Raw genomic sequence first — 121,896 nt, forward strand, 5'->3', positions numbered from 1 at the left:
TAATATACCTGTTATTGATTTAAAATATTAATTCTTAAACAACTATTTTGTCCAGGACAATAAACAATTTGATAAAGTTTCCCAATAAACAATAATAATAATAATATAAGTGGTATAACAAAGAATACTATCCGAGTTAATACTATATTAACAAGTTCAAAACAGATTGTTTACTTTCAAGTATAATAAATGAAAAGTAAACATTGGAAATTGAAAATTAGTCGATAGATCAACAGAGAGGAACTATACAATAAATTGTATCATTTCATAAAACTATACGTTTGAGTTGTTGTGAATGTGTGACATTTATTGAACATACCTAATTAAGTATGCGTGATTGATACATTATATTATATTTAAATAAATTAAACTTAACATAATTTCATTTAGTTTAGAGCAAATTGATTTCAATATCATATTGTCTGAAGAAAAAGTAACCTTCAGGAATATCGACAGTGATTAATTACCACTGACGAAATAATAACTTCCATGCGTCAACACCTTCTAATATAAATATATTTAGAATTTAATTTTGAACTCATTATCCCTGCTATTTAGGCTGCGTTGACCTGCAGATAACTTTTAAAAAGTCATTGAGTTCGGAAGAGTACCTATACCTATTGTATACAGCGTTACATGGTAGAGAAATCATTTAAAACGTGTAATAAATAATAACATGCATCTATACGCCATGGTTACTGATTTTTACATATTATATACAGAGGTTGGGTGTAATAGTTTTGCTATCCTAACGTAGCAATTTAGGGCATAATATATATGTTTACATCGCAATACCCGTTATAGTCCTTCCGGCGACTATGCATTTACATATATTTCAATATAATATTATGAATGATTTACTATGGCGCACTATTCGGGTATTCCCATCAACGTGAAGGTTTCGGGAATTTTGATAAGAAACGTTTGCATTTTGTATGGAAATGCAAAAAAGAAAACAGTTGCAGGTTGCTGTCATACTTATTAAACGTGAACGTTACACCAAGGTTTGTCATCTCTGTTTCTCATCATCACTCTACACAACATGGCAATGGCATATTAATACGGTTTGTGATATCACCGAAGATATCTGCCGTTAATTATTGGAAAGTGATTAGAGAGCTAAGACTGTCAATTCACGTTGATTCTTTCAACAGTAGCTATTATTATTTTATACACCTCGAAAATTAATAACATTTTTGAAACTATTTTTTTCTATACAATTTGAAGTCATTACTTAACAAAACAATGTATTTGAAAAAAAAATTTTTTTTTCATTGAACCTAATTTCTAAAATTGGTTAATTTTTTAATTTCATAATAATTGTAAGCAGAATATTTTTTAGACAAAATTTAACTTCTAACTTGTAGTTAATTATTTATAACTATAGGACTCAAATTTCAATGCAAAGTGCATTTTTTTGTTGTTGTTTAGAACAATGTACCTATTACAATTTCAAAGTTAATATTTATAATTTGATTCTATATTACACTAGAATATCTGTATACTAGTATAGTAGTATATACTATATATACTAGTTTAAAGTATTATCTCATAAAATGTTTTTAGGGTTAATGCAATGATTATAATTTAACAGACATAAAATAATTGTTCATATAATTTAACATAATTTAATCTAATCGTAGCTTTATATTTTTTAGTAATCAATTGTTTGCAATAAATAATGTAGCCCCAAGGTGATGTTGTTTACCGACAAAAACCATCGTCGATGAGTCATTTTCAATTTTTTGTCATAATTTGTTTAATTTAAAATTATGAAACTTGAAATATAAAAACATGTACTTATTGAATTGGTTATATTATGTAATAAGATCTAAATTAAAAAGGTTAATTAAGGTTTTAAGGTATTTTTAAGGGCATTGTTATGGTGAAACGTCATTTTTGACCATTTTGTATAGAGTATTTTTTTATAGTTATCAGGGAATTAGCTTATGTCATTAGCACACATATTGGATAAGCTTTATGAGAAATAAAGTAGATTAAAGTATATTATATAATAATAATAAATTACTTCCGTTGTATTAATTTACATAACATATACATTTTTCTTTGATATTAAAAATTAACTTATAAATATTACAAAGAAAAATGATTAGAATGATAGAATTTGTTTAGAAAAAAATACCTTAGTAAGTTCGACTGGAAACAGTTTTAAACTATTATTATTACTAGTCGATATCGTGTATAGAGGGTGACTATTTTATATATAAACATGTAACAAAAAATTATGAAACATTTTTAGATATGGAAAATATAAGAAAAAAGGGAAGATAGGGCATTTGATTTTAAAATAAATTATTACAAAAACTCATTCCATCAAAAAACATTGATGATTTAGGTGCAAAAAAATACAATTCAATGCCATTATATATATAAAAAAACTCATATACTCTTCAATTACTGAAAATCTCAAAATAATATGTATAAAAAACAAATTAACTTAAGGTTATTTTCACTAATAATTTAAATGTAGGGAAATAGTATATATTTATGAAGAATGGTTTAATATAAAAGAGTTTGAAAATTTAACATTATTAATTTTCGTGTATTATTTTATCTTGTTATTTTATGCTATTCTATTTAAATTAAGTTGTAATATTTATTAGTATGTATTCTAATTTTATAAACTATAATGTAATGTAGTAATAACTCTCTACTACCATCACAAGCATTGCGTTTAATGGAAGTAGATATTTTATTGTAAACATTTTAATATATTATGTAAATTATTTTATTTATGTATTACAACTCAATTTTTTAAAAAAAAAGTTATATTATGTACATAGTATATAATAATATCATATTAATACAAATTCCTATTATAAATCTCACAAGGTGATCTTGTCGACTCTATATCAACAAGAATTTTGTCAATAGTGATTTTTTTTTTTTGTGAGTAGATACGTTTAGAAAAAATAAAATGTATAAAGTCATTCAATAAGAAATTATTTTAAGTCTCTAAGTCCCTCCAAAATTGAAAAGCTTTATTACTTTAATATATTAAAAAAACTTAAAAACTATAATAAATAGACATTAAATCAAAAAATTTAGATAATGCCTAGGCGACATAATATTCAAACTTATGGTTTAGGAAGAAATATATTTTTAACAAGTTAAAAATAATGCATTTTTCTACAAATTCTATATTCTATTAGTTACATCTAATTAATAATCACTCATTAAAAATGTGATTATTATATTTAAATATATATTTTATATAATTATGTAAAAAATTCCCAAAAATATGTTAAAATTCTGCTTCGGAATATGAACTAAAAAACATATTGGTATTATTGTTGTCATTCAAAAAAGTAATAAGGACCAATAAAACACAATCTTTATCGAAGATAAATTTGTATCAATTAAAAAATTGATAACGCGAGCTGGTTTTTCGAATATATCTCGACCACTTACACGTTCCACGTGCGGTTATAATAAATGTACAGTGTATTGATATTATTTAATAATAATATGATATGATATATTATTATAGGGATGGACGGACGGTTGACTGCGGAGACCTTGCCGGTGTGACGCGCTCTTTAACCGCGCGGGCCGACGTGCGCCAAGCGTTTATGCCACGCTACGTCTACGTGGTCTCAACAAACGCAGCACGCAGATTCTCGGTATGCACGCCAGGGGCCGCCCGCGTCCGCGCCGCTTAGCCGTCGTCACACGAACAGCACCGCGACCCTCGACCGCTTCCCCGCCAAAACCGACGACGAGACGACCGCCCGGGCGTGACGTCACGCATCGGACAGCTGCTGCTGCTGCTGTAGGTATATTGCACATCGCGAGCACTATAAACGTACCTACACGAGCATAACTTAATAGTTCATCAATTTCGTTCCAGCCGCTTATCGGTGCGGTCGTCTGTCGTTATCGCGCCTTTTCCCCGCTCAACGCTATTGCTTATTAAAGTTAAATAACTGTTCCGTTCATTGATATTCTCTAAATTTTTTTTTCTACTTTTCGTTTCGATAAAACGAACACGTTTGTTTCGTTATTATTTTCATATTCACACACACGCGTGCACTCAATCCGACGTCGACGTTTCGGCAAAACCGGCGTCGTTATACTGTCCAATAACATCCGTCGTACCGGCGGACGGTGGTAATATTATCTCAGGACCGACGAGTCCGATCCATCTCATTCGCCGCCCGCCAGGCCGCAGTATACGACACGTGCACGTTTGATGTTCGACAGCAAGCGGCTCGTGTCTAACGTACGTCCGTTCGTCCGGCGGATGAACATCTTCAAGACTAAGAATTTCGTCATCGCCGTGGCCGTCCGCTTGTACAAAGTGGTCGCCGGCAAAATGGGTGTTAACGGTGCCGACAAACAGGTAACAACGATAACAGCGATAATGATAACGATAATAACGATGACTACGACAACGATAATTGATAATGATTGACGTGTTGCCGTGTTGGTACGGCAGTCGCGTTAGGGTAGAGGGGTCTACTTTGAGCGCTGAGGCGAATTTTGAGAACCTCCGGCCCTAAGCAGCGCGCCGGCGCGACCGGTGCCGTATTGTCCTGGACTCCAGCTCCATATCCGGAGTGTCACCACGTCGCTCGCGTTTTCCTTTCCGTGTTCGGATTTATGTTGCATTTTTTTTTGCCCCTTACCGGCGTCGTTAGGTTAGATTTAAATCATTCGTCCGACCTATAGGCGATAATTTTTAATTATTATACGAGACATTAATGAAAAAATTACATTTACAGAGCGTTCCTCGACGATAAAAAAAAATCGAAAATTTTCCGTAACGGTGGTAGACGATTGCGCGTGAAAGTTACGGTAGATACGTTATTATGCGAGGCGGTGACCTATATTTTCGGTTGATAGCCTCGCGGAAGTCGAAATATCTATCTATTGATTTTGTACGATGCATATTAATATATTATTTTCTAAGTTATAACTTAAAATATACTTGTAACGAGTAAAAACTCTATTATTATTGTTCGGAACAATTGGAAAACTCGAGTCTTCATCGGTCAAGGCAAGTTTAATTGAAACGTCGATAAAATATTCATTTGGTATTCGTCATCATTCATCATTCATCGGTAATGTGTCATCGGTTTTATCGTTTGAAATATATTTTTATTAACTATAAATAATTAATGAATAATATTAATGTGAAACCCGCATCGTGTCTGTTCTGCGCAGCGAGAAACGACCAGTGTTATGAGTGCTTTCAGTAGGGTTAATATTAGATGGGTGATGGGTTAGTATTTATAGCTCTTTTCATTTCGAATAAGAATAAATTAAGCTCCTACCTATGATGTACTTAATTGAAAGCGTCAACAAATTGTATCAATCAATTTTTGGTTGCTATATTTTTTCAAAATTCTGTACAGTTATGGTGATTATCTAAGATGGTACTTTATTAATTGCTACCTAGTATTGTAATGAATATAATAATGTTATATGTTAAATAGAGATCATTAAGAAAATACCTACTTTTGATAAAAATGTTCCCTATTATAAAACTAGTTTTTTTACTGTATATTTGTTATTTTGTTTATATAATAAATTGGTAATTTAAAAATCGGATTTTGAATTGATCAAGTATATGATGGTAATTAAAACGGTTTGGAACAGGATTATGAACAGTTAATATACATGAACAACATTAGCTTAAAATTTAAGAGATTAATTTCAAAGTAAAAAGCAAAGAAAAAACAGATATTCTTATTTTTTTCAACACAACACAAATAGGTCAAAATATAAAAAGTGATATTTTTATTTATTATTTTTTATTTTTACCCAGATGTGTAATGTATTTAATTAAAAAATATTTGTAAAATTATTGTTATGTATATTTTATTAGTAATTAGAGTATCTATTATGTAATATTAAAGTACACAAAATTAGGAAGATTGTTGGCACGCCCTTTTGTATATAAATGATATATATAGGTAGTACATCTAAACGTCTGGCAAAGTGGCAAACCCTTCAAATTGTTAAACAGTAAATACTGATCGCAAGGCCGTTGTACTTTGAATTACTATTACCTAGGTCAACATAAAATGAATAGATGACGTACTTCCTTGTGAATTAGTTGTTTGGAAAATTGTTATTCGTTTTAAAATAATTTTTAACTTTTTATATTTATTGTAAAATTTCAATGTGCTACCAACATAAAAACTATTCATAATGTAGTCTGTTTTTGCATGCTGAACGTCTACATTATATACGTCGTAAACATATAATTAACATATTTATTTTTCTAAGTAAACAAATATATTTCATTAATTTGACACATATACAAGTTTGAGGCCATCGTATTCATTTGTCATCTCGGTTTATACGCATAACAGACAATATTATGTTCAGAAGAATTGTATTCTGTTATTTTTAGTGCTAGAGGAAATTGACCTATTATACAATTTAAATTTAATCATATTATCCAGAATCTTATTTGATTTTGAAGCAAGTTATGAGCATTTTAAAATGTACAAAATATTTATAATTTCTTATTATAGATACCTAATACTAATAATACTGTTATTATTCTTTATTAGATGTTCCCGGTGTTTAATACGTTATACGTGTATAACTAAGTATAAATTTTTCAAATATTGATTCAAACAGTGATAAAATATTAATTATTGTTAAACATAGATATATTAAAAACTATTTCGATTCGTTTTTTTATTACATGATAGCGACAGAAATTTGATTTAATATGCTAATAAAACTTATTTTTAATATTTTAATTGTATATTTTTACTCGCAAGTCGCAGGTTATGCAAAAAGCTAATTTTTTCTAATGTCCATCTCTAATTTACCTTAACGATAATTACTTAGGGAAGTAACTGTTATAATAGTTAAACCAAGGTATAATATTTAGCTGAAATATTGTTTAAAACGTTATTGTAAAATAATATGTGTATTGTTTAATATTAATTTGTGTAAATAGCTGTAAAAAGTATAAAATACTCGCTTGTTTATTATTTTACGCATTTGAGCAAAGTAAAGAAAAAACGTTTATAGTAATCAACGAATGTTTTTCTTAATCACAGAAAACCTCTGAAGTTCTTTTACTTTGGTCGTAAATAATTAATATTGCCTGATATTACACAATTTTGTTCAATTCTCTATAATTGAATAATTTTATCAAAATGAAATACATCATGCTATAAAAATAAAAATTCTATAGTATAAAATTTGACATTTATTAATTGCATATTTACATATTATTATCATACATATATTAATACGTTAAGATTCAAATAACTAAAAAAAATAATAAACAATGAATTGAATAATGTAATGTACCTGTACCTGTGTTAAAAAAAATTATTTAAAATAATCTGAAACGATAAAAATATATCGATTAATATATATAAATAGTAATGTACGTTTATTTTTACCTAACCAATTTTTGCATACTTATTCCTCGAAACTTGGAAAGAAAACTATATTTTTTGAATTAAGGTAGATAGATACACTAACACTATAAGACACCGTTAAATGCCATATTTTATGTTTGTTATTTTTTTACCGGGTAAAATCGGCTTATACAACTAGTAATGTACTAAATATTAAATACTCAAATTAAAAGTAATCATTGAATGAATTAAAATTTAAAAAAGGGATAAGTAGGAAACCGCTCTGATGTACAGTAAGTTATAAGTGTACCTCGTAATGGAAGAGTAAGTCAGTACTAAGTCACTGTAATGTATTATTGTGTATGTGTTAAATTTGAATTCAATGATAAACCATTGCACATGAAAAAAGATTTGAGCGAAGATTGAAGTTGAAAAGTTTCAACTTTTTTAGTACCCACAATTTTTAAATTATAACAAAATAACTAAAATTTTTATTCTTTGTTTAAAATCTATTTTTGTCCTGATTTGAATTTAAAGTTTTTATTAAAAAATATTTTAAACATTTTTAAAAATATCGATATAAACATTTTATGAACACTTAAAGTACCTACTAAGATTATTCTTAAGAAAAGTACTAGTATTTTTTTACTATTGACCCCCAAAAATACTAACTAGATCTAATTTGTTATTAGAAACACCACCCCTAAAAAATATTTTCTTCGAAATATCAGTGACAAGGTTTATACTGTTTTTAAACATTTTCTTTATTGTTCGCACTTTTCGAGGCAGTAAAATTAAATATTTTCATTCAATACGGTAATATAAAAATAGATTAAAAATTGAATACAAATTAATTGCTTATGATAAATATTTTTCATCAATAAAATTAATTATTCAAAATAATGAGCGTATTATGCATAAGGCATAACATGATAATAATTATTATTTCTCGAAAATTAAAATTAAATCGGGTATTAATTTGTGCGTAGTATTCCTTGGGACAACAACAAATAATTTTAAATTCTATTTTCATGTTTTCTTTTAAGTTTTTACTATGATATTAAAATAAGTAACTATAAAATGTTTTATTTGTTACTTAGTGAACACACTGTAAAATAGCCTTTGAACTATTTTTCTTATCTTAGTTTCTACCTATGAATCACGTTCTGCATAATTTATTTGATTGAAAAATTATACTTAACTTATTTAATCAAATAATTGGATAAATTAATATTCTTTTATATACTTAAAACATTTAATCTGATCAAACACATATTTATATGTATCTACCTGTTGACCGTTATACCATTCTTTCTCAATAATATAATATATTATGTATGTTGTATGTGTATTTATTATTTTTTAAATATTAAATATTAATTACATAATGTGATATTTTGTTTAGGGTCTTGCACAATACAACGATATGTTTGAAATGGCGACCAGACTTTGCAGGAGTTACTTACCTGGATCTTGGAAGAAGATTACAATTAAGGACATATGCGTAAAGCGAATTAGGTAACTATTTTCGTCAATCTTAAGTATTAGGTTTGGCATTCATACAATATAATTTCTTTGGCTAAAATTAAATCAATACTAGATACTTATAGTTTTATTTTTAAAACTGCAGAATGTGAACCACTTCTATAAAAATCAAAACGAAAAACATGATTAAGTTAGTAAGCTAGTGTATGATAAACGGTATTACATAGTAATATATTTATATACTGTATACGATAGATTGAAAAAATATAAAATACATATTTTCTGTTGAAATAAAAAAAATCGGTAATAAAAATTTAATAATTATATTTCTTAGAAAAATAATACTAGCTGGATTCTATGAATTTGCTGGCTGTTTATAGTAATTCAATTTATTTAAATACAAATATATTAATATACCTATATTATATTAACTAGCGTATATTTAAATGTATTAGTCTTTTCTATTTTCTTCTAATTTGATGAATTATTCATTGTAATATAAAATATAATATATAGATAGGTAATCAATAAATACATAGATGAGGTTTCTTCTGTATTTATTTTTTAGAAATGAGTCTTTTTCAATATTTCTTGAATATAACGATGATATTATTTATTTATTTATTTAAAGTTGTTAAAGTGTTTAAACAAATTGATTATTCTTTTAGACTTTTAAAATTTTTACTCAGTATACTCGAGCAAGCTAATGTATAATAAACAATTCATTCTCTTGCCAGACGCAGTTATGATTCATACTAATTTTCTGCTTTTATTAGCAATTTTATGTATTTTTATGCTAATATATATTTCGTTCGAAAGGCGAAATAATAATATATAATAATGATATATTGTTGAATACAATAACGTTCATTATTACGTAAATATTTGGTTTAAATAATGTAGTCATAATATTTTGTGAAGTTCGTCGTATAATATTTTATAATAGTAGTACAAACCAAAATCGTTGCTTAGTGACTGGGAGAGGGAAGGGCTGCACTGCTGCAGGTTAATGCGGCGCAGTATTATTAACCGGTGGCGGTGGAATTTTACGAGGTTTCATTCTTCAGTCACGTGTTAGTATATTATATATAATATAAAAATATATATATACATATAATATTGATTCACAGGAGACGACGGTTTGTCTGAGACGCAATAAAAGAAGACGTGTGTGTTTCGGAGTCAACCACGTATACGCATATTTGGCGTATTAAAGCTATTAGGCGTCAGGTGAAAAACAAATATGCATTGGCATATATTATACAATTTAAATATATATCTTTTGGTGTCAAAAAGAAAAAGAAAAGCGATACATTATAAAATATAAATTATTATTGCCTAACAAGCCATACTTATAATATGTTTGCAATGTTTGCATATAAAATGGTACATGTCGACATTTTATTAGGTACATTTTTTTTCACATATGCAAGTTATTGTATTATATAATAAAGTCACGTTTACGTGGCTTACATTAGGTGATCACTTCGGATGAATCATTCACAGCAAACAAAAGTTCAACATCGACACTGCCTAACTTCGATCGATCATCGTTCAATACGAATTAGAGCTTTTGATGTTTTCGTGTTACCACTGTTTATTTTTCATTTGCTCTGGGTGATTCATCTTAAATAATCATCAAAAATAAATCATGTAAACGAGGCTTACTGAGTTATTTCTTCTATAATTTAAATCCGATATCATAATATTATTGATTATTGATTAACAATAATAGTATGGACTCGTAAATACGATAAACCAGAAGTCAATTGTGATTATAAAATATTCGCTGATGAGATTACTGTGATATTATTCTGCTACTTCAGTACAATTTTTAAAATTGATTCACGTGAACTTGCACTGAAGCCCGACGATATTCATGTACAATGTATACGTATGATTTGAATTTTTTATATATTACATCTAAGTTATATCTATTTTAAAAAATTTAAATAAATTATTTTTAATTTATTTTACACACAATACACAATTAATTATATAAACAAAAGCAACATTAGTTATGTGACAAAATAGCAATACAACAAAATGTAAAGTAAAATAATATGAGTATATTTTATCTTGATTTTTAAGTTGTATAATTAATTTTTTTTACACTTTGTTTGTATTCCTAAACTATTCTTGGATATCTGCTATTTTTTCAGAAAGCCAAAATTTTTTAATGTGTAGTATCTACATAATAATTAAATTTGGAATTTTAACATCCTGCTTAAAGCAGGCTGCTTCTTGTTCCATGGGTTAGACCTGTATATTTTACGCAATTAATGATTATGTAAGGAAAATCGTTTAAAAAACATATTATTACAATATTATATAGCAAATTTCGAACGTGTCCACCTTTAAATATCCATAATATTTATAATATTTAAATTTTTATTTTAAAAATTAACTCTACCTTAATAGTATATATAAGTTAATAGCTATGTATAAAAAAATCATCAATTTTAATTTTGCTTTCAACAATAGTCTGTGTATTCTAAATTTTAATGTTTTCTAACGTTTTGTAAAGTATATAATTGTATGCAAAGATGTAACAAAGAGTTTTTGTTTTTGCAGTGGTGGTTTAAGTAATTGGCTGTATCGGGTGACATTACTTAAAGGTAATGCCGAACCTCGGGATGTATTGATGAGGTTATACGGACAAACGCACGGTGAGAATGCTATTGAAAATATAATCACAGAGTCTGTGATATTCACATTGCTGTCGGAGCGTGGTTTAGGGCCTAAGTTGCATGGAATATTCCCTGGAGGCCGTCTCGAAGAATACATTCCGGTAAGCTCGTTCACCTTCAGTAATGCATTTTGTAGTCATCATTATTGTGATTTTGTATAATTGAACTAGTTAATTTAATTTGATGTGAATAAATTATTTAGTTTGCCATAAAAAAAAAATAATAATGCCAATTAAACATATAAATAAGTAACAGCCAGGTTTATATTTTTACAAATATTAAAGCCGTTTTGTTTTACCTTTAAACTGCATAACATTCTCTTGATGTTTAAATTGTAAGTGCCCAATCTAGCAAATGTGTATAAAACATAAATAATATACATACAATCAAATACGTGAATATTTTTAATGGACATTAAATATTATTATTTTAAATTTTTACTTATAAATTATCAGAATTCCTGTTGTAAAGGTTACGTCTTTCAGTCTTTGTAAGGACTTAATATACCCAACTCCCTTTATACAAAGACCAACTTAATAGATTTACGCGTAACTTGTGCCTGTAATAATAAATTTGTAAATTAAATAATTGAATACCAATAAAACTGTTTAATATTTTTTATTTCAAAAACATGATAAATAAAATTTCTTTTAATAGTATTTTTTATTATTTTCATATGAATCAATTTTGTTGACTACGGTTTATGCTAATTTTTGTTAATCTTAGATGTAGATAAATTTAAATGTATTTATAACAATATAGTACGAATGGTTTATTACTGAAAATGTCAAAAACGAAATTCCATTATAATTGTTTTATCTATGCACACATGTATTTATTTTACACCAACACCGTTATTTTGTTTCAATCAAATTTATCAATTTTATAATATAATACAACTCATTTTTTGAAATGGCTATTAATTAATTAATTTAGAAAACAAAAAGCTTTGTAAAGTTGATTTAATATATTTTGCTATCTATGTGATTAAAATAATTTATATATATATATACACACTCCTTAATAACCTAACCTTTGAATCATCTAATGTTACTGAATACTGAGATAAATTTTAAGTGATAGTTATTTTTTTTTTTTGTGGCTCCTTGCCATTTGGCTATAGATATAAATAAAATATTTCATTCAATGTAGGCTATTTAAAAATTTAGGCCCACTGCTGTCATTATACCGGTACTCGTCCTTGGGTTTTAAATGAAAAAAAAAATGCAAATATACCTATATATATATATATCAACATGCTTGAATGACGTTGACATAACATATTCTAACAGCTTTTGGATAATATGTTGATATTGTTCTAAAAGTCGAGCATAAATTTCAGACTCGTGGGTCAAGTCCAACAGTATACAAATTATGATGATAGTCATAGCTGATCAGTAAGTTAAGCTTTGAGTACATTAAGCACTTGATAGGAAAGTTTCGAGACATTAATTATATTGTATAAGATATGTTTTATTCACATTTAATGTATTTTTGTCCTAGATTTAGAACAAGTACACAAATAAATAAAACGTCCAATATTTAATTCAGAAGTCAACTATTGTTTAAAACAACATTCGTTTGGAATAAATTTATTATATTAAGTAAATTATATATATTGTGTGTCTATGAAATCTTACAGGCTCGATCATTGAAATCTGAAGAGTTAAGCGATCCAAAATTAAGCCTTATGATTGCAGAAAAAATGGCTGAATTACATCAGCTTAACATTCCAATCAATAAAGACTCAACGTGGTTATGGGACACCATGGACAGATGGTTACAACAGCCAATTAAAGATGTTAACTGGTCACGAGACAACATAGAACTTGATCAGATACTATCCACAAATCTCTGCGATGAAACCCGCTGGCTTAAGTATGAATATAATCCATGTTTTATTTAACTTTAATCATATGTTAAAAATATCTGAATCATGGTTATTTTTTAATTATAGAAAACATTTGTCAAAGTTGAAGTCACCTGTTGTATTTTGCCACAATGATCTTCAAGAGGGTAATATTTTAATGAAGGAAAATGAACCTGGCTGTCGATCATTGTGCCTAATTGATTATGAATATTGTGCATACAATTATCGTGGTTTTGATATTGCTAACCACTTTGTAGAATGGACTTATGATTACACAAATCCCATGTATCCACATTACTCAGTCAACCGAGAATTGTTTCCAACAAAAGACCAACAAGTAAATAGTGATTTATGAATATTAATTTATGAACCAACTTTTATTTAATTACTATTGATTATTTTAGATTGAGTTCTTGAAGCGGTATTCTCAATGTATGGAAAATGAAGAATCCATAGAATTGATACTCAATGAAGTAAATCACTTTATTTTGGCATCACATTTATTCTGGGGTGTATGGAGCATTGTCAATAGTCGAATGTCAAAAATTACTTTTGGATACAGGGTAAATATTTTTCTTTTAATTTTCCCTATTATGAATGAATAGATTTATTTTATTATTTATAACCATTTAAAATTGCATGAGCTTTGATTAATAGTTCTTTGTTATTTTTAATCAAAAGCTGAGTTTATTATTTTAAATTATTTCTTAAGAAAATATCAGCATAATATATGTTTTATCTATCCAACCCACATGCAATATTGATAAAACACTTTTAGATAAAATTGTTTTTTTTTATTATTATGTAATCTTAGAATGAAATTCTGTATAAATATTATAGATATTATTATTTTTAAAAGTTTAATATATTGGTTTTATATTTTGTTATTTTTTGATTTAATATTTGACTATAAAAATAAAAAAACATTTTGTAAATTGATAAAAAGTGATTTTACTTTAAGATAATAATTCCAAAAATTAAAAACAATGATTTTACATGTATGTGTTTAATCTATATTGTACATGGGTTAAAAAGAGAAAACAAAAAGTATGCTGCATTCTCTTAACATTTTACCATAATACATATTTTTTTTATTTTTTTTAGGAATACGCAATAGAACGGCTCAAATCATATTTTAAGCTTAAAGAAAGTTTAATAAATAATAAATAGTATGTAACACAGAAATACTTTGAGTACTTATAAAAGGAATAGGTTAATTGTAGACCAATATGTTTCAATATTCTGGGGAAGACTGATTTATATTTCAAAAGTTTGGTCCTTAATTTAATTAGTCTGATTATTTTGTCATTTTCACATACATAATTTTTATTTAAGTGTTCTTAAACTTATATTGTGAGCTTCTTTTATACATCTATGTTGTATTAAAAATTATAACAAGAGTTTTAATTTTTGACTAATAATAAAGACCAGTATTTATTGTTATTCATATTGTTCAACATTTGTAAAATTAATGAAAACCAATTTTTCTTTATTCTGGTGCTAAGTACTCATACTCTGATAATTATTATGAATTTGTGAAGTTACAAATTTTATTATATAAAAAAACTGAATTATAAATTGTGCAATAATAATTATTATATCAAGAACATGTGATTATTGTACTTAAACATATTTAAATATTATAACTATGAAATCCATCCTGTACTTTTTATATATTGCTATTGTGTGTCCTATTAGCTGTTATTATGTGTAATTGAAATGTGATTTACTATTTTTTTTTAACTTAAAGGCTTTTTATTGTGTATTTATGTCTATTTATGTCTTTAGGAGTTTTTGGTTTTATTTTGTTTAGATACATTATCCTGTAGTATTTATTTATTAGTAGCCATACATTTTGATGGTTTATTGCCTTAATTATTAAAGAGAGAGAACCAAATATTATGTTATTTTTAAGAAATAATGAATAGCTTTGTAAATTATTATTAAAGAATATTAAATTTGATTAAACTTATTTATAAAAAAGTACAAAAAAATTTATATAATATATATTTATACACACACATTATATAGTATAAACACATACATATCAACATTTTAAATGTTTTATTTTGTAATTTAATCTTATGTAAAATTATTGAATTTCTGCTAAATAAATCTATTTATCTGATATTTTACTGTTTGCACCTGGTTAAGCAAATTTACGTATTTATTAATCAAATTATTATTTTTTTTTGCACAAAAGTAGATTCATTAATGTACAAGTTTATATTAAAATATGACATTTGTCGTCATTAATTTTTCTAACACACATTTTTCAATGGTTGCACCATTTCTCATCAAATCACATCAAATAACTTATAATAAAATATAAAATTTGAATATGTTTTAATCGATAACTAAATAATAAAACTCAATTATATTTTGTTAACAAAATAAGATGTTTGTTGGGTTTGCACATATTTTTTTATAATTACATTATTATTATTATTATTATTATTATTATTATATATACCCCATCATAATTTATACAAAATCAAAAATATCTTTGTCATGTACTGAATTACATATTACATAATATGAATAGCTTACAATTTGGGTTATTGGGCAGATATTAATTTTTATTCTCCTCATTTTATTTGTTCCTCATTTAATATTACTATTTATTATAATCAATCATACTTTTTTATTCTATGGTTTCTCTGTGGTTGAACTAAACTTAGCTGGCTTACTATTATTCTACCTTCAACACATTTATTATGTTTTAATCTTTTTTGTTATAAGTACTTATAATTTTTTTTTTATTATATAATATTTGTGTTTAAATTTAAGTTTTAATTAAAAACTCTTGTATGATTTAAATACTGTTGTTATAATTTATTTGTAATCATAATTTAATGCTGTGTATTCCAATAAATTCTCGAATCCAAAATTATCCAAAAAAGCAGTTTATATTTATAATCTGTACTATAAACTGTTATATACTATAATAGCTAAAAGTTATATTCTATTTAATATTTAAAACATAAATCTTACAAAATACGTGTAATTTACATGTATATTGTTTTGTTATTGAAGTTAAAAATGTAATATTTTGTATTAACTTTTTTGTGGTTAAGCATTAATATTAATATGGACACATTTATTGATTAACATAAGATTGAAATGAAATTATAATACTTTTGAATTAATTATACATCCATTGACATTTATAGTTATAGTCTCATCTGTAGTTAGAAATTTAAAAAATAACTTCTTTTTTTTATCTAAGTTTTTGAAAATTTAAAATGAGTTTCCTCACTAGTACTTCATATTGAGATCATAAAATCTAGAAAATACATATATACCGAACAGATATTTTTTATGGACATTTAAAATTCCAATTTGTACGATCTACAAAATTACTTATTTAAACGATAAATAACGATAATATTTTAATTATTTTGTTAAAAAAATAAACATTATTTGTGGGAACTTAAACTTTTATGTCTTTTATAATATTATGAATTTTACTATACATAATATGCAAAATTGTTTTTGATATTATCTACCTATTTTTACTCGTTTACGTAATGAACAAAATGGTATTATTAAACTTTGAATTATACAAGTTGATATAATATGATGTAAATATATATTATTATAGCAATTAAATACTAAAAGTAAAATAATTTAATAGCTATATCAAAAATACATATTGTGATATATTTAGTCATATATAGCCTAACAGACCGTTTCTGTTCAGAACTGTTTTTCACACACAATGATGTATTATATCAGGGGCGGTATTGGGTCACTTCCCCGTCACCACTTTTTTTGCAAATTTAGAAATATAAACACTCAATAAAGTTAATAATTACCGCAAACTTTCTAAAATTTCATATATTAAAATAAAATAAGTTATGTATTGTTACATACAAATAAAAGAAAACGGAGGAAATTTGAAGTTTTACTGTAGTACATTTGTGATAATAATATAGTACAGGTATATTTTTTGAATTTATTTTGAAATCTGAAATATAACATACTATCTATATTCAAAAAATTTTTAGCAATAGTGCAATACTTTCCTGAAAATATGGTAAAAAAAATTAATGGGTGATCGAGTAGCCATACATAAATGCCTCACCAAAAAAAAATTTGACTTGGTATCGTCCCCTTCGTCCCAATAAAAAATATCTGGCGGCACCATTCCTTTGTACATTCATTATTGTAATTTACAAATGTTATCATTATTTGTTTGATGAAACGCTGATGCCTATTTTATGATGATTACGTATAGGGTGACATTTGAAAGTTGAAGGTAAGATTGTACAGTTATGTTCATAATCCATATGTCACCTATACCTATTTTAATGACAGGTTCTCAGAAGGTATAGACAATATTATTCAATATTAAAAAAAAACGATTTTTCCACACTTGTCATCTGTTGTCATATATTATGATACATGCATGTCGGGTGATCAAATTTTTTTTTTGGGGGGGGAGGAGGGCTGTAGCCCTTCTAGAAGTAGGCATGTACCAACTAGTGGGGTAAATAGAACTCTTACTTTAGATAATAGCAATATTATTATAGTGTACCTATCTAGATTCTAGGTATTTAGTTATGAATAAGTATTAAGTTAAATAATAACTTATGCATCAAAGGGTCGTTCTTACAATTTCCCCTAAAGTGGTGATTAGCGCTACTCGGTGAAATTAATTTAATTTGTGTGGTGTAATAACAAAATATAGAAATTCTTTAGGAGGATGTCACATCCACATGTGTTTAGTGTTGTCTTCGTCTTATACGCGTAGGACATAGACAAAATACGTTTACGCAGTCTGAGTAAGACTCGTTCAATTTTGGTTCTAGGGTAAATAGGTATACCTATTGGCTATTATAAAATTTAAAAAAATAACAATATTTTGGAGGACAAGACGATGAGTTTCATCCATCATTCCCAATATAATATTCGTTATATAATTTAGAAATATCGAACATTTTAAAATGTTTTAATAACCTTTAACTTTTCAAAATTTTAATTTTTTTAAAAATCTCATCGTCTTGCCCTCCAAAATATTGTCATCTTTTAATTTTATAATAGGTATATTTACTCTAGAACCAAAATTGAGCGAGTTCTACCAGACTGCGTAAACGCGTTTTGTCTATGTCGTACCTACGTGTGTAAAACGGAGACAACAAGCGTTTGCGACGTCCTTTTAATAAATATTTAAAATAAACACAATTTAACCTGAACGACATAATATTGACAAACGAAAATCACACATAATTGTATGATATTATAAGAAATATAATGGATAAAGTGGCATAAAATATGAACAATTATTTTTACCGACATAATTTTTTTGATCAACGACAATAATTATTAATTTTAAATACCGTAAAATTTTTTGTTTTGAATATTTTTAAAATTTAAATGGCCCAAAATTATTTGGGGGCTGATCCCACTAAGCCCCTCTAAATGCGCCTATGGATACAAGTTTAAATGTGATATTAGTTTCTAAAATTCAAGTTTTCAATTAGTTGATCTTCAAATTGCCTACCGCAAACTCCTTTTTAAAATCGTTCATACTGTTCTATGAGTTTATACTAGTATATTATGTACGTATGTTGGTATGTATTGCGCCACAATAACAAAACATATTATTGTAATATTAATTATTAGTTTATATGACTAACCGCGAAAGTCTGGTTTTTAATGAATTTTTTTGTACACTTTCAATAAGTAACCTATAAATCGATTACGATGATTGGTCATCTTTTAGATATGGGTGATTACTTGTTATTTCTAAGTACTTACCTATGACTGTTAGGCGGAGCCTTGAAGAGTATACATTATGCAGATATCGAATATTTAAATGTATAAATCTGTAATAATCCTATTATAAATCATACTAATGTTTAATACTTTAAATGGTCAATTTTAAGTGATTTTTTTCATCTTTTGTAGTAGGTAGGTAATGATATTTATATATATATTTCAGTATTTTGATATAGATAAATATATATGTCATATAGCCAGTAATAACTAATAGATACTACTGACTATGTAATATGTAATTATAATTTATATTATACAGGTTGTAATACTCTCCAGTTATTATTAATTTTTTTATTACTCGTTCAGGTATTCAAATAATCAGATGTAGCGTAATTTATTTTTATGAAATAAATATATTCAATTTTTGCGAACAGCACAACGTCACGCTGTAACAGGTGCAGCAATTAATCTCTACCACCAACTTTAGGTAACAATAATAACGTCACCATGTCGGTTGACATTATTTTAATTTCAATTCCATGAAATTGCTGGTTTTTAATACCTAGGTAATAAAAATTAATCTATTTTAATTGACCATCACCAGAGGTTTGGACTATTTAAATTGTTTAAAGTATAAAATATTAAATGGATATACTTTTAGTATAATCATTAATCGTATATATAATCATATTAGTATGTATGTTGTATGTAAGACAATTATAAATATTTATACATTGTATACAGTTATTGACTTTTGTGTTTCCTTTCTCCAGATCTAACTGGGGTAAGAATTTGGTTATTGTTAAGTTTGAATAGTATAAATTAGGAGAAGAAAATCTTCGAAAAAAATATGACAAAAAGCTGAAATAGCACATCTTTTTTTATTTTTAACAAAAATATAAAATCACTTTTGAGTTTTGGGTCATTCGATAGAAACTGTTCGAAATTAATTGATTATTATTTTGATACCTAATTTGGTATAATATACGTTCTATGATTCTCTTACGTTTGATTGTTTAAATTACATAATTAATAACCTAAATACTTTTAGACTTAGAGAAAATTCAGAAATCCAAATATAGTAGGAATAGCAAGGAATACTTTTATAGTTTATTAGTATTCAAATTAGATTTCCTATTTCAATATAACTTAATACAAATTATTATGTTGTAAATCATAAATTATCATAGTTAATTATTTGAATTAGATGTATTTACGTGTTTAAGAACCAATTAGGTACATTTATAATAACTTGACAATGTTTCAATAAGTAATTTATTACGCATTGTATATAATGTATAAATGTATAGAATAAAATTAAAAATGCAAAATTAACAACTAATTTACAAATATTTAAACATTAGTTTAAATTTTAAATTTTCTCGAAGAAAAGTATCATTTTTAAATATTAAAAAAAAATATTTTTAAAGAAATTATAATATTTTAGTAGGTATCTATCTATTTTAAATACTTTATTAAGAATGTGAGAATATGATTTTTGATAAGTATTCAAGTATTTATTCCAAAAACTTTAAGTACCTTTATTTTAAATCTTAATGTATTTTACCTAATTTTGAATATATGATTTTACGTAGATACATTATTAGTTTATTATCTACATGGCTACATATTTATCTGTGTGTGGTAAAATGACAAACGCATAGTCATAAATTTACCATGTTAGAAGGGGGTGGGGCTAAAATTAAAACATATCATTTATTATATAAAAATTTCAAAATTATTTATTTAACGGTGTATAATAATACATAACTTTTTATCGTTGTCATCTTCTTTTTGTTGTGTCCGAAAACGGTAAATGCCGAGGCATTAACTGAAGTTGGTCCTGAAATGGACCGTTTTGAGGAGCTATATGGCAATTTTAGCACCGGTGTTGGCAGAATTAGTTAGCTGTGAGAATACATCATTAATAGGGGCACCACGTGAAAGTTTCTGCCACGCCCTCATCGTTGTTGTATAGCTCAATCATTTTAATTTTATTACAAATTTACAATACAAAATTCATACATGAAGTTTAAATGTTCACATCACACATATCTATCGGATATTTTGATTAAGAATTACGTTTTAAATTTTATAATTTTCTTTAATAAATAACCTTAGATTTCTTCAAAAACTTTTAAAAAATGTAAGGGGGCAAAGCCCTCTAAACCCCCCCAATTTACGCCTATGAACAAATGTAGTCATACAAATTATCAGCGCCTTGTCCATTATTATAATACATTTTTAGTATATGCCTCATATCTCGTACTCTCGTGTCTCGTGACTCGTGAGTGTATTAAACATGTTACATATATCGGATATAAATGATGTATAATAATAATATAATAATATAATATATATAATTACATTTATAATAATATCACAATTTAATAATAATAAAAATAAGTAATTATATACCGTAGTGCTAATAGTTCATCCAAATGCTTATACACAGTATAAATAAAATAGTTTTATATAATAGTGGTGTCATAAATTAAGATATATCTAATATATATAATTCATGAATGGTGTAAAAATTGTTCGGGAACGACTGACGTATAGTTAAAGAGTCGTTATCAAGCGATCCATAAACTATAATAACTACGTCGGTAACATTTTGAACAGTCTTATAGATAGTACCGCAACCACGGTAACTACAGGCTGTTATCTTTTCCGTACTTTTTCGCTCATGTTTTTCTGATTACGAATTAAGTAATATTTGTTATTTTATTTGTTTTTAAAGTTGCTTGTTCGTCGGTTGTTTTTGTTTTTGTGTTAGATTTTCAACGGCAAATTCTTAATTTATCTACATTGAGTCACATCGAACATTTAGAATTAGTTTACGTTCCGTCGATCTTCGCCATTGTCGGACAAAACAAAGACACAGCGGGCGTGTATGGCTTTAGCCGCCGTACAGACGTCTCCGACTATAGGGACTTCGCAACAGAATTCGGTGAGTTCCTTAAATCATACGAGTATACGATTTAATTCAATATTCTAGATATAACAAGGTAAATGATAGATATTATTTGTAAGAAGCCATTACGAACGAATGTAGTTTTTTATGTTTTGACTTAACTAGGTAAACTAAAGTTACGAAAATTAATTCTAATTTCATGTATCTGACGATTTTTTTTGCGTAAGTTTTGAATTATTCATTGATCTAAAAGAATATTAAAATTCTTGTAAATGAGTGTTTAATGAATTTACTATCTTGCAGAGCACCTATCTATTTTAATATTTTATTTAAAAAATGATTACCTATAAGATTTTATCTATGTTATATAAAATACAATTTAATTATTTCAACTGATAAACAAAAATTAATATCATCAATTATATTTACTACTTTTATAATAATATAGTATTTTAATCAACACTAATAGTAATTGTAAATATAGATTAATGGAGAAAATATTATTGTTTTTGCTAATTCAGTAAATATGATATTATTCGTTATTACATTTTTCTATTAACTATGTGTTACCTAGTAAAAAGATTTTATTCTAATATTATTGTACTTGGTTATAGATTTTATATTTAAGTATTTTTATATAATTTTTTCAAGCATCATATTTTAATTCTGATTTATAATAATTTCTGTTATGACCTTTATTAAAGCTTCAATAGTTATCATAAAAACAACATTTGAATCAGTAAATAATAAGTTGGAGGGACAAAAAAGTACTTCTATAGTGTATTTCTGTTGACTAATTTAGAAAAATGGTTAGGGGACACATGAAATGTCTTTAAAAAGTTATCAAGTTTCAATTAATTTAAAAACTATACAAAAGTGTTAACTAAGTATTAACCTATCTAGTATAAAAAGATTCATATATTTTGATTCATAAAATGTGATTATTATTTGTTATGTAAATACACTTTACAGTTTGTCGAATAAAAAAAAAATTAAATGAGAATTTATAGTGTAACAGGTTATAGGTATGTAAACAAAGTTGACCTAGAATAATTAAATAACTAGAATTCATTCAGTGTAACTGATTTGGTGTTTATTTTGTTGTAATTACATGTTAATTATCAGTATATGTTTTGTTTTAAATATTCAAAAGATAATTGTAATATTAATATAATGTAGTAATATACATCTAGATATGTATTCCAACTACTGAAGTACTTATACATTTTAGACAATGGGTAAATATATTTATTTTCGGTTATAAGGTTAAATTTGGTTATAATTTAAGTATTTATTATACTTGTATATTCGATTTTTTTTGTTTTTGTCATACATTTTCCTCAAACTAGTAATTTAAATAAAACTTAATATTATTTAATACAAAATATGACATATATATGTTGTTATTTATTACATATTACATAATTATTAAAACATAGCATCATAAGATAAAGATTTTGTTAGTGTGTCTGTGATGAGTTAACTTTAGATCTCAACTGATAACTCATAATTACAAACTATTTATTATTGCATGAAAATGTAAACATTATTTAAATTCATCAAAATACTGATTTAATAAGTAGTTTTATGGTTTGTCATATATAAGTAAGAGGTGGATGTTTATGTTTATATCCTTTTTTAGGATAAATGTTTAAAAATAATTTTTTCATAAATAGGTGATAAGATTAGATTTGACCACACATTTTGCCATTCTCCCTGAAATTAAAAAGTTTTATGCAGTATATGTTATTGCTGGCGAGTCTTCTTTGGAGCCTTCTTTCATTCTATTAATACAAGACACAAATATATTTAGTATTTACTCTATAATGTTATATCATTGTAACTAAAGTTAAGACTTGTGTTAGTGTAATAATGTTGATACCGTATTGTCTTTAAATACCTAATTCAGAATGAGCATTTATGTATAAAGTACCTTTATAACATAACATATTTATTCCTTACTTATAATGCCAGATCTCTAAAAAACTGGAATTTATTGTTTGATATGTAAATTTATATCATTCTGTGAAACAATAAAATGTTAATGTTCTATTAAGAATTAAATCAGGTACTATGTGTTATACTTAGTTAGATAAAAAAAATATATTTACTCTTGGGGATGTGGGTAATATAATTGTAACATTTTCATAACACGAGTACCTAGTAACTAATTAATTTATAACTTACTATTTTGAGGTATAAATCTTTAAGAATTAGTCTGTTTAAAATTTAAATTAAAGTTTAAAACCTAATTATTTTGTTAAATATAGGAAAACAAATGATTTATTAGTCATTGACCTTATATTCACTTAAGATATTGTCTTAAACTCATTATATTTTGTATTTAAAAAAGTGGTAAATGATAGGCTTATACTAGTATATATGCTTACTGCTTAGTGTTAACTATGTAATTTGTGGTTAAATCTAAACAAGTCATGAACTTAAAAGCTTTTAAAATTTTATTAAAGTTTATAACATTTTTATTAAGCTCAAATATGATTTCGTTGTTTCTTTCTTTCTTTGAATCTCACGCAAATGTATTTACCCAACAAGAAATTATAGTCTGATTAACTCATTTTATTCTAAACATTCATATTTGGTTATCTATTGTTGTGACTCGTATGAACATGAGTTATTTATTGTTTCATTACTTATATTAAAAGTTCAAAACTTTTTTTATGAATACTTTAAATAGGTATTATTTTGTTCGTAGGTACTTATTTTTGATGTCAATATAATTTTGAATCGTTTTTAGTTTTATATAATATTTCGTTTTATATAATAAGATTATTGTGTTGTATTTTATTTTACAACAACATTAAAACTAATAAACATGATTTTGATTATCTAACTTTATTTTGAATATGTAGTCATTATCTTATTTTTATTTTATGCGTAAGATTCAGTAGCTATTATTGTTCATAGTAAATACGTTTCAAGCGTATCCATTGTTGTCCGTGTTATATTCTTTAAAATACGATACCTACTTTACAATTTCACTTGACTCACAACAATGATTATTCGTTATTATTGTTATTTTTTCTTTGTTTTATTAAAAAAATCGATTCATTTGTTAGTTCTTTGTTTCCCCCCAGGCGTCAATATGGGTAATTTTCCGGATTAAAATCACGTGGTGATAATCGCGACGGCCGTTAAAAATAATGGAGACCTGAGACGTGAACATATTATTTTTATTATATTATAATAATAAACTGCGCGTTAACGCTTATAGGCTTCTCGACTAAATTAAATAACAAAAAAATCTAAAATTAATCCTAAACGATGAATTATAAATTCGATAAAACCTCCAAGGAAAAACATATAATGTTATTGAGGTGTCACTATCGAACTCAGCGATAAATCGAAAAATCGTCTCGATTTCCGCGTAGCGCGCACCGTGTGGTGACGACAAAGCATGATTCCCTGTGGTGGTGGTGTTTGCGGCGGCGGCCTCGTCCAGCTGAACTCGCAGGTCCGCAGCGTGTCGTTGCCGGTGCGTCAGTCAGTCGTCTGCGTGACTGCCGTTGCGTTTGGGTTGTGTGCGCTCATTAATCCACAATCGCCTTGACACGTGTGGTTGCGGCGTGCGCACGAGTGTAATTAATCATGTGCGGATTTGACCGTTTTTCGAATAATTGTTAACCGTAAACGTATTTAACTTATTGTGTAGTAGTCGTATTCCGAATCGAATTTCTCGAAGAAATTAATCCGTTCGCCGCGATGAACCCGTCGTCGTACCGAGTGTCCATCGCGGATGGCCTCTTTTAGTCTGTGTGTTGAGTTCGCGATCATACGGCGCGTTGTTACCATACTATTTCACGTATCGTACTTACGAGTAGCTGTGGCTGTTGTCGTACTGCGCTTAGCGTTAGTTTCGGGGTGCGTGCCATTCGCAGTGCTATGATGTTGTACGTCTTGCCGCCACCGGCGGCTGCTGGGCCACCGTCACCGTGGTCCACGATTCTGTGCGACGATGGGCGACCTTCGTCGGTACGTAGCAGTGATAGTGGCCAGCAAGAACCGGCGTTGGCCAACGGTGGCCGGTTGACGTACAAACGGAACGCTAGCAACAACAGGCGGGTTAAAGCGTGGCTAAACGCCGTCCAAAAGAATAACCGTCCGCCGCCACCTAGGAAACCTTCGGTGGACGCTGCGGGTCCTGAGGTACGTTCGAAATGTTAGATGGTTTGCCTGCTACCCCCGTTGGGGAGTGGGGATCGCACAAGATTTTATGTCTGACACCATACTTGTTTAATATAATATATGTATTATAGATGGATTAGAGCTCGCATGTTTTAAGTCACAAATAAATATATTTATTCAGAAACATCAAGCAAAGACTTAAATTGCTTTTTAATATATATTATAAATAATATAATTAAAAAAATATATATTGAAAAGTACTTAGAGGCATCTTTGGATACGACTCATTTGCACAGTTCCGATCGCAATGGTGTTCTATCGTTTTATTACATTCATTATTAAAATTATTTTATATTATACACAAATAATATATATGGCCAACACTACCTGTACAGGCGTACAGATACTCTTTCCGATGACATCATTATTTTTTTATCATAAAGTGTGGCTTCTTGATACCGATTTAAAACGAACTTCCATAACTGTTTTACTATACAATGTTTATGTTGTTTTGCCCGTTTCAGTTTTGATTGTATCTTAATTTATATGCATGTGTTTGTATAGCTATTTATTTTTTTTATAATTTAGAGAATAGAAACATATAATATGTGTTTATGTTTTCGTATAATTAAAAAAGAAGGTTGACACATGGTTTGGAATCTCGTTGTCTTTGTAATATAAATGCGAAGACATTTGAATAATTAACGGTTTTTTTTTAGTAAACTATTTATTCCTAAATATTCTAATGGTAAACAATTTACATCGTGGTTCTTATTTTGATGCAACATTAGCAATTTTAATTTTGCTATAATTATGAATTTACATGTTTTCTTCTATATTGTTAAAAACTTTAAAATTTAGTATGTTTGATTTTTAATAGTATTTAAAAACGACTTTAATAATTTAGTAAACTGCCACATTCCAGGGTTATTGTTTACTTCCAAATTATCAGATATCGTACCCGTGATAGTCGTACGATATTTTGATTATTTCACAGTATTATTATTGTACAAACTAAATGTTGCTCATACACAGACTTTCAGTGCATAGATTAAGTGTAACTATGTAAAATTAAAAATTATTAACACTAATTACTATCGTCTACGTTATAATATAAGAGTTGTAATTTCCAAAGCATAGAAATGGTATTCTAAATTCATATTACTCTTCGTTTATGATCAATACATTCTCTTATATTATGAATTTATGCACATATATATTATAATATAAAGTATGCTGTTTGAAGAATTTTGTACTGTCAAGTAAGATTAAATAATAAATTATTCAAGGTTGGTTGATATATTATAATAAATATGAATATGTCGAAATCATATTTGTATTATAAAATAGATCCTGTGTATATAAACAATTTTAATACTTAAAGTTTAATCATCTAGTACCTATACTTTAAGCGAAATAAAATGTATAGATAATATAGGGATGTTTAGTATTATAGGTAAATATTTATTTATGTTTACAATTATGTTACTTCATATAAAATTATCAGCAATTATCAATTGGAATTATAAAAACGTTGTTTATAATTTTTAATGGTTCAAAAAATAATCTAGGTAATTAATATTTTTAAAGATTCACTTTTTTTTTTTAATTTAAGAATATATAATAACTTTTATTGTCAATTGTTTTTCAATATAGTTGGATGGAGTGAAGCGTATCCTTCCTATCCCCTAGTTCGATTTAATTTATTATTGCTACATCTTCTTCTAAACTTCTGGACCAATCTTCATGATACTTCAAATCTATATTATTTATTATCTGAAGGGTACATGGATTTTTGTCTACAAACACACCTATATAGTTATTAATTATTGTACTTAAAATTAAGAACAGTTTAAATGTTGGATTGGTATTCGCAGAACCTAGGTTAGTTAGATTATATCGACTTTTATTCTATTTAAATGTTTACAGTTATAATAATTTTCGTATATTTTTCTATGTTGCTCGATCATTGATAGAATTTCTTATTTGTGTTTTACCAATTTTTTGTATTTACTATATGTCTATGTAGTATACTTACGAATGATGAGCGTGATACTCAGCTAGTTTTATCAGTTAAGTAGTTTCATGTTTACTCATCGTAAAAATATGTTATTCAATTTATATTGTATTTCTATAGGCATCAACCCTACATGGCTACATACTCTATTATAGGATAGTTGATTGGCCATTTTAACTTTAATCCTTTATTAAGATTTCTTGTACATGAATCAATTTTCATGATTAGGCTAAGTCTTTTTTAATATTATTTTTTTTTGTATACCTATAGGTAGCTGGTATATTGTTTGAAAATCGTGACGCAACTTTTTACTTTAAATTTAACCATATATATCACTATGACACTTATTCTTGACCATATAGTTTTTAAATTTTTTATTTATTGTTTCTATAATTTATGAAATACAATTATGTATATTTTTTAATTCTATCTATAATGGAGAGAGAAAGTAATTTCCTTTATAATTTTTTATACATGAAGAACATTGTCGCAAAATATTTGTTTATTATTTCGTGTATATTAATCGTGAAAATATTATGCGAAAACTCAAACACTTTCCCTGTTTATGAAAATGATCCCTTTATAGTGTAACTTATAACTGCTTAAATAGAGCGAACAAACTTGTTTTCGTAACATGATACATCACACATCATGGTCTACATAATAACTCTTATACTTTTAGTAATTGGTTGCTTAATAACGTTCGTAATCTACTGCTATGCTGAAGAGACTACTAAAAACTATTAATACAAATATTTTATGATTAGGGCTCGGATTTATATGTAAATACATATTTTTACTGTGACTTGATAAATTAATTTAAGTGAGTGATAAATTCGTTTCCAGGGATTTCCAATGAAATGAACTATATTTTATTTTACATGTTTTATATATTTTTCAAAAATTCCATTTTTTCCTACATATTTTGACAATTTGTTCATTTACGGTTTTTTTAATAATTATTCATTAAATACGATTGTATTTTTCAATACAAACAACTCCCCAAATTTCCAAAAGTACGACATAGTAACAAAATAATACCAATTATTGAACTTAATCTACGGTAGATATAACTTACTCCTTCAGACATAGTCAAAATGCAATACAGTCCAATAACATCAGTAGAAGCCGAAAGATCATTTAGTCAGTATAAGGCAATTTTATGACCAAATCGAAGATCTTTTTAATTTCAAAATTTCAAAATGGCTGTTATCATAAATTGTAATCAAGATAATTAAAATTTTTATTTTTTTTATTTCTATTGTATAATTTGTAACACCTTTTAGATTCTGAACGGAGTGATGAATGTATTGATTTTGCAATGATGTGTGTACTTTTTTTTTTTATTCTTTTTTTTTGTGTCTGTCATCACGTTTTTTAAAATAATTTTATTATTTAAAATATAATTTGTTTCATAAGAAACTCATATGGATATGTTAAATAATTAAATATTAATAATTAAATCATATTAGTAAAATACATATTTTGATTTTTTTAGCACATGATTATGTACATATTTTGCTAACGTAAATACATATTTTGGTTTCATAAATACATATAAATCCGACCCCTATTTATGATAATAATTCTGATTGTTATGTAGGTAGTGGTGTCTAAATTAGTTTTTTAATAGCTATGGTATCGTAGTACAATACAATATATTGTCACTTGCATAGGTGTAACTAGAGTTCTATTTCTGGATAGGCTAAATTGTTATCAGTAACCCGTGGGGGCTTTATCCCACTAGTATTAATTATTAACACTAAAATATAAAACTGGGTGGGTTAAGCCAATTCAAACCGGCCCCCCCTAGTTGTACCTATGGTCACTTAAAAATTATTTTTTAAATTAAGCATTCTATACAGTATACACCGTTAATATTCTTGATATTAAATTTAATAATTTAGTAATATTAATTTAAATTATCTTTGGTCTCGTTCTAAAACTTGTATAATATGTATTCTTTTGTTGTAATATATATGTTAAGAAAAAATTTTGACAAAATTATGTATTTAAAAATATCTTAAAGAAATACGACACATTTAATTAATTTAATAGTGTGTTATTTTTATTTCTTGTACCAAGATTAATAATAATTAATTAATAATTTGATAGAATCCTCTAGTATTAATTTTTTAAATAATTTCAATATTTATTATTCATAAAAAAGCTTATTGTGTGGAATTGAATTAAGTAAATAAATAAAAACCTATTATCAATTTTGTTTTAATAAGACAGGTGTGTTTATGTCGTTTATGAAGATAAACTATCTTTCTGACATAAACATTTTAATTTAAAAATATATTGAGTTTATAGAATTATTGGTGACTATAGATAAAAAAAACCTTTTCGTCTTCCGTGACCTATAAAATATATTTATATTTTATAATGTAGTTAATTCATCTCGAATTTTCTATTTATTATTACTAACCATCCAACAGATGATATAAGAACGTGTCCTGTCTAACTTTTATAAATCAAACGTGAATTGTGTAGTATGTATTTGTATTTTCTATAATCAATTTCTATGCCATCTGCATTTTATTTATTTGTAATCGGTACTCTATTATTTTAATTTGACTTTATTTAATAATTTATGAACAATATACCTAAATAGTGTGCATAGATTTTATATTTAAATAAAGTACATGATTATTCTTTACTTGTTTATCGGATAAAATAGTTACATTTGGCAAACATTCATACTGAGTAAAAATTGTTTAGAATGACGCAACAACAAATTTAAGTAGGTATATAATTTATATATTGGTAAACTGTGTTAAATAAATAATTACGATTAATGTTAGCTTAAAATTAATTTGTAAATGAATACAGGAAAACAGGTTTCTTGAAAAGAGAGTCAAAAACCATTTGTGACGAGAATGTTTTATTTTACTTATTCATGAGTACCTATACATAAATAGGTGACGTAAAAAATTGTATGTTGTTATTTTAATCTTTTTCTAAAATATCTATGTGTCAATTATTCTTTTTTTATTTTAATCATATTATATGTATAGTTATGCATATAATAATTTTATTTTTTTGTTTAAGCTTTACTGAGTATTAATTTATTTTTTTTAAATGATAAAAAATGTAAATCGAGTTATGTATTGTAAAACATAATATTATGCTCTTTGTATATTCTGGACTTGTTTCTAATTATTATGTATAGTTTATATATATTGTGCTAAAATACGTAACAAACTGAGTAACGCACACTGCATTGTAATCGAATAATACTTGACGTGCTTGTATTTATTAATAAAAATGATAGTTACGCCTTACTCCCTACGCGTATTGCATTATTTTACCTATAGGTACCTATTTATTTATTTATTAAATAATTGTGTATATATTTTTTTTAATTTATGAGATTGCTATACTGATAATTTATATTATCTTAAGAGGACGTTATACCCGCATGTGTTGTCTCTGTCTTATTAATGTAGAATGTAGATCATAACAAATTTGCGTTCAGCAGAACACATTTTGTGATGTTAGCTTTAATATTAGAGTAAATTTACTTATTATCAAATTTAAAGGTAAGAATATTGCATAGAAAATGTCATATTCTTTTATTAATATTATCATTTTAAAGTGAGTTATAGCTATGTAAAATATTACAACTTTAAAATATTCATAGACACATGCGGGTATTATGTCCTTTTAATGATATAAAATAAACATTTAAAATGTATACATTGTTCTTATTTCTTAAAGCGTAAAACTATATTCTTAGTTGTCACCCATGATGCTTTTAATCCTCAAATAGTACGGCTGTCTAATAGTATGTATTATGTATATAGTACCTATAACAAAACTAAACCGATTTTACACGGGTTCTTGTCCAAACACCGGCAAATAAATTATGTTTCGAGAGCATTTATTGCTCGTTTTTATTCTTTACAAAACGCCTTATTATATACTTAAAAAACTAAAAGTATACTGTATGCATAAAAGTTTCATGGCCCATGACGATAAGGATTTAATCAATTTGCATGTCATACTTAGACAAATGATTTTAATAGTTTTGTTTTACAATTATAGAGGTATAAGATCATCAAAATTATTAAAGATGTGTTTTCATCTAATTAAATTGAATGATACAAATATTATATTGAATCAAATTAATATGTTAATGGTGTTCGAGTATTATTATAAGATAATATTGATAATATATAATATAATCTGTAAAACAAACTATTGAATAACATCTATAATGCCGATGAACAATAAATTTTTTAACTATTCATATTTTAAATCCTGATTGGAATAGTGGAGCTATTTGTTTTATAGTATAACTATTAACTATGTATTATTTTATATGCGTTATTTATTTTATTGAGACAGTAAAACAATATATTTACCTATAGGTTATAAGAAGTTATATTTATAAGTTAGACCTTAAACAGTTTAAACCCTTATTAGATAATTGTACTTTGTAAAAGTTGATTTTTTTTTAATCAGAAGCATGACTGGTTTTGGATCTAAACTTTCAAAAATATTTTTTAAATGCCACGATTTATTGTAGTTTTTTTGAACTCATTTAATAATAATAAAATAATGGCTTGCTACATCGAGGTTATAGCTTAACGAAGTCACTAATCAGCAACTAAGTTCCCCATCATTTCATTGAGCATTTACGTGAATATAAAATTATTTTATTTTAAACGTTGACTATATATTATGAAATGAACGGTTTAACTACAATTATTATATTATAATTTTCTTACAAAATTTGTGATCACTTCAATTGAATCTATATTATACTATTCTAAAATAATGAATAATAATAACATTACTAGGGATAGGATTTCTATGCAGTAAAAAAAAGTAAAATATGCAAAAACAATTTTTTTTAATATTAGTTAATATTATTACATGCTATTATTAGATTATGTTGTTATGACCGGTGATTAAATCGAAGATTTATATTGGCTAAAACTGCTTTCCACATTACACGATGTTGTTGGAGCATATTTAAATGACGTGATTTATCCCTGATTTTAAGTAATATTAACATCTTTTTCTTCCGTTTTATAATCACCGTTTATAATGTTAAACATTTTTAGAAATGTTTTGAATTCCTTATTCTTCTTTAGTATTAAGTTCATTTTAGTTTAAATAGGTAGTAATATTTACGATAGTTTGATAAATAAACCAATAATTATAGACGTTTATTCAATAAATACCATTTAAAATTAACAAGATTCTCAACAATTTATATAATATATGCAACTATGTACATAATGTTTAAAATATGCAAAAAAAAAGTGTACTATTTAATCAAGAATAACCTAACTGGTGGACATATCTGACAACCAATTAATTTGGACTTAAGGAAAAAAACATGCAAATGCATTGAAATCCTAGCCTTAAACATTACCTATATAAATATATATTCTATGCTGTATATGTATATATTCAGCTACGTCGCTATCAATACGATAGAAAAATAAGCCAGTCCTGCTACGATGATCTGAAAACAAAGGGATAAGATATTTTTGGCAAGCGTTTGCAATTGAATACTAAGGGATTGGCGTTTTTCATATAGCGCTGCCATAGAAGATATGCTGCGAAAGAACGAACAAGATTGACGCGTCTCGTTTTGCGTAATATTTCAATCCTTGTGTTATAATAAATCTTAAGCAGTTGTAGTATTATGAACTGTGTTGCAACTAAGTTGGAAAGTTCAAAGAGTTTAGTTTTTCGTTTTTTGACCGCTGGTGTTCAAATATTAGGAGCTATCAGACCTGGATTTTTTGACTACAGGATAGTGTGCTAGTTAAGGTTGTACAAGGCAACGATCCAAGGAAGGTCAGAAAAAACATGTAAAACAGCAAGTGACTCAAGTCTTGAACAGCAAATACTCTGCATGGCAAAACGAGATTTTGATTAGGTTATAATATTATATTATATTTCGAGAAGAAATATGTTGTGGGTGATCGTTTTATTCTCAAATATTTAAATAAACGAGAGAATAAAATGTTTACAAAATATAACATGTATTTGCTTTACTATATTTATTGAGCCGTATATATTTTAATTTATAACTTCAGCTGACCAACGATTCTTAATCGAAAGATCTGACGACGCGACATAAATCATAATATTACGCGTCGTCATGGGAACCACCATAAGTGACTAGGACCTGGTTATATACATAATATTTAACTATTTAAGTTATTTTTCTATTTCTTATTTTTTTATAATCGATTATAAAATTATCATATTTTTATAGTTTTTATTCTCTAAGCCGCTAAGGTAGTATATTATATTTTTATTTTTAAATTTAATTTTCCATGTTTATCAAATTTAAGTAATTTTATTATAAATTAGAATAAATTTAAAATTGATTCTGAGTTTAATAAACAGTTTAATTCTTGTCGTATACCTTTTTAGTCAAACCTAGCTTATAATACTTTGAATACTTTGATGTGCGAAAAAAATATTTATTTTATAAACGAAAGTAGAAATTTAATTATACATCATAATGATATGTTCTTAAACGAATAATAATTGTACATTAGTATATTATTACTATGTAGTTACAAATAACTATTTTTGACTTTGTATTTTGACAATTCTATTCGCGCAGTTAAAATAGTTTTTACTTTTTATCTTATTGAAGTAATAAGAATTTAAAATAATTTAGTTATATTTCAACTGTGATTTGATTACAAAAAATTAATCTAATTTAATATTTTTATATCTGTTATATAATTTAAATTTATTATCCGACTCTTGATTAAAATAATTATTTAAATTAATTTTTTTATTATTTTTATATTATAATATAGTTATTGAAAAAAATAGTTGTTATGAAATTAACAGTATACTTCAAAAAGTAGATTACTTTAATTTGTTGTCATTTATTCAAAATAAATTTTAAATCCGTTCTTGACAACCGTTCCAATTCTTTAACTTTTTGTCTATATATAACTGCTCCTAACATGCATTCTCAAATCATTGTTTTCCGCTTTCAGACAAATGATTTCCCGTCCGCACAATTGTCGGTCAATATTTCGTTGAATAATTTTTGTTTCTCTGCCTACATTATACATTTTTCTAGGCGTCTATTTATATTGTTGTATTGAACAAATATACATCTGAATTCTGATTGACTGAATCTGAGAAAACGATAGCGCGATGATTTCGTTCAAGTATATGTATAGATATATAACTGGACAATATTTTTTATTACCTTTTTTCTTCTCTTCAATTTTGACGTATATAGTAAAATTTACGAAGGAATATAATTATTAATTATTATTTATTTTTTATCTATTAATAATAGGTGAACGACTTAAAAGAATAAAGCGTGTAAATGCATCTGACGTATCTTTTATTTGTAGGTAGATTTTATATACACTGCATCAAAATTCATACAACACTAAAAATAAAAACAAAAAAACTTATCATTGTATGTCATTTCATATATTATTGTTCCCACGTAAATTAATAGTTATTTTCTTTTATGCATATTTTATATTGAAGACTGCAGCACTGGTTGGTTCGACGTAGCGGGGCCGTGTCTTATACGATGAGTCGCGAATAACAATATTTTATATTGTATTCTATTTAGTGCGGTATATATTATATTTCATCTAATCCGTCTGTCATCATTGTGCTGTAAACGTTTCGCAGACCTAGTTTTAAAAGTAAAATATAAATTATGTTCGTCAGTGAACAAAGAACAAAAAAAAATCCACGATTAAAAAATACGCACCGGCCGATATCACTTCGTATGTATATAATAAAATGTTGTGTAAATAACATTGTGTTTGTAGGTACTATTACCACTGATATCATATCATTCAGTCGTATCGTTGTCGTGTGGAGGGCGGACGACTTCAGATCATTATTTCCGCATGCTCGCCGCTGTAGTATATAGTGATTTAGGTAGAATGAACCTATATACAATATTAGGTACAGGCCGTGTATATTAAATGACAGCCAGGCGACCCACATCCGCGCGGACAACTGTCCGTTATTGTGTTTCGTATTCGTTTTTTGTAGGTGCGATGCACTAGTGGCTTCTGCGGTAGTTGTCAATTTGTTATTGTCTGTCGGTCGGATACTCGGATTTCTGTAATTCGCTGTTGGTAACGATGATGTATAATAATGTGATATTATCCTTACGTGTTTTATAGGTACAGCTACAGTATTATTCTGTGGTACGGCTATGATGCGTATTTTACATTAATACATATAATATAACCCGATACTAATATAATACGTAATAATGTCTTACGCATCGACGACGACAAACGTGTTTGTATAATATTTTTTATGTATAGTATATTATACACTATACACACATATATAATATATTATGGTACTGGTATAGTTGTAGTTCTGCGGCAGACATAACTCATAGTTACGTGAAGACCACTATATATTTTTTTATTCTTATAAACAGAAAAATAACGTTCATATAAACGCAACAAATTATCGTCCGATGATCATATTTCAATATAATGTATATTTTATTATACTTTTTTTAGTGGTGCAAAAAATTGTGAATTAAGTTTTATTTTTATTTTTTTTTAAATTCTTGATCGTATTATTATTATTCAATTGATCTATTTTCTTAATTTTTGGGATATAATATTCATTTATTATTATTATTAATTTTTATATTTTCTTGTGTTTATAATATTGAAACTGTGTCGATCTATATTTTTATTGTAGATATTGCAGTGTACATATCTCGGTTGCCATGTAAAAATATACGGTTTATTTAAAATGTTTAATTCAAAATGAACAAATAAAAATATAATACTCTTTTATTCTGATTTTTTAAATATTTTCAATTATATAGTATTTTGTAGTGTTTTCAGTTGGTGATCTTGTTTGCAATTGTAAATTATTATTATTATTATTATTATTTATTATTTAAATATTGTCATCGTTTCTTGATTACATTGAAGTCATGTTTATACATTTTAATTTAAACGGTAAACTGCATAGTAGTGCTAAATTCGTATAGACTATAGGTTAACTTAGATTCCAAACTATTAATTTGTTGAGGTTAATAAATATAATATATATAACATAGTTTATACATTATATTTATATATTCGTGTATGAAGTATGAACATTTTTCAAGATAGACGCCGTAGTTATTTGGAATGCCTTAACTGAACTCTGTCATAATTTTTATAAATTGTGCAGTTCTTTCATTAATGTGTAGTATAATGTATAATTTTATGTATTTTTATTTAATATTCTTTATGACTTTTAGCGTTCTGGTATTTATATTTACAGCGAGAACGAAAGTGCAATAGAATTAAACTACTGCATTTTATACTGTTTCAGTATTAACCTATGTATGGGTTTTACGCACTATTTTTAACTTAATAATTTATTGAACTCTTTAAAAAATAACTATATGATGGTATGTTAATTCGTTTTATATAAATACATATTCGTAATCATCGATTTTTTTTCACCATCGATGTCGATTTTATTTATTTTAATCTATACTATCGTGCCGCATCGCCCCTCGAACGGTATTGCCATTTTAAGACATGCCGCCGACGTACGCGCGACTGGGATTGTGTTTTTTCGGTCGTCTACGTATTTCATTCACACTGTATGTATACCAGCTACGATGCCCAGTTCAAATTTGTATATATATATATATATTTGCACTACGTACATAGGTACACATATCGGGTATTTGAACTTGAAGGTCTTTGAACGATATTTTTCGCTTTGTTCGCCAATTACCGATTTGTTCTATTGGTGTAATACGTTTTTCTACATTCGTTCCATATAACAATATTATTATTACAACATTGAATCAAGTCGATTAAAAACTAGCGTTCGGCAATTACATCGTTATCTAGACGAACAAAACGTCTCAAAGACGACACGTCAACATTATATTTTTAAAGCCAATTATTGTTTTTAGTATAAATCGATACTTAGCTTTTTTTGTGTTTTGATTATACTTTCAGAATATTTTTGTAGTAAATTCAAAAATGCCTCGTTAAAAAAAAAAAATATTCATAGTGTTTTTATTAATTTGATTAGTATGTAGATATCTATAATTATAATACTGGATTATAGGTAGTTACCTATATTAAAGATTGAACTTTATAGTATAATTTTAGATTTTTATAAACGCAAGACGTAATTTGGGTTAAGCGGAACCAATTTTGTCTTAAACGAAAATGTATTATTGTATTTTTGTAAGACAGAAATAACACATGCACGTGTGACATCAATGTATTGTTTTTGATACTTAATTTTATGAATTTTCAACTATATAAAAATGATGCTTGCATTTAAAATTTATATTTTATCAATATACTCTCAATCCCGTTCTCGATCATTCATAATTTGCTTATAGTAATACAGTGCAACTGTGCTAGTTGTTTTTGGTTATACACATTATATTATGCTGTATACGTCCTTTAGTTATGTGTCATTAATTATATTTATAAATACAAACTTAAATCGTAACTCATAGGGGCGTATACTAATTCCATGACGTCGTTTCGCAAATAGTTGCTGATATAGATATAGATGTTCGTACCACCTTGTGTCAGCGGTACGGCGGTCGACAGGGTTTCAAATAATATATTAATCGTATAATTCTGTTGTTCTGTGTAAGAGTAAAATAAAAAATACTGTAAATTAATATATTTGTAAATCACACAATATGTTGTATTTTGTAAAGTTCTTGCGTCATTCGTGTTTAACAGTCGTTATAAAAAAAACGTAAAAGACACCTTTTACAAGGTCAATGTTATAATACGCAATATTTTTCTATTATTTAATTCGTAAATGTTCAATTCAAAACGGCGCACTGTTCGCTTCCGCGCGTTACACATTGACTGGATCGATTTGCCGTTTTGCGCGTAGTTGTGATTTATTCTCCTACCTATAATTAATACAGCTATATAGTCCATACATCAATACATCACACAATATACCACAGCAATACTTGCTGCAGTGCAACACGCATATGTCTCCATAATAGTAATTATTACCGTCACAACAGCGATAATAATATCAAATACAATAACCGTCAATTATAACTCGTGTGTCTGTGTTTACAATATTATGTGAACTCATCTCGCATTGGGCTCAGTGTGCTGCTGCAGCTTTGCAACGAGTTAACCACCACAACAACAGTCATCAACGATAATAATAGTAATTGTTTTATACACATAGTGTGTCGAACACGAAAAACGCATCAGCAGCACCGGTACACCACACTGTATACGTAGTGTATATACACACCTAAATATTATATTATATGTTATAATAGATGTGTTGCATTACTCCGTATTTTTAATATAAATAAAGTATATCTATATCTGCATTCTGCACCACCGCGCGACGTCGGCAGTGCATAATAATATATAATATATTATAATATTATATTTTAAACGTGTACAGCTATTGTATTGTAGATTTTGCAACCGTATAGTTTTATGGCCTCAAGCTCGCACACGTAATATACAGCATTGGGTTCGCGCATTATATTTTTCATGAATATAAATACCTACGGGAGTAAGCGATTTTTTTTATGCGAATCGATCGGTATCTTCAGATTTTCTGGGTATATAAGTATTTTTTTTTTTTGTAACCACTTTTTGCATATAATATACCTACTGTATTTTATTGTGAAGTTTTTTTTAATGTTAAACTTGCAAACCTGAAAACTTCTCACTTTTAGTGATTGTTAAACAAAGACTTATTAATTAAATAAAGGAGTAATTTTAATTTTAAATTTTCAAAGAAAATATATTTGGGGCCATTTATTTATTGCAATAACGCAAATAAAAATGTAGGCAAAGTTAAAATATAGTAATATTTATTAAATATTTATATTTCTTATTTCTTATTTATATTATTTGTTTTAACAAAAAAACATATTTAGTCAAATTTAAAAAAATTGTTGAACTAAAAATTGTCATGTGTATAACATTTCTATACTAGTTATTTTTAAAGCTGTAACTTTAATAGATGGGATTACAGAAGGTAGATTGGTCAATCGTGACCAGAAAATCCTTTTAGATATTCCCTTATACTCCTTATACAGTGTCGCAGGGACTGTTACTTTATTGTACATAAGTATCATCATTATCATCGTAGGCTATATACCCTATAGCTGTGTAATGTGTATATTATGAAAATTTCAAAATACTATTTAAACTAAACAAACTTGAAAATATGTATGTTGAATGTCAATTATGTGATAGCTTTAATAAGTAGTGTGTTATGATAAAATACAATTTGATAAACTGTTATTGACATATTATTGAATAAAAGTAAAAGCACACACACACACACACACACGTTCACTAACTCTTACACCTATACGGGCTATATTTTTTATAATGTGAATAACACTAAACAACTTATAGAGATCACGGGTCAGCTGTGGCACGTACCAACGTAGTGTGTATGGCTTAATTTTGTCTACTCAATTTTAACCTTTTTTTTTGCCTCTCCATGACCTAGAATTGAGAAAATTGTTTCGAAATCGTTTAAATGACTATAATTTCATTTTTTTCTTTATTTATTATTGTTATTATTTTATTATCTTTGGTAGTGTATATTAAATACAACCCTATCCATTATAACCGTGTTTTGTCGCGGTCGTGCAAACCGGGGTCGTGACAGTGAAAGTGTCTGTGGAACACAATCGTTTGTTATTATTGTATGAACGTGAATCTTCTACCCACCAAATTAAATTTGCAGATTTACCTATGTTCAATTGTAGGCCACGATGTCATGTGCCTAATCTGTTATCATATTTTTAACACTGTTACCATCTCAGCTGAATTTTGTTGTGAAAAATCTTATAAATCCTATATAATTATGAAAAATTTATGTTACTTGTAAATTCAAGTTTAAAAATATTACGAAAAAATATTTTATTTTATAAAAAATGTAGTAGTTTGAGTCATGAGCGTGGCATTAATTTCAGACATGTTTTCATTTGTCTTATGATCTTGTTATTGTTTTGCCCGGTTTTCGTAAGTTTTTGCAACTTTTTTTGTTTTTTTATTAAGTTGTTTCTATTTTTTTCTTTTTTTTATACATTTAATAGCCTTTAATCCGCTTTAATCATTAGATACAATCTGTAGGTATACAAAAGTAAACAATGATTTAAATGTAAAACTTCAAATAACATTATGAGTGGTATAATACTACTTTTAGGACTTAAAAAACTTTTATTATATTATTACAATTATTACTTATTATTACTTAAGCTTTCACTATATTATACTTGTGATGAGTCATTTATTTTGAATAATTTTTTTTTAAAGTAGAGAACCCATTATGCGTTAAACTGATTTTTATAAGTCATAACTGTTTATGAAACTGAAGTGTGTTGAAATTGTGGTAATGAGTTTTTCTATTATCATAAAAAAAAATAAACAATTAATATTTTAAATGCATTTGTAAGTAATAATTTTATAGTTAAATAATAATAATTTAAATTCATTTAAAACAAAATCTTATCATATCCTTTAATTACATATTTTATTGGAATATTAAAAATATAATATAAATTTAATTAATTTAGAAGAAATGAGGACATTACAACTAGAAGTATCAATGAACATAGTATATACTATATAATTTTAAGTGTTCAGTAGAAAGATTATACTATTATAATGTATTTTTATTTTAATGACAGGAAATATAAGTCGTTATTGTCAAACAATAAAATAATACTATCTTATTTGTAATTAGTAATTACTAATTAACGTCTTTGTATTTACTATACGAGATACTATATTATATTGTATTGTTCAAAATAAATAATAATTATCAACTATGATTTTTCTGATGAAATGACTCGCATTCTTGTGTTTAAGACATCATAATATTATGTTTAATTTTTTTAAATTATAGTTTTAATTAAAACTGTTTATTATGTATTTATATATATTTATTATAACGTGTATTGCGTACATATATAAAAGTGCATCATATCGGCGGAAAGTGATATTGTAACCACAAACTGTTTGTAGTTAATATCTCTTTTGTTAACTGATACAAATACATTTGCAGTATATAGTATTGTGGATTGCTCGAAAGCCTGACAGTAATACCAATAATGAAAATAAACTTCATAAAAAATTATTTAGGCTTATGTATTGCGGTTAGTTGCTTAGATACGGTGCATTACAATTTCCAGCGCTCAGTAATGATAATTATTATATTGAACGATGGAGTCAGGCTGTGTACTGTTATATACAATTGTTTGCAGTACATTGAACTTGGCCCATACATCACACGAGGGAACTATAAAAATAAAATAAATCTGTTTTTTTTCCACTCCCGTGTTAAATATAGCTGCTACTGTACTGTACAGTTAATCATTTTTCGTTAAAAAAAATTGGATTCAATAAAATTGTTCTAGTTAATTATACACTACAATTTTGTACAACTTTATCGTATTCAATCTGACCTTGAAATAAAGTCGAATGTAATGTACAATAACGAAAACAACAGTTTCAAATAACGGGCAATCATTTAACTACATTAATTATTACTTCTTCACGTTTTCTTGTAAAACTTGTTTTAAAAGTATAGGTCAACTGTTATAATTAATATTTTTTAGTATTTGCTATTCTTTACAATATAAATATATTATAATACAATATAAATGATTAACTTAATAACGTTTATATAAATTTGTATGATTTAATTCATTAAATATAAAGCTCATGAGTTTTAATTGTCTAATGAATTTTTATTTATTGATTGTTGTAGGATTCGGGAGCCGGCAGTTCGTTGGACGAAGATGAGCCGATTAAAACCAATCGCAGGTAAGAAAAAAAATTGTATAAGATAGATCTATAACACGTTGATAACTGCGTGCAAAATACGTATCCTTATGCTTTTGCATATAATAATATGTGTCTGAGTGGAACTTTGCCAAAACGGTTAGCCGACAAATGTCCATAATGCGACCTACGGTTATAAAACCTCTATAGCGTGTGCGCGTGTGTGTGATAAGTATTTGCTACTGTTTCATCGATTTTCTAAACAACTCAAGGATACTGTAGCCTACGCCTAGCACCAAAAATAAATCTAAGACTTTCACCCAAAATTGTTGTTACCGCGTTGCCTTTATTGTAGCAAACAAATTTAGAACGGAACTAATTGCAACGGTTTTTTATTTTCCTGACAATAGTGCTCTTTACTTGAAAGACCTTGAGTGTGTTATAACTAAATATATATGTACTATGTAACAGATTATATTTGTCGGAACTTACATGATCTAGTCGTAATATAACTATAAGTACTTGTGGGTATATAAAATACAGATCATTAATACGTATCTGTACATTTTTCTTCAATTTGTTATTTTGTCATATTATAGTTGTAAAAGTAGTACTTACATTTTCATTGAATTTATCTAATCGTCTTATATAAAAACCTAAAATTTCTGTATATCTGGTACAGTAGTACTATTTATAATTTATTTAGTTATATCAACACTATAAAAAAAAATGCAATAATTCAAACCAAGTTTTTACAATTATCCGCTTCAAACGTATAATTATTATGTCATTTGTTTGTTTTTGTTGATGTTATTATGATAGTTATATTGACAGTACCTGTTCTTTGGATGTATTTAGGAGTTGTATATAGTAATTGTTTTTTTTTTTTTGGATTGTGTCTGCGTTTGTCATGAACTTTTTAAAACATACATAATACACATGATGTTTAAAGATATGTAATGTGTTGAAATGAATCTGCACGTGACTATATTAATACTAATAAATTGTTGAATATTATGATTAAAAAATGTATTGAATATTTCAAAAAAAAAAATACATAAGCATCATTTAAAAAAAAAATGGGCATGGGTAATGAAAGTCAACTATTTTAACATTTTATAAAAATAGTTACATAATACGGAATTTTTATACATGAATTTTCGTTTTACATATTTACATATATATATTAGTTAGATTACCTTACTGCAATTGGCGATTTATAGCTTTTAATCTTGATTTTAAATTTATAAGGGTTAAGCTAAGTTAGGAGTATAATGGTTGTGATAATACCATAGTTACATAACATTACAATATTATATTTTGTATTGGTAATTAAATTATTTTGATTTTATCATATTCTCGGGATTAAAATAATTAATTTACTCGATATTGGCGGATATAATGCAAAAGAAAAAATATCTAAAAATCTGTATTACGAAACATCAAGTGATCGAATTCAAAGCGATAATATTTCTATTTTACCTATATATTTGGTAACCATTTCTTTTAGGTTCTGATTTAATTTTTTACCATTTTAAATTACATAATTTATCTTATATTCTTAATTATATTCGTAATATTCTAATTTTGACGAACACATATTTTATATCTATACGTATATATAATATATTAATATAATTTAAAGCTAAATAATTTTTAAAATATCATATTATATCGTAAAGTATATACTATTTTGTTAGTCATATTTTGAATAAAAAATACTGAAAAACACTTTATTATGTTGATTTTGAAGAACGAACTCATTAGTTATTTATTTCACAAATCGTTGCCGCAAAATAATAATGATTTTCCATTCAATAATAATTTATTTTGACATAATATATCTGCTAATAATGACCTTGTGGCTTATGCACATTAAAACAGGTATCGACCTATAATAATGTTAATAAAAGTGTTATACCTATTCGTTATTATTCATTAGCATATTTTCCTTTTAAATCGGTAGGTATTATCTAGTACGATACTCCGAGATGACGCTAATTCGTAAACGGTTCGTTTGAAGCGACGTCCTTGGTCGTTCCAAGGTCTAATATCGTTTAGGTCTAAAGAGCAATAACGAAGGCGGTAGAACAGTGGGTACTTGATCAGGACTACCGAATTCAATAAATTTTAATTTATTGTAAAACCGTATCGGTCACTGTGTTTCTATGCAAAAAACATTATACATTTATACATAAATAAATATATTAACCTATACCTGTATGTAAATATGTTCATGCATACGAAAATGCGCACTCAATACTATGCTATGCGTGTACTTACTATCTAGAATTGTTAGCTTGAGTTTAATCGTTATGTAATATTTTTACATTGGTATTTGTTATTATTATTATTATTAGTGTTTTTTTACCGGGAATAAAGATACTCGAGAGTCGAGAACATCCGGAGAAATCTGCGTGTCTTAGTCTTGATAATGCTCATATACATTAATGTAATAATGTATATCGTGACAACGATTTATTAAGTATACTTATAAGTTATAGAAATATTATGTCATTTTTAATCGATTGCTCATCATCATGTTTAATATATTAAGCAGCAGCATTTAGAAAATGACCGAAATTAAAAAGTACCCAATACTTATATTTTCAACACTTAAATATTAAAATATTTTATTATAGCGTATTATTTAAGTTATACCTACCAATTAAATTTCGAAAAGATTATACAAATTATCGACTCTTATATTATAAGAAAAACCAATTGAAATATTAACTTTACTACAAGCTTTATTTAAAAAATTTTACACACGATCACGAATATAATATAAATTAAAATTTATATAAAATTTATACATAATTTTCATTAAGATATGTATCAATTTTAATGAATATTCTATAATACTATTTATTATTTCCTAACTTAATTTGTACATCTATTAAATAACATAATTTTAGCCGTATCAATTTTCATGATATAATAATATTTGTTGTGTAGGTTTTTGCCTTGGAACCATACAAATTCTCCAATAATAGGTTGTCACCGTCATTCTTATTATACTATCGTTAAATTTATAAATTTCAGTCAAATTTTTTTTATATATAATTAATCATAAATGATAATGTATGTATGTCAGATAGATAATTGATGAGTTTAGGTTAAAAGAGAAGTTATACATAAACAGTAGAAAATAACCAGTTGTGTTAATACGGAAGGTAACAGTATTCTGATATACATTATATGGCTAAAGACTTTTTTTTTAGATAGATTGTTTTAAAGGAGAGAAATTAGAGATTTAATACTACTGCAGCTAAAAAAATCTTCCTTAGTTTAAAAGGAAATTTTTCTAATTTAATTCACTCTGTCGAATGATTATAATATAAAAATCGATCTTTTGTAATAATCCTTATATTTTATATGTAATATAATATGCGTATTTTTAGTACCTTGTTATTTATCAGTACTAACAGGTTATAATTATTTTTTATTTCCACAAATTATGATGTTATATTGATTTTTAAGTAATAAATTTCAATATTTTCAAATTTGAAGGTTCATAATTATAAAAGGATGTTTTACCTGTATGTTTTGTCTCCGTTTTACAAACGTACAATATACGTAATAAAAACAGTTTCACACTGGTAAGGACCACTCAGTCTGTAGCCCAAATTAAATACATTTTTACACTAAAATGTAATTTTTGACTTTGTAACATAATCGTTTTTATTTTTTCGATATCAGAGTTATAAAAATAGTATTCAGGTTTGAAAAAGACAAAAATAATAGATTTTGAAACGATAAGAATTTTTCGCATTAGTGATATCAAAAAATTAAAAACTATGTAGTACAGCCAATGTTTTCTTTTTCATAGTATGAAAATCGGGTTGTTTAATTTGGACTACAACCCTAATGGTTCTTGCTTGTGTAAAACGGTTTTCACTATGTTATACGTCTGTAAGACGAGATAATACAGCGTGTAATGCATCATCTTAATGACTATTGTTAAAAGATATTTATACACGAATAGACTTGTGATTTATTAAGTTTGATTTCATATTTCAATACTTGTAACAAATTTGTTTTTTTATTTAAACAATACCACTTGCGCGTATTAAGTCATGTGACTTCTTGAATAAACAGTTTAAATTACTGCACCTACAGGTTCTTTTAATTTATTATTACAGACAAGAAACGTTATCTTAGATTGTGTAACCGACAATAATAATTGCTATATAAAAACAGTAGTTGACCAATTCGCCATTTTAATAATTAACTTTATGATCAATGCCTTTCTTAAATTTGTTAATACTACTGTATATAATATCTACACTTACTATTAGCTTTCGTAATATTTTTAACTAAATAATATTAGTGTAAAAATGCTTTGTTTTTATTAAAGTTTATAAGATAAATATACCTACAATTTAATCCGTATAAAACAAAATCAATGTCCTTGTTTTGGATTTCTAATTATTATTTTAACTTATAGATTACCGGTATTGATCAATTTGATGGTTGTGGAGTCGTGGAGTAATGTTCTATTCGTTTGTTTATGTGACAAATGTTTTTTTTATTGCTCTTTCACTATATTTTATAAAGCAGTAAACGCTTTGGGTAAAATGAAAAAATAAATGACAAGTCTGCCCTAGTTTTGATTTGGTTATATTTCCGTCGTTTAGCTACACGTCAATGAGCTTGATCAATCGGGTCAAACCTCTATCAATGATTTCTCAACACCACTACCTAATGTATAGTTCTATATAGCTATTTTAGATATAAGTAGACAAGTATTTATTTTTACCATTTTTTGCCGTAATACTAAAAACAGTCACGGTGTATTTCATTCATTTACACTTTGGTTGCGGTGAATCCGGTGGGTTATTTTTTGTGTTTGATCGTTCAATGATTACTTTCTATCGGAAAAATACATAGAATTTCATTTTCTGCGGCCTAAACCCCGTGGTAGCAATTATTCAACGGAAAATCATTCATATAGTTGTAGGCGTTCGTCGCCAATAAGACTTTCACGTTCCAGGGTTGATCAACAACAATAGCCAATGATAATTGACGAATTTCACTGTATTTTTATTCCCATTCATACAACTGCATGGTTTCTATCAATAGATATTTTTCGTTTTGCATTTCTCTATCTGTCTTTGTTAAACGCTCGGGATAGCTGATGTCGATTTCCATGGTTGCGCAATTGACGAAAGCAAAATCATCATTCACCAATAAAGTCCTTCCGTTGCTATTTTATATATGAATATAATAGGGCTATATCTATATCTTATTTCACCAGTCATTTCATATATCAAAGCGGAAAGTCGCATTCGTTTTGCCTTTTAAAATAGTTGTCAACAAAAAAATCATTTTAAACCCTGCATCTTTATCCATACAAGCCAATTCACCGATTAACAAAAAGTTTTGAAATTTTAAATAATATATATAATATATATCTGTCAACTGTCGACTATTGTGATAATTTATAATTGACAAATGGCGATCCTTTATTTTTGAAAAAACTAAATATTCGTAAATAATAATCAATAACTACAAATAGTTTCTAATAATTATTTACAATTTCTGTCTTCATCAGTTGTTATTGAATAAATGTTTTAAAATTACATTATCATAAGCTTACAATAAATCACCAATGCTATATTAGTATATTTTGGTGTTTGTTATAACTTGTATAATATACGTGCTTCTTCTTCTTTCATAAAACACGAAATGTCGAAATCTACTATTAATTGATATAACAATCACATTTAAGTTTAGGAAATATATACTGAACACTATATATAATGTATATTATTATAAGAACTCTAGTACGCTACACCTGCATGTGTTGTCTCCGACTTATACATGTAAAATAGGTACAGGAAAAACTGTTTTGCCTGGGATAGAACCACTCAGGCTATAGTGATAGTTAAGACTCCAAATTTATATACAATATAGTTGTGATTAATATCTGTGAAGTATCGTTTTTATTTTTTAATATCACTTATACCATAAAAAAGTTCTTATTGTTTCAAAATCTATTATTTTTGAATTTGAATAACTTTTTTATATTTCCGATATCGAAAAAATAATGATATTTTACAGTTAAAGTTCTTCTTTTTAAGTGGTTTTTAGTTTTTAGTTTCAACTGTAGCTTTCCCCGGTTCTTTCCCGCACAAAACAGTTTTTGCTATTTTCTACATTTGTAAGACGAACTCTTAAATTTATGAGAAATAATTAATTCGTATAATACTATAAGATCATTTTTCTTTGATTTTAGTATTATATTTTATTCAATAAACATCATGACATTCTATAAATTTATTAAATTTAAACATATTTTTTTTACCTACAATCTTCATATATTTTGAGTTACAATAATAATCTTACATTTTTATGGATGGTATATCTTTTAAATTTACAAATTATATTTTGGTAATACCATAATAACATTTATTTTATATAATTTATAATTGAGTTAATCGGTGATCGGTGTTTTACGCATTGGAACAATTCATATCCACACGCCGATAAAATACACACAAAAAAAAAAGGTCAGGTTACAGGTAGCTGGAAACCCTCGGGTCGTCGTGCCGTACCGTATTCCCGTTATCGGCCGACTGCTATTGTTATTATTATATGAATGTAGATATACAAATTACATGTAAAAATTTATTTTCACCAATTTCAACCCTTTAAAATTAAAATTTTGAAAATCGGGCGACCTGGCATCACTCAGACAGGTATTTGGAACAACTCTGTGAAAAAAAATTGGAAAAAAGTTAAATGGCGTCGTCACAAAATTGGTACATAAAAATGGCCTGTTCTTTTATATATATAAGGATATATATTGTACATATAATTTATCATTATAATTTCTTTAGTTTTCTAAAAAAAAAAAAAAAATAGAATTTTATTTGTATACCTACCTACATTATTATTATTATGCTTAGGCATGGTATTTTTATAACATGCTATAGATTACTTTTTCATTTATTTATTTTCATTGTATATCTTGAAACATGAAACTATAATTTAATATTTATTATAATTCATAATTGTTATTGCATATGGGTATGGTTTATGTAAAGCATTGCATTTACAAACATATAGATAAAACTATATATATATTTAATAGGTTAAGTATAGTAATAGTTATTTAACTTAAATAATTATAATTATTATGTATATACTTATTTATATTTGATTTAAAAAAAAATACATAATAAACTGTTTATTATTTAAAAAAATTAATTAAATATAATTATAATCAAAAAATCAATCTAAAGTACTTGGTTTACCCAAAAATAGTAAAGATTTTACCGGCATGCAATTAAATAAAAATATCTTTACCGTTATTTTACTGGTTTTCGGTATTTTATCGAAATCTACTAAAATGTTCAAAAAATAATTTCTGCTATACTGCTGTATTGTCCGTATTCAATTTTAAATAATATCTCTAAAATATAAAACTGTGAAAATTATGAATTGTATAATTTATGTCAATATAAAATCTGAGTATTCCTCGGTGCAGTGCATCGAGTGCACACACAATTTCAAAAATATCGTTAATCTGGATCATGTTGTTACTGTATAATTATCTAATTTTTTTGCTCTGATATGCGATGGCGAGATTATAGTTAATACTACACTTGTATTACAGGTACGAGTAGAGGTATATCATTAATATTTACAAGAATAACTCAAGCGAGATAAACAAAGACGACGATGAGGTCATATTATTAAAATTTAAAGTATATTTCCTGCTGTTCACAATAACGACATTACTATAACATAGTTATTGTCAGTCAGATGAAACTCATGTGCTGCGGCTTCTATGTTACTACCGAAATAAAGCAGTGACATAACTTGCGCGTGCGCATACACACATGTACATAATATTATATTTTTGTATACTACATACATAAAAGATTCGTCCGTAAATTCGATAATTAGGGAAAACTTCCAGTTGCGCAATATGACCTATTGTATATTCGTCCGGACACCATGCGGTTGACGCCTGCGACAAAAATTTCTCTTTTCTGCTGAAGAATAAATATTAATATATATTTATACTGTACTGATTGTGCCTATTCCATTTTCTTCGCGAACATGCAGTGTATTTCGGCCTTCGTTATACTGCCAGAGTTCCTGTTTTTCAATATTGTTATTATTCCTTTTTTTTTTAATAAATATTATTTAATTTATGTTCCATATAAGTTATTTTGTACTCGATCGTGAAAAAAGATATATTTCACACACATGTAGCGTGATAGAACATTATTTTTTATAATTATTTTCTACCAAATTCGTCGTGGTATTATAATAACAGTACATATAATGCATAATATTTTTTTTCATTAATAATAAACTTAAACCTTTTTATCTTGTATACGCTTTAAGTTCGCTAAGTTTTTCCCTTATTAGTCATTGTGTACATCACTACTATAAGTCTCCCATTCATCAAATCTAATGCTTTGAAGAATAACTTCATTTATCGTCAGTTACTCATAACAATGGGCCTCTTAGGTTAATTATTATTATGCTCATTGTTTTTATTTCAATCTAAGTCCATTGACCTACGTCCATAGAGTCCATAGTCGTCTATATTATACTATACAGCGTGATTCACCAAGTAGCCTCGTCCCCATTTTTCTTTTAATAACAAATTTATATAAATTCTAAATTTTGTAATTTTTAAAAATACTTAATTTTTGAGATTTTTTTGTATTACTAGAGTTTCATATAGTGAAACACACTGTATCTGTTTAAAATGAGAACCCCTCTTTACATTGCAGTAAATTACTTACGGATAATTTTTCTAAAAGGTTTGATCTATCTATAGGATTTCTATCTAATTCAAAATTGAACAAGGCGTTTTTTAGATGCTTATACTTATTAGGATAAAAATCCTTAAACATTATTTCACAAATATATTAAATAGATGTATTATAAGAACTAGTGCTTATTTTACTTGGACTATTTTTATAAATTATAAATGTTTATAGATTAATTTTGATTACTAAAATTTTTAAATCACCATAGTTATCATATGTTCCTTAACTCCCATTATGCTGGATCCTTAGTACACAACATTAAATAATTCAAAAACTAATTGTTTGAATTTTGATTTTGATACGTTAAAATTATCCGTTAAATAATTAAGTGTATGTGAAATAAGAGGTTCTTATTCGAGAAACAAGACGTTGGTATCTATACAGAACACTAAGTAGTATAAAAATTTTGATAATTTTAAAATATGATATATTTGTATATTTAAAAATTCAGATTTTTTGAATAATTTGATTACATTTTTGAAGAAGAAAAAGTGAACATGCATGCTTGGTGAATCACTGTATATTATCGTACCTAACGTTCTTTGCACATGAATGAGTATACAATATAATAATAATAATAATTATAGTATTATGACCTTTCACAGTTTATTAGTTGTAGATATAAAAATAAAATACATTTATTAGTTTATTTTAATTTCTTATTAATTTTAATAAAACACAATAAATAATTAGACTTTGTAACTATATTTATAAATATTAAGTTTTATGTTAGTCATTCTAAAAAAAAGTGAAGTCTTTTGTAGGATAAATTATTATTTACTTTAAAAAAATAAATATATATACAAATTTTGATAAAAATGTAAAATTATAGTCATAATTATTATTTATTGTCTCTTATTTTAAAATACAATTTGTTCTTTGGTTTAAACTTTGTTATACTTAAGAAAAAATACCTAATATTATATACTTTTGTACTTATAAAATTATTACCTATAGTAAGTACTTATCATATAAGCTAAAAAAATTTTAAAAATTTATAATTATAAAAATAAGGGTATAATAGTTTTAAAACTATTTATAAAAATTATAGTTATTATTTTATATCTGTTTATATAATTTAAAAAAATACATATAGACAGTAATTATCGGAAATGCTCAATAACATTATAATATTGTATAAATTATAGGAGTACAGTGGTGAATATTAATAAAAAATTATATGCGTGCGTATAAATGACGTCAAGCTAACAAGTTTTTAATTAATACCCTATTCAAAGCACATTATAACGTCAATTTCTTTTGATATCGTCTGATTAGACTATATGAAAACTACACGCGAGAAAGCTGAATACCCCCAGGGTTGAATAAACAAAGTATATTGTAAAGTAGTAATGGTAGTATTTGACATCTTATAACCTTCCGATTGTAATCTTAAGTGTATGTCCGTACTTGTATCTGAAACGTGTTTAGATGTTATCCTATATCTATATGTACAATATCGTAGTTCTAAAAATATATGAGAAAATATTAAAAGTAAAATATGTATTATTATTATTATTATTATTATTATATGTTTATAAAAGAACATCGTCATCATCCTGAAAATTGCCAACTGCGTTATTACACTGTTTTCGTACAAATCTAGTTTTATACTTATTTTGTAAACTTTATATTCTTGAAGGACAATCGTAACTGTTTAGTACGTGAATTTCTATGTCAAAAAGAAATCGCGAAATTAGGATAATGAAACTAAATAATGTATGTATTATAATTGTTTTTTTACACCTTATTTTTGGCATTACTAATTCTTCGTATATTGGAAATCATTGTTAACCGCTTGAGTAAACTAGGGAAATTTAATAAATATAACACTGTGCTGAAATAAGTACTTTTCTTTTTACTAAAAACAATGTCATAGTTCTATGAGTGCCAACAAAAAAAATAAAATTTTTGCAATCGATACATAAGATAAAATTACTCAAATCATAACTGTTAATATCGTCACTTTAATGTGGCCGTGAGACAATGAATTTGAATGTAATTAATACATTCAAAATTTTTTGTTTAATAAATGAATCACTGTTATATTTACAAGAAACTAGATATAAGTTTTATTTTGTAATATTAAAAGTGCGGTAAAGTCAATAATAGTTGTAAGTTAATTAATAATTTCGTCAGGTGGATCGTATTTGGCGATTCATAAATTTTAAAAATAGCAATAATAATAAATTATGTAACCGTTTCAATTTTCCCATAAATAAAATATTTATTCATTATATAATTATTGTATGTAAACATATTCTTTAGAAATGGTTTTTTACAGCAGCTGTTTAAAACTAGTTTTAACACTATAAAATCATCACTGCGTGTTGGTTTTTGATTCTTATTGAATTAATAATGCTGGTTGATAATATAATTATGTAGACGTAAGTAAGACTGATGGTTTTATCTCTAATAAATATAAATCTGACAATGTTAAATAATATTTATTTCATTAAATGCCCTATTATTATATAAGATTAAAGTTTCAATGATTTTATACCTATCACGCTTTTATTGGTACTTTTTTATATTCCATCCGTTGTATATTTTAAAACGCTTTGATTTTTTATCGGTTATTATTTTGTGTATTTATATTAGAATAAATAATACATTTGTATAATTTTTACTATTAGTGTTGTATAATATGCAATTCTATTTGAATATTTTATTTGCGTTGATGTGAGACTAGGTATATTTTATGATTCTAAGAACTGTTCTTTCTAAAATTTAAATCAATATAGTTATATGTATAATGTATTAGATAGGTAAGTTTAAATATATTATCATTAATATACAACATTTATATTTAACTTGTGTAACTTAAATTATACTTATTATTATTAAATTTAATTTGATGATCAAATTTAAAGACCTTGGCCATGATCCAGGCGTTCTTACTGAAGACTATTAATTTCAATATATCTTGTTTTTCTTACAACAAAATCTAATTTATGATGAATTTTTATAAATCTAAAAAACCCTACATTAATGCGTCAAATGTATATAATAAATATTTCTACTTTTCGGCTCGTATTTTCGATTCTTTCTCACTAAAATATGATCGAAGTATTTGTTCTACTAATTATGTGCTTTTTTCAATACTATTAATAGTAATATAATTATTATTAACTTATAAGATTTGAATTAAATGATAGATATTACAATTGTTTATACATTGTACTGTATTATTAAAAGGCTTTTGAGTTCGTTTTAGGCAATACCATAGTATTTTATTTTATTTTTTTATGAAGATTGCGTTGTTGAAATTGTTTTATGGTTTTGTCATTTAACATTTTGCAAATTAACGGCGCTCAATAAAAATGTGTTCAAACAGATGTTTTGAATTTTTCAAATAATTCACTAGAGTCAAACTTATTTAAACAAGTGTAAACGGTTGTCTGTTAGTACCCCTTTAAATATAAGTTATAAATTGTAATATGTATTCGATTTTTCCTGTTTAATTTTTAACAATTAATATTATTTAAATGAATTTTCCTTTCTAGATATCTAGTTTTTATTTTATGTAGTTAGTACCGGTATCTATACAATTCTTACTCTGTTATATCATGTTCAACCGAGCTCTCTAACCTTAACCTATAAAGTAATAATGCCAACACCTTGGTTCGTCAATTAATAAAATTGACATTTTACTATCTAATAAGTCATAGACGTCTTTTCCATGTTTATATCCACCTAGATATATTATGTATACAATTGAGCAATTTCCAAAAAATAAAAGTAAAATTGGCAACATTCAAAAGCGTTTATCCCTCGTAAACTTAATCGTAATTGAACCGTTTTTTAGTCCAGAAATATTAAGAGGACGTTATATCCGCATATGTTGTCTCTGTCTTACTCTAATATAGATTTTTAATTAAAGCTTTAATATTAGAGTAAATTTACCTATCATCAAATTTAAGGTGAGTTATGAATATTTTAAAGTTGTAATATTTACATAGCTATAACTCGCACTTTAAAATCATAATATCAATAAAAGCATATAAAATTTTCTAGATAATATTCTTACCTTTAAATTTAATAATAGCCAAATTTACTCTAATATTAAAGCTAACATCACAAAATGTGTTCTGCTGAACGCAAAAATGCTATTATCTACGCATTAGTGAGACAGAGACAACGTATAACTATAACGTCCTCTTAAAAACGCTTATTCTTATTGACTGTGTCATATACTTTGTTTAGGGACGATAAAGAATACATATAAATATATTAAACGTATAACAACAAAAATATGTATGGAATTTTGAAATAAAATATTGTATACTCATCTACTGCAGCTTCTCTTGTGGTTCAACTATTCTTATTTTTATTACATAACTAATCTTAAATATAATAAATAACATTAGTTTCCGTTATTTATGCGCATAACTTATGACTTGTGATTATATTGATATAGTTTATGAAACTAGCTATAACGAAACGCGTACAGTAATATAATAATATTGCATTAATACATTTATCGAAATTAGCATTTGATCCGCTTCAGCAATGTTTCCATTCAGTTAGAAATTGACGCTAATCGCATTTTTCGATTCGGCTGTTTCTGGTATTTATGTAATTTGTATTGTTTTGATTCGCGCGGGCTTAACGCGGAAAAAAGTGTGTAATAGTAATACTATATTATATGGCCGTTGCAATCGTATATAATATGTAGCATTGTAGCATATAGACTTTAGCTGTAAGTAGCAGGAAAATATTATTCGACAGTCTTTGGATTATACAGGCTGATTCTTTTATCATAAAACATTCATTATTTCAAAAAGTATTCATGTTTTTGAAAACAATTTTTTACATAGTTTCAAATTGTGTAAAAAAAAACGTTGTTATTAAAAAATTATGTTTTTAAATATTTTTCATCCTTATATTTTTTTAAGTTTTTTACTTTTTTGAATGACATCATAGTGTTTTAATTTCATATTCCAAAGCAGAATAATTTTCTGAGTATTTTGATACATAAAAATCGAATTTAGGGCGAGTAGTTAATGGGTTATACGTATTTAAAGTTTAGACAGGCGGAATAGTGGACAAACATTTTGCGGTGTAACCCCGTATCACTCCACTTCGCTTGTCTAAACTTTAAATACGTATAACTCATAAACTACTCGCCCTAAATTCGATTTTTATGTATCAAAATACTCAAAGTTATTCTGCTTTGGAATATGAAATTAAAACTTTATGTTGTCATTCAAAAAAGTAAAAACTTAAAAAAATATTAGGATAAAAAATATTAAAAATTTAATTTTTGAAATAATGAGTGTTTTATGACAAATGAATCACTCTGTATATTGTGTGTGTGTGTGTTTATACTGTTTATAGAGTCCTTCGGTTTTCGATCATGCTTTTTTTCCACCATTACCCTGCAACTGGGCATCGGTGTTAGTGTATTATAATAATATAGGTATACTTTTTATACATAAAATACATCAATACGCATATAACAGCTCGCAACCGTCGAATTTGCTGTTGTATATTTACACACACACACACACACACATATATATAATATATATATATATATATATATATTTACAACCGGTTTACCTACCAATCGGGTAGAAACGAGTTGTGCTGCCGGGTTAAGGCCTCGCTGTAGCAGCCGATGTTTTCTTGCAAATATGCACCATGGCATTAATAATAATAATAATAATAATAACAACATTACCAATATACGAGTATGTGTTCGGAATTGGTTCGCTTTTCAGACCGTTCCCCGTTATGTTGTTTACTGCAATTTATATTATACATTTATGTTCGAACGTAGGTGTGTTGTAGTTTAGGTCCTGCGCCGAGTATACTAAAAATAAGAATACAAGAAAAATTGGACATCGTGCCAGCCGATGTTATAACACGTCCACCGTTGCGGTGATCGTTGCTAGTCCAATTTTTTTAACTGAGTAACATTTTAACTCTAAACGCCTATTTTTTGGGTATCGGTAGTTTATATATTTTTTAAATTGTTAACAAAAAAAAAGTTTAAGTAGGAGACTGTTGAACCAGTTGACTATGTGTTTTGAAAGCAATTTAAATTCGAATCTGCAGTTAAGCTGAATTGCTCCGTAAACGGACTATGGAAAAAATACAATTTATGTAGAAATTTGAATCCTTATGTTGGTGTTAAGATAGCAAAACCATAAGCGGAAATTTGGTGAAATTACTGGGAGAGCTGAGCAATATATGCTCATTAAACCTAGATAATGCTAAGACCTGTACTTTAAACATTTGGGGGGGGGGCTTAAACCCCTCATGCGGCTCAAGCCACCCCCCACCGCCTATGGTGACAACCCATTTAAAAGTTACTATTGTAATATATAGTTAATATTTTACAGTTTCCAGTTCTCTTAACCATTTACTCGTATGATAGTAAACGACCAACATAAGTTAAGTAGATAGTTATTAAAAATAAATTAATTTGTTACTGTTATTATTGACATTAGTATGTAGTACTCTATATTCTGTATACAATAGTAAGAATTCCTAGCTATTTGTAATAAAAATTATATCATAAAAATTTCAAAAATATGTATACAATTATGTATTACTCATTTATTAACTTCGCACACTCGTATATTATGTGTACTTTCCTATATCTGTTCAATTTACGATATTTATTTATAATTCATAGACATTTTTAGTTTTCAGATACTATACATTATGATATTGAAAAAATGTGTTGAACAAAATGTTATATTGTAGTGCAGTACGTCGCACCATAATAATGGATAGACTTGTGTAACTTACGAGTGCCACCTGCTGTGTCTATGATGTGTATATAAAATATTCAATATATCAAGCACAACAGGAAATACTTGAATACACAACGGGCATTCATGAAAAATATATATTACACATATAAAAGGGGGTTGATGTATAAAAGAGATTTCCTGGGAGTCGGACGATAGGTATACCTAGTTATTTATTTTATTAACTAACCCGTTTGCTTTTTTTTTTTAATAACTGCATATAATGACGAGCCTAGTTTTTATTTTGGACGAGATAGCTTAAGATCATATTTATTTTCCTTTCTTTTTCTCTCTATCTCTCTCTCCCCTCCTCTTTTTCCTTTATTTTTTTTATTAAAGTTAATGATTTTATGAAAAAAATTTGTTATTTTAACTCAAAATGTTAAAATATATATATTATAACAAATTCTAAATATTTTTAATTATACATTCATAATAATCATGAACTGCTTAAAAGGTAGAAAGCTTACTGAATTATTATACTATTGCTATTGGCATGTCTTAACTTTATTTTTTCATTATTTAAAATAATTCAGCGTCTATATTACATTATTTTACATTTGTTTTTTCCTTATTTTTATTACGTGGTAGTAAAATAATAAAAATATCGTAGTTTTTTTTATCTATAATTAATTCTTTAGCGTGAATAATTTAAAATTGTATAAAAATATAATAATAATAAAAAGAAAACTCGACTACTTTATTTCTCAATTTAATTATATTTAATACAGTTATGTCAATTTTCGGTGTATAAATTTAAAAAAATTAGGATAAATATTATATGATCATAAATAATTAGTTGCAGCGTTGTATTCGTAATGCGTAATTTATTATTTATAACATTTTGATGTTTTAAAATAGTAAAAGTCAGGAACGAAAACGATATAATTATAATTTGTTTAATAATCTATCAATTTGTACCATAACGATTGTGCAAAAAAAAAAAAAGATAATAGTTCTTTTATAATTTATTTCTGTATGTCGAAATCACCCGCGCCATAAATATAATATTATAATATAGTTTTCGTATAATTATGACAATCATCGTAATATTTAAAGAAAATGTAATAATGTATAGTGTATGTATTCGCTCTACACGTGATGCGTAACACGCGCCTGCCACGTGGAATAATAACTATATCTATTAGGTACTTGTCAGGATAATATCCTATATTATTTTTCTCTGTTACGTAGAAAATTACTAAGATTACGTCGCATTTATATTTTTTGACTGTGTAATGTTTACCAATATAGCTACCGTTCTGCCGCTTTCTTCACGTTGCGTGTGTGTCATTCACCAATAATCGTCCAATTGTATATTATGTTTTATAAAGTAAATCTTATGCGATAATGTATTATTGCTCACACGCACCATCTTTCCTTCTCGGTCACCACATTCACTTACAACCGTACGAAAAAAAATTGATTTGCGGTAACTATCGGTTGGCAATCCGCTAATATTATCTGGTGTACCGTTACGTAAAAAGGGATCGAGATTTTTGTAAAAATTATTTAGAACTAACAAACTTTGTATAGTGGTTGGGGGTTTAGTACAATCAATATATACCTTGCCGCTGTAGTAATAGCAGCTATAATACATAATATATTAGTATGTGTAACACGATAGGAACTGCACGCATGGCCTGACGACCGACACGATGATGAGGAATTCTGTGCGGATCGAATTTCTTGTATTATGACGATCGCTGCAATTCGTGATTTATACCCAGTGCCTTCGTGTGGTAGGTACCCACATCGACCACATTATTATCATTATACGTCTGTATACACGTATATATATATATATAATATACAATCGTTTCTTCATCAATCACACACGCACACACTCACATACACACATACTAACACACATCCCCCTCGAAAAAAAAAACAATAACATGATATACCTACAACTGCTGTGCCTACCTATATAGATGATGTTGAGTGTATTATTATGATTCTCTACAGACAACACGTTATAATAATATTCTGTAGCGTGTACCTATTGACGAGATTCTACTGAGAAGGTACGATCCGTGACGTTTATTGGACAATAATAATTTGTACACGGGATCTACGATGCACGCCGATCATTTTGTTTTTCTATGAATATCCAACGAAATATAATAATAAATAATAAGTTTAGTATAATGTTTATGTACACGTTGTACACATATATGACATGTATTTAATGTTATGCGTTTATGTATATTATGTGTGCATTATAGTATAATAGTCACCTAACTAATTCGTCCGTCTTAACTATGTCCCGCAGGCTTAGCGAGTGTTATTTCGCCAACAAGGGTTCAGCGGCGGTGCTGTGTTCGCTCACGTCACACCAGCAACAGCAACAGCAACCACAGCAACAGCCTCGCCGTAAAAGACACCATCATCACTCACTGCACCCGCACAGACACCAGTCGCTGTCCGCCCCGGCGTCTAGTCGGCTGTCCTCGGGCGAAGACGAGATGCAGACCCGCGCCAATGACATACAGGCACATCTACAGTCCATGTTCCACATACTCAGGCCCGACGACAGTCTGAACATGGTAAGTTAATACGGATCCGTGACTGTTTGAGTACCTATAGGTATTTATTATTGTTACCATATGTTATTTAAAAAAACGCAAAGAACGTTAAAATATAATACTGGTAGATCTATAAACTTCGAATTGTTAATGTGGAAAATGTATTTTACTTAATTTAGATAATGATTGTAGTGTATAGCTAAATTAAGTTAGTGACGTTTATTAATAATTAGTTGGTTATATCAAATATTTTTTAAATTATAGGTACTTCAAAAAAGTGTTGGTTATTCTTTTTTTATTATCCCGCTGTTTCCAAATTTTGTACAGAATATACAAAAAAATGATTGTAGATGGGAATCCATATCACCATATCACTACCCCTGCAATTACGCCTTTAAAATGAAATATCCTTAATTATAATGCATTGTTGTATTATATATAATATAACTATATATTGAAAAGCGTCACCCACAAAATCATATAGTATAACAACACATATTGTGTCATGTAGATTGTATAATTATCCTGTTAGGCAATGCATTCAGTAAAGCACATTAATTTATCCTACTATATAATTACACTGGACTGAAATCCTTTTACTTCACGATTTTAAACTCGTGTGTAACCTTCACAAGGAGACTGACGATCGTGGTTTATTTTCTTAAGCGCGCAGTTAACGATTTTAAATGCAACTAACGTATGCCGCTTATATTTTCTACATCCACACGTTCGGACTTGGTGTATGTATGAAAAAAATTACGCATTCCTCATGTTATATTATATATTTTGAAATTATATGATATGTCATTTAAATAACTTGGTTTCCAATAAAAAAGTATTTTTGTTAATGCTAACATTGTATCATACTGTGTTTTCGATGAATTGGAAGATAAGCTACATATTTTATTTTTTAATAAAAAACTAATTAATAATTATACCGCAAACATTTTTCAAAACTGCTTACAAACCTAATTCAAAGTGTTACATATTTTAAAATGAAAATAAATAATTATTTCAATTGTTAAATAAAAAAAAAAAATCATAATTTAAATATAATATATATTTAGGTCGTTTTAGTAATACTTTACAATTGTCGAAAATCTAATTGATAGTCGTACAGATGTCGTACTGGCAAGTCGATTTTTTATATGCATAAAGTTTTTTTTTTTGTTATTAAACTTTTTATGTAGGTGCATTTAAATTAATTATACGAAAAATTAATGCAATAAAAAAATGCAATTTAGTATAATATACACTTAAATATATAATGACTTGCAACGACGAGGGTCAACATTTTTATACTCCTAGAGTAACATAAATAACAAGTAATCAATCATAGATTTTTTTTTTATATTTGTCAAACTCCCTTGAATTTATATACACAGCGTATTAAGTAATTCGTTTATAATTTTAACCTAAATCAATATTATAATTTATAATAGTTACACTATCCCTGCAAAACGTCTTTAAAATACCTGTATTTTATGTTATTTTTTCAAAAACACCAATAAAAAATTCATTAAGAGGCTTCCTCGCATAGCAGCTTATTATCTCTTAACACATAAATGTTTAGCTAATAGCTTATTATAGCGACTGTTTGCTGGAAGCAATCATTAATGTAGGGGTCAAAATCGTATTATCAAATATCAAGGTCATATTCAACTAACTTGTCTGTCCCGGATAATTGGTTGATTTTTCACTGTTTGCACGTAATTGTATGCGTATATGTATTGCGCTCTGTAGGCCAAGGTGATTTTGGTTTTTCATGCAAACGTGTCATTATTGTTGTTGAAGGTCTAGATAAGAATAGTAACCACGATCGATGAAAAACAATGGATTTAATATACCACAATAATTATTGTTAAAGCATAAAGTTCAAATTAACAAACAAATTCTCAAATCGTGGATAATCGACTTTTAGACCAAAACTAATTTGTGGATGACGTTATATTATATCTCATTCAAAGAAAGTTTAAGGTCTTCTGGTTTAAGACGTAAGGCGATATTATTAACGTAACGCCTACCCATCAGATAATATCAGTGATGACATAAAGCTCTTTGATTTTTATCGTTGATAGTTAAACAATTTATGAAACATTTGAAGGGTGTGCCCACGTAGATTTCTAATGGGGCACAATCGATACCTCTCAAACAGATATATTATTATATAGTGGGGTTGACACATATACGAAACAATCGAATTCACGGATGCAAGACCGTGGTTGTTTTAAAAACAAACAAAAATATTACCATATATTTAGAGTAGGAAATTCAGCGGTCGAATTTCATGTGTATTTACAATACATTTGTTGTGTATTATCAAATCGGTGACAATCATCCTAAGAATCTGATCAACTAACTAGACTTATAATATGTATATGAACATAAAACTTCACACGACTCAATATTTTTTATGTAAAAACTCTATGAAATAGTGATTATGTTCAGAAAATCTCCTAGTATCTATAAATATATTATGTCTTTGTAACATTATATCTATTCTATTGTTTAATTAGTTGATGTAATGAGATCTAAATTTATAGTCATTGTCTAGTTACTAGTGTATAAAACAAACAATTTAATTTATTTATTAAGGACGAAAACACTATTACTAATATATATACCGTGTAAAATTAAAAAGCAATATTGACCTTCATTTTATTTTATTTTTCCTATGGTTTAAAAGATCTATTTACCAGTTATTATATACGATCTGAGTCCAAGTTTTCATATTTTAAAAATAAAAAAACTTCTTTGCAGCTATAATTCTGTAAGTGTGTATAAACTAAGATTATCATTTGGAAATTAAAATCATTTTACGGATTAAGATTAAAAAATATAAAATATCGAATATGGTACAATAATTTAAAAAATAAATAATTATGCACTTTGTGCTAAATTATTTTCTAAAATACTTATCTGAAAATCTTACACAGTAGAAGGTCAATATTCAATAATTCGAAATTATTATGTAAACGTAATATAAAATGTAATTAATAATGTAATACGTATATGCAATAAATATAATTAAAAACTATAATAGTTTAATTAGTTCTAATCTATTAAAATAATAATTTTATTGATTACATTTTTCCATTATATTTTTATGATTGTATTTCAATTTATTTTTACGGATAATATTACTGCTCTATTTTTTTTACATTTGTGTAAATATAATTTATTTATTACAATAATAATAATTGATAATCGGTGCATTTTACAAAATTAAACATATACTGATAACCTCAAATAATTTCTAGTTTCTAAACCTGTAGAAACTTGATTTAAAACTAATAAGAATGTATAAAATATTGTTGCTCCTCAAGAGATGGTAGTTATGGGACATGGGCATATTATTTTTGACGGACGCTATTTACTTGTCAATTTAAAAATATCTCCTTAATGGTGTTATAATAGCCTAATCACCCAAGTATCCGAATAGCGTGCATGTTGATCCGAAGGGAAAATTAGACTTATCGACGACCGATTTCGCTTGGTTGATTGCGCGTTTTCACCTCTTAACGCCAATAGCCTCGAGGGATCCGCCGGGACATGTTATTTATTGTTCGTCACTATTTGCATCCGGTATAATATTATACTTTATACATATATACTATTATAACATTTATAACGTTAATAGTGTTGATAACCTAAGCCAGTAGATGTTTAGAAAGATATTTTTAAGTGTCAACTATAAGAGTTATAACTCACTTGACCATTTATCTATCCATCAAGTCCATTTAACACATCATACTTTAGTAACAAAAATACAAGTTTTATTTACACGCACCAAATTGTACTGTAATAAAAATTCTTGAAGAGATCAATTATCACTGTAAAAAATAATATCTCAATAAATATATCGAATATCGAATAATGTATTCGAAAAAATAATTTTCATATAACCTATATTTTTTAATAATTTTATTTTAAATGTAACTTAATCTTTTTTTATAAGTATTAATTGCAGGTGTGCAGATGTTTTTATTTTCATAATATTTAGAAATATTTATGATTAACTATATATACTTACCTATTACATACCTATTGCATATTGTTTGTTTTATCGTTATTTTTAGTTTTTTAATTAAAAGCATGGTCATGTTTTTCGGCAGATAAATGTTTTTAAACATACTTTAATTTTAAAATAAAATTGTAGCTATTATATATTATGAACTCAAAAATGTTTTTATATAAAAACATAATTTCATGTTAAATATCATGTTTGGAATTAATAACTACAATAAGTTATCAACATGAATTGTTAATAAGATTTAAATAAATAAAAAAAACTTTAATAAGAATTAATGAACTAATAACATTATTTTTTTATAAGCAACCCCAATGATTTTAAACTTGTTAAACACTAAAAGAAACCACAAATAATGTAATACTTAACTGTTATATATTTTTTTTCAGGCAGTAAAGCTGGAAAGTGTACATTCCGGCCGTACCAGATATTTAGTAGTAGTTTCTTGTATAAATGGAAATTGTCAAGAAGAATCCTGTCTTTTGGGTCTTGACTGTAACCAAAGTACTACTATTGGGCTGGTGCTTAGACTTCTGGCGGATACCACGATCACGTTGGACGGAGATGGGTAAATAAATATATATTAAGCAATACACGGCTACTATTAGATATACTGTGTATTTAAAATTTGTATACGATATCGTTTTTATTTTGTCGTAACTTATAGATTGAAACAAGAAAAGTTAATTTTTTCAAATTTTTTCTTAAATAAAAATACTAATTAAGATAGTATAAACATTTTTTATTTAAAAATTCATATATTTTAATAACCAATCATGAATTTTTTTTAAACATAAGATATAACTTTGTATTTTTGTATATATTATAGGATATATATATGTATAAATTATACCTATAGCTACTTATGTTATATTTTAACGTTAAACTTTTTAAAAAGGTTTTTTATATAAAAACTTAAAGTTGTTGTCAACGCTAAAAAAATATTTTATTAGTTTTTTCTATACTATTATGTTATTAAATTTCATAATGTTCTCAATTATACATTTTTTAATATGCCTGATAGATTCCACTCAAGATATTTTAAATTACAATTATCGGATTGCATTTAGGTTTCGTTATGATAGTTATTTTATGGATAAACAGAATACTTATTATCTACTTATATAATCTACAAACGATAAAAATATTATCGAATACATTTTTACTATTAATTTGCATAGTAAATTAGGAAACATTAAAATTCTTAGTTGGTAAATAATATGCATTTTAAATAATAAATAATGTAAAATTATAATGTCCATACTGCAATCAGTTTAGGTTAAGTTTTAAATATTTTTATCTGTATAATAATTAATGATAACAACTTATACTTATTTAATCATTTTAGCACTTACTTGAATAAAAATTATCTCATAGTTATGTAATTCGTTAATTTTCATTTAAATTGTCAAATATTGACTTGGTAATATTTTTAATAATTTCCTTACTTAATTTGTTTTAAATTTTAACAATGTGCATAATGTAGGCGCGATTGTATGAGTATAATATTATTTAAAAAAATATACTATACTATTAATATCTTCAATTTTATCTATATTAATTTTTTACTTTACTCATTTAGTGTTATTATATTATTTTTATTATTTAATTTAGTATGACAATATAGTTCATATTTTATGAGACCTATTGTAAAGTTCCTTTTCTTTACATAGTAATTTTTATTTTGGTTTTATTGGTGAATGGTGGCTTTTGCCAGTGGACTTCCCTGAGTAAAGCTCCATTATCAGTTTCCAGCTATATACATCTCGGTTTCTATACTGTACAAAAGAAAAATAATAATTTATACATTTTTTTATTACTTGCATCTCAATATTTAACGATGTTGCTCATAATCGACAACAATAGTGTTCTCGAATAACTTTCTTTTATTTCTTCGTCAGCTAAATGACATTTGTTTTATTTTTCAGAGGATTTAGCGTTAGCGTATGCAGCCGCCAACATATTTTTAAACCCGTCTCGGTACAAGCCATGTGGTAAGTTAACGTGTTTTATAAAATTATACCTACCTATAATTGTATGAAAATTGTTTAAGAAAATATTTTTATATTTCTTTTCGTTTATAATACCATTCTACCATCAACTTTTTAAATACTTACTAAAAATAATTATTACTAAAAAGTATATATCTGTTATAATACGTATACAGGATGAATGTGTTATAAAATATTAAAATGTTTATTATTAGTGCATGAAACCAAACCATGATTAAAATAATTTTAAGATAAATAGCATTAATAAATAATTTAAAATAAATTCGTATTTACTACTACAATAATAACTTATAAGTAATATTACTTATTAGTATATAACCTTGTTGTGGTCAATAGTTTCACAAGACGTATAACGCAGCGGACCGATAAGACTATAATACGTTATGTTATCACATAACGAGATACACAATTTTCGTATATTTTATAATACGCAAATACTTATATAGTTATATATCTTAAAATTACGATTTTCGACACATTTAATATTATGTTACTATGCTAGCTAGTCCCTAAAACTACGTTTCGCTCGACGTACCACTGCGCAGTTAATGGAGAAGCTCTAAGGCGGCGGCGGCGCAGCGTGACACGGTTCCCAAATGGAATTATTATGTAATTCAGCCGTGAGACCAGTTTTATATTATTTTGCAATTATCATTTTGATAACAAAATGGAAAACAACTTCGGTACACATGTTTCACCTGTAATAGATTAATGTAAGAAAAACAATCAAACAAAACTGCATTTTTGGAAGCCAGTTGATTCATACTTAAACGTCTTTAATTCTTGTTTGGTTACGTAGTGTGATTTAAATTATTGATACTGTATCGTTGATTATAAATACCAATTTATTATCAATATAGTATATGCCTATTTATGATTCATTAATAATTCATTATCAGTTGACAAAATATAACTATTACATTTATTCATAAATTACTATAAGTACTTACTAAATATATTTTAGATTTGAACGAAGTGAGGAATGTATTAATTTTACAATGATGTATGTTTTTTTTTTGTGTGTCTATCGTCACGATTTGGAGTAGAAATAATGGTTTTTGACTTCAGCCCCTCTTTGAAAAGGAAAATTCATCTAGTTGGTACTTTTGGGGGGGGGGGGGGGGGGTAAAAAGAAAAAAATGTCCAGTCATTTTCATAAGCGTTGGAAAAAACCCTAAAAAGATGACGGGAAAACAGAAATTTTTACACATAATCAATTTTTTTATTTTGCTGTAACTCAAAAACAAATCATTGTAAATACTTGAAATTTTCACCAAATGTTTATATTAGCGTTATCTATTTACAATTAAATTTTCAAAATATTTTAACTTTTTTAAAGCTATTTATAGACTATTGAAATTTTTGATTTTTCTAAGTTTTTTTTTTGAAATGCCTATAAAAAAAATATGGCTTTCCAAAAAATCTTTAAAATTTAATACAAGGTTTATTATAAGTTGTAATTATCGTAGTAAAAAAAAAAAATCAAAAATCGTTAGTCACAATTTTTGTTTATAAGCATTAAAAGTTCAAATATTTACAAAATATGTCAAAATCACTAAAATTTGCAAGGAATTTTGAAGTTAAAAATTTATAAAATGTTTGTAATTTATATCTAAGGTTAAAAATCCCAGCCCAAGGTTCTCAATAACTTTTTATGCAAATAACTGTAAAAAAAAGAATTCTAGTGTCGATGTAGAAAAATTTTATGAGCGTATGAAATTTAATTTTTTACGAAATCTCGTAAAATAACGATATATCACAATTTAAATATAGATAATTATATAATATAGCCTACTAATTATCCTAGACTGATAAATCATCTCCATTCAGAATCATTTTTTGTATACATGATACCTGCCATTGCATTCAAATTTAACACATCCATTATAGTGACCTACTCTCCTTCTCTACTATACAGCAGAGTGATATCTACTTGCCCACCTTTTTTTGGTCTGTCATCGTCTTTTAAAACGGTAAAAAACTTTTGATTTTAATATATTTCCTGATATAAAAGCGACGAAATTAGTTGGTAGGTACTCTAGGAAGTCAAAATAAAAAATCGCAGTACTTTCAAAATACAAAGGACCTAAATAGAAAAAATGAAAATTTCTACATAAAACTAATTTTCGACAAAATCAATTTTCTTATTTTGGGATTAATTTAAAAATAATAATAACCATAGATACATTTTTACGAAATGTTTACACAAGCATTAGCATTTTCTTTACATTGCATAATTTTCAAAATATATTGACTCTTTGAATTATTTATGGCCGTCGTGAGAATTTTTTATTTTTTTAAAGATTTGTTCAATAATTATAGATAAAAAAATTTAGTTTGGTCATAAAGTTTCCTGTGTGCATAAATGTGATTTTAACATGTCAGAAATTGTATTTCTAAGTCTCAAATGTAACATCACATAACTACTACTATGTGATTTCCAATAGATTTTATAAAATAACAAATTTAAAAAAATTTATATTGTAATAACAAATAGAAATTAGTATTTGACTGCCTATATAGGTGTTATTATATGTAATTAAAAAATTTAATACACGGGGAATCATGAGTTGTTATTAAAACTATATAAAAATATTAAAGGTTTATATGCCTGATTTTCTTTATTACCATGTTTGAAGTTAAAATATTAACAAAAATCACGAAAACTAATTGCAAAAAAATGTTGTAGTTAAAAATGTATTAAATGTTAAATGTTAATAGCTTAAGTTTGAATTTGGCCATTATAGTTTTTCATATGTATATTAATATATCATTGAATTCAAATTTAACAACACATTAATTATATAGTGGGTGGGTCACTCGATACCTAATATTAAAGTAGTTCTCACTTGTCTTGTTGTCCACTTTTATGTACTTAAAGTTAAACTGTCTATGCACAAAATGCAATTTATAAATTACAAAGATATCCTTAAAAATCTATTATTTTTGGAAAACGCTAAATACCGTTTTTCTTTAGCTATTAATTCATAACAAATTCAATTTTACTTTTTGAATTTTTTACTGGATTCTATGAATATAAATAACTATATACATTATACATGCAATGTATTCCAGGGGAAGTGACGGGCCGACGTCATATGAAAATATACCTAAAATAATGAAGAAATACCCTTTAAAGAAGGTCTAACTTTTTATTTTTTAAGTTATGAGCATTTCAATTTTTATTTAATTTTAAACTATAAATTATGAAATATCCTCTAAGCAAATAAATATTCTTAAAATTAACCACTCTGCTTTGATATGTTACAGCATATCAATAAGTATTATTGATGTTTTGAAAAACACACTTTTATTTTAATGTATATTATAAAGAGGAGTTACATGTCAAATGAATAATAATTTTCTTACGTGCTTATCAATTTCTTTATTTTCTTTTTGTGTAATAACTCTAACACACTCAACACTAAAACGTTTTTTTTTTCTCAAGCTATTAGAAGTAGATTATTACACCGCAACATAAAATATAAGTAAACAAAATAATGAGGTATCTGTTGCTCTGTTGCAATACCATAGATTTAAAAACATAATAGTAGTTGCTATCATTTTGTTATGCCAGTAAATGAGTTTATTTACCACGTATATAAGCTGTGTATGGTGTATCGTTTGTTAATAGCATCATAATTACATTTTTTACTGTAGAAGAAATTACAAATATTGCTGACAATTTTATATACCAATTGTATTATCAAATACCATATCATTTTTACATTTTGTGTTTTTATCGAGCAGAAATACAAACAAAAAATGTACTGTCGTAAAATTATCCTCAAAAAGTTTAAATAAAATTGTATATTTTGTTTGTTATAATATGTGTGAATTATTGTTAAATTTTTGTTTTTAAAGAATTCTTGGAATCTTGAATCAAATTTGTTTTGCTTTAATTTACAAACAAAATGGACAGTTTTATCATAATATTATGTGTATAGATAATAGATATGGTATAATTCAACAATTAGGTTTAATAACTATCAACATCGTCCATATTATATTATATGTATATGTATTTTATTATTCGAGTCTTCACAGACATTTATCACGGACAATCCTATAAAATTAAAAAAAAGTATATTATCATTTACTACATTGTACTACTAAAGTATTATATTTTTTCAATTTGTTTTTTTGTTCTTAACGCTGTGCAACAATATTCTAATATTATGTTCAGTAATTAAATTAATTAATTCTACCTTACACAGGTAAAAATACAATTTAGTTTCCGACTATTGTGTTTTTAAGTTTTAAGAAAAATAATTTTTGCTTGCTAAAATATATAATAATAAGAAAAAAAGTAATTTACCAAATAAGGTCAGATAATATATTAACAGTTTTATACAACCTAACCTAACCTGTAAATTTGAATAAATTTACAAGTTTGTTTGTTAAAGATAGAACGAAGTAAAAATTACGAAACCTAAAAGTTATTTATTCCGATTTTCCTATGTGCCTATATACATAAATTATCGATGCAATTTTATGCATTATGCATAATATGCAAAACATTAGTAGCATTTAGATTAGTAATACTTAAAAAGTGTATATACATTACACACTTGTCAGCTTTGTTTTACTTATTTATTTCTCTGTAGGTTCATATAATTTTCCTGTTGATATAACTTTTTTTTTTTAAACGTCTTTACAACAATACACATATCATCTTAAATAATGCAGCGTAGATGTACTTGTAGCCTGCAAATCATATAATAGTCTTTGGAAAAGATTCATTCATTTAATCAAAAAAATTTGTCATGAAACATTACCCTTTCCAATGTTATAGAATTAGACTACATGTATAATAATATACTAGCTATAGTAATAATAAATAACCAATGTGTTACGTGTATCGATTTGAAATTGTTTTACTCGAGTTTAACGAACTTTTTATGTTCAACAATAAGAATAACTACGTTCTATAGGTCATCTACACTTCCCTGTTATTCCATGTATCATTTAGGTAATTTTCATCTGGGTATTTGATAGTGGATTTGCAAAAGAACAGAGAAAAAAATTATAAACCTCATCCATCAAACGATTTGTGTAGAATAAATAATTTTAGCTGCATAAAACCGACAAAACAGTCGTTATACCTTATATGGTATGTTACATACGTGATTCCATCTCTTTAATATAATACTGATAGTAATAAAAGTAGTACTATTAGTAGTAATAGTAATAATAATAATAACATCAGTAATAATGGTGAAGAGTGTTATCTCGATCGAGTGCAGTAGTTTGGGGATACCTGAATTTAATCCATTTATGGACGTCAGCACGTCGCGCGTCGAAGGTACACCTCAATCATAATATGTAGTATGAATATTATAGGCACGTCCTCCGGTTGGCTGTCTTGATTGACAAGTGATGATTAAATATAATTTTTTTTTCTAGATTATTTGCTGGAAATGTAATAATTAGATTTAGGCATATCGTATGTATAATATTTATGTTGTATATTTATTAATTTATTAATTAATTCTTGTAATAATCATTGAGATCAATATTTAGTAATATATATCTTGAGATTTTTTTTTTTTTATTAAAAATAACCTGATTAATCAAAACAGGTATCTAATTAAAACGAAAATATAAGTACACCTATAGAAGTTAAATTTTGAATTTCTCCGGTCGTACATTATCCGCATATAATCGAAATTCAGATTAACTACAGGTGGTGTCTATCATAGGGATAATGACGATCTCTGCTTATAATGCAGAATAGGTATTATAAAAGCCAGCCAAACTATCAAGTGTACAATAGATTGCACGTCGTGCAAAAATTAAACTTATAAATTGTATAATATATTATTGTTTGATAAGATCGCGGCTATACAGAGATTTTATGTATGGTGATGTCTAATATAATAAAATAATATATTAATTATGATTATAAACTTACAATATGTACATGACGTATCAGTGTATCACGTATTTTATCTCTAAACTAGCAATTTAAATCTTATACTTGATTGTTTCACAAAAACATGTATTTTACATATGTCAAGTATTGACAATATTAAATCTCATTAAGTGTTATCTTCGACCCAAAGTCTGACATTAAAATATCACCACGTCATTATTTGATAAAATATAAGTAAGGATTTAAAAAATAAAAATAAAGATTTAATGTAATCTCTATTTATTTTTTCAATAAGTCATCTGCACATTAGGTGATGTTTTTTATAAATAAACATATATATAAACGACACAAGAATTTTAAAGGTTCATAAACCTATAAACGTGTTCGAGTATTATTTGCATATTTATTTTTGTCCCAATGTTTATTATTTTCATAAATATACACATATAATGAATAATTCGTATTTGAATCTCAAAAGTAATGAAATTGTTATAGCTAGAACGGACGTAATCTATCTATTATATTATTAAAACGTGAGGCGATTTCTTATGACAGTTATATCTGAAGTTCTACCGGGCCGATTTTCACGATTTTTTTTTTAAACGCAAGTATTTGGTGTTTAAATGAGCCATCTAAGTCCGAAAATGTATCAATTTAATAGTTTTTGGAACTATTTAGTTTCCCCTGTAGTTACGTATAGCAGCCTGCGTTGCCTGCCGTGTGCACACACACACATGTTTATAACCCCCACTACTCTAGCGGCTACTGCAGTACTGTTGCGTCATCGTCGGCGGCGGCGACGACTGTACTATGTGGGTACTATCTATACCAGGGGTGTCCAACCTTTTGTTAAGACTGGGCCACATCATATAGGTAGAAGTTGTCGAGGGCCACATTCTTTTTTTTTAATAATAATACATTCAAATTTAATGATTAAATTATATTTTATAATACAACAATACATTTTTTTATAATTTTACAATAGTGAATAATAAGCAAAAATATTTTTACAAGTATTAATATTTAATGATAAGTACACAGAAAAATATATTTATTTATAATAAAAAAAAAGTTTTGGTTTAAAAAAGTTATTTAATGGGAAATTTGAAATTGCTTTTTTTGTGAAAGTAATGAATCAATATCTGGATCGATTGAAGTTGCGGCAATCCTTAAACAGCTTTCAAGGTGCTTGTCTAGTATAGTGCACCGATTCTTACTCTTTGTGTTTTTCATTCTTGAAAACAATTGTTCGCAAATGTAGGTACTGCCGAAAAGCGAGAACATGAATAAGGCATGGTCATGAAGGACTGGATATGTTTCTTTGGGTAGATATAATTTATAAAAATCTAATAAAGATGACTGATTGAATTTTTCTTTGAGTTGAATATCTGATTGCAGCTCAATGCATTCCATTAGAAATTTAGTTTCCACAACTGTAATATCAACCGAAAATGATGTTGCAAAAATAGCAAAGAGTTGAATATTCTTACGAAAATCTTGAAAACTGGTTTCAAATTCATTAACTAAAATTAAATTCAAAGAAGCATATTTCTCGCTATTCTTGGGGTTGTATTTGCCCAACACAGCGAAATACATAAAATGCCGCAACGGTAAAAACACGGACGTGTGCATCGGCTCTTACAATTTGTTTGATGTTTTATAATTTTATATTCTTAAAATAAATTTGTTCTCGTAATATTAATATATTATATACAATTAATTCATGGTTTTTAAACTGAAGTGAGGGCCGCATCAAAATCTACCGCAGGCTGCGGGTGTCCACCCCTGATCTATCCCCTTCCCACTACTCCTACATAATATCATAGACCTTATATAAGGTCTATTGCATAATAATATACTACTACGTTATCGTTATTTTCGATTCCGTCAAAAAAAATCGTAAAAATCGACCCGGTAGAACTTTAGATATAACTGTCATAAGAAATCTCCTCACGTTTTAATAATATAATAGATTATTTACATGTAACTATATTTATATTTAACTATTAATTTTATTATTTACAAAATGGAATATCAATTAACTCCCATATTAGGCAATGGAAATTGTTTATTTCGTTCCTTAGCATTTGCAATATTCGGTACACAAGAAAATCTTCGACAAATTCGATCTAGAGTCGTTAACTTCGTAATAAATAATTGGGAAATGTATAAAGAATTCATTATTGGTGATCCTTCGTATAGATTAACTATTTATAATTATAACGATTACGAAAATTTAATGAGCACTGATGGTAAATAGCCTATTTAACCAGCCTGGTCACGTTGAACTTGAAAGCATTAGTCGTCGTTATCCAGATTATATATTTCGTGTGTATAGATCTAATGATCTTACTGAGTTTGTTGATTATAGTTCAGGTGTTACAATGTGTAATTTATTTTTTTCTGGCCCTGTTGACGCAGGACATTATTGTGTTTTAGTTTTTGGTAATAATACAAATATTAAAAATGAATTTATTCTACCAAAAAAAAAATAAATGCAAACGCTAAAAGGAAGCGTAGTACTCATTCTTTAACTGGGAGACGTGAAAGAAAAAACTGCAATGAGAATAATTTAAATCAAAATCAGAGTGCATTTCAATTAGGTTATATATGCGCTTTATCTCATAATATATCTCATGTTACTTCCTATGATTTGGGTAATTTATCATTTAAATGCGAGCATTGGTTATTCTTTAAACTTCGAATTCTATAATATTAATAAACATATTCATAGACATTTTCATTAGAGCATTTTTATAAGTTATATTTATATACATATATACATAAATAAAAATATTCTACTATCCTATTTTTTTTTTTTTTTTTTACTATAACCCGGCAGTAACGGGTCATTCAGCTATCTTATTGAAACAATGAAAAATGTTAATCAAATAGCATAAACAGTAGCGTCGATTACTGGGTTCCTATTATTATAATACATACATAAATACAATCTGGCGGGAGCAAGATCATCGAAAATATATCGAAATAAAAATGTAAGATTCTAGTGAAGGCAACAAACTTCGTAAGCACGCAACTAATCAAAACTAAATTAACAATTTATATACGGAAATAGCGATTTAGTGTATTATATATATTATATGCGTAGGTATACGAAATATGCGATCGCAAAACAATATTATATTAGGTATCTGCTGTCGCGTCTAATTTTTGCAGTGCACGATCTCTTCCACTATTTCTCCTCTCCTGCACCACGTCCACGGATCGCAATATTTCGGATTTCGATCATCCTTCGTCGTTAGAAAGTCGTCGTGACTGTTCGAGATGGGATTCTACGAGCGTTTATCGTGACCGGACGTCCACTGTGCGTATATTCAGTATACACACATGCATTCGCACGAATAGGATCTATTATAATATTATGCGTATTGCGCTTATCGTTGGTATATTACGAAATAATTCGTCGAGCCCATCTATCAGTCTTCGCTAGCGTACTGTATTCGCGGCCTTGTTTGCATTGATCTCCGCGCTCTCGAACTGCTCGCTCCGAGAGAGGTTAATCTCGTGCGTGCACTACAATATTATATATAATTTAATATTATACACTATATCATAATATTATACGAGTCTTGTACCATCGATCTATACCTCCGTATCACAATGTCACAGTTTCCAACTCGTCTAGGTACTAAAACAGACCGATTTTCTACGATTTTATTACCATATACGGCCATCTACAGCTAGAACATATATGTTGTTATTTATTTACTATCCGTGCGCTTACAATACAGTACCAACAGATTTAGTAAAATAAAGTAACGTTTTTAATGGAACTTCATTCCCAGTTCTAAACACCACTAGAGCCCTAAATACGTTACAATTGTTGTTGACCGTCATCGCTATTAAACTTAAACGTAATAATATATTATTAAATTTGGAACGACGGGCGGAGCGTGGATACGACGCTAGTATAGTAAGCGAGTTTCATCGGTCGCCGATGTAGCACACCGCGCAGCGAACCAGTTGTGGCGCGCGCACGCTTGTTGTGTTCTTTTTATCGCGATATTATAGTCGTCGGCGGGTATACCGTTAACCGGTTCGGTGTGTCGGCCGTCGCTCGTTATTGTATACGTCATTTTGTCCTATCTTTTACCTACAATAATATAACAGTGCATAATGTGCATAATATTATACATTTTATACGTATATATTATAAATTGTGTGCTATCCAAATGAAAACGCCACGGATTCGTACATAGGTATAGAGGTACTTATATTAATTATCAGGCCCTGACCTCTGCATCGTCAGTGAGCTTCTCCGTTGGCAGCATCGTCGACAACGACTCTCGTCTCCCGCCTAACATTTAACGCGTTGACGAGAAGATCGGTCTTGCCGATACAGAGACACATAATTGGAGACCTACTAATCGCTGCTGGTGCCAAAAGCCAATTCTCAAAGTTCGTCAAACCCTCGTGACATATCCCAATCTCTATATAAAAAAAAAAATCACTCCTTCGCCTCTCTCTGCCCTTCCATAATTCGTATTCCCATCTCTGTTCATAGGTGTGTACTAACTGTATAATATACTAAATTAAGAACGCGTTAAAATTAGCCGAGGAGGACTGATTAATATGTATATCATCGGTATCCCACCCGCGCCTCCTCGTTGCCTGTACTTAAATGGGCCTTTGGCACCGATTTTTATACTCTCTGAAAAGGTCGGTTACCGTTTGTTTTCAACACTATCAGTAACCCGACCACTCTATTATTTCTAGGTTCGCCCTTGCTTTGCCTCTCCCTCCACACCACCTCTTCAGATTTCTAAATCTGCACCAGTGTTCGACCACTTGAAATAGTTGGATTGTTATTATTTTTATTGATATTATGTCGTCTGAAATACGCGTTCGTCAACAAAAACATTGAGGTCGCCGGCTCAAAATCAGACCATTTTTAAAAATATATATTTTCTGCGGTCACTAATCGTTTTAAATAAAACATTTAAACGCTGAGTACTACAAACGACGCAACTATAATGTATAACATTATTTTATAACCATATAATTTACTACGAAGCTTGTAATTGTCACGCATTAAAGCAAATAAGCGAAATATTTATCACTGCAAGACGACATCTCATATTATATTACGGTCCTTAAGTTATTTATATTATACCCCAATATTTTACATTTTTGTATAATATACGCGTTAATATCTCGGTCTTACACAATACGATTTTACTATGTTGAATATATTACATCATTAGTATACCTTTACCCTTTGTACTACTCAATATGTAATGTATTCCATACCTACATTATATATGTATATTGCGCGCCTACGCAATACATCCGTGATCATAATTTTTTTAAGTTCAAAGTATCATCTGTAGTTGTCTCGGTAAAAATAAATATGATGTTTTCGCTTAATTTAATACTCTATAGTTAATGCATATCTTTATGAGTATTATTTACAATAAATAGTTTCCTATTGTTGCTCTTATTTTACGTTTTTAATATTTTTTCATTTAAAATACGCAGGACTTGCTTCTGCAGTTATTATTGTTTGCTGTCAACATCCTTCGTTTTCACTGCAACCGTGAATCAGCTGTAGGCTTTGCATTTAATAGGCCTAATTCACTCGACCCAGTTTCGTTGAAATATCAACATGATGTTCAATGCACAAAAAACTTAACTTAACCATTGTATTCTCAACAAATATTCATATTTGAATTATTGCTTAAGTTTATTTTTCCAATATAATACTGCACTGCAGTATAATGTACAGCAGTAGTCGTGTGTAAATGAAATTGAAAAAAATATATATATATATCTTCTAAACCAATTGTGAGTCCGGTATCGTGTAGGATCTGGAAAAGCCCTTTTCATCGAGACCCCCACCATTAAAATGCGATTAAAGTGGCGCCTGTTTTGCGGGCTTATACATACATATACAACCCCTATATACAATAGCTCGCCCTTCATAAACTTCACCCCTTCTCAGTGTAATGACTGGATCGTGTACGGATTTTACGAGTACATTGGCTTTTTCCAATTGCTTATTATGTAGAACCACGCGCCCCCTGTTATAATTGAAACGCAACTATATATACAGTATAGACTGTAGGTACATATATAAATTTATGTTTAATGTATATAGAGTGATATTTTTAACAAAGACCAATTGTTAAGAGTATATATGATCAACTTTTTTTAAATATTGAATAATACACAATTCTAACATTTGATTATACTATCCACAGATTATTCGTAAGTGAAATCATAACAACACTATTACATACAATTTCGATTTAAGATGAGATTATAGATCTAGAATACAAAGAATGTTAAGATCACATTCAGTTTTAAAAAAAGTCAATATATTTTGGAATTACGATAATTACTATTGATAGTATCATGCTGTTTATAGCGTATATTATAACCATGCGGGGTGCGACGAGGACGTAATTTGTCATAGACTTAAAACGAAATATATATATATATATATTAACAACAACCATTGCGAGCTGCGACGACAATATATACAATTCGTTCTTGGCGTCGTATTATATTATTACTTATTACTATATTATTATATTCTTCTTATGTAAGCATTCCCAATTTTCTGAACGCGACACTGACACAATAAGAAAATGTAGTTTATACTTACCCGGTTTTCTCTTCCTTTACGATTATTACGGGATTCCATTTAGATTTCCATTGTCGGCGTTTCACGTCCGAACGACTGGCCGTGAACGCAAAAAACTTTCAGATAACAAATAATAAAAATAAATATATATAACGTACGCGCTTTAAGAACTCTAGTATTGTATAATAAATAATAACATGATGTATATAATGTATAATATATTGATCGAACCATGCGCTATTCGTCACGCGCTTAGAGCCGATAGAATTTAATTTTAACAATCGCCAGACGCCAGGACACATTATTTATTAATGTTACGGGATGTATACGTAAGTAAATATATAATATTCATTTTTGAATTGCCATGTGTCCAACCACCGTCGACGGATCATTTAACTGTTTGTTATAAAGCCATCCTGTTTTCAAAAGAAAAACAAAGACTTTAATATTTACACACCTATGTAAACTATATTGTTCATGCTCAATCGTTTTTATTGTTTTAACTTCTTGGTTTTTAAATTGCCTTTTTTAGCTATTACTTGGAATATATTCAAAATATTGATTCGGTAAAAAAATGCGTTATAATTTCTCATCGTATATACACACACTGCGGAACTGCAAAATGATTTGACGCGTTATTGCTGCGTTTTAAATTTAAAAGAAAGTTGTCATGACTGAAACATATTTTAAATCCCGTAAATCATTTAACGGTTATACCGTAGCAAAATCATACGACCAGAACGACGAATATCCAATGTAATTATATGTATATCTATACTCTTCGACTGCAGGTGTAAACTAACTGTTCGTTCGTTTTTTTTTTTCGATTGAGATTTATTTTTTTTTTTGTTTCCGTAATATTCTAATCTGTGTCAAATCCTTCATCTAATGTCGTACGCAAGGCTAGTTGGCCTTTATTATACCTACAAAACGTTAAAAATGCATATTTATACGTGTTACGTAGCCTATGTTGTAAATTTTTTTTACTACTACAACAAGATATAATGCATAGTGAACACAATATTATAAAACAACATGAATTACGTCGTGTTATACATCCAGAATAATTCATTTAATTGACCACTAGTTTTCAATTCGATTATTATGACAACCAATATTTTGTTAGATTTTAATTGAGTGTAATGGCATGGGGTACAAACTTTACAACCCCGAAAGTTGTTATCCACTACTCCGTTCTCTTTTCTATCGCGGTAAGATAAAAAATAAATGTTTTGTAAAAGGACATATTATTATAATAAATACTCGAAACCATATAAAAACATTTATTTAAAAAACACTAAAAAATACTTGAAAAATGAATGTAGATATAGATTAATGAATATTATCCTTCGTAAATACATTCATTGTATAGGCTATACATATCTATACAGGTATCAATATTATACATTCGACGACCGTCTCAAACTCTCAACACTAATATACGCGCGCAAACTGTCCGAACCTGTTCGAGTCTAAATTCAATGCACCATAATGCACGCGTGCAGCATCTACAGCTCATGCATTAATCATTTTACATGTCGGCGTATATTACGCTGCAATTGTACTCGCCGTTGTTTCCTTCGAGACGTCTGCCAAGTACGCGCATAATATATTTTTCTCGGAATAAAAAAAAAATGCAATCGCACTATTATATTTTAACTTACACGAGACCATATGTATTGCTTATATAGACAAGCTTATCTCTCAGCAATGGCGCGAGGAAAATAAAATGACGTGCTCTCGGGCAAACAATATCATATAAAAATAATGTACGAGCGCGCTCTCGCGTTTATGGCCACTAGCCAATTCGGAAAGAAACGTTCGTCGGCTTTCTCTGCACCCGCACAAGTCTGTTATTATTTGATTTTTTGGCCTTACGCACAATCTGCAACACAAACAATAAACAAGTGTCTGGTCCTCCTGTGGTACATTACATATTATATTATACCTGCGACGAGAAAGAAAGCTGGTTTATTTATTTAAATTTTTAACGGTTGATGAATCGTAGTGCTCTTTTTTGTTTTATTTTTATTTTTTTTTTGTCTTCGATGATTTATGATATGTTGACGATTTCGTTGTTATTCAAACTATATGCACAGGTGTACTGGCACCATATAGCTGACAGTAATGTGTGTGTGACGGCTTTTATTCTTCGATAGACGCCGAAGACAATAGTTGCAAAAAAAAACGATTGTGGGCTTCGGCAAACTAAACACTTTCATGTATACTCTCTTCGATTGTACTATTATATCTGGTTGCTATATAAAAGAAAGCACTAACCATATAATATGTTAAATATGAAGTCCTTATATTGCGGCGTGTCACGATATACAGGATGATTCTTTTATCAAATAACACTCATTATTTCAAAAAGTATTAATGTTTTTTAAAATATTTTTTATCCTTATAATTTTTTAAGTTTTTTACTTTTTTGAATGACATCATAGTGTTTTAATTTCATATTCCAAAGCAGAATAATTTTCTAAGTATTTTGATACATAAAATTCGAATTTAGGGTGAGTAGTTTATGAGTTATACTTATTTAAAGTTTGACAGGCAGAGTAGTGGACAAACATTTTGCGGTGTAACCCCGTATCACTCCACTTCGCTTGTCTAAACTTTAAATACGTATAACCTATTAACTACTCGCCCTAAATTCGATTTTTATGTATCAAAATACTCAAAAAAATATTCTGCTTTGAAATATGAAATTAAAAATCTATGTTGTCATTCAAAAAAGTAAAAAACTTAAAAATTATAAGGATAAAAATATTTAAAAATATAATTTTTTAATAAAAACGTTGTTTTTTTTAACAATTTGAAACTATGTAAAAAAAATATTTTCAAAAACATTAATACTTTTTGAAATAATGAGTGTTATTTGATAAAAGAATCATCCTGTATATAATCATTTTATTTAGGACAAAACTTATAAAATAATTATATTCATTTATAAGTGTATATGTGTATTCAAGACTCGAGCACCGAGAACAAAACTCTCAAAATGAAAAACTATTAAATCTTGAGAAACGGCCAAATATTATTGAAACGTTTGCACTTATAGCAGTCGTTTTGAAACTGTCAAAACGCGAACTCGATTGTTATTGTTGTTGTTATTGATTAAATATGTTATATAGGTGTATAATGTATACCGTGCCTCAAGTCCTTAACAATTATTTATTTGTTGTGTACAAACTCTTAAACGTTTTCAAAATTCTAGTACGTTTTCCTGATTGACATATTATAAAATAAATAATTGTTAAATATTTATTATTTGTTATATAATAAATGTTACCCTATATATATATATATATATATTACTATTATTATATTACATTTAAAAAAGAAACTATTATAGAGTATAGACCCGATTTTAAATTTTATTGTTGTCACGTATTCAGTTAGAAATTAAACAATTTTTTTTTTTGGTGGGGTTGTTAATTTTTTACTTAAAATATATGTTTTTTTTTTTATATTAATTAATCCGCGTCAACAAAAGCCAATGGATGGTTTTTATTCATTTGTTGAGGGGAGGAACGGTAGTAGATTAAAACAAGCTTTTTGTATGTGTGGCAAGGATTTGTCACTAAAATCCTGGGTGGTCACCCATCCGGGAGCTAGTAACACCGGGCCGATACGTAGACTCAGAGCGTTTCCGCAGTTGAGTGTACGATCGCACCACACCAAGTCATAAAATATATGTTTTATTAGCAATATTGTTAATAGATTTCAATTCTTAGAAACATAATTAATTCATATTAATTAACATTTAATTGTATCCTTAGGTCGGCTCTCCAATCTTTACATCGGGTAAGCGCTCAAGCCCGCGAACACAACTTTTTCGAAGGTGGCCTTACCCACGATTGGATAACGCATTACGAAAAACAAATCTCCTCCGACCAGTCATGTCTGAACGAATGGAACGCTATGGATTCAATCGAGTCGCGTCGTCCTCCATCACCTGATTCACTGAGGACGAAGTAAGTCCAATCGTCTAAACAATAATAACTATAATGCTAATCGTATAATTGCATAAACTTGTATTTATCACCCGCATTTTTCATCCGTGGTTACTTATAGACCCAGCGAACGCGAAGAAACTGAACGCGTAATACGCAGTGCCCTGAAAGAAATCATGATGAGCGTAGATTTGGACGAAGTGACGTCCAAGTTCATCAGGGGCCGTTTGGAGGAAACGCTAGACATGGACCTAGGCGAATACAAACCGTTCATCGACCAAGAGATGCTCACCGTGTTGGGCCAGATGGATGCGGCCACGCAAATATTCCCTCACGTTTACCTTGGTTCCGAGTGGAATGCATCGAACCTCGACGAACTCAACCGAAACGGGTATATAAGCACAGTACTAATAAACACAATGCACATAACTTATTATGCTATGATATTGAATCACATACATGGATAATATATCGTTTGTATATATATATAATATATATTTTCCTATATTGGGAGTAAGTCACGTGTTCAACTACCGTCTGTTCGAATAAAAAATGTTCAAAGACCGCATATTTCGATATTCATGTCATATTATAACTTAAGTCAGCCAAATTTAAATGAATTAAATACATAGGTATTGGTTATTTTTCAAAGCTGCGAATAAGTTAATGAAAATAATTATCTAACTAGAACAAAGTGAGGTATAGTTCAACATTATCAATGTTAAGTTAAAAATTAATAGTAATAAACAAACAATAAATTAAATTTTAAAAATTTAAAATTTGTATAAAAGAAAATAATAACGCGGTTAAAAATAATTTTATTTTTTTATTACCATCTTAGATACAAATAGTAATTTTTAAATTATTTAAATAACAATTTGACATTTTGTTTAAAATCCATTCTGCAATATTTATTTTTATCTAAAAAGTAAAAAGTCATTGTTCGTAAAATGTGATAAAATAAATAAATAATTAATTCGTTTTTACTTCAATTTTTGATTTATCATATGTATAACGTATCAAATGTTTTAACTTAAAGTTTTATTTTTTAAATTAACCGGAAAAAAAAGTATTTATTTCTATAAAATAATACTTCAACTATCTATAGTTAAGTTATTATAATAAATTTAACTCTAGTCTAAAATTTGTTAAGAAAAATATTTAAACGTTTAACTTTATAACTAGTATATAATGCACATCTGTGTTATTTTAATAATAAATTCGATTTTAACAGTTAAAAAAATAAATATTTTAAATTTTATTTTTTTTTTTAAATATTTTTGAACATTATATAATATATATACATATATAGGTAGGTATATTGTTCAAAAAATTCAAACACTTGATATTCAAATAGATGAAATTCGAACAGCTGTCTCCTACCGCTATAACATATACATTATACATACATAATGATATAATATATATGTATATACATATATTATATTTTCAGTGTACGACACATACTGAATGTGACGCGGGAAATCGACAATTTTTTCCCCGGTTCGTTCAAATATCTCAACGTCAGGGTGTATGACGATGATAAGACTGATCTATTAAAACACTGGGACAACACATATAAATACATCACAAAAGCCGAGTATGTAAAACTTACACACATTTATAAAATTATAATATCAACGTCACTTTACTTAATGTGTATTTTATTTTACTTTTTCAGACAAGAGGGCTCTAAAGTCTTAGTACATTGCAAAATGGGCGTTAGTCGGTCTGCAAGCGTCGTTATCGCGTACGCTATGAAGGCTTACAACTGGTCTTTTAAAAAAGCGCTTGACCACGTACAATCTAAACGCACCTGCATTAAACCCAACAAGCACTTTATTCTACAGTTAGAGACTTATCAAGGAATATTGGCCGCAATGAAAAACCGCGAGAAATTACAGCGTTCCAAATCCGAAACAAACTTAGTGGCCACGTCGGGCCTTATCACACCCCCTAATTCACCTAAAAAGCCTTTGGATACCCCGAGGTCCCAAAGCGAAGGTGACAAAGACGCCACGCCACCGGATCGGTTAGACAAAGAAGACGAACCCGTCGTACCTAGTCCGCCGACACGATTAATGCCGCCAAAGTTATTAGATATCAGTGGATATGATTTGATGAAATGCGGCGGAAGACCAAAGTCATGGTCACCAGAAAATAATTTTGCCACTGACATTTTAACCAACTCTAGTAAGTTAATTTATTAACTATTTATAGATTGAATATACATTTAATAAAATACGGTTTACTCTGTTTTTTCAATGTTTTAAATAACTTCTATTTAAAAAAAAAACTAGTTAACTAGTACACAATTTTTTATCATACATATTTTACTTTCTTGATTTTTAATCAAGTAAGTATGATAATTGAAACAAAAAAAGTCTGAATTTTTAAAACTTCAAGAATTTTTGTTAAATAGGAAAATTATAAAAATGTAACTCAGTTGTAATAAGTATGTGGATAATTAAGCTAGCTTTAACATAAAATATTAATGAGAGAGATCCGATATCACCTCCAAGCGGTATAACGATTTGAATCCACAAAAATGTCGGCGTGAACAGTCCCAAAATTAATATTTTTTAACTTTTCTCCAAAACTATTATAGCTAAAAAGTTGGTTGATAAGTCATTAAAAAGGGATTATCAAATAGATACAAAATGTAAGATTAAACATTTTCAAAAAAAAATTATTTAATTTTTCACAGTCAAAAAAATAGTTTTTTTTGCTATATTTTCATTTAGTGTGGTAGATTACCGAAACTGGAGAACGGATTTTGTTATTTGGGGTCTTGTTAGATTCACATTGGCTAGGAAAAGTGTTTAACTTATTACAAAGCTATAAAACTGAAAAACATAAAAAAAAAATGCCCAATAAAATATGTTTTAATTTTTTTTTGAAGCTCTGTAGTAAATTAACTATAAAAAATAATGTTCTGAAAATCTTCACTGCACTTCTCATAGCCAATGTGAATTTAACAAGACACCACACGACAAAATCCTCTTTCCGGTTTCGGAGATCTATCTCATTAAATGAAAATGAAAATAAAATGCATTGTACATACATATTGCATACAATTAATAAATTTCTAAAAATTGAAAATCAAGAAAGTTTGTATGCCGATCTCTGACTTTGCAAGTGTTTTTAATCCGTATTCATTACATTTTATACTAAAAAATAATTATTTACACAGGACAGATTAAATTAATTGACCATGTTGTCGATATACTAGGCTATGCATTTAACTCTTAAAGAAACCATTGATGAGTCGAGACAAAAACCTAGGAAAATAGATATTGTTTTATGATGAATATAATTAATAAATCTTAGTTAAACAACATAATATTATTTTGATTTATTGATGTATTAAGTATATATGTATATCATTTTTTAAATGTCAATCCCCTCCCATTGAAAATAGCTGTATACGCCACTGTATATGTATAATACATATATATGTATATGCATGCAATCATATTTGTATCATTACATTTGTATTACCTTTGTGGTTCGAAATTACTACTTTTAATACCAATGTTAAAGGTTTGCAAACTTCGTTAAATATCATAATATGTTATTAAACAATTTAATAGCTTACAACTACTATAATGAGTAAAATTATTACATTATCATCATATTTAAAGCATTCGTAAAAATAATCTGTATTAAGAAAACCAAACGAAAATTATTATAGTCATCATATACATTTTATTGGTGTCTATAAAATACAGAACGCGCACCATCAAAAAATATTAGGAGGGGTTATTTATAAAAATAATAAAAATTTATATGAATATTTTCAGCATCATTATCGCAATCGTTGGAGAAAATTAACACGGATAAAATCGCTGTTGAAGTGGAAGTGGAAGTTCCAAATATTCCGCCAGCACCACCATTACCTCCATTCGAAGCCCATAAGTACAACGTCAGCGTGTTCATGCCGTGCGGAAACGGACTAAGATCGTATAGCGTGTCGCAGAACAAAATCGTTCAGTTGCAACCAGCTACACCACCACCCCCAAGGTAACGTAAATTATTATACTTACCATTCGATTCCAAATAATTTATATTATCTGTGGAGATTTACGTAAAATGTATTTAGAAGAGTATGAAGGTATCTGGATAGTACGCTGAGTGTCTAAAAAGTCTTTTTAATAAGTATACGATATTCGTATAATTACCTATATTTATTTATTTGTACTCTTGTGTGTGTAAGGATGATTAGGAAAAATGTTATATCATATATTTTAACCTACAATGTCTTAGTGATAACTGTCATTATTTATTTTTATCATTTATGATAATCGAAATATCATAGAATTATTGTAACAAAAGTATCGATATAGGTACTTGGATTATACTTGATATGTACTCTAATTGCTAAATAATTATAATAATGAAGACTACACAAAATACAGATAATAGTTTAGTCATTGTAATTTATACATCATACATATAACATTGTGTTGCAGACCGTCGTCGGTTAAACTACGAGTCAACGAACTGGAGTCCAGCGGCATCAGCGGCAGCACTATCGTCACTAGCAACAGCACCGGTGGTTGCACGTCGAGTCCTGACCGCAAATCGACAACGGACCCGGGCCGAAATCTGGTGCTGAATCTTACCACCCAGTTCGAGGGCGTGGTGACATCTTCGAGCGCGGTTAATTCCCCTTCCGACGACAACGTTCTAGTCAAACCTTTGCCTGCGGCCGAATCGCCAAAGTTCAGCCGGGTGGCCGTCAACAGACCTCTCTCTATCGCCATTTGCACCTCGCAGAAACGGGACGGCGGCGATTTGTTCTCGTCCCGACTGGACAGGGTGTTCGATCGCGAAGAGCGCAAACAGTGTCGCGAACCCGCGGCCGACCATCAAGCGACGGCCGTGAGCGGCGGTGATGTGTCGCGACAGAACTCGTGGAGCTCGTACGACAGCGCTGTCGTGCTGCGCGACGTCATATCTAGACACAGTTCGTGGGGCTCATGCGACACGCGAACGCTGCCGTCTAGGAACAGTTCTTGGGGCTCGTACGACATCCGGCCAACCATGCAGTACGTCAGCGAACGCGGCGAGAAGCCAGCAGTAATCTCTACCGCAGCCTCCACCGCCAAAACGGCCGTGGACGAATCGTGTTACCGGCCGGCCAAGAGGCCGAAGCAAAAGGACCAGCAAAAGTTATTGCTGCCCAACTGCTATTCGAGTTCGCCGACGCTGGGTTTGCAGGGCGCTTCACACAAGCTGGCCAACCGGGCGACCGCGTCTCAGCCAAACATATCCGGTCTGGGTAACACCACCGCCACTAACACCGTCACCGCTGCGTGCAACAACAAGCACAGCAGTCTGGTGAGAAGTCTGAAAGAGGAGTTCGAGGCCAAGGCAGGCGACGCGGTCGAAAAACCGTCGAGGAAGAACAGCGGTGGTGGAGGTGGTGGGAGTTCGGCCGATGACGACGGTGTCGGCAACGAACACGTCAAAAGCCTGCCTACGTCGCCAGTCAGTGAACACCCAAAGGTCACGCAAAGGCCCAGCCCGGCCGCTTCCATGGAGGACATATCAGTCAGGAAACTTGTGGGCAAATACGAAAACGGCAGAGCCCGGTCTAAGACGTTCGTGCAGGACAGCGGTTGTCCGCGCAATCCACACCACCTGCAGCAGCCGCCTGTACCGCCACGCATGTCTAGCCTGGATGTGGCCGCAATCGGCCCCCGTAAATTTGAGTGCAATCCCGTCGTCAAGACTGTCGTATTGCCCATACAGCAGAGTGATATCCGCGCGTCCGTCAACCGGGCAGCCAACAACAAACTACAACAGGGCAAATCACATCCGCTGACGAAATTGTCGTTCAAACAGCTGAAGGTGAACAGCACCGTTTACAACAGCATGTGAGCAAATGGGCACGGAACGCCGAAAACCGTAAAATGCAAAACGCGTTTGACTCGTGAGTCGTAATATTATTATTATTATTATTATTATGACGTACTATATACGTGTTGACTCTTAATGAATATGTTTTGTTTTTTTTATTTGTACCTTTGAAACTCTGTTATGGTTATATCTATTTTTACTTTGACAATTCATCTGTGTAACGTTTTTTTTCAATTTTTTCTAATCCGTTTACTCCCAGTATAACAATAAATGTATAATAGTAAACACTTCTTTTCATCCCCCCACCACCACCAGACTTTTGTTTTTGTTTTCTAGTCTAACGCGCAAAACCACCGTATCAACTGTGTACATAATATATATTATAATATTATTCAATTATTATAATACGAGAATTTACCCATACCTACCATTGTTTACAAGAATCTCTACGTCGCTTTACTCTAAGATACGCTATTCAAAGCAAAAGCAATAATGAAAACGATATATTTTACATATTATAACTTAAGCACAAGAATCAAGTAAAAAAATTGTTTTTGTTTGTTTTATAAATAGGTGTGCTCTCTCGTATAATAATATATGCTATCTGCATTTTAAAAAAAAAAAAATTACAATATTGTCTTACAAAGTTGTAGATCTCATTTTTTTTTTTTTTTTATCGCTTACTCAGGCGGAAACATTTGCTTCCTCGTGTGTTCCGGCGATCGTAATAACAATATATATGATAGTTGGTCGATCCGTTGTGGGCACCACTCTCCTCCTATATTTAAATAATATTGTGTATATAATTTTGTAAGCTTATTATATTGTGTGTTGAATAAATGATTTTAAAAAGTGTGTATACATTTTAAAAATATCTTGCTTTGTTATTGAATTATTTATTCATATTCCCGGCAATACTCCAGTGTCATACTGTCATCAATTCTTCATCAACAACTACTAAGTATGTATTATGGAGGTTTACATTTTTTTTTTTTTATAATTGTTATTATTTAGATAATTTTGATTTGATTTGTAATAGTCACATATTTTCCTTTGTCAGTCACAAATAATAATTTAAAAAAAAAAATTAACATAATATCAAAATAAAATAAAAATACTAAATTAATTCTATGGAAAACGGGAAACCTTAGCGTAAATACTCGCATTTCGCAGTTAAGTGTATAACCAATAACACTTATTTATTATCGAAATATAATAGTCAATAGCATAATAACATATAAATACATAATTATATTTATAAAAATAATTATAAACACATAAAACTTATATAATATATAAATAATCGTTCTGTCAATTGCGACATCTTCACACTTTTGGATGGTCAATTGTTTCCTTATAGTATATTATATATTATATCATGGGCGCCGCAAGGGGGGTGCAAGTGCCCCGCTTGCAACCTGGCGGCGCCTATGTATTACAAAAAGTGAAAAACTACTATAAAAACAAAATGGAGGAATGTTTTAACGGGATATGCATTAAAAATTAAAAAAAGTACCTATAATATATTGTTAAAATGTCTCACTAATTATAGTGACTGCAAATTTGTTTTAATACTTTAACTACGCAAATGGTCTCGTTCGTATTAAAATAAGTCTGTTAAATCGTGTTTTAGTGACCACCTGTTTTATTAAGTATATTCGAATAATTTTTTTTAAATAGCAGTTAACACGATTAAAGATATACAAAGATATATAAAGATATCTTTAATCGTAGCAGTTAACAAAAAAACTAACACCAGGTCGACCCCGAACCTGAAATTCTTAAATCTACTTAAACGTTAATATAAACACTAAATAGTAAATAGTAAGTATAATAATTTAAACATTTATAAAAAGTTATTTATTTGTAATTAATGTACATAAATATTTCAATATCAAATGTATTGGTCTAAAAACAATTTATTTATAAACTATTTTAAATATCCGTCCATCTAGTCTCCCAACTATGTTTTCATTTATACCTTTATTCATTCATTTACATCAAATTAAATGTGTATTGATAATATGATTAAGAATTAGAACATCTAGTATCAATTTATTACAATAATTGTTATTCTCATAGTCACACCCTTGTTTTTCCATCTATACCGACTATTCTAACGCACTCACATTAATTGGTTGGCATGGGTACCAAATTATTGATAAATTCGGTTAATATAAGTACACATTTAATTTCTATATATTTTATTATTGTTAATTAAATAATATTTTTGTTGATGAATAGTTTGATCATTAAAGCAACGTCAACAAAGTTGTATAAAAATTAAAATCAGGACTTATTAAATAATAAATATACGATGAAAAACGTATAGTTACCTACTTACATATAATATATAGAAACATAGTAATTTAATCACTCAAACACCTAAAACTCGGTAAAAAGTAACCTAAATTGTTAAAAACTTCCTTTATACATTATATTAAAAATATTATAAGCTGATCTACGTAAACATTGTTATTTGTTACGGGTTTATTATTAACTTAAAATTCGTAGATAATAACCTCGGGCGTTACAATCCATCACAGATACAATATCCACAATCATCACTCCGTGTCTTGATTTGTCGCCATTAAAAGGTCGGGTTCATGGCTCATAATTTTCCGAAGATTGTATTATGACGGCGTATGATGGACGATGTCTTTTATTAACATTTATAAATCCTGTTTACAGCCCGCAATCCATCTGTAAAAATGATAAAGTCATCATAGTCATCAGTTTCTATAGACTTTACTACCAGTTTCTACTCCGTTTACATGTAAGAAAACTTCTGCGCCATTTTAGGTTAGATCCAATAATCCATCGACAATCCTACGTTGTCGAATTAGAAGGTTGAAATTCTCACAGATAATTTTCTATTTAGGTGTATATAATGCTTTATATAACATGCAGTAGAGTTAGTAAAATCTAGGTAAATACATATCCCCCCTTCCTAAAAAGACAAAATTGTAAATATATCGCTACATTCCATCAAGGTCAACAATAGTGATAATAGGTAATTATATCTACTTTTACATTTTTAAACAATATGTACATAATAAATTTATAAATAACTAATAAAGAATGAATGCCTGTTTTTTTTTTTATTTTTGAATGGGTAAGATTTTTAAAACCTGATGATAAATTAACATAGTTTAAAATATTCCTATATAAATATTTTATATTAATAGGATATTTTTTTAACTTTACTAAATTTTAGTAATTTTGAGAATATTTTTACATGTTTCTCATTTCTAGCTAATTTATATTTGCTCTAAAAACTTCTAGCTATATGAATGATATAATCCACAAAAAAAATATCTAAAAATTAAAATTCGAGAGACAAGAATGTACACTAAAAATTGATAAAAAAAAGCTGATATTATAATATCGTACCTAAATTATTTAATTACAAAAATGTGTAACAAATTAAAAGATTTAAATAATACTTATAACACTTAAATAGTTATTAGTTTTAAAAGAATTTTACCACCCATATTCGTGGTCTTAAGGTATTTTTTCAGATTATAAACCATAATAATTTTTATTTTTTGATTAACAAAATAAAATACATAATATCTAAGTGGATATATTTTAAGGGATTAAGCATAGGCAATATATTATACGTGCTTTCATACGCGAAATTCGCGAATTCTAGCAGTTTTATTATGTTAATATAAAAAAAAATAGTCTTTCCGAATCAACTACGAAATGTTCCAAAAAGAGAATAAAACCTTACACAGCTTCAATTATTTCAAAATACATGTACAGCCGGGAACCCGTTGCATATTAAATAGTATGACGTTTTTTTTCTTTTTTATATGATGAAAACATAAATTTGGACAGAATACAGGTCGACAAATTGGATTTGATTATACAATTATAACCTAATCTAAACAAACTTTAAAAACGTTGGACAACAAAGGTAATTAGTCAGCACTTAGTTTCAAACAGTGGCGTAATCAGTGAAATTTTGTGGTTCTATTGCCTATATCTATAGGAAGTGAAGTCCTCTTCAAAAAATGAACTGAAATTATTAATTAGTGATGTTAGAAAGAGTGTAATGATAAAAGCTAATAACAATATTTTAAATAATTGTTAGCTATACGCTATACTATACTTCAAAATTAACTTTTTAAGCTTTTGTTTGATGAAAAAAAGATTATTTCTTATTTTTTTTTTTTTTAAGTCGTGATATAAGCACTGTGATTCACCCACTTGAGCGGACCTGAGGAAGAGGGTCGTATTAAACGCTATTGGCTCTAAGGATCAGTCACTTCCGGACTACTATGATATCTCGAACTCTCGAATAGCACGGAAGAACAAACACGTAGCAGAACAATAATAATACAATTAATTATTCGACATAATAATATTTCGATATTTCGGAGTAATACATTTTGAGCGTAATGTCGTTTGTCGACACAAGCTTGTTGCGCTCTGTGTCGGCTTTGATAAGGACGGTATCACTACCGATAACGAAATGAAAACAAACTCCAGACTCGAGACTGGAGTGGCCGAATAAATATTTATTAGAATGTGCGTTAAATTCAAACATTTGATTTTAAAAAAAAATTTCTACAGATAGTCAATGCCACCGCAACACTTTTAAGTTCTTAACGTGAAAACGCGTGACCACAAAAAAAAGAAAATGAAGTTTTTCATCGACGAGTTGGAAGTTTTATTCCCGTACGAGTACATATACCCCGAGCAGTACGCATACATGGTGGAACTAAAAAAAGCGATAGACGCCAAGGGGCATTGCCTGCTCGAGATGCCCTCGGGAACTGGTAAGACTATCACTATACTATCGCTGATCGTCGCTTACATGATGAAGTATCCGGCGAAACTCGCCAAGCTTCTGTACAGCACCCGAACGTTGTCTGAGATCGAAAAGGCGGCTGAAGAATTGCGCGTGCTGTGCGACTACTACAAGTCGAACAAGTACGATGCCAACGTGTTGGGAGTGGTGCTGTCGTCCCGCAAGAACTTGTGCGTTCATCCGTCAATCGCCGGCGAAATAAACGGTCGTGTGGTGGACGCTCGCTGTCACGCGCTGACCGCGCCGTTCGTACGGGCTCGCCATGCCGACGGCGAGACCGTCAGCGTGTGCGAATTCTACGAAAAACTCGATTCCCTGGGCAGAGACACGATTCTACCTCCAAACATCTACAACATTGAGGACTTGAAAGAATTGGGTGTAAAACAAGGTATTTGCCCTTACTTTATGGCCAGACAAACCCTTATACATGCCAATGTCGTCATATACAGTTACCATTACCTCTTGGACCCGAAAATCGCCGGTATAGTTTCCAAAGACTTCAACAAGAATACGATAGTGGTGTTTGATGAGGCGCACAACATTGACAATGTTTGTATAGACTCATTGAGTTCGCACATCACTAGCAAAAATCTGGACAAAGCTTTGGAAGGACTCAATAAATTGGACACTGAGATCACGGCTATGAAAGAGAGGGATTCGCAGAGATTGAAAGAAGAATATAGAAAAATGGTCGACGGCTTGAGGGAAATTTATAGAAACCGCGAAGCCAATGCAGCCCTAGCTAATCCAATTGTACCCGATCAAGTGTTAAAAATCACCGAATTGCCGGGCAGCATCAGAAGTGCTGAACACTATATTGGTTTTATGAAAAGGTTCATTATGTACCTGAAACTCAGAATGAACTCTACCACTGTAGTACAAGAAACTCCTATAATGTTCATTAAAGATGTATACCAGAAAGTATGTATAAATAGAAAACCGCTAAGGTTTTGTACTGAACGGTTATCGTCGTTGCTGAGGACATTAGAAATATCTGAAATCATAGATTTCTCTCCGCTTATCACAGTTGCTCAATTTGCCACTTTAGTTTCTACTTACATGAAAGGATTTATGATAATTATAGAACCGTTTGATGAAAGGTCATCAACAGATAGCTGTGTCATGCATTTTAGCTGTTTAGATGCCTCGATTGCCATTAAACCAATTTTAGATTATTTCAATACTGTTCTTATAACTTCTGGAACTTTATCGCCATTAGATATGTACCCCAAGATTTTGAACATCAACCCAGTTATAATGACGTCTCTAACCATGACGTTGTCCAGACAGTGTTTCTTACCAATGGTGGTTGGTCGAGGTAATGATCAAGTAGCACTAACGTCCAAATGGGAATCAAGAGAAGACTCCTCTGTTGCACGTAACTATGGACATTTGTTATTGGAAATGGTAAAAGTGGTACCCGATGGTGTCGTGTGTTTTTTTCCATCATATCTATACATGAAATCTGTTGTAGCTGCTTGGTATGATCAAGGATTAATTGAAAAGATTCTAGATTACAAATTGATATTTATCGAAACACAAAATATTGTTGTTACTAATCATGCAATAAAATGTTATGCAGAAGCCATAGAACGAGGAAAAGGAGCGTTGTTGTTGTCTGTTGCTAGAGGTTTGTTATTTTTATATTCACACATTATGTTTTAATAATAAAATATTGTTCAAAAATATATTTTAACCAAACACCATTTTCATTATTTATACTTAACTAAAAGTAAGCTATAAATAATTGTATAACTATTTAACTGTTTTATTCAGTTTGAAAATATTAAGTACATTTATTCATATTTATGTCCAATTTTAAAATAATTTCTTTAAATCTTGTAAAAACATAACATTTGTTGAAACAAAAAAATAAATAAATAATTTTTGTGTTTTATTTTTTTAAGTAATACAAATTATCTTTGTTTTCAGGTAAAGTGTCTGAAGGAATGGATTTTGATCATCATTATGGTCGAGCAGTAATTGTTTTGGGTATGCCATATGTCTATACTCAATGTCGTATATTAAAAGCTCGCATGGAATATTTATGCAGTCAATACCAAATATCAGAAGGTGATTTCTTAACATTTGATGCGATGAGGCACACTGCCCAATGTGTTGGACGAGCAATACGTGGTAAAATGGACTACGGCATCATGGTGTTTGCAGACAAAAGGTTTGCCAGACATGATAAAAGAAGTAAATTGCCTAAGTGGATACAGGCATATCTAACTGACAATGTTTGCAACTTAACGGTAGATGAAGCTGCACAAATGTCTAAACGTTGGCTAAGATATATAGCACAACCTGATCCAATTGAAAATCAAATGGGAATATCATTATTAGATGTAAATGGACTGAATAAAACTGATTTCTTAACAAAAGTGGTTCAAAAATGTTGAATTGGTATTCCAATTCCATATCAAAATGTATAGCTATGTAATTTATATTTTTTGTAATTTTGTCTAAACTTTATTAAAGTTTATCCTTTTAAGTGTTCAAATTATTTTTTATTTGTAACCAAAAATGTATTATATTATAGTTTGTTATAAGATTTTTTACAAAATTCCTCAAAAACAGAAACTTTTCTACTATTAATAAAATAATAAATTATATTTAAATTGTATGTTAGTTCTCGTGAGAATCGCAGAAAACACATTTATTTTATTATATTAAAGTGAAAAAATTGAATTTAAAACATGTGTACTCTTAACAGACTTAACCATTGTTCATTGATATATTAATATGTTAAATTATATATTTTCTATTTATAGTTGATCTTCCAATATTTTTTAAATTTTGAATGTATTTATGAATGTTTCGATTTTACAATCAGATATATTTTTGTGTCTGGTAACACTATCTACAAGAAAAAATTCACTGCTCGTCTACTTTGATAGAGATTTTTTGTAACTAATTGGATCTAGTTGGTACTTTTGAGATTTCAAAATAAAAAATTCTCAGTTCTTTAATAAAATAATCAGGTAAAGCTAAAAATGATATGAATATTTGTTAACATTTAAATATTATCATTAAAATAATAAATTGTTGGATGACCAAAAAGTTAAATTGAATTAAAATTTAACACATTCATTATTTATGTAACTATGTAAGTAATAACAGTGTTTATTCAATGTCTCAATGACGAGGTATACTCGACTCTTGCAAATTAGTAGTTACATATGAAACAGAGCGGTTACCATACTTTCGGGATATAAATATAAGTAGAGTAGACACTTATAACCATTGATTAAATATACAAATATTGGCGAACGCCAAACAGTTTTGTTATTTGTTTAATCTTTTACCATCTGTTCTGTGGTGCATATCTATGTATTTATATTATCTATAGTAACTTCACAAAAAATGATAATAGTATCAAAAACCGACAGCGGACAAATCTTTAAATATATTTTTTCTGAGGAACAATAATTATGAACGTTTTTACTAAAATGTTCAACTATACTTACTAGTGCTCGCAAATCTCGCACTACTGTCATCTGTTGAGGCCGGTGGGCCCTGTTTACTGTTAGTAAATGTTTTTAATCAAATCCACTGCGGAGACGTTTTCATACGTAGCGGAATTGAGCCGTTCGTGATATTCGATTGACCATGCGTAAGTGTACTGTGCACTTAATTTTTCAATATAATTTTATGTATGACGTGTTTGACATTTGTCGTTCACTAGTACAGTAGTGCAGAGCTATTCATTTAACTGCGATGCGTGAAACTATCAAGAGAATGTTTTCTAAAATCACATTTTAACGCAGGTTTATACTGCAGGTTGGTCGGCTGCACGATGCGCGTACCAAACTATGTTTTCTGGAAAGCTGATGTGCCCTACTACTGTCGACGTCATGACACTGCGGAGCCACGGTTTCTGGCTGAAATGTTGGCGGACAGACCTAGCCATTGTATCAAGAAAAAAGCTGATGATATGTTTTGCTCCCAGACGTTGTTTCAATGTTACTATCCCGTTGAGAGCGTCAAGAAATTATTACGATGTACTGGGCGTTCCGAGAGATGCCAATTCCAAGCAAATCAAAGATGCTTATTACAAATTGGCAATGAAACACCACCCCGATAAAAATCAAGGAGTACTTACTAAGCAGTTTAGAGACATCAAAGAGGCATACGATATATTGAGCAATGAATCTAGTCGGACGAAGTACAATAACAGCATGGGTACAGGTACTTAAGACACTGACATACTTGTACATGTATTTCATTACATATATTTTTTTCTTGTTAATTATCTGACAAATTCCAATGTAACTTAATTCTTGATCTTAAAAATTAATAATATTATTTTTGTATAACATTAAACATGTCATATTTTTGAACAAATTAAAAGTATGTATAAAATATTTAGGAATAGGTAACAATAAATAAATAATTTAAATTTACTTTTCATATAAGCATAAAATATATACACAGTATATATTTGTTTATTTCTTTCTTGTTTGTTTATTCAAATTATAGATGATTAACATTTATTTCTACATTTATATTTAAATATCTAAAGTAGTAAAATATTAACCAAGAATTATGTTATTTTTTGCAGGTTCTTCAAATAATAATTATAGAAATCAGAATAGTAGTACATCTAGTGATTGGACATCCAATTCTTTTTATGGTCGTTATAACACAAATTATGAATATACATCTAATAATAAAAACTGGTCAAGAACTGAGTACAATTATACAAGAAACAGACACGCTGGAGGCTTTGATTCACTTAAACCTTTTAATGTATTTATAAACGTAATTACAGTACCCAAGACTATTGTAAAAACTCAAATTGATTTAATGTTATTGAGTTTTATCAAAAACCGTACATTAAAATGGATTTTGTTTCATTTATTTCAATATCTATGGACATGGGGATTGAATAATTTGAATTATAATGTGCTGATATCATCGTCATCACCTAACAGTGCATTAGGAGAGTTCATCAGGAGTTTGCTCGAAAACCGAACGATAAGAATCGAACTAACGGAATTAGAAGCAATAAAGGGTAAAGCAGTCAGAGTGAATGTTAGTGAAAATGAAAAAGTGCTCGTGGTCAATATACCTAAGGGAGTACAAAGAGGTCAATCATTCTACTTGTTTTACCTGGTTGACAACGATAATAATGCCAAATTTAAAGGCTAAATTTTGTTACCATTTTACTGTTTATTAATTTTTATATATTAAAAAGTATTAATCTACAAAATTATGTATTATGCATGCCCTTTTACAATATACTAACATCAATGATATAAAAAGCTATTATCAAATATGAATGGCACAAGTGTGTATGTGTAAATAAACTAGTATAAAAATACACTGTCTCTAGACAGCGATAAAAATAACAAAGTAGTGCATACTGCTTAGATTTACAAGTATAAGTGTGGGTAGGAAAGAAAATACTTTAATTGATTAAATATTTTGAATCATCTATGACATTTTGACTGTTTATAATAATATTATAGAAGAAAATATTCTTTATTATTTTTTGTTTTTTGAACTACCTAACTTTTCTTAGAATCTCAATCTACACTTTACAATAGTGAACAGTAAACAGATATATATTTTATCATCCATGCTAGCATACACTCCTGGATATAACCATAATACTTTGGTTTATTACACTATTAGATATATGAATAATTCTGATTATTTTTTCTTAAAAAGCAATATGTTAAAATGTATAAATTAATGTACATACAAAATTATACTATACTATACTTAATGAAAATTATAATCCACAAAAAAAGATCTTATAAATCAAAAAAATATTAATAGAATTGAATTAATTATTTATCTATTATATTATTTAGTTTTAAACCTTGAATTATAATTCATATATTTAATTACCTAATTTCTTTAGCTTCAATCACTTAAATTTACTTGTAATTATTTTAAATGTAAATAAAATTCATGAGACTATATAATATATATAGTAAGACTAAAAAAAAAATAACTTTAAATTCCTAGTTATAGTCAGGAAATATACTGATTGCCTAATTTAGCTAATTTTAATCAAACATAAGTTCATAATTATAGTTTTATATATTTGTGAAATAAACTTATAATTACTATTTATTTTTATTACAAATTATCAATGAATTATTCAACCTATGCTGTGTTATGAACCAAATTAGTGAACTAAATGAAGTTAATAAAATTTACAATTTTGTATATGTGAAATAAAAGAATCAAAATAAGAACACATCAAATTATATTGAAAATATTATCTTATATTAATTGTTTTTCAATAATATAAAATAAGTACAGTCGTTCAAATTATAAGTTACAAAACCAGTAAACATATAGTTGAACAAAGTTATTTGTGTAATGTGGAAATGTACAATTTTTATCAATGTGTATGACAAAATGTTTATTATAATGGACACAAAAACATAATTCTTTGTCTTAATTTATATTTAGTATTTAAACACTTGATAGTCTATATTCTTCTAATTTTTCTGGTTCTATTTCGATAGGATTCTTTGTAACATCAACATAATGAAGAATTAATGAATCTCCATTAAATATTAATCCATCAGCAACCATATGACCTATTACAGAGTCCATTTTATTCGATAAATGTTCACCATCTTCTAGTTTGAATACACGCAGTTTAGGAGTGTTACTTTTATCATTTCGATTTTCAATTTTCAAACGAACCGCAAATAAATCTATTGTTCTACCAACTGTCCAGGTCTTACTGGTGAATAAGGGCACAGGTGAAATAACTTTATTATCTTTCATCGGTGGGTGAACAGTAAAATAAACTCTCTCAATCACTGGTATTTTATTATCACCCAATGCTTTTCCCTTAAGTTTCATTAAACGAATCTGTTGAGCCATACGTCTCTTTTCTGGTTGTAATTCCGCTTGCCTTAGACTTGCTTCAATCTAAAATAAATGTGATTAGTACTCATTGAAGTGATAAGTTTATTTACCTACTTTTTTATCAGCTTCTTCTTTAGCTATTGCAAATTGGTCTTTGGATTTCTTAGCAGCGTCTCTTAAAATTTTTCTAGCTTCTTTCCCCGGAAGTTCATCAAGACAACCATGATGTCTATGTGCAAGACAGTAATGTTTATTACACTTAGGACATAGCATTTCACAAGGATTTTTCAATATACAACTATCATATGTACATTCAAACCAAATTGTTTCCTAAAATATTATAAATAAATTAAATGGAATTGTTTACAATTTTTAAGTACCTTAAACTATCATTATGATTTATCAAGTAAAAAATAATTGTAATATTTATTATGATTCAAATTTTAAAGTTTAATTATTATAAAATTAATATCATGCAGTAGAATACTGAATTTATTACCAACTTTGGTGCCAAATCATTAGTAGATTCTATGGGAACACATTGATGATTATCAAATCTTGAATGGTCTTTACAAAACACAGCATGGCAATTATCACATTTGATTGGCAAAAAATCTAATTGTTTGCAGTCCTTGTTGGCACATTGTTTACCAAAATCTGGAAACTCCATGATAAATATGTTAAACTCGGGGTGGTGGAGGCAATGGATTGTCACTAAGTATGTTTGTAAGAGCCAAGTCTGTCCACTTTGTGTCCTGTTGGGTAAGCGTCAAATGAGCATCAGTGGCGTCTGCCTCAGGATCGGGAAGTTCTTTGATGGGAACCACTATTTCGTCAAATGATAAATTTTCTTGACGCCAAGGATCATCAATCAGTATTTGTAAACGACAGTTGGCTGGTGGGAAACTATCCATAACATTAAAAATTTACCTAAAATAAAAATGTTATATTAAAAAAATAAATCAAGTTCTATTATGAGGTAGAAATTACATTTTAATTTTAAGATCACTTACTTACATTCAATAATAGAATACAAAATACTATTTACTTTATTATTTAGAGATGATCTGGGTTCACAAGCTTCTTACTAAAAATTGTTAAAAAAAAACCGACAAAAATATATTTAATCAAATATCTTTAAGTTATTATTTTTTTTTTTAATAAAGTATAAACGATTACTCATTTTACTGTTACAAATGATAACAATCATTATGACCACGAAGTCTAGAATATTCTATTCGTAGTTACTACTTTCTATACCATGGTTAAATTAATACCGCGTTTTTAACAAATTTGAATTTATTTTTGTTTTTTTTCGTCAATCCAGGATTAATTAATGAATTATTAATTATTATTATAAGTTCTTTATGAATTCATGTTCATACATCAAACCCATAGCCATTTGTCAATGTCATAACTTAGATTTATAATTTGTTTTTCGTTAGCCAATCAAAACATTAAGCTTGTAATATATCGATTGAATCCTTGAAATTAAATTTCTGCCTGAATAAATTTTTTTAATTTTATAACAACACAAAAAAGGATTAATTTTGTATTCAATTGTGTTAAAGAAATTTGCAGCTAACGTCAAGTCAACCATATGCATTAATAATTACGGACGTCGAAGATTTTCAACGATTTCGATATACTCGGAACAGGTTGTGAGGGTGGAAATGTAAAAGTGACAAAATAGACATGTGCACAATGCACAGACCCGACGAACTGTGTGTAAAATTTAAAATTAATTATAAAACGTTATGATTTTGAACATCTCGACAAGACGGCATATTATTTAATATAACGTATACCTACAGGCCACAAAGTGTTTTTAACGTTTGCAATTGCTTTTTACCTTATACGGTTATACCCCTCTTCCATGTGTACAAAGTATTCGAATTCGAGAGTGATAAATTAAATCTAATAGATTTTTATATGTTTCTAATAGGTACATATGTAAAATATTATAGCCATTAGACCTTGCAACTATCTCATTTTATTATTATACTTTTGTATATTGTATTCATAGACCTTGATATTGTATTGTAAATACATACATTATTTGTATTGAAATAATAAAAAAACTTCGAAGTACGAATTTTCTATTGCTGAGTTAAATTATAGTTGATAACAACATTTTAATCAGCCATTCCTTATTTAGAAATAATCACCTTATAACTATAAACTCCAAAAGTTATAATTTACATTGACACCTACGAGTATTAAGTTCTTAAACGTATAAATTATAATTAATATACCTGAAATAAAATTTCTCTCAAATTGTAGTTATAAAATCATAGAAAAATAACTTAAAAGTTAAAATATTGAGCAATAAAAACAAAAATGCATGTACATTTTAATTATAGTATATTATACAAAATTATTTTGGAGTAGATTTTTAAACAGGTTTTTCTTGTTTTCCAAAATTTCAAAAAATGTTTTGGGAATAAGTTACATTCTGTTCATTTAGCACCCGCATGCTTATCGTTTTCAATCATTCGTCTTTCCACTTCGGCATCCAGTGACTTTTGCTTTCTCCGACCGAGAGGAGTTCTCGAATACCACTGATTGAACGCTTCATCTTCTTCTTTGTAAATTGGATCGTGACGAGCGAGTGCATTTAAGATTTCTACGTGCATCAAAGGTCGAATTGTCAGCTGTAACACTCTTTTGCAAGTCATCACCTACATAGGTACAAATTAAAATTCATTATAAATATTATAAAATATTAAATGTATTTTATAGAAATGAAACACAATATAAATAGTGAAAATACTGTGAAATTTTATAATATGTATAATATATAATAAACTCTAATGAGCTAGGTGCCTATAGGTACATAATATTTTAAAAATTTTAACGCTTCAGAAAAAAAAAAACACAATACCTCTTGGAGCACTTTAATGATGGTTCCGATGCTGTAGCCATCAGATAATTTTGCCAACGAGCTAACATCAAATTTTCGGCTGAGTCCACTGTATTGGAATAAAAGATCGTTCCATATGTGATACAGACTGGCATAATCCGGGCGAGGTATGACGATTATTTTCCCGTACGTGCCGGTCAAAGATTTTTGATCGCAATCCCAGGGACAGCAAGAAGTGCCAAGCAACAATATCTGAAGCGCGAGTACGTCAACATTATAATTATTATACAAGAAGAGTTTATTATATTAGTTAATATTTAATAAACAAATAAACATGCATAATACATAATACAGAGCGATAAATCATCACAAATAGCTCAATATTCAAACCTAACTGCCCAACAGCCCAATTTGTTCATCCATCATTAACTTGACAAGATATTTGGTAAAATAGTAGCTATAGAGCACCCCTTAGTACAAATCGGTATAGTGTATCGTGTATCGTATAATATGAAAATAATTCATGTAGATTGTTGGTATTATAGTTGGTAGCTGTTAAATAAATATACTGAACCCTGTCTGTCGGAGCGATAGCCTTGACAAGCTTAGGCAAGTCTTTTTTCAGCCTTTTCGGATCTGTCTTATCAGTTTTCGGTACTTTTTTCATAAACGTCTTCTCCGCGTCTTCGATGAATATTACTGACGGTTGAAGCAACCTATATATAATAGTATAAGTATATAATGTAAATTAAACATTTGACATTTTGATATAATATATAATATGCATTAATATATATATTAATATAATATAAATAAATACTGTAGTTTGATATATGAACTTTCACTTACACATTAAACATTTTAAAAATATTTTTAATTAATTAAAACTTCAATGATCAATACATTAAATTATAATTCTTTAATAAATTAACTATTTTATGTCTTTTAAACATCTAGCTTTACAATACTTATTTTTTTCACTATTTTTATCAAGACCCCTATAAATTATCTTTCCGCTACAATTCCATCTTTCGCAACCCCGCGCTCCTGCATATTTATACGACGCAAGCACAGCATTAAAATGACAGCCCCGGTAAATGGTATAAGTATAATAAATAATAATAACTCGGTGTATACACATAAATATAATATGACGCGACCTAGCAACTTTGTTGACGAGATGGAGCAACATGGTGAGTCCCGATTTTCCGGGATATTTTCCCACGATGTTGGCCGAAGTCAAGTCGAACAGCGTGGCCCCCAACTCGGTGCATACTGCGTTGATCAGCGTATGTTTGCCGGATCCGTGCGCTCCGGAGATGAGCACAGAACGCACCGCGGGCCCGGCCTGATGGATCTGGTCGCTGAGCATCGGCAGCACGCAGCTGTCCCTGACCGCATGTCTGACATCGCCGAGCGTTGGGCTTGGGTCGTTGTCCCATCGCATAACATCACAACCAGCGTACGATGCGTCCCCCTTGAACGAGTTCAACCGGGTGGCTGGATACTTACGTATGATACCGTTCATAACCAGCTCTTCGAACAACGATTCTAACTGTAACAGTATATTAGTATTAGAGTCAAGGATGGTTATTTTGAATGGTGCCTTCTCATCCCTCCACTGACTAAAAATATAAATTTATACGTAAACTAAATGTATCGATATAATGATTCTCAATATAATTGTTATTTTATAAACCATTATTAAATAGTGGTAGGTATTTCAGTATTTGAAATAATAATATACATATATGACAATAAATTTATAATTTAGTTAATTCTATTTTTCTTTCTCGTGAATCACCAATATAGGTACCACTGTACCAGGAAGCCAAGTAACTATAAACATTTACATTATAGTAACTACAATAAATAGAATACCTATATTTTTTATTTTAAGATAATGTTTTCAACATTGAAATATTTTGTTCTGCAGAACGAAAAAAAATGTATGCAGTAATACACTATTGATGATACACCGATGGATTAGAACTGCTTACTCAATAATAACAATATTAAGAGAACGATACACCCGCATATTGTCCCCGACCTTTATCTTACAAATGTAAAATATAGTAAAAACTGTTTTGCGCGGTGCGAGGGATAGAACCGAGAAGGTTACAGTAATACAGTCATAAGTAAGAAACAAAATCTTCACCATATAAAAAGGAGAACTTAGGCTATGGAATATCGTTTTTATTTTTCGATATCGGAGTTACAGAAAAAGTTATTAAAGTTCAAAAATAATGGATATTGAAACCATAAGAGCTTTTTTCGTATAAGTGGTATAAAAAAAATAAAAACGATATTTCACAGATAATATTCTCCTTTTTATGTGTTGACAATTTTATTTCCTTAGTTAACTTTGGATATGACTGTAGTCTTTTTGATTCTTTACAGCGCTAAACAGATTTTACTGTTTTACATTTGTAAGACGGAGACAACAAATGCGGGCGTTTCTCTTAAAAATTCATGATCTAGGAACTCTAGGTTCTATAGTAGTAAATAGTATTTCTTTAGTTTAATCCATAATAAAAAAGACAATGGAATTTTTTGATTTCAAGTGTATCTTATGGGCGATGGCCGATGGGATAAACGCTAAAGACGTTTTCATAAACACACTATGTATTACAGAAGCAATCGAAGCCCAACTCGAAAGTCGGGCAATTAAAAAATTAAAAATCACACTCCTTTGAGTGCACCCCTCCACGGAAATCTTTAGTAAAAGGCGAAAGATTTTTTCGATTTGAAAGGGCACCGGAGTAAATAAGAATATGTTGTGAAGATGTATTTAAGCCATTGTATGATTGAATTGGTATGTAGAACAAAATATGGATTACCACACTCAAGTTCTTTTTCGTAATGAATTCATACCTTTTTCTTCGTTTCAGGATATAAAAACTTGCCTTTAACATATAATGTAATAAAAAAAAATAAATTTTAGTTGTATGAAGTGAACTTAAATTAATTTATAAGGATGTAAATTCATATTTCTAAACAAATATATTATAAGCGCCATCTACTGGGGATAAAATATAACATTAATCTTCATTCTATATTTTTATACTAAATAGTATCAGAGAAGGTATTTAAATTAATAATATGTATGTTATTACAATATTACTTAATACTTAATATTTATATATTATATATGTGTATTTAAACTATACAATCTATAAACTATACTACACTGAACACAAATTATTAATGTAATAATGAATGTTTAAATGTTGTAATAATGCATAGCCACATAGGTAAGGATCCAGTAAATATCATTGACCAATCAATGAAATATTAATTATTATTACTACAGTAGTCATTATTCACTAGATAATCAAGACCCCCTAATATATTATGAACAACAATTGTATGACCAAATAAATTAATCAATTAGGTTATTATTTAAACCAAACAAATCCTATGCTCTGTTTGAAATTAGTAGCGATTACTATATTAGTAATTAGTATCTAACTTATTTAAGTACTAATCTGTTACAGACGTTACAGCACTATACATTTCATATAAAATTATACTGTATTAGGCTTATGACTTATGGGTTAATCATATTATAATTAAGCTTGTTTAATATCTTATTATTTGTCCTAAAATATTAGCTTATCAGCTTAAGTATGTCCTTTGTTGAAAATTCAAAATAATAATTTAACTGTTAAAAAAATATTTATAACTTTATAAGGTACCTATTATAATCGGGTTTATTACTAAATTCATAAGGTTCACTACTAGTTTGGGAAAATAGATACATATTATAATCTTATAAAATTATAATTGAAATCAAAATAAATTATTTTAAGTTATTATTTTTGTAATTAATATACAAATATTTGTGTCATATTATTTGTTATATACTTACATAGTAGAAGAATTAGGTAAAAATAATAATGGATAATGGATATGCATAAATTAATTTGAAGGTATTAAGCATAAAGAGAAATCTATTGGTATTGTTACTATTTTGTAAAAGCTATAAGGCGTAAACATTAAATAAATAAATTATACTAGAGATATAAATTGTACAGAAAAGGAATAACATTAATCTTAGTATACTTGAGCTATACATTCATTATGATGTAAGTGTACTTACTACTTACTTACTTAATTCAATAGTCTGTACTGTGCATTTATTGATATTATAATAATAATAATTAATAGCAACTAAATTTTACTTTTAAAATATTTACAAATCATAAACATTTATTAACAAAATTAGACTTAAATAATACTACACTTTACAAATGTTTTAGATAGCAATTGAAATAAATGTTTATGTTTTTAGAAAATTATTGTTTTTCAATTTTACACAATTTTATAAACATTAAATTGAAAGCCCATCAATTTTTTTTTTTTTTTACCGTATTGCAATATAATAAAAGCTATTTTAAAACCAAAACCAAATTAGCAATAAATCAATGTACTGACATATAGCTTAAACATAGACACATAGTATATTTAATCTTTATTAAGATTACTATTGCCTCTATTCTATGAACTCCCATATTCAATTACATTATTACTGTTTACTGCTTAGGCATTGATAATTTGTTTGCTGTTTAAATTATAAAATAATACCAATTATTCTTAATATTTACAGTTCTATCAGGAGTTAAATCCTTGTCCCGTTTTTTCTTTGCTTTTTTGCTACTTCTTTTTACTTTTTTCTGTTTTTTTGATCTTTTGATACGAATAGCGTTATCTTTATCGAGTGCATTTTGCAAAATTTCAAGTTCAGCTCTCAAATGCACATCAACTATCTAATAATGAAAAAAATAACATTTTTTCAATCCACTTTTTTGTATCAATTTAGCCATTAAATTACCTTCCGTAATTCACGTTCTACTTCGGCTACTTTTTGAGCCTTAACAATACTCTTAATAGGCATTTGACTTGTGTTTTTTGATTCATCCATTCCTTTCCATACTTCTTCATATTCTGAACTTGCTAACATGAGTTCTTGGAGAAAATTTGAAGGTCCCATTTTGAAACCAGTGTCTTCTTCATCAGCTTTTTTTTTAACTTCTTCCTTTGACTCTTTTCCCGCAATTGATTTACTCTTATGACCTAATGAAAGTCATTAATTTTATAACATTATTTATGTACAATTAACTCTACAATTTGTTACTAAAATAAAATCAACAAAACTAACTTTTGGTTCCTTTAGATGATGATTGACTAGTTGATTTACTATGAGAACTGGCAGTTTTGTATCTAGTATAAATTACTGCAGACCCACCACTTTCTTCTGATGGTAAATCTGGAAATTTACCAGTTTGTGATTTGACTCCCATGTACCATGCTCTTACTTCATCTCTGATATCTTCTTTCATTTTTTCCTTTACATGGTCTTTAATCTTTTAAGTTTCAATGTTTTATTGTCAAATTATTAAATCATAAATAAAGACATAAATTAAAAAAATTAATACTTTTTCTTTTTCCTGTATTAGTGCTAGCTCATATTCCTTCTGTCGTTTTGTTTGAACAATCCTTCTAGCACTTTTAACCTCTTCGGCTTTTTGTTGTTCTTCGGTGTCAATTGAGTTTGGGGGTAACATGCCAATCAACAACATTTCTTCAACAACTCTACTTCTTATTTTTCTCCGTGTTATAAAACCTCGCCATACTCTCTGTATTTTCATTGCAGCTTTCCTTGCATTATCACTAAGTTCCACGTCTCCAGCATCAGGTTTATTCATTGCTCTAACCTCCTTCATGAATTGAGCTCTCATTCGTCCTTGACGTGCCCTCTCATGCTTTTGTATCAATAATATCGCTTGTCGGATGGGCATTTCAACTTCAATTTTTTCTTCTTCATAAAAACCTGTTTTCTTCAATACTTCATCAATAAAATTATTTTGCCATTCAATTGTCTTAAGCCTTTCATTTCGATAATGTGATGGTATTGCCAGTTCTACATCTTGTGGTAATAACCCCAGCTGTGCAGTGGCTGAGTCTAAATAAGTAAATTCATTGTAGTTTAAATTGACCATGTCGTTTTTTAGTTCTAAATAACGCCCTAAAGATAATTCTAAAATGTTTCTAATAAGTATTCGTTTCTGAGGTTGAATAACTTGATCATAACACTCATCCAATTTATTAATAGCTAATATATAACTGACCATGACAGTGGACAACTCTTTGAATACAACAACTTTATCTTTATTAGTTTTAGATGTAAGTAGGTTTGAGTCATTTTTGGTTGCCTCGTCCAGTGTTAATTGAGCTTGTGCCCACAATTCATTATATGTTCGGTAAGACATGATCAAACATTTAATAATGTTAAGTTAAACAAAAACAAAGTAAATTTTATTTTTATTATCAACCCTTCAAACCTTTATAGTTGTTCATGTTTAATCAATAATAATGTGTAACTATGTCTGTGTTCAGTCAACCATGACACAACAAAAAAAGAATACTTATATAAAAGGATATATGTTTTATAAAATTATTCAGGTATTTATTATTCACAACATTTTTTTAAATCAAAGAAAAACAATTTAATGTCATACTTTTTATTGTATATTAGATTGAAAATATTTCATACATATTGAAACATAACCAATATCCTTATTTTGGATGTGTTAACATAATAACACATAAAACATAACTAAACTATAATTTAATTACTATCATCTTTATCGAGTCCAAGATCACTAATAAATGCTTTAGGATTAGGGTCCCGTCCTTTGAAACGTCTGAATATTTCTCCAGATGGACAGCTGCCACCAAATGCAAAAAAGGTATCTCGAAAACTAAAATTATTAAATATCAAAAATGTAAAATATGAAATATTGATGATGATGATGAGATTAGAATATTACTTGTTTCCTAAATTTTTAGTAGTTTCATCAGGAACTTTAAATGATTGAAATACATCAGCTGCTATTATTCTAGACCATAATCCTGAGTAGTAACTTGCCGCTCCTTGTTCATTAGACATAACCTCAGCAAACCTACATGGAAAACTGTTCCATTTACTTAATGGAAATCCATAATAATTACTCCACATTTCTTTCACCAGGTCATTCCAATTGGTTTTGCTAAAAGATAAGCATATTATTTGTATATATAAAAGAACATAATAAAATATAATTAAAAATTAAATACCTAATATATCAAATTCAATAATATAAATAGTAATGATGGTACAAAAAATATTGACACAATAATTATTTGTTAAACAAAATTTAAATTATAGAAAGGTGTAACTTTTTATTCTCTTACTCTGACCAAAATTATTTTAGAAATTAATGTTAAAAAATTCAGTTAATAAATAAATTGTAAACTTTAATAGTTATTTTTTGCCAAACAAAAGAGTTTTACAAAAGTCTTGTTTAAAAGTTATTTATTTACAAAACATACAAAATATATTACTTTAAGACTTTCAGTGGCAAAGCATGATTTTCTAGGTTGAGAATATGTTGATAAAAAAAGAAACCGGCATAATTACAATCATACTTAGACAATATCATACCAGAAATAAACAAACAATAAATTAAAAATCAACCACACCTACAAGTTTACAATTGTTGACAGTGATAACGGAGTTCATAATGATCATTTAAAAATAAGTGAACATCAAAACATGTCTTATAGCAGAACGTTAAACACCGCCCATTTTCTAATTTCCCCTGCACATCAAGCTTGGCGACTAATTTCACATTGTTTCATATTTATTTTTATATTGTATTTGGATATTTACTTGATTAACTCACCATATGGGACACCACTGACTCGAATAATTAGTCTATTCTAAAAATACTAAATAAACAAAAAGTTGTTGACAAATAAATATATTATAATTTAAATTTGTAATTATTTTCTATACAAAACCAAATTATTTGTCTGTGTTATAAGTGGTAGATATTGTCTCATTATCTCCTATGAAATTTTGCCACTGAAGATTATCAATTATTAATTAATAATAAAATATAATATTTTTATTTTTAAATTTCAGTAATTTCTAAATAATGCAAATTATTGTGTAATAAAATTATAATATTATATTCTTACATAGTATGCATTTTAATGTCAATCATAGATTTATATAGTTCATCACAAGTATTGAATCCAGCCATGTGTTGTTTGATTTCAGTCAATTGATCATTTGGTAATCTTTTACCAGTTTTGTAGTGGCTATTAATACTGTCAAATGTATCTTTATCATACAACCTACAGAAATAATTAACATTTTAAATGAATATAAATAGCAATATAGATATTTAACCAAATATTAATTACCAATGAATCATAAAATTACTGGTTATTCCGACAGCATCCCATTCAACATTATTTAAACCAGATACTTCAGCATAATGTACTTGACAGAGAACATTTTGCAGTAAATGACCAAACTAAAATTTAATTTTGCAAAAATATTATCAATATTATAAATTATTGAATTATAAATCAAAAAATAGAATATTTACTTTTCCAAATAAGGTTTTCACTTGATCAAAACTCAATAAACTTGGGTTTTTATTCTGTACTGATGGAAGGTTCATAATTAGAGCTGATAAAGGTAATACTTTTTTTGGTATCGATGAAGCAGTCCTATGAGTTACTAACCAACCAGGTTCACCGACAGCTTTCATTTTTTGTGGCCTGAAAATAACTTCTCATTATACATTCACTACCAATTTATAAATAATTAACTAATTAAAGTACATACCGAGAACAAAGGTCTAAATAAAATCCAGCTACGATAGAAGGGTCATTTTCATGTAATATTTCATAATATTTTACATCAGGATGCCAGAGGTCAGCTCTGTTTGGCATTTCTAGAATGCGTATTCCATAAAGTCGTCTACATAATTCAAACAGACCATCTAAAACTCGGTCTAATGGGAAATACTCAGACCATTGAACTTCATCGTAACTAAAAAAAAATTTATAAATTTTATATAAAAATGGATATAACATGATGAAGAAAAAAAAAAGAATTTAATTGGATACATAACTTACCCATAAAGTTCTTTTTTTTGTAATCTTGCCCAGTAACCAACATCCCACATTTGAATAGGGTATTCATTACCCTTTTTATTTGAAAAAAGTTGTAATGATTCTATTTCTTTATCTTGTAAGGGTCTTGCTGTAAATAATTATTTATTGAATAATAGTTTCATGTACATAATAAAATAGGTGATAAATATAATATATCAAATCTAAACAGTTCAAAAATGTATTTGTTGTACAATCAAGCAAAATATTAAATAATGAAAATAGTAAAGTATTTATTGTACAGTACCTTTATCCAATATTGTCAATAATGTATCTTCTATAACTGAAATTGAAGGTGCCATTTTTGTAATCAACGATAGTTCACCGTAATTTTTGAAACCCAATTTTTCAGCAGCTTCAAGTCTATAATTTATATAAATATTAAACAAAAATCAATGAAATAAATAATAATAAAACTAATCAAATATTTGAACAAATACATATATAAATATTGAATTCTTTATTGTTTTTGAAAATTTTTGGTAAGAACATAATTATTATTTAACTTACCTTAATTTTCGGATTTCTTCAACTTCTAAACCATTATTAAGTTCTCTTTTTTCGTCAGCAGGTGAACCAGCTTTTTCATAAGCTTGCCAAACATTCCAACGTATATCTCTGTCTGGACAATACTTAATAAATCTATCAGCAATACCCCATGTCAAGGCAACTTTCCACGGACGTTTCTTAGGATTATCTCTATAAAATTAATACAAATAATAAATATATTTTTCTTAATTACAAAATAATTTAAAATACAATTTTACTTATTTATTGCCATTAATATCAAAAGGTCTTCTGGAAAATCCTTGACTAGTTGTGGATTATCAATTATTTGTTGAAATTGACTCCATGCCATCTAAATACATAATATTAATTTAGATAGATAATTTGGAAGTAATTACAGATTTTATTGCTACCAAATAATGTATGATATATATTAGGGGTGGGCAACTGACGATCCAAAAACCTTTTTTATCTGGCCCACGCTACATTTTCAAATTACATCATAGAATTTCAAAGTTAATCGTCTATAGAGTCTATGCTACGTTTATGCTAAATTAAAATGCATATTTTGATTGACCTTTTTTTTTTGCTCTCTATACTATGGCTTGCTAAATTGTAATTTTCTAAAAATTGAGCCTCTAATAACTTTCAGTTGCCTATCCCTGGTATATATTAACACATGATTTTGTGAAGCAATCATTGACTAAACCAGAATTCCCAACAAATATAATGCTTAGTTATGCAAAAATAGATTTTTTTAGACCACAATGATTAAGCTTAATCCAATTCAGGTAATCATTATAATATAAATATTATAGCCTACAGTTAATAGGTATATTTATTTAGTTTAGCTAAAACAAAATCAATATTAAACAGTATAAATAGCTAAATCTTACTTCTAAACGAATTTTAAAGTATTTTTGCTTAGCACTGCATTTTTGCTTATTTGCTTTAAATGAATAATCTAGTTTTTCACTAAGTTCAAGTCCATTGAGTTTTCCTTCTTTAATAAATTTATTCACAACTGCTACTTGTTCTTCTGTCAATTTAGACAAATCAGCTTTCTATAAACAACAAGGGTATACATTTTTGTATACTTATTCATACAAAATAATTAAGTTTAAAAAAAGAATACTAACTTTACATGCTTCATAAATAGGTTTGCTGTTGTATTTTGTTGTATGAGACATGCACGCTTTATTGTGTATTGGATAATATATTCTAGCTGGCATTACTGACATATCAGCCAAATATAATGTTTTTAATACAGCCCATATTTGATCAAATTTAAGACTTAGATTTTCTATTGGTTCTAATACATCTTTAAATAAGTCGTATTTTCCATCTTCAACTAAAAAGAAAAAAGGTTCAAAATTTAAATGGAAAGGTTTTTAATAATCATTACACAAAATCATTTACCCGAGTTAAGGTAATCTTCAATATCACGTATACCACATTCAAAATCAATAAACTGATTACTAATTGTGTTTTCACATTTTTTTATATCTAAACCCGTAAAATTTGGATGGTCAGCATTTACTTGTAAAAGGCTTTCTGTCAAATCTTTACTGATTTCTGGCAATCTAAAACAACAATATTTAATAATTTATTGAACTCATTTAAATACTTACACTATTTAGATAAGAAAAATACAACAATAAATTACAATAGTTGTTTTATTAATATTTGATTTAATCAAAAATAATAATAGCTAATTTTGCTCTTTTATATAAAGAATTTTAAAATCTTTTTATAAGTACTTAAATTATTTTTAGCATTCATTTGTTGGTTTACTTACAACACAATATATCCATTTCGACTAGGTACTCTGGTTAATGCACAATTCTTGTGTTTTGGTATTATGTTTTGACACAATCTTGTGCAACGTGAAACAAACAACATTTTGAAACAATAATTGATTGACTTAACTATATAAAAATTTAATTTGATACGTTCTTATATTTAATTACTCAATTATAATACAAAAAAAAATAGCAACACTTTAATTTACATTTATAAATTTTCTATGTAATAAATTAATGCTTGGCGTTTGCTCTCGCTTTTAAAAAATAGAAATGAACTTTCTTATCATTTAGAAATTATCAATAATATTTTAAGGTTAATACAATCATTATTATCACCATAGACCTTTTGATATATATTATCATAAAAATTTGGTAGGAAAAGGTAGGATATGTAATAAATTAATATAATATGTATAATTATTATTTATTAATAATTATCCCCTCTAAAGTACCAAGCTCATTATATATTAATATATTAATTCATATAATATTATATTATGCTATAATTTTTAAGTTTTCATTATTTATTGCTTGCTGTATGCACCAGAATCTGCAGGTTCACATCAGAATATTTAAACGTATTTATTATTATAATTATTTTTATTTTAAAATTATATGCCATTTAGAAATATTAATAATGTTTGACAAAAAGATATTAAATGCTTTTCCTCAAATATCCCACACAAATTTAATTAATATACTGAAAGATATGCCCGGACCCAAAGACTTGGTTGTAGAACATAGACTTTTCAAACCTCTTGAAATGTTCATCGATATGAAAAGCTTAAGGTATGATTTTCTTGAAATTATAAATAACGATGATTCATAAATTGTGTTTTTATTTTAGGCTTTACGGGGTAGAAAAGGTGTATAAATTGCAAGAGTCAGTCAACCCAATTACCAATCGGCAGTGTGTCTTTTTGGTGTCATCTAATTTACCAGCCACAAAAATTATTTGTGATCTCATTAATTCATGTCTAAGTATGACAAGCTTAGCTGAAGATATTATTAAAATTATTCTTGTTCCTAGGTCATTGATTACTATTGAAAAACAATTTGAAGAGGAAGGTGTCTATGGGTACATTCAAATATTTGAATTTCAATGGGATTTCATTCATTTAGGAGATTCGTTACTTTCATTGGAGATGATAGATTTCTACAAAAACGTGTTTGTTGAAGAAAATCAATCATTGTTAATGCCTGTTGCTAAAGCTCTATGGACAGCTTTTATGGTTTTAGGGTTTCCTAAGACTGTATGTGTAAATGGAAAGTCATCTACTGCTGTTTATAAATTATTGAATAGATTTTTCACAGAAAGAGGAAAGCCTAACATTAATAATGGATCGTGTTTTTGTATTTTAGATAGGGATTTTGATTATGCAAGCGTTCTGTTAACTCCTTGTACATATGCCAGTCTTTTAGATCAAGTAGTCGGTATACAAAATGGTATAGTAGAAATAAAAAAAAATGATGGAACTACATCTATAAAAAACTTGTGTAATCCTGATGAAACTTATGAATATGTCAAATATAAGCAGTTTGGTGATGTATTGAATTACTGGAAATCAAAATCCAAAGAATTGCAAGATAAATTGGAAAAGAGCAAAAAATTGCAGCTTGACGAAATGAAACAGTATGTCACTCAAGAGTTACAAAGTGTCTTAATGTCAAAGAAAAACCTTACGTTCCATATAGATGCATCTGAAGTTGTATCAAAAGTAATAGGTGATAAATTTATTGACTATATTACACTTGAAAAAAATATGTTAGAAAACAGAAGTCGCAAAGAAAACTTAAATTGTATAGAAGATTTGTTAGCCTTTGGAAAAGGTAGTGCCAACAATATACTTCAGCTCATTTGTTTATTTTCACAATCCCAAGATGGATTTACATCAATAGAATTAAATAATATTAAAACAAAATTTTTACACCAATATGGATTTAAGTATTTTGAGACATTCCACGTTTTAGAAAAAATGAATTTAATAGTAAAACATGATAATAGCTCAGTTTTAAACAGTAATTTAAATAGAATTATATCAATTAATAAAACTAAGCAGATGATGCAAAACATGATGCAGAAATTAAGGCTTGTAGACGATAGTGAGCATTGCATGAGTGCAGCATTTGGCGGATCATATGTTCCTGCTATTGGTAAAATAATTGAGATTATCTGTAAAGAAGAAATGCCTGAGGAAGAAATTGTTAAATTATTATCTAACTATTCATTCCAAGTCAATGACTTTAAGACAGGTATAAAAACAGTATATGTTATGGTAATCGGAGGTATAACATATGCTGAACAAGCAGCGCTTTATTTTTTAGAAAAGTCAATGAATATAAAAATTATTATTTTCAGCACAAATATAATTAATGGAAATATTTTAATAAACTCTTGTTTATAGATATTATTTTATCTATATTGAAACTACCCATAAATAGCAAATTATTTTTAACTTTTTACAAAGTTTGTTAAATTATAATGTTCAGTCCCTATTTTGTATTTTCCTTACAAGAATTAAAAGACTAAACAAAAAGTATTAAATAATGCATAAAAAATTAAAAATTAATTTGTTTTAGAGAATTTTATTTTTAACTCTATTATCAAAAACTTATAGAATATTAATATATTGTGCAATAGTTGGTATATGTGTATCTTTATAGTTTATAGTGAATAATAAATCATTGTTGATGTTTAATTTTTATTTGATTAATTTTAAGATGTTTATATATTGAAACCAATATTAAAAATTTATAATATATTATAACTACTTATTTGTTGTAGAGATAATTGTATAATTTAGTATAATATAATTTATTACTTTATTACTTATTAAATAATAATTTTTACGTCATAATATAAATTACTGAACATAATTCAGTATAATATTTTGTGAAAATAGGGAGTGAATCGTTCATAATGAATTACAAACAATTTATTTTCATTTAAAATGAATACATTAGTGAATTACAATTTCTCGATAAGAACTATACAGATGTAGAGAAAAAGTAAAATTGTATCCCTGACCTCTGTTGGCTGTTTTAAAAAACTATGCAGAGTTGTTATATTCATGTCTATCAAGTATCGGATGACTTAATATAATCTATAATACAACTTAAAACATTTAACTATATGTTAACACTAATTAAGCTTTCAGTAGGTATTACAATAGGTAACAAAAATGCATTATTGATTATTTATAAAATCACGATAGTATATTTAAATATTTTAGGAAAACTTATAGGAATGTTATTGACATTTTTAAAAATATTGAAGCTGTATAAGAACTAAGAGCATTTTATTGTATAAACATATTTATTTACTTGGATAACTACATTGTTTTTGATCATTCCAAATTGCTTTTGTTGAGTAGGTATTTGTGCAACATTAACATGATAGATAGCTACACAAGTAGTAATGTACTATGCACAAATAAATTTTTGTAATTAATCGTTCAACATTTTAATTAATACATTATTCATAATTTTTAAAAACCGTTGCATATGCATCAATATTGAAAAAAATTTAAAATAAGCAAAATAAAATTGTATATTTGAGTCTCTGTATAGGCGGTATTAGTAACTAATAATTTGTATATATATCGCTCTGCTATGTTTTACTACATCTATGATTAATATTCAAATGCTGTAAGTCTTGAACTCTAGTAAATACTAATAATTTGTACTAATAACAATATGTTAAATATGGTTGTTATAATTTTAAATTTAACACATCCATTAGAATTAATACAATGTGGTAGATAAGCAATTTTAAAAGAAATATTTTTATAAAAAGTACTTGTTAATTGTTATATAAGTATTATTTAAATGGAATAAGATAATAAATGTACTATTAAATTCGATTTATGGGTAGGTAATATGTCAAGTGTGTGTAATACAACATTTTACAACATTTATAAGAAAAAAAACAAATACTTTTTATGAAAAAATCTTAATCTTAGAAAATTAATACTGAGAGATTATTTTTTTTTTTTTTATTGATAATAAAAAATATTTACAATTTGCATTTTATGGACAACTAGCTGTATAACCAGATTTCGTTTGGAAAATAATGAACGAATATAAAATACGGTGCTAAGTAAATTATAGTGTACAGTGTACTTCGGTTATATCTAGTTATAAGACAAATAATTGAAGTCTGTGAACCTAGGTTTATGAACTAATATGACTGAGATTGGCAATTCATCTGTCATTTGTCCAGAAAGTGTAATTGAGTATTTTTCAAATCAGCGGCGAATTGACCCATCGGGGTACCGGGAAAGTTCCCGGTGTGCCGATAATCATATTATAACTCTAGGCCGATGTACTTTGTAATCGGTGGGCCTGTCACACGGTAATTTCCCGGGCCGGATATTTTAGTCAACCCACAGTTGTTTCAAATTATTTAATGAAAATCAAAGTTCGACGATGAAAGCGTAACATGATTTTCGAATTATTTAGTAGGCGTATGTTTGTATGTATAAGTAAATATGCTCAGTATCCACCTGAAATATGAACTCAATAGCAACAGTAGAGCTAACTTTAACTACTGATATGCAATATTGAATATATTATATATACTTAAGTCATTTCATTCTAATTGTAATCTTAGCTTTTATGCAACTCGTTCAATATTCAATATTTTTATAATTATAAAAAAGTTTAAAGAAATTAAAATAGAAATATATTCGTATATTGAATTAAATATTAAAAATGAACCCTAAAACAATATTCCTATGTATGTAAAAGAACAGGCCTTTCTTATGTTTCAATATTGAGACAAAACTATTAAATTTTATTCATAGAGTTGTTCCAAATACTCACATGAACGTCAGCACGTTGTCAGATTTTTCATTTTTTTTTTGTCTAATGGGGATTGTATTTAAATATTAGTTTTTTAGCGTGTCAATTAAATAATTTAACGATTTTTTTTCACAAAGTTGTCCCAAATACTCTACTCCTACAAGTGTATTATTTCCAATTTAATTTTGTTCATCATTTGTAAATATCATAAATTAAATTAATAGTTAAATTATAAAAAAAAATCAATGTATATACGAATCAATTATTCAACATACCAGCAAAGTTGGGTTATTCAGCTAATGTAATAATGTATACAAGCAAGCGCGGATTCAGGGGGGGGGGCACTGGGGGCAAGTTGGAAAAAAATAATATTAAAAAACATACATTTTTATCATATTGTTTTTTTTTTTGTGGGGAGGCTATATCTATATTATATAATTTTTCCTATAAAGTTACCTGACCGTTAATACATGTGCTGGATCCGCCCTTATATATACAAATGAATAGAATGTGTGTATGAATAGAAAACGCGTGTACTTTGCACACAGAATAGATACAATTTTATCTATTCTACTGTGCTTCGCATTTGAAAAAAATCGCGGATGAATATCAAACGGCGTGCTGTAATAACACCTATACGCCACATAATATAGACGTATAGTGTTTAACATTTACACCAGCCCTTAACGGTCTTGTCGCTCCAGACATAATGGCCTTTGACGTTTCGTTCACCCGCGGGCAACAGACACAGGTACACCGGAACTTCGGCTCCTTGTTCAGTGGTCACCGATACCTCGTGACGGCGCATGTCTGTGTCCACGTGCCCGGGGTGGAAGCTGTTGACGACGATGTCCACCCCGGGGGTCCGCGTCGAACGCGCGCTGCTGTATGGATGTCAGCGCGTTGACGCCCACTTTGGACACGCTGTAGGCGAACGTCGGCCATCCGGCCTGCGCGTGATCGCCGGCCTTGGCTCTGTCCACGAACGTGCGCATCAGCGCGTCCAGCTCGTCGACGGTCAACAGCGGCGAAGACAGCTTTTCCCTGAGCTCGTCGCCGGGAATCAGTGACAGGCGGCCGGTGGAGCTGGACAAGTTGACCACGCGTGAGCCGTCCACTAGCAGAGGGAATAGCGTGTCGCACACGGTCCGCAGTCCGAAGTAGTTGACGCGTACCGTTTCCTCGGCCTGCACGCTGAACGGTTCGGCCGAAGTCTCGTCGAACGAGATTCCCGCGTTGTTGACCAGCACGTTAGGCCCAGCCCGTTTAGTCGCCGCACCGCTGCCTCGCCCCTGCCGGCGTCGCGGGCCGTCAGGTAAACGTCGCCGTCGAACCGCTCGCACAGGGCCTTCACGATGGCGTACCCAATGCCCTTGTTGCCTCCCGTCACTATTGCCAGTCGTCTGATGATGGCCATATCGGCGGAGTGCCGTCTCTTGCGCATGCAGGTCGGTGTCCGAGTGAACACAAATGTGATATGTGGTGGTTGGGGGTCGGGGTGAATCGGTCGCGCGGCTATGGTCGAATGGCGAATAATGATCTAAATCTTTCGCGACAATTTTCTATAGTACTAATACTGATTGTTGTAAGACGTCAGTCGTATTTATTATAGTGACGAGCACTATCGAACAACTACTATCGAACAATTCGATATTATTCGCATAATTCAATTTCAATATTATTCAAATAATTCGTTATTATATTGAAAAATGTATTCGCCGACATTTAAATTAATAATATGATGAAATTTAATGTAGTGTTACGAATATAAAAAATAATATAGGTACGTATTAGGAACGCCGCTATTGTTATTACTCTGTTTATATTCACCATATTTATA

The 121,896-nt window shown here is 28.2% G+C and overlaps 9 protein-coding genes, 1 non-coding gene and 1 pseudogene across 17 annotated transcripts; 5 read left to right on the plus strand and 6 right to left on the minus strand.

Moving 5' to 3' along the window:
* The first annotated feature begins 4,213 nt into the window (after window positions 1-4,213).
* LOC113552952 (choline/ethanolamine kinase) lies at window positions 4,214-14,930 on the plus strand. Of its 2 annotated transcripts, none has more exons than XM_026956011.1 (7): window positions 4,214-4,363; window positions 8,761-8,873; window positions 11,415-11,631; window positions 13,173-13,408; window positions 13,488-13,737; window positions 13,805-13,963; window positions 14,505-14,930. In XM_026956011.1, the coding sequence occupies exons 1-7, from the start codon at window positions 4,214-4,216 to the stop codon at window positions 14,568-14,570; spliced, it is 1,191 nt and encodes a 396-aa protein (XP_026811812.1). In that variant the 3' UTR covers window positions 14,571-14,930. The 2 variants fall into 2 exon arrangements, with proteins under 2 accessions (XP_026811812.1, XP_026811813.1); XM_026956012.1 differs by lacking the exon at window positions 4,214-4,363 and adding an exon at window positions 4,638-5,084.
* A 6,922-nt stretch (window positions 14,931-21,852) lies between these two features.
* On the plus strand, window positions 21,853-90,270 carry LOC113551738 (protein phosphatase Slingshot). 2 transcript variants are annotated; one of them, XM_026954174.1, is made up of 11 exons: window positions 21,853-22,077; window positions 42,956-43,011; window positions 60,807-61,080; window positions 65,479-65,657; window positions 67,018-67,083; window positions 83,369-83,563; window positions 83,664-83,933; window positions 84,996-85,142; window positions 85,224-85,735; window positions 87,346-87,565; window positions 88,015-90,269. In XM_026954174.1, the coding sequence occupies exons 1-11, from the start codon at window positions 22,021-22,023 to the stop codon at window positions 89,426-89,428; spliced, it is 3,390 nt and encodes a 1,129-aa protein (XP_026809975.1). In that variant the 5' UTR covers window positions 21,853-22,020; the 3' UTR covers window positions 89,429-90,269. The 2 variants fall into 2 exon arrangements, with proteins under 2 accessions (XP_026809975.1, XP_026809974.1); XM_026954173.1 differs by lacking the exon at window positions 21,853-22,077 and adding an exon at window positions 25,536-26,205 and having other exon boundaries at window positions 88,015-90,270.
* Window positions 90,271-93,882: 3,612 nt separating this feature from the next.
* On the plus strand, window positions 93,883-96,729 carry LOC113551494 (general transcription and DNA repair factor IIH helicase subunit XPD). Its single transcript, XM_026953761.1, has 2 exons — window positions 93,883-95,856; window positions 96,159-96,729. Exons 1-2 carry the CDS (start codon window positions 94,056-94,058, stop codon window positions 96,626-96,628), a joined length of 2,271 nt encoding a protein of 756 aa, XP_026809562.1. The 5' UTR covers window positions 93,883-94,055; the 3' UTR covers window positions 96,629-96,729.
* Window positions 96,730-97,599: 870 nt separating this feature from the next.
* LOC113553601 (dnaJ-like protein MG002 homolog) lies at window positions 97,600-99,441 on the plus strand. Of its 2 annotated transcripts, none has more exons than XM_026957003.2 (3): window positions 97,600-97,842; window positions 97,997-98,417; window positions 98,791-99,441. In XM_026957003.2, exons 2-3 carry the CDS (start codon window positions 98,042-98,044, stop codon window positions 99,378-99,380), a joined length of 966 nt encoding a protein of 321 aa, XP_026812804.1. In that variant the 5' UTR covers window positions 97,600-97,842; window positions 97,997-98,041; the 3' UTR covers window positions 99,381-99,441. The 2 variants fall into 2 exon arrangements, with proteins under 2 accessions (XP_026812804.1, XP_026812803.1); XM_026957002.1 differs by having other exon boundaries at window positions 98,010-98,417.
* An 886-nt stretch (window positions 99,442-100,327) lies between these two features.
* Window positions 100,328-101,767, minus strand: LOC113553184 (AN1-type zinc finger protein 1-like). Its single transcript, XM_026956368.1, has 3 exons — window positions 101,566-101,767; window positions 101,181-101,396; window positions 100,328-101,129 (listed from the first exon to the last, which is right to left on the minus strand). The coding sequence occupies exons 1-3, from the start codon at window positions 101,734-101,736 to the stop codon at window positions 100,662-100,664; spliced, it is 855 nt and encodes a 284-aa protein (XP_026812169.1). The 5' UTR covers window positions 101,737-101,767; the 3' UTR covers window positions 100,328-100,661.
* Window positions 101,710-102,251, minus strand: LOC113553185 (anaphase-promoting complex subunit 13). Of its 4 annotated transcripts, none has more exons than XM_026956372.1 (2): window positions 102,115-102,251; window positions 101,710-101,996 (listed from the first exon to the last, which is right to left on the minus strand). In XM_026956372.1, the coding sequence occupies exon 2, from the start codon at window positions 101,978-101,980 to the stop codon at window positions 101,747-101,749; it is 234 nt and encodes a 77-aa protein (XP_026812173.1). In that variant the 5' UTR covers window positions 101,981-101,996; window positions 102,115-102,251; the 3' UTR covers window positions 101,710-101,746. The 4 variants fall into 4 exon arrangements, with proteins under 4 accessions (XP_026812173.1, XP_026812171.1, XP_026812172.1 ...); XM_026956370.1 differs by having other exon boundaries at window positions 102,084-102,234; XM_026956371.1 differs by having other exon boundaries at window positions 102,080-102,229.
* A 1,214-nt stretch (window positions 102,252-103,465) lies between these two features.
* Window positions 103,466-110,201, minus strand: LOC113554015 (dynein regulatory complex protein 11). Its single transcript, XM_026957655.1, has 8 exons — window positions 109,368-110,201; window positions 109,091-109,295; window positions 108,764-109,005; window positions 108,537-108,698; window positions 105,090-105,484; window positions 104,504-104,645; window positions 103,951-104,181; window positions 103,466-103,747 (listed from the first exon to the last, which is right to left on the minus strand). Exons 1-8 carry the CDS (start codon window positions 110,199-110,201, stop codon window positions 103,526-103,528), a joined length of 2,433 nt encoding a protein of 810 aa, XP_026813456.1. The 3' UTR covers window positions 103,466-103,525.
* Window positions 106,574-106,695, minus strand: LOC113555336. Its single transcript, XR_003405360.1, has one exon. It is a non-coding gene; the product is annotated as a U5 spliceosomal RNA (small nuclear RNA).
* A 236-nt stretch (window positions 110,202-110,437) lies between the features above and the next one.
* LOC113552840 (oligopeptidase A) lies at window positions 110,438-115,475 on the minus strand. Its single transcript, XM_026955812.1, has 14 exons — window positions 115,247-115,475; window positions 114,868-115,031; window positions 114,588-114,799; window positions 114,345-114,512; window positions 113,709-113,800; window positions 113,452-113,640; window positions 113,189-113,304; window positions 112,906-113,032; window positions 112,613-112,819; window positions 112,371-112,545; window positions 112,183-112,295; window positions 111,955-112,113; window positions 110,763-110,981; window positions 110,438-110,693 (listed from the first exon to the last, which is right to left on the minus strand). The coding sequence occupies exons 1-14, from the start codon at window positions 115,348-115,350 to the stop codon at window positions 110,561-110,563; spliced, it is 2,178 nt and encodes a 725-aa protein (XP_026811613.1). The 5' UTR covers window positions 115,351-115,475; the 3' UTR covers window positions 110,438-110,560.
* Window positions 115,476-115,702: 227 nt separating this feature from the next.
* Window positions 115,703-117,690, plus strand: LOC113553357 (vacuolar protein sorting-associated protein 33B). Of its 2 annotated transcripts, XM_026956657.1 has the most exons (3): window positions 115,729-115,809; window positions 115,880-116,042; window positions 116,101-117,690. In XM_026956657.1, the coding sequence occupies exons 2-3, from the start codon at window positions 115,891-115,893 to the stop codon at window positions 117,656-117,658; spliced, it is 1,710 nt and encodes a 569-aa protein (XP_026812458.1). In that variant the 5' UTR covers window positions 115,729-115,809; window positions 115,880-115,890; the 3' UTR covers window positions 117,659-117,690. The 2 variants fall into 2 exon arrangements, with proteins under 2 accessions (XP_026812457.1, XP_026812458.1); XM_026956656.1 differs by having other exon boundaries at window positions 115,703-116,042.
* Window positions 117,691-120,518: 2,828 nt separating this feature from the next.
* On the minus strand, window positions 120,519-121,553 carry LOC113554632 (annotated as a pseudogene).
* Between the last annotated feature and the right edge of the window lie 343 nt (window positions 121,554-121,896).

Source organism: Rhopalosiphum maidis, chromosome 2, assembly GCF_003676215.2.
Source record: "Rhopalosiphum maidis isolate BTI-1 chromosome 2, ASM367621v3, whole genome shotgun sequence".
Lineage (NCBI taxonomy): Eukaryota > Metazoa > Arthropoda > Insecta > Hemiptera > Aphididae > Rhopalosiphum > Rhopalosiphum maidis.

Bases quoted from the DNA above. Each gene is read 5' to 3' on its own strand.
- LOC113551738 (XM_026954173.1), top strand. From the start codon at position 25,942: ATGATGTTGTACGTCTTGCCGCCACCGGCGGCTGCTGGGCCACCGTCA. The intron at 43,012-60,806 runs GTAAGAAAAAAA...TATGTCCCGCAG, and splicing joins CCGATTAAAACCAATCGCAG to GCTTAGCGAGTGTTATTTCG. The intron at 87,566-88,014 runs GTAACGTAAATT...ATTGTGTTGCAG, and splicing joins GCTACACCACCACCCCCAAG to ACCGTCGTCGGTTAAACTAC.
- LOC113553185 (XM_026956372.1), bottom strand. From the start codon at position 101,980: ATGGATAGTTTCCCACCAGCCAACTGTCGTTTACAAATACTGATTGAT.
- LOC113553357 (XM_026956656.1), top strand. From the start codon at position 115,792: ATGCACCAGAATCTGCAGGTTCACATCAGAATATTTAAACGTATTTAT. The intron at 116,043-116,100 runs GTATGATTTTCT...TTTTTATTTTAG, and splicing joins ATCGATATGAAAAGCTTAAG to GCTTTACGGGGTAGAAAAGG.
- LOC113553601 (XM_026957002.1), top strand. The intron at 98,418-98,790 runs GTACTTAAGACA...TATTTTTTGCAG, and splicing joins CAATAACAGCATGGGTACAG to GTTCTTCAAATAATAATTAT.
- LOC113554015 (XM_026957655.1), bottom strand. From the start codon at position 110,201: ATGTCTTACCGAACATATAATGAATTGTGGGCACAAGCTCAATTAACA. The intron at 104,182-104,503 runs GTTCAGTATATT...CTCGCGCTTCAG, and splicing joins CTATCGCTCCGACAGACAGG to ATATTGTTGCTTGGCACTTC. The intron at 103,748-103,950 runs GTATTGTGTTTT...GTACCTATGTAG, and splicing joins TCATTAAAGTGCTCCAAGAG to GTGATGACTTGCAAAAGAGT.
- LOC113553184 (XM_026956368.1), bottom strand. From the start codon at position 101,736: ATGGAGTTTCCAGATTTTGGTAAACAATGTGCCAACAAGGACTGCAAA. The intron at 101,397-101,565 runs GTAATAAATTCA...ATAATATTTTAG, and splicing joins ATGATTTGGCACCAAAGTTG to GAAACAATTTGGTTTGAATG. The intron at 101,130-101,180 runs GTAGGTAAATAA...CATTTATTTTAG, and splicing joins AAGAAGAAGCTGATAAAAAA to ATTGAAGCAAGTCTAAGGCA.
- LOC113552840 (XM_026955812.1), bottom strand. From the start codon at position 115,350: ATGTTGTTTGTTTCACGTTGCACAAGATTGTGTCAAAACATAATACCA. The intron at 113,305-113,451 runs GTAAGTTAAATA...TATAAATTATAG, and splicing joins GAAGAAATCCGAAAATTAAG to ACTTGAAGCTGCTGAAAAAT. The intron at 110,694-110,762 runs GTAATATTCTAA...TAATAATTTTAG, and splicing joins ACTAAAAATTTAGGAAACAA to TTTTCGAGATACCTTTTTTG.
- LOC113551494 (XM_026953761.1), top strand. From the start codon at position 94,056: ATGAAGTTTTTCATCGACGAGTTGGAAGTTTTATTCCCGTACGAGTAC. The intron at 95,857-96,158 runs GTTTGTTATTTT...CTTTGTTTTCAG, and splicing joins GTTGTTGTCTGTTGCTAGAG to GTAAAGTGTCTGAAGGAATG.
- LOC113552952 (XM_026956011.1), top strand. From the start codon at position 4,214: ATGTTCGACAGCAAGCGGCTCGTGTCTAACGTACGTCCGTTCGTCCGG. The intron at 4,364-8,760 runs GTAACAACGATA...TATTTTGTTTAG, and splicing joins TTAACGGTGCCGACAAACAG to GGTCTTGCACAATACAACGA. The intron at 13,964-14,504 runs GTAAATATTTTT...TATTTTTTTTAG, and splicing joins AAATTACTTTTGGATACAGG to GAATACGCAATAGAACGGCT.